General features: G+C 35.5%; 2 protein-coding genes and 1 non-coding gene across 3 annotated transcripts; all 3 read left to right on the top strand.

Moving 5' to 3' along the window:
• Positions 1–20,936: 20,936 nt before the first annotated feature.
• PTEN (phosphatase and tensin homolog) lies at positions 20,937–113,819 on the top strand. The gene is made up of 8 exons (XM_057530718.1): positions 20,937–21,710; positions 46,744–46,828; positions 78,066–78,109; positions 79,952–80,190; positions 95,559–95,700; positions 100,821–100,987; positions 104,085–104,309; positions 107,064–113,819. The coding sequence occupies exons 1-8, from the start codon at positions 21,632–21,634 to the stop codon at positions 107,247–107,249; spliced, it is 1,167 nt and encodes a 388-aa protein (XP_057386701.1). The 5' UTR covers positions 20,937–21,631; the 3' UTR covers positions 107,250–113,819.
• Positions 92,089–92,643, top strand: LOC102998435 (40S ribosomal protein S13-like). Its single transcript, XM_057530719.1, has one exon. It carries the CDS (start codon positions 92,134–92,136, stop codon positions 92,530–92,532), a length of 399 nt encoding a protein of 132 aa, XP_057386702.1. The 5' UTR covers positions 92,089–92,133; the 3' UTR covers positions 92,533–92,643.
• A 5,969-nt stretch (positions 113,820–119,788) lies between the features above and the next one.
• LOC114237606 (U6 spliceosomal RNA) lies at positions 119,789–119,896 on the top strand. Its single transcript, XR_003623135.1, has one exon. It is a non-coding gene; the product is annotated as a U6 spliceosomal RNA (small nuclear RNA).
• The last annotated feature ends 21,929 nt before the right edge of the window (positions 119,897–141,825 follow it).

Genomic DNA, 141,825 nt, shown 5'->3' with positions numbered 1-141,825 from the left:
AGGAGGTGACATCTCCTGAACCTGGCCCCCACAGGGAATTTTGAATGGGTGGAAAAGGAGATTGTATGCATTCTTGCTTATGTCATAATGTTGGACATGTGACTTAAAAATGTGGCAGGTCACTGTGATTGGACTATTTCATTACCATACTTTGACTCAGAGGCAAATGTGGCTTATTTAAACTCTTAACTGAAACATTGGTATGACGTAAGATTATAACAATAAAAGACATAAAATGACTGTTTATTGGGGACATCTTGAAGGACCAGGGGAATCCTTGTTTTCTTATCACCTCCCATCTTGCACTTGTTGATAGCTATTCATCATTCATTCGGCATTTACTGAAAGTTTACCATATCTCAAATAATATGCAAGGTGTCAGAGGTGGCAATAAGGAGAATACAACTGAGTAAGATACAGTATCTGCACTCAATAAAACCAGCTAACAACGAGCACTTATATAGTGTTTGCTAGGTGCCAGACTTGTTCTAGGTAATATAATATATATATCCTCACCCAATCCTCATAACAACCCTGTGAGGTAGGTACTATTATTATCCCCATTTTACAGACAAGGATACTGGGATACAAGAGATTATGTAACTCGCCAAAGATCTCACAACTGTTAAGTGGCAGAGCAATATTTGAAAGCAGACAGTCTGGCTCCAGAAACGATGCTTCTAGCCTCTGTGCTAAATAGCCTCTCAAGGAATTTATGATTTCAGTATACATAGTTAAGTACCTCACCTTTCAGGGTAAGGCAGTGGGGAATGGTGTATAAAGAAGCAAAAAGTGACTCAGATTAAGTGTTTCCGTAAACTAACACCAAGGGTGTCTGACTCAAGAAATGCTTCAGTTTGTGCTCCAGAGAGAAGAATGGAGTAACAAGAAAGTATTAAATGCAGCAAAATGTTGGATATATTTACCAGTGGATAGCCATCCAGTTTAATTTTATGTCCAAAACTACAATCCTGCATCTTCCTTTCATATATACAGTATAAGGATTAATGATTACAATCAATCTGATAACATTTCTTTTCTCCCTTTGTCTCTCCTTTGGTAGAGGTACTTGTATGAAGGCTGCTTCACTATGGAGGTTTGGTTCTGTATAGGCATGTCTGGTGAACTGATGGGATGGGTCTGCTGGGATAGTACTTACAGAATACTGGAAACCTTAGGGAGAAAATTCCTGGGGGTGGAGAATTGCAGAAATGATAATAAAGCCTCAGTTATTTCAGGAGAGGAATGATTTCAATACTTGTGATACAGAAGCAGTATAGAGTCAAATTATAAGAAAAACATGAGATGTATTTCTGTAGATCTGCCTGTAGACCATTTAGTAGTAATATGTAGTCAATAAATATTCATTATTATTTGTATCACAATGCTTACCCCAGGCTGTCCTTATAAAAACATATTTGCAGAGACCTAAGAGAGAAAATGTAAACATGCCAGGGGGCTTCTTAAGACTTTACATGTGCCCTTTTTTTTTTTTTTTTAAGGTTTTACTCTTTTTTTTTTAAATTTTATTTATTTATTTATTTATTTATTTATTTATTTATTTATTATTTATGGCTGTGTTGGGTCTTCGTTTCTGTGCGAGGGCTTTCTCCAGTTCCAGCGAGCGGGGTCCACTCTTCATCGCGGTGCGCGGGCCTCTCACTGTCGCGGCCTCTCTTGTTGCGGAGCACAGGCTCCAGACGCGCAGGCTCAGCAATTGTGGCTCACGGGCCTAGTCGCTCCGCGGCATGTGGGATCTTCCCAGACCAGGTCTCGAACCCATGTCCCCTGCATTGGCAGGCAGATTCTCAACCACTGCGCCACCAGGGAAGCCCCTAGATTTGTCTAAACAGAAAGAAAAGGATGAAATTTATACATATAGACAATTAATTGTCATTCCTGCGCCTTATGGATTTTGCTTTCCTACAGAAATGAACTCCTGAACTATGATTTTATTACCATAGAATTAATTTCTTGCTAAGAGGCGCTTTCTGCTTATCTCACCTTTGGATATTTGCTAGATCACTAATATTGCCTCTATCCATCCTAAATAAATAAATAAATGAGTAAATAAATACCTTACTTCCTCTTTCCAGGCAAGTAGAAATTTCAAAAAGATGATGAAGAAATTCTTTTCCTTCTAATTGGTTCTTTGCCCGTTTTAATCTCCCCTCCACTCCCAGCAAGGGGTAGTCATTAAAATGCCTCAGAAAACTGTGGAGCCTTCATGATAATAACTATGATATGATCATGTTACACACCCATTCAAAGTCCTGTGCTTCAGGACCAAGGTTTGGGTGATACCACATAGCCTGTGGACTTCCTGCTTCCTGGAACGGCTTCACTGTTGTGAGGATAGGAAATGAGAGAAAGACGAGCCTACTGTAATTCTGAGGATCAGATTTAACTAGGGTCAGGTGAATCTTGAGATATTTCCATGTTGATAAATTTATCTAATTTATTCCTTTTAACCTAGTGTATAATAATTCTATCTTCTGAAAATATCACATTTTATTTATCCATATTGATGGATATTTATTTAGGTTCTTCCTAACTTTTTGCTATTTCAAATAATATTGCCATGAAAATCCCTACGTGTTTTCTTATGCACACGTATGAAAGTTTTTCTAGAGTAAGGAATTTTTAAACTATTTTGCCAGCTTATCCCACAAACAATTTGGACAAACTTTTCTTCCTTACACGTTTTAGAATTGGAATGAAACTTTTCATTATGAGTTTAAGTAGTTACAAAGGAAATAATTTCCTTGTAATGTAAACATTAACGTTTAAAAGTAGAATTATGAAATGTATCTAATGGAATATAAATGCCATAGTGATTTGATATATTCATCATTATCCATCAAAACATTAACAACATGAACAAGTGCTTCTCTTATAGTGGGAAATTTTACATCACTTCATTTTCTCTTTGCACTTGAATTTTCTTTCCACTCCTGCCACAGATTTTTATCTGAACGTAATATACATTATGTGTGAATATCTTTAATGATCACTCTATCATACTTCTCTGTAACAAATTTTATACATAAATTTAAATTAAATTATGTTAACTTCCTTTGACCATAATACTTCTAAGTGTTAAATTATTCTGAATTATCATTATTTTTAGTTCATAATTTATCAATTAAATGCTTTAAAATGTTGTAACTATTAAACATAAAAAAGAAATCAATAGGGCTTTAAAAAATTATATATCATAAGTGAATTTTACTTATTTCCAGAAGGAGACAGGTTCACACATCGGTTTATTTCTAGTGTTTGCTTTTATATTATGAACACTGAGGAATATTGTTTACATAGATATGTGATTGGAAGGAACTGTTTTAGTGATGTCACATTTATTGGAAAGCTTTCCAAGTTGTATGCCACACATCACTTAGTGATCTTATCTTTAATAATTTTTCAGTGGACAATATAAATAGGTCTTCCTTCAGTTTACTAGAAAACATGTATTGTTAAACAATCTAACTTTCAAAAGGGTTTGTTAGTCAGTAAAATCATTTAGCCTCTCAACACCAGTATCATTATTTCAGAATGTCTCTTCAGGTCCTTGCAGGTTTTTACACTTTGGAGCAGTACACCACTTTAGCATTTAGGTAGAGGTATGCCTTTCTCTTTTAAAGTGGGAGAAAGGGCCAGTGTGAAAAAGGAGGTGGGGCTAGGAACCACAAGGGCCACTTAACTACACTGGTTCTCAGGAAGATCAGATTTGGGAGGAAGTATATATTGAAGTTAAAGATCTGGAATTGATCGCCTTAAAACTATCTGAGTGTCTCAGTTCCCTAGTTTGAAGACCACTACTCTGAGAATTATACCCAGAAGTGAAATTACTACTGTTGGAGTCTCCTAAGCTATATGACTGTTTCACTGAACCCTCATCACTGAGGACATTGCTATGCCTCTCAAGGACTTGGGAGAAGTCCCTCCAAAGTTCCCTGTATGTGAGTCATAGGAATTTTCTAATTTGGGGAAAATCCCATGGTCACTTTATTTAAATAACTGGTGACCAATGTGTAGTAACCCACCAGGGCTCTATGAGACACTTTATTTCTTTCTATAATTTGCTTTGTGACAACCTCTGGAAGTATGTATTTTTTACGATTTTTTTGATGTGGACCATTTTCAAAGTCTTTATTGGATTTGTTACAACATTGCTTCTGTTTTATGTTTTTGGTTTTTTGGCCGTGAGGCATGTGGGATCTTAGCTCCCTGACCAGGGATCGAACCCACACCCCCTGCGTTGGAAGGTGAAGTCTTAACCACTGGACCGCCAGGTAAGATCCCCTCTGGAAGTATTTTTATCCATGATTTTCTTTCTTTAAAGGGCATCCTTAGTCTACGTGAACAAGGATGGTAGAAAGACAGCACTATAGTTGGTTTGCATTCTGTGCCCTGAAGCAGAAATGTCTTTAAGGCCTCCTTTACCCTCTGTTAACTGCAAAATAAACAGATGTCTAGTAGAAAAGTTTATTAGCAATATTCTGTGCAGTTTGGGAGAACAAGAAGTTGGGATCGCTTGACCTAGCTTCCAACAGCAAACTCAGGCCAAGTAAACTACCAAGGTAAGTATACTACCAAAGTAGCTTACTCTTAGGGCAAAATTTTTCTGGTTTACAAGTTTCTGGATGTAGTTGAAAAGGACAGTACATTTCAAAAATAGAATAATGGCCATTCTCAGTCAGGGACCAGTTTAATTCTACTTAAAGACTGAGAACACTTAATGCCAAATTCAATTCATAAGAAAAAGTTGACCAGTAAATAGGACAAATACCTCAACAGTATAAAATAAACAGAATATGAAATGCAGACAGTCCTATTTTACGGCTACAAGTTATTTTAAAAATCATTATAAAGACTATAATAAAATAATAAAATATAATATTTTATAGTTAGTAAGTCCACAAGAACACATTAATAATAAGACACATCTCAATTAAGGGTTCCTTTGTACTTGCTTCAACAGGTAATTTAGGAAAAAGGTGGTCTCATGAGCTTTAGCAGCCAATGGCCTGGGGCTGCACCTTGGGAGGCATCCAAGACAAAGGTATTATGTCCAGGAAAATTTCAGATAAAACTTAGGGCTCAGAGCTAGGTAAATGAGAGTTTTGTTTTGTTTTTCTCAGAAAATAGACTGTTTCTATCCATTAGCTTTCTCTCAGTTTCCCAGCTTCATGAAATTTATGTTAAGGACCTGAAATATTCCCGAATTAATTTTTAAGTACCATGACCTTTGCTTACAGACCTCCTTTTCCTCGAGAGTTTCCTGAAATATAAAACCTGTACATCCTTTAAGAAATGCAGTACATTCAAGTACAATTAATTAGGAAAAATTCACAAAAGAGAATTGTTCATCTATTGTATTTAGAATAGGTAAAATTTTCCATCTAAGTTAGGTCTGACAACATTAGATTTTTCTGTGGTTTCTTTCTGAAGTTCTGCAAGGTAGAAAAATCTAAATCACAATGAGAGTACCTTTAGAACTTATTTTATTAATCCTAAGAAATTGTTGATAAGAAACTGATAACTGGATAAGGTCCAGAACTGCTTTATTTTATCATTAAATGGAAACACGGAATTAACCAGTGGCCTACCGTTGGGCCGCTAAGGTTAGGTTTTAAACAATTAAATATAAACTAAAGATACTACATTCATGTGGTTGAAAAATCAAAAAGCAAGAAGTAACAGCATCACATACAATGTGGATTAGGGCCCTTGGAGCTGTGTAACTTGGCAGTCCTGTAAATGTCACCTTCCCACCTGGTCTCCTAGCCATATCAGTTTCTTGTACATTAATAAAGAGAATCTAGGAACATAGAGGTTAGGAGGAGGAAAATGGGATAGGAAGAATGAGAATGGTAAGAAAGAGGGCAGGAGAAAAGAGAGCGGTAGGATGCTGGAAAGAGGGTGTCTTAGTCTGTTCAGGCTGCTATAGCAAAATGCCGCAGACTGGGTGGCATACAAAGAACAGAAATTTATTTCTCAGTTTTGGAGGCTGAATGTCCAAGATCAGCGTGCCCACATGATCAGGTCTGTGTCTAGCAAGGGCCTGCTTCCCGATTCATAAATGCTGTCTTCTAGATGTAACCTCACCTGGCATGGCAGAAGGGGAAGGGAGCTCTGTCAGACCTTTTCTATAAGGGCACTAATCCCATTGGTGAGGGCTCTGCTTTTGTGATCGAATCACCTCACAAAGGCCCTACCTCTTAATACCCTCACCTTGGGGTTGGGTTTCAATGTAAAAATTTGGAGAGGACACACTCAGACCATAGCAGAGGGGAAAGGCTAAGTCTTTATATAAAGGATCAGCAACTTTCTCCCAGCCCTCTCTTGCAATTGTCCTTTGTGTGTATATTTGTATGTGAATATTAGAGGAAGAGTAAAAAGGAAAAAAAAAAAAGACAGTCTGGGGAATGGTAGTAGTGAGCCACTGGGAATTTTTAACCCTGTGCATATGTTATATGAATAAACTTCTTTGTATTGCTTTTTCCTCTCACATCATTTTTATCTTGTCTCAACCAAGTATATTTAATTATTTTGAGATTTAGGTTTTTGGAAAAAATTCAGAGCTAATAGGCATAAATATTCATGGAAGAAAGGGAAGCAGGGATGCAGGCCTCTACCATCCTCACAGTAGAGACAAGCTGACCTTTCTCTACTACAGATTGGCCTGATGAAATCCAGAACTAAACTTTCTCTCTGCACTGACCTGCTCAGACTGCAAATAGATTCATTAACTGATTTTTAAAAAATTTTTAAATTTTTTAAACATCTTTATTGGAGTATAATTGCTTTACAATGGTGTGTTAGTTTCTGCTGTATAAATAACAAAGTGAATCAGCTATACACATACATATATCCCCGTATCTCCTCCCTCTTGCATCTCCCTCTCACCCTCCCTATCCCACCCCTCTTAGGTGGACACAAAGCACTGAGCTGATCTCCCTGTGCTATGCGGCTGCTTCCCACTAGCTATCTATTTTACATTTGGTAGTATATATAAGTCCATGCCACTCTCTCACTTCGTCCCAGCTTACCCTTCCCCCTCCCTGTGTCCTCAAGTCCATTCTCTACGTCTGCATCTTTATTCCTGTCCTGCCCCTAGGTTCTTCAGAACCTTTTTTTTTTTTAGATGCCATATATATGTGTTAGCATACGGTATTTCTGAGCCCTGCAGGAGGTGCTCCCTCTAACCATGCCTGGCACCACTTTCATTGACTCCAACTCTTCAGCAGGTGGCAGTGTTTCCCTCTATTCCCGGAAGCTTTTGGCATTTCCTTCCTTTCAAAAGAGCACAGTCCCTTTTCTTTTTCTCAATCCACGTATAACAGTTGCCTCCTTTCCATCCTTGTTTGGAAGGTATTCTCCCAATGATCTTAGGAACTGAGGAGGAGAAGCAGAATTGTAACATGCAGCAATTCATGTTTGATCTTTAAGGCCCTAATTCTCATGGTTCAATTTCAGGACACTTTAGGACAGAGAGTAAGCGTCAGTCACCATCTTTCCCTATTTACTGTTTCTGGTTAGGTAGTCTTCTTGTTGCCTTCATTCTCCCCTGTACAAGCTTGAAAATACCATTAACAGCCTTCTCCAGTGAAATTTCTAATTAAGTCTCTAAAAGCGAGGTTTTCTTCCCATCTTTATTCACTGATGGGAATTTATTCAAGAAATTTCCCAAACTCCAATCCAGGATCCCTCATTGAGTAGCTATGTAATCTGGGCATATAAAATCCTTGGGCTTCAGTTTCTTCCTTTGTAAAATGGGATTGGTGAACTAAGGGACCTTTGAGATTTCTTGGATCATAAAGTAATCTGCCACTGCTTTGAATGGTGGTATTGCTGTGGTACCAGATGATTATTTCTGGAGCATATTTTCTTTGAGCAGCAGAAGTCATTAGATAGTACAAAGAGTGAAGAGTAGATCTAGTAGAGATGGTTGATCTAGGGAGAGAGGGTACTCAGGGTAAGATATAACCTGTCTACTATACAGCATCTCTACTAGACAGCACTTACAGCAGTTATTCTCATGTATTTCTGTTGGGCAGCAGACATCAAACAGACCTTTAGGCTTAAACGCTGGAAATTCCTTAGTGAGCTCATTTATTTAAAAATGAAATTACAGTTGAGCTCTTTCCTTGGTTGATTTGATATTCTTTTGATAATAGGTATTTGTTTATTTTTAGTCTTAATTCTATTTGATGAAATAACTTTTTCATAATAATAAATGATCATTGTAAAGAACCTTCAAATCATATAAAAATCAATAAATGAAAAGAGAAATTCCTCTCCCTCTGAGGCCCTCCCTCCCCATCCTAACCTCAGAGATAACCAGTGTTATCTTCTCTCTGGTTTATTCTTCCATATATTTTCCATGTAATTATGTAAACATATATATGTATACATGTATTATCACTTTATTTTATTTTACTGAATTTTAATGAACACTTTTGTGAAATGAATTAATCCTAGAGTAGAATTATGCATGTGAAATAGATGAGTGAGGAAATGAAAAGATTACATGATTAAGGAACAAAATAGGTAACAAACTGAAAACATTCAGTTGCTAATCAAATTGTCAGCTGATAGTGGTGGTTCTTAAATGATAGAGTCTAGGCAGAATTGACCATGGAAAACTGTCTGATTTGAAGAGTCATTTATAAGGAAGAGAGGGCTTCCCTGTTGGCTCAGTGGTTAAGAATCCTCCTGCCAATGCAGGGGACATGGGTTCGAGCCCTGGTCCGGGAAGATCTCACATGCCGCAGAGCAACTAAACCCGTGCACCACAACTACTGAGCCTGTGCTCTAGAGCCCACAAGCCACAACTACTGAGCCTGCGTGCCACAACTACTGAAGCCCATGTGCCTAGAGCCTGTGCTCTGCAACAAGAGAAGCCACCACAATGAGAAGCCCGCGCACCACAACAAAGAGTAGCCCCCACTTGCTGCAACTAGAGAAAGCCCGCGGGCAGCAACGAAGACCCAACACAGCCAAAATTAAATTAATTAATTAATTAATTAATTAAAAAATTTTTTTTTAAAAATAAGGAAGAGAGCTAGGGTCACAGTGGTAGATGACATCAACAATTCCTCCATCTCTCTACAAGCTTACCACCAAGAGGCAAAGTCTTTTTCCCCAGTCTTGAATGTTGATGGGTCTGGTACTTGCTTTCGTCAATGGAATGAGGCAAAAATGATGCTACTATAGTTCTGGGCCTAGACCTGGCAACTTTAGTTTTTGCTCTCTTGGAAAATAATGACCACGTGAAGAAGTCTGACTACCTTGCTGAAGAGAATGGCCTCGTGGAGGCAGTGTGCCTCTTTTTTAGAGGATAAGAGAGTAAGGAGGGAGTTAGGTCCAGCCAGCTCCTAGCTATCCCAGCCACTCCAGCTAAGGCATTAGACATGTAATTGAATCCATCTTGGATCCTCCAGCCCAAATCAAGCCACCCCAAACAACATTACACGACGGAGAGACAAGCTGTCACCATCATCCTGTCCATATTGCAGAATGGTGAGCAAAAAAATGGTTGTTGCTATTTTGAGCTGCTACATTTATTTAAAATGCTCATTTATTTAAAAATGAAATTAGGGGTAGTGTGTTATGTACAACAGATAATAGAAATTGATGTTTGAAAGTTGGACCCTGGCATAACAAAAATCTAAAACATGTGGCATTGATTTTGGGACCCAGCATTAGGTGGAGGTTGCAAAGGTGATAAGGGAACTCTAACTCCTAAAATTTTTGTTTTAATTTAGTTTTAAAAAATTTATTCTGAAGCAATTTAAACTTACAGAAAAGTTGCAAAATGGTACAGAGTTCATGTATATTCTTTGCTCAGCTGCCCTAATATAAATAGATTACATAGCCATAGAATAATTATCAAAATCAGGAAATTAACATAAGGTACAGACCTTATATGAACTTTACCAGTTTTTCCAGTGATGTTCTTTTTCTGTTCCAGGATCCAATCCAGGATCCCACATTGGCATTTAGTTGATATGTCTCCTTAGTCTGGGCAGGGGCTCTTTTTTCTTTCTTTTTTTAAAATTGAGGTGTAATTGACATATAACATTATACTACTTTCAGGTGTACAACATAATGATTCGATATACACTGAGAAATAATCACCACAATAAGTCTAGTTAACATCTGTCACCATAAATAGTTACAAAAATTTTTTTCTTTTTTTCTCCTGATGACGACTTTTATGATGTATTCTTTTAGCAACTTTCAAATATGCAATACAGTATTATTAACTACAGTCGCCATGCTGTACATTACATCCCCAGGATTTATTTATTTTATAGCTGAAACTTTGTACCTTTTAACTTCTTCACCCATTTTACTCACTCCCACCTCTCCCCTTCCCTCCAGCAACCACCAATCTGTTAATCTGTTCTCTGTATCTATGAGCTTGTTTTTTTTATTATTATTATTGTTTGTTTTATTTTTTAGATTCCACATATAAGTGAGATCATACAGTATTTGTCTTTCTCTGTCTGACTTATTAATATTTCACTTAGCATAATGCCCTCAGGGTCCATTCCTGTTGCTGCCAATGGCAAAATTTCATTCTTTTTTATGGCTGAATAGTATTCCATTGTGTGTGTGTGTGTGTGTGTGTATTTATATACATATACTACATCTTCTTTATCCATTCATCCATTAATGAACATTTAGGTTGTTTCATATGTTGGCTATTGGAAGTAATGCTGCAACGAACATAGGGGTGCACATATCCTTTCAAATTACTATTTTTGCTTTCTTCAGATAAATACTCAGAAGTGGAATTGCTGAATCATGTTGTTCTATTTTTAATTTTGGGGTGGACCTCCACATTGTTTTACAAAGTGGCTTTACCAATTAACATTCCCACCAACAGTGCACAAGTGTTCCCTTTTCTCCACACCCTCACCAACACTTGTTATTTCTTCTTTTTTATAATAGCCATTCAAATAGCCAACAGATTTGAGGTGATATCCAATTGTGGCTTTGATTTGCATTTCCCTGATGATTAATGATGCTTAGCATCTTTTTATGTGCCTGTTGGCTATCTGTATGTCTTCTTTGGAAAAACATTTATTCAGATCTTCTGTCCATTTTTTAATTGGATTAGTTTTTTTGTTTGTTTGTTTTGCTACTGAGTTGTATGAATTCTTTATATATTTTGGATATTAACCTTGTATCAGATATATGATTTGCAAATATTTTCTCCCATTTAGTAAGTTGCCATTTCATTTTGTTGATTTCCTTTGAAGAGCAAAATCTTTTTAGTTTGATATAGTCCTGCTGTTCATTTTTGCTTTTGTTGCCTTTGCTTTTGGAGTCAGACGTAAAAAATCATTGCCAAGATCAATGTCAAGGAGCTTACCACGGATGTTTTCTTCTAGGACTTTTATTGTTTCAGGTCTTAATACATACAAGTCTTTAATCCATTTCAAGTTAATTTTTGTGTATGGTGTTAGATAGTAGTCTAGTTTCATTTTTTTGCATGTGGCTGTACAGTTTTCCCAACAACATTTGTTGAAGAGATTGTCCTTTCCCCATTGTATGTTTTTGCCTCTTTTGTTGTAAATTAATTGACCACATATGCATGGATGTATTTCTGGGCTGTCTATTCTGTCACATTGCTCTGTGTGTCTGTTTTTATGCCAGTACCATACTGTTTTAATTACTATAGCTTTGTAAGATAGCTTGAAATCAGGGAGTTTGGTGCCTGTAGCTTTGTTCTTCTTTCTCAAGATTGCTTTGGCTATTCGGGGTCTTTTGTGGTTCCATACAAATTTTAGGATTGTATGTTCTATTTCTGTGAAAAATGCCTTTGGAATTTTGATAGAAATTGCATTGAATCTGTAGATTGCTTTGGATAGTATGGTCATTTAAACAATATTAATTCTTCTAATCCAAGAGCACAGATTATCTTTCCATTTGTTTGTGTCTTCTTTGATTTCTTTCATCAGTGTTTTATAGTTTTCAGTGTACAGGTCTTTCACCTCCTTGGTTACATTTATTCCTAAGTATTTTATTCTTTTTGATGCAATTGTAAATGGAATTGTTTTCTTAATCTCTCTTTCTGATAGTTCATTGTTAGTGTAAGAAATGCAACTGATTTTTTAAAATTTATTTATTTTTATTGATTGATTGATTGATTGCTATGTTGGGTCTTCATTTCTGTGCTAGGGCTCCCTCTAGTTGCGGCAAGCAGGGGCCACTCTTCATCGCAGTGCGTGGACCTCTCACTATTGCGGCCTCTCTTGTTGCGGAGCACAGGCTCCAGACGCGCAGGCTCAGTAGCTGTGGCTCACGGGCCCAGTTGCTCCACGGCATGTGGGATCCTCCCAGACCAGGGCTCGAACCCATGTCCCCTGCACCGGCAGGCAGATTCCCAACCACTGTGCCACCAGGGAAGCCCCCTGCAACTGATTTTTGTATATTGATTTTTAAAAAAAATTTTAAGTACATTTATGTATTTATTTATTTATTTATTTATTTAGGCTGCATTGGGTCTTCGTTGCTGCGTGTGGGCTTTCTGTAGTTGGGGCAAGCAGGGGCTACTCTTCATTGCAGTGTGTGGGCTTCTCATTGCAGTGGCTTCTCTTGTTGCGGAGCACGGGTTTTAGGTGTGTGGGCTTCAGTAGTTGTGGAACACAGGCTCAGCAGTTGTGGCACACGGGCTTAGTTGCTCCATGGCATGTGGGATCTTCCTGGATGAACCCGTGTCCCCTGCATTGGCAGGCAGATTCTTAACCACTGCACCACCAGGGAAGTCCCTGTATATTGATTTTATATCTTGCAACTTTACTGAATGTGTTTATTAGTTCTACCAGTTTTTTGGTGGAGTCTTTAGGGTTTTCTATATATAATCTCATGTCATTTGTAAATAGTGACAGTTTTACTTGTTCCTTTTTGATTTGGATGCCCTTTATTTCCTTTGCTTGCATAAATGCTTTGGCTAGAACTTCCAATACTGTGTTGAATAGAAGTGGTGAAAGTGAACATCCTTGTCTTGTTCCTGATCTTAGAAGAAAAACTTTCAGCGTTTTGCTGTTGAGTATGTTAGCTGTGGGATTGTCATTTATGGTCTTTATTATGTTGATGTACGTTCTCATTATACCCACTTTGTTGAGATTTTTAAATCATAAATGGATGTTGAATTTTGTCAAATGCTTTTATTGTATTTATTGAGATGATCATATGATTTTTATCCTTCATTTTGTTAATGTGGTATATATCATGTTGATTTATTTGTAGATGTTGAACCATCCTTGCATGCCTGGAAAAAATCCCAATTGATCATGGTGTATGATCCTTTTAACGTATTGTTGAATTTGGTTTGCTAATATTTGTTGATGGATCTCAGTGGAAGCTATAAGAGTAGTGAGGAAATTGCTATTGGAGGCTGGCTAAGTGGTGTTATGTAGTGGCAAAATGTTTGGAAACATTTGCACTTGTGTGCAGTAAAACATAGAAAATGTACCTAATGAACTTGTAGACCTAGCGAAGATTTTCAATATGAATGTTCAAAGTGTCAGTTGGCTTCTTTTAGTGATGTGTCATGTATCACAAGAGAGAAATGTGTTAAAAAAAAAAAAAGAACTATTCAGTTTTTAAGCAGAATGTAGAAATATACAGGGCCTAGGAGAGTCTTTATAGTCAGCAAAAGGTCTCAAATTAAGAAATGGCCTTAGGGACTGCCTATAAAATGTGACCTCAAGGAAAAGATTTAATCAAAACTCTGTTGAGACCTCTAAAAAATTTAAGACATTGCTTCATAGACCCTCTCATCTAGACAAAAAGGGCTTCTGAGAATCTTAAGGGTGGTCCAACAGCAGTCACCTAGATAAAGGCCCAATGTAGACAGAGGTTTGTTTTTGAAAGAATTCTGGATGTTGCTTTGTGGTCAAGGAGTGAACTCCAATTAGAGTCATAGAAAACCCACACACTTTTAAAAAGAATTTTATTGATAAAAGCACCGGGAGCTTGGACCAAAGAAGCAGGAGACAGTTAAAAATGAAAAAAAGCCTCTGGGCCCCCAACTTTCTATGGGCAAGAAGCAGGCTGAGAGAGTTATTCAACTGTAAAGGGCAGGCAGTTTTAGTTTATGAAAAAGGAAGATTGACTCAGAGGTCAACTAGACCCCAGAGCAGGGAGCCAAGAACAGTGGATTAGGAAACTACTCCCAGGGAGAAGAACCAGGCCCTAATGGAGAACTAGATCCTTAGAGTCAGGATGACAGCGCTTGGCTGGCTTTCAGAATTGCTACAGACTAATGACTGCTATGTGCCTTCCATTTCCCCCTGCCGACCTTTGAAAAGAAGTATCTATTGCAGTTATTCTATCCCTGTTTCAGCATTGTATGTTGTGTATTGTAACTTGTCTTTTTAGTTCATGGATCTCCAGATGAAGAGGAGCAGCATCTGAAATGCCTCATTCACATCTGGGCTTAGTGTGTATTACCAGATCCTAGACCTTAGAGCCAATGCTATACAGAATGATAATTTGGGGGGGAGGAAGTAAGTGTCTTTTGCATGTCTGTGTGTGGGTGTGTATGTGTGAACACTTGTGGCCAGAGGGTGGATTATGGTAGAGTGCTTCCAAATACGACTGCCAATAATTCCTCTCATCCCAGCCACTCCTTCCATTAAGAAGTGAGACTCCTCTCCCCTTGGATCTGGGCTGGCCTTGTGACTTGCTTTGGCCAAGAGAATAGAATGAAAGTGAGATTCTGGGACTTCTGAACCATGCCTTTGAGAGGCCTTGAAGCCTCCGCTTTCTTCCTCTTGGGATTCAGTCACTGTGCAAAGATGCTTGGGCTGGACCACTGAATGATGAACGATCACACGAAGAGAGGGAGGCCCCCAGGCATCAGGTGCTCCAGCTGAGGTGCCAGACATGTGGGGAATGTCACAGACATTCCAGCCCTAGCCAAAGTCATAGCTGAACGTAACCACATGTCTGACCCAGCTGACATCATGGGGGAGCTGAAGAACTGTGAAGCTGTGACCTTCCCAAATTGCAAAATTGTGAGAAAATAAATGGTGGTTGTTCTTTTAAGCCACCAAGTTTACAGTGGTTTGTTATGCAGCAATAGATAATTGAAACAGTTATCAAATATTAGGGTATTTTCTACAGCTTTAACTTTACTCCTAGACTGTGAAGAGGTTGCAACAGTGTCAGACAAAGAAGCCAAGTTTTCAAGGAGACTAAATTCCATAAAGGCTGGACCCTCTATGCTATAGTCATTGCTCTGTCCACAAAGCTTAGCATTATTAGTACTGGCACATAAGACTCCCCCATATTTGTTGATTGAATCATTAAATGACTGAATGGAGTTAAGACCCTGTACCATCAACACAGACAAAAAAGCTACCTTAAATAGAGTTTTGTGTTTTTTTTAATTTTTAAATTTTTATTTATTTGGCTGTGTCAGGTCTTAGTTGCGGCATGTGGGATCTTCATTGTAGCATGTGGGGTCTTTCGTTGTGGTGTGGGCTCTTTGTTGTGGCACACAGGCTTCTCTCTAGTTGTGGCGGGCAGGCTCCAGAGTGCACAGGCTCAGTAGTTGCGGTGTGTGGGCTTAGTTGCCCCCTGGCATGTAGGATTTTAGTTCCCCAACCAGGGATCGAACCCACGTCCCCTGCGTTGGAAGGCGGATTCTCAACCACTGGACCACCAGGGAAGTCCCTTAGATAGAGTTTTAACCATGCATTTTCTCTTTCAAAAAGGTTTTTTGTTGCTTTTTGTTACCAGAAAAAGTGATACCTCAGAAGCCAGAAGGATGTTCTGAAGGGAAAGATTTGTAGGAGTGAGGCAATAGTTAACTTTGACTCCTTCTCAGTGTCCCTCCTATACCTGGACAAATGAGGGCTACTCTGTGAAGCACCTGGTAAATGCCCCAATATCTGCTGGTAACATAAAAATTATTATCTTTTTCTATTATCGGAAGAGCTAAAAGGCAAGAAATGTGTTCCTAGGGCTAGAGTTAGTATTAAGGGGACCAAAGTGGAATATCCAATAGCCAGTGTTAGATCGGAGACTAAAACAATCAAAGCTGTCTTGTCATGTTAAGTCTTTCTTTTCTATCACTCTCTAGTCCAAGTCACAATTTCTAAATGCCACTTGGACATGGTGAGTGCCTAGTCTGCTCTGTGGTTCTCCCAGTAGCACCCAGCCCAACCCTTATTTCTCTTTGTGTGATATTTCATACAGCACACCTCTCTACTGAGCTGTGAAAGGAGACACAAGTGCCATCTGAAATAGCTCCAGGAGATTAGGGCATGAAGAACTTGTAGGCAACAATGGAAAATTCTCTTTTAGGATGTGGTTGCTTGTATGATCCATACTGGTACCTTCTGGAGAAATGTTGTAAGCAAAATGTCTTTATTTAAAACAACAGGAATATTTGTAATTAGGATAACTGAAATAAGGGAAAAATTCTTCAGACCATTGGAAGAATGGGGTGGTTTAAATTAAAATATATAATTATTATACACTTTTTACTCTGTATTATTTAGAAAACAGTGGTTAAGCAGATAAAAATAGAGAAGATTACTTAAAAATTGAAGCCATTGCTTTAGATCTCTATTTGAAAGGTCAGTGTGTGGGAGATGAGAAAGGTACTATAGCAATCAGTGTTCAACAAAAGACATTTTAGCAGCAGGACCTACAAAGAGCACATCAACTATTTATATCATCCCCATTGAGCTGCTGGTCATTTCACTTATCAAAGAAAATAAGAAAGGAATTTTCTTTAGATATTCTCTGGGTGCAGTAGCAATACAGTTTTGGAATCAGCTGTTAGAAACTATAATTAAAGCTGGTTTTTCCTGTTCACTAATTATTCTGTATGGTTAGTCTCCCTGAAGCTTTATATAATTCTCCCTTTGTTACCAGCTTCTGTTTCTCCCCAGGGCAGTCTGAATCCAGACAGGTAAATAACTGAAGTGTTTAGAAACCAATGTATTGTAATATCTGTACAGCCAAGCAGATATTTGCAACTGAACTTGAAAAAAAAACTTAAAAAAACTTTCTGTACATTAGATAGGGTCAGCTATTTAAAGGTTTCAGCTCTACCACCTGGGTATGGAGACCTCTTGGGTAGGAGGACAAAGTGAAGAAAAACCAAAATTAAAAAAGGATTTGCTTCAGGAACCCACTTAACACTGGGAAGGGGAGGAAATTTTTTACTCAGCAACTTCTAATAACCACCTGATATTGCTGTCAGGCTGGTCAAATATCTGCCAACACTAGTGGTCCTTTCACTCACCATGGAGATAAGTAGAGGGACCTGATGTTTAGAGTAGCAGCAAAACTCATTTTCCAGTTTCTTCTTTCAGCAGATGGAAGTGCTTGTGGGCCAGTCTCCTATTCCAGCATGTTAGTGCTGGTGACGCACACCCTCTCTGCTCCAGAATAACTCTGTGCCACGGGAACTGAAAAGGATTCTCTCTTCTCATGCCTAACACCAAAACACCAACAGGGCAGGAATGAATCCACTTTCTTCCTAGGAAGTGGATTTCAGAACTTCTCAGATACTGTGAGACTAATCTTCACATGGAGTGGGGGGAGAGAGGTGGGCAAAGTAGGGCAGTGCTAATAACAGGAACTCTGGGGACAAGATCAGCAACTGGAAAAACAAATGTGGGACATTTTACCCCTCCCTAATCACTTGCCTTAATTTAACTTTATCTTCATTTTCCCTTTCCTCACCAAGCAGTAGTTGATAATCAATTGAGCGTAGCTCTCAGGTTCTTGCCATGCAATCTAGTGGAACACCTAGAAATCAGGGACTTATCCTTGGTTATTTATAAAATAAAGAAATCTCTAGGGCTTCCTTGGTGGCGCAGTGGCTGAGAATCCGCCTGCCAATGCAGGGGACACAGGTTCGAGTCCTGGTCCGGGAAGATCCCACATGCCACGGAGCAACTAAGCCCATGCGCCACAACTACTGAAGCCCGTGCCACAATGAGAAGCCCGCACACTGCAACAAAGAGTAGCCCCTGTTCACAGCAACTAGAGAAAGCCCATGACCCAACACAGCCAAAAATAAATAAATTTATTAAAAAAAAAAATCTCTAGCTTATCTAGGCTGTGTGGTCAGGACTTTCATCTTTGGAAACCAAATGGAGGCCTTTCTCCTACTCTTTCTAGGTTGCTCTCCATTTCTTTTTCCACTTGTGGCCCCTCCTTCCCCCAAGCTGACCAGGACCATGCACAAAACCAGGCTCCAATAAATATCAAGACTGAAGATTCAGCAGGTGGCTAACCTCCTGCAGAGCTATCTTAAAAGGATGTTGCATATAAATTCAAAGTTTTATGAAGCCTCAGAGATCTCTAAGAACAGTGTAAATATCCCTGGTTTAATTAGTAAGTAGTCCTGGAGTTAGGTAATGGTCTGTGGCTTCTAAGGTAGCTCTCTTGAGGTTTCTAGTCTTCAGGGGCTGCCTGCAACTATGATGTGTTCTTTCTCGTACACTGAATAAATCCTCTTTTAGACCTTCCTAGGCATCTATTCACAATAACTGCAACACACATGCAAATTGATCCCATTCTCTCAGTTCTAAAAAACGACCAGCGCCTCAGTCTAGGTATCAACTTAAATACTTTTGGACTCAAATTCTCCTTGAGTTCTACTTCCCAGGGGAAAGAAAGAATTCCTACGCTGGTACTGATGCCCACTCTCTCCAAGCAGACAGTGGACCACTCACTTTGCAGCCGATCGATGTCAGGGTAAATGCGCTCTAGTTTTCAGCATTTCCGAACCAGATCTTTCGCGGTTTAGGTCAAACAATCCGAGCTCTAAGCAGACTTGACAAGTTTGTTCTGGGCTGAAGGCCATGGACTAGGTTCTCCGACCAGATAAGTCACTAGGCTGAGTCTACAGTAGGTGGGGCGCGCTCACCAGCTCAGAGGTAGTGACTGAAAGTTTGTCGCAACATCGTTGAATTCAATCACCGGGCTGCTGCAGGAGATACCCTTTGCACCGCGAGTACAGCACCAGAAAGGTTCGTCCTAGGGGGCAGGGCACTAGCAAGGAAGATGCGCCAGACCCCCGGGGCCCAGCCCCTTCTCCCACGGTTTGGAAGGCGCGGTGGTAGCGGATCCAGAGCTCGGAGTTTCAGGTCTCCGTCCTCTAGCTTGCTCTGTGGGTAGCAGGAAAGGGTGCGACCAGCTTGGGAACTCTTGCTCCGAGATCTGCAAGAATCAGCGGCGGCAGCCAAGGTGAGGGGAGGCGGGGGCACGTGCTTGGATGTGGGTGCTTGTGTAACCAGCTCCTCAGGCGCCAGCACCGACAGCGCTCCGGCGGGAGGATCGTCTGAGCCTATTCTTCCGCCGAAACCGGGGAGGCTCTGGGGTTCAGCTACCCGTACATGGCGGGAGCACACTGGGAAGAGGAAGCGAAGCACTTGCCTCTAGAGCTATCAAATGGGAGTGGGAATTTGGAAAGTTCCCCAACTAGGAACACACGTGACCTCCTCCTGAAAGTAGTTCCGACTGTGGCCCGTGTATCCCTCCACCTCCTTTTGAACCCTCCTAGGTCTCCTCGGCTCCGCCCACTCGCTGGGGCTGCAGAGTCCTACCGTCCCGTAATTCATACTCCCGCCCTGCAACCCCGGTCTCTAGCGTGCACTGACCCGCTAGAGGAGCGCGGAACCTGGCCCCGGGGCGATCCACCCAGCCGGGTTTTCACTGCGGCCCAAAAGGGGCGGGGCGAGGAGCCGCTAAGGGTCGAGCTTGAGTTCGAAGCGGTGAACCCAACTGGAACCCCGAGGGGAGAGATGCTCCGCTCTCCGGGGGAAATGCAGGGGGCTGCAGCGTGCATACCATCCTCGGGGATCCGCTTTCAGTTCACCTGGACAGTTGCCCTTTGGAATCTAGAAATTCAGGGGCGATGTGCTCACACTCAGCGCGCTCTGCTGGGAGCTTTCATTTTTAGGGCAAATGAACCGAGTACCGGGGAAGCGGGAGGTGGGGCGGTGAAAGGGAGCCGGATGAGGTGATACACACTGGAGACACAATAGGGGGTTATTCTTTGTACTAAGACTGACACCTTGAGGACACGGGTGGGGATGGGGGGAGAGGTGGGATTTCTCGGCAAGGGCTGCTGCAGTCACATCCCTGCGAACGATTGTTATCCGACATCCGTGCAAAAGCAGAAGGAGGCTGAAGGCCGTGCCGGGGAAATCTGGAGGTGGAGGCAGGGGGAGGGGTGTCCTCGCTGCAGGGATCGTCCCTGCGTTTTCCTGTACCCTGACCATAGCAGTCACCTGGTCTTTTCCACCTGTGCACAGGTAACCTCAGACTCAAGTCAGTGACACTGCTCAACGAACCGGCCACAGCCTTCACCTTCGCTCCCCCTCTCCCCCTCGCAACAGCCTACTCTGCCTGTGGCTGGGTTTTTCGGCCGTGGCTCAGCTCGTTCCCCCCACCCTGGGCTGCTGCAGAAGCAGCCGCGGCAAGTGCAGCTACAGGCGGGCGCCTCGAAACAAGCCCGAGCGAGCTCCAGGCAGTCATACTGGGCATGCTCAGTGCGCCTGCCCGTTGGGGACTCGGCGCTCGCACCCGGAGCTGCTGCTTCTGCCCCCTCCCTACAGCCCCTGCCCTGCCCTTCCCTCCCCCGGCGCGGTCCGTCCGCCTCCCGCCTCCCCTCGGGCTCCGAGGCGCCTGGGCTCCCGGCGCGGCGGCGCAGGGGGCGGGCAGGCCGGCGGGCGGTGATGTGGCGGGACTCTTTGTGCACTGCGGCAGGATACACGTTCGGGTGCCGGGACGCGGCTGCGCTCAGTTCTCTCCTCTCGGAAGCTGCAGCCATGATGGAAGTTTGAGAGTTGAGCCGCTGTGAGGCGAGGCCGGGCTCAGGCGAAGGAGATGAGAGACGGCGGCGGCCGCGGCCCAGAGCCCCTCTCAGCGCCTGTAAGCAGCCGCGGGGGCAGCGCCCTCGGGGAGCCGGCCGGCCGGCGGCGGCGGCAGCGGCGGCGTTTCTCGCCTCCTCTTCGTCTTCTTTTCTAACCGTGCAGCCTCTTCCTCGGCTTCTCCTGAAAGGGAAGGTGGAAGCTGTGGACTCGGGCGGGAGCCGGCTGAGGCGCGGCGGCTGCACCTCCCGCTCCTGGAGCGGGGGGGAGAAGCGGCGGCGGCGGCGGCGGCTGCAGCTCCGGGGAGGGGGTCGGAGTCGCCTGTCACCATTTCCAGGGCTGGGAACGCCGGAGAGTTGGTCTCTCCCCTTCTACTGCCTCCAACACGGCGGCGGCGGCGGCGGCACATCCAGGGACCCGGGCCGGTTTTAAACCTCCCCTCCGCCGCCGCCGCACCCCTCCTGGCCCGGGCTCCGGAGGCCGCCGGAGGAGGCAGCCGTTCCGAGGATTATTCTTCTCCCCATTCCGCTGCCGCCGCTGCCAGACCTCTGGCTGCTGAGGAGAAGCAGGCCCAGTCGCTGCAACCATCCAGCAGCCGCCGCAGCAGCCATTACCCGGCTGCTGTCCAGAACCAAGCGGCAGCAGAGCGAGGGGCATCAGCCACCGCCAAGTCCAGAGCCATTTCCATCCTGCAGAAGAAGCCCCGCCACCAGCAGCTTCTGCCATCTCTTTCCTCCTTTTTCTTCAGCCACAGGCTCCCAGACATGACAGCCATCATCAAAGAGATCGTTAGCAGAAACAAAAGGAGATATCAAGAGGATGGATTCGACTTAGACTTGACCTGTATCCATTTCTGTGGCTGCCGCTCCTCTTTGCCTTTCTGTCACTCTCTCTTATAACGTGGGAGTAGACGGATGCGAAAAATGTCCATAGTTTGGGTGACTATGACATTTAACCCTGGTCGGATTTCTAGATCATGTATATTTTGTGCCTCTTTTGAATGCATTCACCCTAGGGTGTGTTCGGCTATTCGGAACTCTTGCCTGGATGCAAGTGTCAAGGCACTGATGGGTTTCTTAGTCTGTCTGTGGGGACTCTCCCTAAGGGCTATTGTCCGTTAATAAAGAATACAGTACACTGCTAGTGGATTAGTGAGCTCGGTAATCCGGTCTGCTAAATGAACAGAAAAGTAGATGCTTTGAGGTTGAGCATATTTCGATTAAATCTTGGCTTTAGGCCCTAGATCAAGGGTATAGATCAGATTAAAATGAAAATTAGTGTTGCGCGTACGCATATTGCATCAGAATCTTGCAGTGATTGCTTTTAGTTTCCTGAGTTGCATTGATAGATTCTTTTAAAATGTGAGTTGTGAACCGAACTGATTTGCATAACTTTAGAGAGAGAATCATTTTAGCATATATGGTGCTCATTTGAAGGCAAAAGTAGGTTTGTGTGTTAAAACTAAGTTAATTACAACTTTGAATCTCATTTAGAAGTTTTGTAGCTTGAAATCAATAGTACCGTGTTACATCTCAAAGGCGCTCTTACTAGATCTTTGTTAAATTTGCTTTTTTTGTCTCGTGTTGGGGTGAAGTGGGATAGGGCATGAAATTTGCAGTTCAGTAGCACTGTATATTCAGTGCTCTTGTGACACATAATAGAATGGAGATTGAGTGGTTTTTGATCCCAGATGATAATGTTGTGTAGGTTCAAGGGTATTGTGTGTAGCAAATGGTGATTGCAGAGATTAAACTTCAGTTTCACTTGAAATTTAAGTATTATTGTGATACCAGAATTAACACTCACCTTATTTAGGTTTCAGGTCTTGTGACACCTTTGGGTATCCATTAACTTTACTCTGGCTTATGTAGAATATCAGTATAAGTATAATTTACCAGCTAATAACCAGAAATGCTGGCAAGAGTGGATTACTCCAGTTTCGGATTGTAGGTGTGTTCGCTTTTTTCATATGGTGTATTAAATTTACTGAGTCAGCTTGTTGGATAAGACAGAAACCTAAGAGTTTCAGTGGTATATAATTGGTTGCCTAAAAGTTAGGCCTTTATATTTCAAAAGATAGTGGTTATCGAAAGGCATGAGTCTTTGCAGTTTCAGGTATAATAAACCGGTTTTGATCAAGGATGGCGATAGAGCCCTCCTTTTTTGCAGAATGGAAAGTATCGTAGGAATTGAGAGTCACTGGTAGGCCAGTGTAAGGCATGAAGAACAGGATTAAGTTATTGGTCTGAGGTGACTGAAGCATTTTATTAAGGCCTCTATTTAAGATAAAAAATTTGGTGCTGTGAATTGTAGCAGTGGACAATACTTAGTTAAAACTACATAATTGCATAAGTGTTAATAGTCTTAATAAAAATGGTTTCTTAGCAAGTATCAGTAAACATTTTGCCTAAAGGTAGAGTGACACTAAGTGTCTATACGTCCAGGTAAAAACTGTGGGGAAGATTTTTTTGAAGAAAATGTTACATATCTGAAGAGGTTTTATTCCTTTGGATTATGTGTCCACACGTAAATGTGCACAGCTAATTTTGCCCCAGTTTTTGATATGAAATGAAGATAAAAGTTACTGAAGAAGTAGCTTTACAACACACACAACGTAAGTTTTCTGTTAGGTTAAAAAATGATATTTTAAAAGAATATTTGGAAATTTTGGAGTTGCATTAATTGAAAAACTTTACTAAATCTGAACTTGACCCGCTTGCCCAGAAGATAATTAACTATGAAAAAACTCTTCTGATTTGTAACCTATTTCAAAAATAGTCTACTATTGGTGTGACTTGACAGTCATCTAGATGTATAGGAACAAATTAATTAAATGTTTAACTTTTTAAAATAAACCCCCATTCAAAAAATTTTCTAGAATGCTGTTTGTTGGGCAGATTGCTTTTAGTATTCAGAATATGTTTATGCTATTTTTGCTTTACCCATTCGATTTAAAATTATCAGAGTTATAAGACTACCATTATTCTACCAGGTTCGTATATGTGAGCAGTGAGGTGATTAGCCATTTCTCCTTTGATTTCAGAGTGTGTGTGCCTCTATGTATGAAATTTATGTGACTTACAACTTTCTCTAAAACTGTCCTTTTAGTTATGGTATGCATAGAAAGCATTATCATATATTGCATCAAATGACTAATAACACTTAATTTCTAGAGTTGTGGTTTTATTGAGCCAAATGTTTATATGAAAAAAAATCACTTAGGGAAGTCAGTAAAGGGTTTACTTTTTTGGTAGTTGCACTTCCAATAATTTTGAAATACCGAAGCACTTTGGTTTGCTTGGTTTCACTTTAGTGTTTATTGTGGTGGGGGGAAAATTAAAATGGCCATTGAAGGCTTTGTCTCTAGCAGGTTGTAGTATCTATTTCAACAGCTAGCCTGTTCAAAGTTAAATTCTTTTACGAAAATAGTGATTGGAGTATTTTTATAAAGATCAATAATGAAGTGATTTCCTCAGAGGAAAATTGAGGACCATAATTTAGTTAATTTTTTTTGCAGAATTGAATTATTCTAAAAATAATTTGTTGGTGGGGTTTTATCCTTAATGTTAGTCTGGAAAGTAGTATTAAACATGAGACTATAAAAAATTCATTGTCTTTAGATTTCATGGAAACTTTAGGCTTCTATTGTATTTTAATTGATAAGTTTGCATCTTCATAGGGAATACTTTTTAATTCGTAGAGAGTACAGGGACTATTGAAGTTAGCTGTATTATCTTTTAAGATTAGTGATTACTGAAATGACTGTATTGTGAGGTTTTTTTAAAAAAAGATTCTACTCACTATTTTTATTTTACACTGTTTTGTATCTGTTAAGTTGTATTTCTTTCCTGTGCAACATAATTGGGCCACCTAATTGCTATACAATAATTTATAAACTTCATTTTCATAAAGCGTATTAAAGAATAAAGCGCATCTGAGAGGAATTTACAGTTTATGTAACTCTTAATATAAGGAAAAAGGAATTTTATTGCTGTTCATTGTAAAAGTTTGCACAGTAGTACAGTCATCAGTGCAGATTTAACATTGCTTATGATACACTAAATAAATACTAAGTAAATATAAAGTGTGGTGAGGTATAACCACCTTAATTTTAAATAGTTTTAGAAAGATAGTAGAGAAAGGTGCATTTGTGTGTATTACCTTTCAGAATTTTATTTTAACAATATTCAGGGTAGCTGGTGATATTTTAATTCTTGTGTGGAACAGTATAGTATCTGCTTTTTCCCATTAACCACACACACAATAATATAAAACTCTTAATGTTACAAAATTTCTTACTTTTTGGAAGTCTTTAGTACCAATTTTCAAAGGTCCTCATTTTGAGATTTGCCCCATTTGCTATTTGTTCATTTGATGATAGCTTAATACTTTTTAATAATTCCTAAGCAACTTAAGAAGTAATCACTTAAGTGACTTTTTAATGTAGGAGTATTTATTATGGGAAAATGACTTCACAAAGTTTCTACATTAAATCACTCTCAGTAAACATTTTATTTTTAAATTTTTGCCTTAGCATTTTTAGTAAGGCAGCAGTGTAGGAAATGTTTTTATATTAATATTGTATGTGAAATTTGAGTTTGTGAAAAGAAATTTAGAAGTTTGCATGCATATGACAGTTTTTCACTTACTTGAAATGTTAGGCCTTGGCTATACTATAAGAATTTAGCTTCCAGAAAAATACGTTATTAATGATGGTGTAAGAAATTTATTTGGTGTGTTTTTTTTCCTGTAGCCACTATTAGTTCTGAAGTTTTATTTCTATTTCATAGAACCGTCACTCTTACCTTTTCTCCTGTCTCTTTTTTTGTTAGATAAACTTGATTTTAAGTAAAATCAGTATTCTTTTGTGGTATGAATTCATTAAGAAAAGGTGTTAGGATTTGTTCTAAGGATAGTGACTTAAGACATTTGTATCAGCTTGTGAGATTGAGGTCAGAAATGATTTCAGTAAATATTCAGTTTTATGATACTAAATATTCTGTTTTACAGTTGCTTTCTATGTGGTAGCTTTGAGGTTAACACAGTTGCTATCAGAAATACCAATAATGTTAGACTGAACAACCCTAAGTTGTTAAGGATTTGCTGAGCAAACTGATGTCCTTAATTCCTTTATTTAGGCCATATTAGTGCCACATGCATTCTTTGCTAGGTGGTCAAAAGTGTTTTGGTCTGTGATTCTCTAAGTATTGACTATATATATGCATTTACTAATGTAAAGTACTTTCGTTTGTCAGGAAAGGTGAAATTAGTATATTGGATTTGACTATTCACATATCCCCAAATTTTTGGAATTTTTTCATGGGTTACAGAAAAGCTATTGGCAATTTGGTTCTTTTAAAATAATTTGCACTGGAATTAAAAAAGGCTGTTAGAAAAATATTAGTATAAGAAGAATAAACATAATTTAAGGGTGAATTAATTTTGTATGGAAAGTCTTAATTTAGTTCAGTATAGTTAAGGCAAAGTCACTTCATTTGCAACAGTTTGCATTAAGAGATGAGTGGACATCTTCAGGGTATTAGGTATACACTTGTTGGTAGTGTTGAGAATATTGAGAGATTTGGATACTGTGGTGCACCTTACAGCAAAAGAATATTCTTAACCTGTATATAGTGTGGAAAAAAAGACTGTTTATGTATTATATTTGAAGTGGTTATACACTTAATTATTATCAGTAGTCATCACTTCAGATATGGACAGTGAATCTAACTTATAAGTGTTTGAATACTCTGTGTATATATGTAAATAAAGACAGAGTGAGGAAACTCTAGTAATATTTCTAAAAACTGAACTTTCTTCTCTTTAGAGATCACCTTGTGGATGTGGTTTTATAATTTTTAAATAAGGTTAAATCTATTTTAAATTACGTTAAAATATTGAGTATTAGTTTTATCTACACACTGTACATTGTTTCATTTTAGATTTTAGGGTGGCAGTGTAGGCTCTGGAACCAGCACTGCCTGTGTTGGAATCCTGACTCTGCCACTTAGTAGCTGGATGGCTTTGTGTAGGTTACTTTTCTCAATCTGTTTTATCTGTAAAATGAGGATGATGGTACCAACCCACATAAAGTTTATTTTGAAGAATAAATGAGATAATGTAAGTAATTCACTTAGCATAGCACCTACCACATTGTACCACATTGTAAATACTTAAATGGTAACAGCTGCTCTTAAAAATTATAATTTCAGATTACCCATGTATGAGAAATTGTTTGTCTTTTCATTTATGGGAGGAGCAGTGATTTTAACTGAATTTCCTCAGTTTTGGATATGTTAGCATGTTAATTGGTTCAGGCTATGACTATTTTTTAAAATAGGGGTATTCCTTTAGGAGTTGTGAGTGTAACATGTCTGTGATTTTGCTGTTTCATTGCAAATAATTTGAAGCTCTGCTCCCTCATACTATGGAGCAAAGAAGAGTTAATCATACTAATCGAAGAGTATTTGCTTTAAAATACTAAGGTATGATGAAAACTTTCTCTGTTATGGCTTAATGCAGTAGAAGTTTTAAAATAAAAATTTGCTATAATATTAAATTTTCTTTAGTGTTAAAGATAGGTCAGCTAAAATATCATGTAGTTTTATTCACAGAGTAATTGCCATCTCAAAACTTTCAATATATGATATAACAGTTATATAAACTGTCTATCAGTAAAGGTATCTTAGCATTTCTTTTTAAGTTCAGATTTTTGGAGGAGTCATGCAACTTTGAATGCCAAGTTACATTTATTACAGTAACATTTACACTTAATATAATTTGGCAGTGCATTAATATAGGAATTTTATTTAGGTTAAACCTTTGTATTGTTGTTTCCCATTTTTGCTTTTGATCAAGATTCTCATTGTAGGCCCTAGAAATGGGAAGAAGAGCTAAAGGATTTCTTTCTTCATTTATTCTTACCAGGTATGGGGAAGGATGGGATAAGCTTGAGACCTGCCTATTAAAGGCCATTACTTGTACATAGGGATCAATCTTTTTTCTCCTTTCCCTGTGCTGGTCTCCCAGCTGTGTCACAGTACTCTCAGTAGTGAAGCACTTGATTTCCAGTGAGTTTTTTTGTACATATTTGTTTTGTATTGCAGAATGAATTGTGCTGTCTAATTTTATATGCAGTTATCTGATTATATGATTTTTATGTGTTTTGTTATGTGTTGGATAAACTAGCTGTATTTTTGGTCCAAGTCTAGGTTGTAGAATTGAACTGTTCATTTTGACAACTTTTAGGAAAATTTAGTTATCTAAAATTCCCTCTCTTTCTCTCTTTCTCTCTTTCTCTCTAATGCTTCATGCTCCTGTATTTTGTTTTATATTACTACCCAAAACTTAGTTGATTTAGTGTTATTAAAACACTTCTGAATAGTTTTCAATTTTATTTATTTTGATTTTTGTAGGTTCTCAGGCTAAATATAATAAGGTTCTATCTTCTTTAGTAGTAATTGCAGGGATTGCATTCTGCTAATTTTATGTTTAATATTTCTGATCTTTTAAGGAGGATGTAATTATTTAAGGTATTATGAAATGGGTTGTGATCTGATTCTTTAAGTCATATGTATTCCTAAAGTGATTTATAAATATAGCATACATGTTCAGAGTTGCAAACAACTTGTTTTAAAATGTGTGCAATTTTTTTTTCCATTTAAAATTCTTTTGCTCTCATGAATTTAGTGAGACTCTTCTTTTTGAGTGTTGTAGTTACTCGGAACTTACTGGAGATTAAATAAATAGAATTGAAATCTTTTCTCTACTTTTAGAATGAAGTTTGGGTACCTGTTTGGATATGAAACAGTGTTATTCCTTTTTTGGGGGGTGGGGGATGGACAGTGCTGGATATTCTCTGTTTGCCCATCAAGATCCATTTTCCACCTTTCTCCACCCTTCTTTGAGGCCTGGTAGACTGACATCCTTAGATGGCTCATTCAGGCTCCCTTATCCTCTGGCTTCCATTTGGATTCAGCCCCCAGGAGGCTCTAGCAGAATATTGGAGGGAAGAGGGCGAGTTGGCAGGGGGTGCTGTTGGGCACTAAGACTATAGCTCCTTTATGATGGCTCCTCTTCTATGGCTCTTTATTTCGATAATGGCTGCCTTCCATTGTCCCTTTAGGCCTAGGGGTGAAAATGGTTTACAAGGCTTACCACCATTGCTAAATTCTGTGATGCTTCAGTATTCCTTATTGGTTACCTTGCCTTTAAGCAGTCCTTGCATTAAACTCTCTTCAAATCAAAAAAAAAAAAAAAAAAAAGTTTGGGGAATGTTACCAAGCTTGATATTTAGGTGTAATGTATTTATTAATTACTTTACTCTGAGTCTATCAGAGTTAAAGTGGAATGCCTGGACTTTTTTTTCTTTCGTAATGTGAAGACAGTACTTTGCCAGGCTTAACTTAGCCTTGTAAAATTTATTTAACATTTTAACTTACTCGTTTATGAAATATGAAAGATGAAAAAGTGAGGACTTAAGTCAGAAGGGTTTTTTTCAATTAATAGAATGAGCTAGCATATACCCTAACAGTGTCTTATATTTGTTTAGTATTTTTTCATTAACAAAGCCTTTTCTTAATCATTAGCTCATTTGATTTTGCATAGAAAAAAGGAGCAACCTAAGAGATGGTACAAGCATTACTTTCCTCATTTTTTGTGGTATAGGAATCGTAGCTCCAAAAAAAAAAAAAATCAGTAACTTGTTAAAGGCTACCTGAAGATTGAGTCCAAAGAAGGATGCAGGGTTTTTAGGTACCTCGTGCAGTATTTTTCCCATTATGTTACATCGGTGGTTCTCAAACTTTAGATGGCATTCGAATAACTTGCAGGGCTTAAGTCATTGATTACTTGCCCCACCTCCAGAGTTTCTGATTCATTAGGTCTGCGTTGGGGCCTGAGAATTTGTTGTTTTTTTTTAAATTAATTAATTAATTTTTGGCTGCGTTGGGTCTTCGTTGCTGTGCGTGGGTTTTCTCTAGTTGCAGCGAGCGGGGGCTACTCTTTCGTTGCGGTGCGCAGGCTTCTCATTGCGGTGGCTTCTCTTGTTGCGGAGCACGGGCTCTAGGCGCACGGGCTTCCGTAGTTGTGGCACACAGCCTCAGTAGTTGTGGCTCGTGGGCTCTAGAGTGCAGCTCAGTAGTTGTGGCGCACAGGCTTAGTTGCTCCGCGGCACGTGGGATCTTCCTGGACCAGGGCTCGAACCCGTGTCCCCTGCATTGGCAGGCGGATTCTTAACCACTGCGCCACCAGGGAAGCCCCAGAATTTGTATTCCTAACAAGTTCCCAGGTGGTGCTGATGATGGTAGTCTGGGGATCACACTTTGTGAATCACTGTGTTATATTATCTCCTGTCAAGCAAATCCTTAATGTCTTATCTCTTTTAGTTTAATAGAATTTACACATACATTATATCATTTGATTTGTAAACCCTAAGTAGCTCAGCATGGCAAATGTTACCCTGATTTGTGTGGACGAGGCAATGAGTTTAGAAAAGCAGCATAGTGTAATGGAAGGAGCATAGATTTGGGAGTCAGCTAGACCTAAAGTGTAGCTTAAATCCTTGCTCAGCTACTTATCAGTTATGTAATAAAAGATAAACTCCTTAACCTTAGTGAACCTTAGTTTTCACATCTCTAACATGGTCAAAACCCTTAACTTGTAGGGTGCTTTTTTAGGTTTGTTAGAAGGATATATTTTCAGAATATTGTTTGCCAGCTGGCGGTGATCTCCTTCCGCCTTGTCTGGGTATTTGGCAATGTCTGGAGACATTTTTGGTGGTCACAGCCCCGGGGGCGGGGGGTGGGGGTCAAAGGGCGGAAGCTGTTGGCATTTGTCTCAGAGTAGAGGCCGGGAATGCTGCTCAACGTCCTGCAGTGCACAGAGCAGCCTCATCCACAGCAAATAATTGCCTGGCCCAGACTGCCAACACTGCCGAGGCTGAGAAACTCTGGTTTAGAGGTGTAAGTGTCTGGTATGTAATAAGTATAATATTTGATAAGTCAGTACCTTTGTCCTTAGGTTGTGGTATTTAAGGTGAAATTGCTAATAAATGATAGAGCTAGGCTTTTAACATCTACTTTTTCTGACTGCTGCTAGGCCAGTATTCTTTATAATAACTTTTTCCACAAAACATATCCCTGGTAACAAAAAAGGGTTTATTTGAAGAAGGCTCATGTGTGACTGACTGATTGTGAAGGTGTTGCTTTGAACTTCTGTCAGAAAAGGCTGAAGATGTTTTCAATAAATGTGTAAGTATATTGCAGTATATGAGGTATTCAGAAGGGTGTTACATAGAACTCTAACAGGATGGAGATGCTTTATTAAAGCATTTTTCTTTTCATTTTTATACTGCCATTAGTTTTAAAAGTAATTCTTAGCTTGCTTCCTTTAGTTATGTAATTAAGAGGTACTTTGCTCACAGGATACTTGTTTTGTGCTGTTTAATTCATTCTTTAATCTTCTGCTTTTTTTTTCTAAAGCTATTTTTGTTACAGTCAGATGTGGTGAAGTTAAATCTGCTTATGTAAAATGGCAAATTTCTGACAAGTTATAAGAACTTCTCATATCTTTCCAGATGAAGTAGGGCCAACTGTAAGGTTCTCTGATGCATGTGTTACATTCTTTTCTAGACCCTAAATTTGCTATGTCAGCCTGTTGAATTAAAGTGCTTTATTTATCTACATTAAAAACTTGCGTTAGTGTGTGAGATTTTTTTTTTTTTTAATTAATTAATTAATTAATTTATTTATTTTTGGCTGTGTGGGGTCTTCGTTTCTGTGCAAGGGCTTTCTCCAGCTGCGGAGAGCGGGGGCCACTCTTCATCGCGGTGCGCGGGCCTCTCACTATCGCGGCCTCTCCCACTGCGGAGCACAGGCTCCAGACACACAGGCTCAGCAGTTGTGGCTCACGGGCCTAGTTGCTCCGCGGCATGTGGGATCTTCCCAGACCAGGGCTCGAACCCGTGTCCCCTGCATTGGCAGGCAGATTCTTAACCACTGCGCCACCAGGGAAGCCCAGTGTGTGAGATTTTTAGAAAAAAATTGGGATGGAGTTTTAGACTAGTCCAGAGATGAGAAGATGCCAAGGGGGTAGCTTAGTGGATTCTGAATTTTGTTTTGTTTTTAGGGCAGACAAACATAATTACGAAAGTGTTCTAGGAATTGATTGTTTGCTATGATTTTTTTCTGTTCACTTGATATTACAATTTACTTTGCTTCTCAACTTTGCACAGGCAGATTAAAATGTCAAGGCCTATTTTAAAAATCCTTATGAAATTTAAGTTTTGACTGTTATGATTCTTTGTGAAATTACAGGAGATAGAGATACTAATATTTTAAAACCAGGACTGCTAATCATGTGATAGCTTCACATTTATTAAGAAAAACAAGTAGCATTTATTATTGTAATTTAATTGAATAAATATGGTATTTATTTCAGTATATGAATAAAACACTCCATTTGCTTTACTGTACTTAAGAATATTTCTTTTATAAAAATTAAAAATTTTTAAAAATTACTCATTGTCCTACTTCTCTGAAACTTCATATATCCATGTTAGCTTCTAGTTTTTGTTCATATGCATTTATTTTAAAATATAATTCATCATAGTGAACTTAAAGGTGTGTGTGTGTTTTCACAATTTCCAAAGCACCTCATAATTACCTTAATTATTTTAAATGGCAAAGTCATCAGAAATATTTGTTTCTCTGTAGTTATACATTAAACATCTATCCAATATTTGGCCAATTTTTTTTTTTCTGCCCTTTTCAGATTTTCTTTAGTGTGGATTTAAGCTGACCTAAATATTAGAAAAGGTTTTCATGATTTTGATTCACAAAATCAGTCTCTTACAGAAAAAAATAGCTGAAGTTTGAAGTCTAGAAGCTTTTTTTTTTCCTTATTTACTTACAGGATAGTTATTGCATATTTAAAATTTTAAACATATTTTAATTATGTAAAAGTGAGGCGAAATAAAATGTATCTAAACACTTTTGATCTGTCAAATTTTCTTTTGCTATTGTAGGATTAGTAATTCTATTGTGTTGAAATTAAAGTGGATATAGATGTAATTTGAATAAACTGTCACATCACTTTATACTAAAGTTGTTATAACCCTGTTGCTGTCCTCTCTTTAATCAGAAAGGGTATGACTTGTCATGATGTTACTGTTCCTTAGAGCATATTTTGAATGATACAGTTTATATTTGCTTAGTTGCCTTGGTGATAGTAATTGGTAATAGTGATTGATGCAGGTTTGATGTGCATTTGCATTTATAATCAATATTAATTTTTGTGGTAAAAAATTGCATTTGTTAGTCTATATCAAATTTTAATTTTAAGTGTCAGTTACTACAACATGGAAATAATTTTAACCTTATTAGCTAAATGGTAATTCTCAATGAACTTATTCATGTAGTTAGAAAAAAAATATTGCGGGAGAAACGAACTTTTCTCTTTTTTAAACACAGTTACTTGTTAGAGTAACATTTTTCCAAATGAGATAAAATTGTTTCAATTCTTAAACATAAGGAAATTTTAATCTAGGTGTGGTGTACCTTCTTGGGTGTTCATGAAAACATAATGAAGGCAAAATGTTTTGTTTGTAAGTAAATATATGTATTTTTTTTAAAACTCAAGAAGAAATCTAATATATGAATAGTTTTCATGGACTGGTGGTAGGAAATCTAAATAAAATAAATAACTTAGTATACTGAAAGTATACAATTTTTCATATCTAGGTTCTGTCCAGTGTGATCAAGTTTATATCTAATACTGTAAAATACACTAAGGTACTGGTTATTAAGGCTAGTTGGATTCTTTTTGATAATGAAAAGGTCACACAGATTGTGATTTTTGTATAGTGTCCAAAAAGTAAGGTTTGCCATCTGTTACACAAATATAGGAAAAAGTTAAGATAATCTAGTGATATAAGTGGTTTTGACACTTCTCTTTTTGGAATCATCTATTAATTACAATTTTTAAAAACTAATAGCAAATTTTAAGCTTTTGCAAAAATAAAACTTAATGGTAATGCCAGTGTTGATACTTTTCTACTAAAATACAAAGATAGCAGTTGGGAACTAAAGATTATGTAATGAAAGTCTGGCTTTTAGTCATTTACTTTTAGAAGATTGTTTGGATATTTAAGTGGAAACATCATGTTTTAACTTGAGGTATGAAGTTATACAAGATTTTGATACTGTAGTTATACAAGATTTTTAAACTATAGTTTTCCTAAGAGTTGATATATAGGAATTCATTATTACAGAACTTAATCAGGGATCTGATTGAATAAGTATTCCTTAAAGATTTGCTTAAATATTTTTCAAGTTCTCTTCTTTCTTCTCCCATAACTCACTTCTTGGCTGTATGCTAGTAAATGAGTTTCCCCTAAAATTTTGCTATTGCATTTTGAACCACTTCAGTAGTTGTTTCTATAACTTAATTTCTTTTCACCCCCAAGAATTTAATCTTGCCGAGTTGCATAGAAGTCTTTAAAATTGCATATTGGGCTTAATAGGATCTGATTAGTTTTAATCTACTTTGTTTTATTTATTATGTTGACATTGTTTTTTGAGAAGTTTGTTATCATGCCAGGTGATTAATATGATCAGATATAATATTTCAGTTTAGATACCATTTTGAATTTATGTTTTCAAATTCAACTTTGTGTCGGGGGTTTCTATTTTCTGTGTAAGAAACGTCTTGCCAATTTCAAATTAATGTCTGATGAAAGTAGATTGTTTTACTATCATCAGTTTATAGATTTTGTTCATTCCTGAATTGTAGGCCATGAACAGAATGATGCCTTTGTGTATCTTTTTGGATAGATAGTGTGTACATAAATTATATCTCTTACATGAAGTGTGGTGCATGTGTAGGTGAGATTTTTTTATCCAAATACTAAAAGCATAAAAGTCTTCACCTGTTCTGTTTACTTAATAGTATTTAAACGGTGTGAGGTGTTAAGAGCTCCTTTCCCCTCTTTTCATTTCTGTCCCTCCTAACTTGGTATTTTTGTTTTTCCGTATGTTAAACGTTACGTTTTTAAAAGTTTATTTACTGGTTGAAAAAGTTAGTAACCTTAAGTTAGTTTTTTCTTTAATGTTTCAGTCTAATTAGTTTCCAAGGTTTTTACTGTGTTCTCCTTTGAATACGAAGATTCCACAGCTAACCATGATCAGTAATTGTGTCTTCTCCCCCATTTGCAATATTGGATTCATTACTAATAATGGTATCCCTTGAGGAACATGCTGTCTAAAATTAAGTGTTATCAGTTCAAAGCAAGCAATGTACCTTATTCTCATAGCTGTTAGTATATTCTAAAATTGCATATTATTAAATCTTAAGATGAATTTTGACTAGTATTTTAGTATATGTAATTTCAGATTTTTTGGATAATATACTTATTCAAGCAGTTATAAATTGATATAATGATTAAATACCATCAGTGGGAATATGAATCATATTATACAGTAGTATTAGAACAGGCACTTATCATAAAATCAGTAATATGATTCTTACCAATAGAGTAATGAATGCCAGTATGTGTGCCTTCATATTTTAAAATCTGTATGAATTTCTAGTTTATATTGTTCTTATCCAGATTAAAATAGTGCACTTAGGCAAAACTTTTTGCTAATTGGGGAAAAAAGTAAGTCATTTCCAGATGATTTTCTGACTTAAGATATGGAACAAAGAGATTTGATTTTATAATATTAAAGTAAAAAAAGATATGGAATAAAGAGATTTGATTTTATAATATTAAAGTCAAATATAAAATGAAACAGTACACACTTGTTTGGAGCTTTTCTCCTTTAAAATGTTTCAAATTAACAGGACTTTCTTTGAAAAGTAAATTTGATTGTTAGAAGTAAATTTAAAAATCTTGCAGTTTTGGCTTAATTAATAGGAAAAAGAAAATCCACTTGGAGACACATTTGTATTAGAACTTTGTTTTTTTAGTACCTTGTGTGTGTGTGGTAGTTTTTGAATGTTAGGAAATTTGTTCATGATTGTATCTAAAAGATCAATTCATTTACAAATCTTGGAATCTTTTTGTTCCTTCCAGAATGCAGTTTGCTAATATTGAGTGAATTGGCACTAAACGTTACTAGGCCTTTGTTGTCAAACTACTGACAAATCCCTTGGCATCTTGTACCTTAACTCTTTGAATGTCTTTTTTCTGTAAAAGTTAATGGCCTTTTATTTTTTTGCATAGCTATAGAGTAGCCAAAACTAATGTTTTAGGTAGTCACTTCTATTAAAATAAATGATAAAAGAATGGCTTTTATAATAGAATGATATTACAGAAGTAATTTATAAATCTAACATTGAATATGAATATTAGAGCATAAAAGACACCCTCTTATGTACTTCAGAGTAATGATGGATTGATATAATTTTTACTTTTACAGTCTTTAATATGCTTTATTAAGATTTTATGGTAGAAAATTAATTAGAATTAACATTTGGCTTGGTTCGAGTATATAATGTGGATAAGTATATCTAGTGCATGTTGTTGAACTGATAATCTTTTTGAAAGTTATGTGTTACAGCCATAATTTGTTCGATTTGTCATTGGTAGTCAATCTTAGATGTTTTTTAGTGGGAGCAGCACTGTAGGGGTGTGTGTGTGTGTATTTTAACAGCAGCAGAGTTCCGAAACAGGAAATCAGTCTTATCGTATTCATCCAGAGACCTAGGAAGAAGGTAATTGTTTGGTATACTCGTTAAAACCAGTTAGTTGGGCAACTTAAATTTTTAGAGGTTCACAGATGTAGGCTTGAACAGTTGTGGATATATTATTTCATAATTAACAACTACTCCGGAGAAAAATTGATTCAGTTAGTTGAGGGGACTAATAATCCCTCAGCTAATACACTAAAAAATTGTACTTTGGATTTTAGACTATTGCTTGCATTATCAGTGACTTGATATTTTTCCATGGTTCTAATTTGATTAAATTTAAATAAATTTCAGTGCCTTGATTATTCCTTTAAAAAGTTTTTTTTTAACTCAGTGGAATCAATATATCTAGCTTGAAATGTTTTCAAAATGATTCTTAAATTTGAACAATTTAATAGAAAAAAAATTACTTCTGTTTCAGATATTTGTCACTGGAAATTATCTTTCCCTGTTTGTTAATGTACATATGAACATAATTAGATCCTTGTAATCAGTGTTTTCATACTGTTCTGTGTTCTCTTTTATCACAAACTTTTATCTGTCAATGGGTACTTATTCTAAAAGCTATATAGGTAATATTTCATCAGGCTAAATATCATGGTTTGCTGAAACAGCACTATTGTAAATATCTTTGTATAGTTTACTTTTTTTTCCTTGGTTTGTTTTTTTAGATTATATTGTTAGAGTGGGATTGTTGGAATAAAAGATACAGCAGTTTCATGGCTCTGTAGGTTGCAGATTTCTTTTTTTTTTTTTAAGATGCTCATTCCTTTATTTATTTATTTTATTTATTTTTTTGGCTGCATTGGGTCTTCGTTGCTGCACACAGGCTTTCTCTAGTTGCAGCGAGTGGGGGCTACTCTTCATTGCGGTGCGTGGGCTTCTCATTGAGGTGGCTTCTTGTTGCGGAACACGGGCTCTAGGCACGCAGGCTTCAGTAGTTGTGGCACACGGGCTCAGTAGTTGTGGCTCGCGGGCTCTAGATCGCAGGCTCAGTAGTTGTGGCGCACGGGCTTAGTTGCTCTGCGGCATGTGGGGTCTTCCCGGATCAGGGCTGGAACCCGTGTCCCATGCACTAGCAGGCGGATTCTTAACCACTGCGCCACCAGGGAAGTCACATGATTGCAGATTTCTTGCCAAACGAACCAGTTTATAGTATTGCTTCTAAGTGGAAGAATTACTAGCAATTCTTGATATTACCTTTGAAGAATGTAATTTTTCATTTAGAAAGTGAGATATAAACTTGTGTAAACTTTTCAGTCAAGAAGAGTTGGTATAATATAAAAACATCAAAGGAAGTTGTGAGGTTCAAATTGCTTGGAGAAGTAGAAAACTTTAGTAGAGTTCCTCTGTTATTTGGCAGTCAGTTTTCCTTTCTGGTTTGGCACTGCTAGCAGATAATTAAAAAGTGTTAAAAGGAACCTAAAATTTATGCTAAAGTGAATTTAAGTTAATATATTGGAATTCCTTTTATAATTTGTTTATGAAAACTGTCTTGAGTTGCCTTGTAATGAGACATTTAAACTAAAAAATAACAGGACATTTCTAACTTATGCAACCTCAAATAGTAACAACCCCTTATTTACAATTGTAGACCCCTTTGCAGTTTTACAGATTTAAAGATATTTCCGATATCGCATTTGATCTTTGAAACAACCGGTGAAGAAGTTACAGCAAGTGTTATTATTTTACAGAAAAACAAAAATATTTGAGGCTCAGAGATTAACTTAATCTGAAGCCTAGGCTTTTAAGTTGCAAAGCTAAGAATGGAATTCTGGTTTTCTATATTAAATGACAGTATGCGTTAAGTACTTAGTACAGGACCTGTCATCTAGTAAATATTTCAGAGTTCCTGTGTCCTGTGTTGTTCCTGGACATTTCTTCTGTATTCTTAAAATTCCCATCTTTTTGAGCATTCTTTCTCTTAATATTTCTGTAGTTCATGCTTTTGTATCTATGTACCCTTTTCACTTTAGAAAATAAAATTTTAGGCTGCATTAATTTGGTCTGTACAGGGATGATTATATGATGTATATTAGGGCAGATGTTCTTAAATACTGAACAGTTAACACTTTATCAACTGGGGAATTCAAGGAACTCCTATTTCTGCTTTCCTCCCAATAGATCATCAGAAACCAGATCCAAACATTTAACACACTTATTAGGGAAAAATAAAATCTAGTTAAGAAATATAAAATCTTTTATTAAATGAGAAAGTCATAGAAGTCTATGAGCATGGGTGGTATTTAAAACATAATTTGATTATAAAAGTTGATAACGTGGATTAACTGTGACATACTTGGAAAGTCTTTGTTAAATTTAAACCTGTTAAAATTTGTTGAAAGAAGTGTAAAGCTGATGTAGCTAATGAATCAGTGGCTGAATTTCTTTTCCTCTCACCTGAGCCTTAAGTGTCTGTGAGTTGAAAGCACTGACAGAAATCAAGGAAAAAGCTCCAGAAATTCCTCGAAAATGAAATTAAATTGTGACCTCCTGGTATTTGCTAACGTGCTTTTGATTCTTGTTGTCTTCTCTTGTTAGTCTGACTTTATTCCTTTACTCCTGCTGCCAGTTTAGCTCAGTGTTCCTCTTGTGAGCCAGACAACTTGAGATTTGCTTTTGAAACTTTTTGATCACTACCTCTCTAAAATCTGTATGTCACTTTTTATTTGACCTGTCGTGTTCCACGTATGCTATAGCTTCACATTGTATGACTTTCAGTTAACTAGAATTCTAAAAATAGCTTTTATGTGGTCTGTGGAAATAATTTTCCTTAAAATAATTATGGCAGGAAAAATAAGTTATTGGTTTGTATACGAGCACTGCACTTCAGTTTATAAGTTAAGGGATAAGTATATCTATATACTATACAGAGTACTATAGAGAAACTTTTCAGAACTGCTTTACTGTTAGTAATTATATTTATTTATTTTTAATTAATTAATTAATTTTTGGCTGTGTTGGGTCTTTGTTGCTGTGCGTGGGCTTTCTCTAGTTGTGGTGAGTGGGCTTCTCATTGTCGTGGCTTCTCTTGTTGCAGAGCACGGGCTCTAGGCGCGCAGGCTTCAGTAGTTGTGGCACGTGGGCTCTAGAGCTCAGGCTCAGTAGTTGTGACGCACGGGCTTAGTTGCGCCGCGGCATGTGGGATCTGCCCGGGCCAGGGCTCGAACCCTTGTCCCTTGCATTGGCAGGCAGATTCTTAACCACTACGCCATCAGGGAAGCCCCCAGTAATTATCATATTTAAAATAAGATTCAATCTGTGTCAGGAACACATTATAAAATAAAGCTTAAGGAGCTATTTTTTCCCTCCCTTGTCATTTTAATAAAATGTGCAATAGAATGGAAAGTAGTAAAACAAAGTATCTTAGGGAGCTATTTTTGGTTGTTATCCTCTATTTGAAAATTCAAGGTAAATTTATAGTTTAAACCCCATTAATTTAGGCTCAAATAAATTTCTGAGGTAAGGTAGACTCATGAGATCTCAAGTCACAAGTTTTTTGAAAGATGTTTTGTTAATTAGAGGTAACTTGGAACATGTTTTTAGTGTTTTATGTTATGCTTGGATGCTTAGAACAGCCAATAAAAAATTATTTAACTCATAGTAGCCACATTATTTTATAATAGGTCATTTATATTATGGGTTGAATCAACTTCTGTGCACAGATTTTAAAACTTAACTATTATTTATTCATTATTTTCTTTGGGACAGTGTTCTGTGGTGTGAGAAAGGATTGTTGTAGCGCTTGAGTCAAACATGATATACTGTATATAATTATCAGAACTCATAAACCAGTCACTTAAGATCTGTGTATTTAATTGTATGTAAATTATACCTTAATTAAAGGAAAACAAAACACATTTTAACATGTTTACTTGAAGGAGGGGGAGTGGGGAAAGACTGTCCAGTGTATATCAGATCTCCTGTAGCTATGGTGGCATCCGGCCTAGGCAAGATAGTACCATGTATGCATTTCTTACTCTCTCCTTATTGCATGTGCAGGAGTCACTGATGTGGGGAAAGAGGCTTTTTTTTCCTTTTGGAGTTATATTTTACATATGTTCTTAAGTTAAATAGAAAGGCAAATTGATATAGTAAAGATTTTAAAGAGTTAAAAGATTCTCTTGGGTTTTGATGTTCCTTAGAAGGGTTAGGTTATTCAACAAGTCATTGTCATTGAAAACCAACCAAATAGTGGTGGGCTCTTAAGATCTAGGGTTATACCGTTTGTTCAGTTCATAGACATCACTGTATTCTAGGCATTGTTCATATATTAAATCATTTAATCTTTATAACAACCCTATATGATAGGTACTTTTATTAGCCCACTCTACTTATTATTCAAAATAGTATCCAGTAAGTGCAAGTTTAGTCTATTCTGTATTAGAAGTCATATATATATATATATATATATATATATATATATATGTATATGTGTGTGTATATATATATATATTCCCCCCCCCCCCAGTTATTTCTATTTGGTTTAAATTGTCTAAAAAAGTATGTCATAAAAATTTTAATGGGAAGCAAAAAAGTCATACGTTAGAAAGGTTTTATTTATTGACATAATTCTTGGCCTGAGAAATGTTTGCCTCAAAATTGAGCATTCATAAGTTGCTGACATCAGTTTTGGAAATACCAATAGATTTTTGTATTGTCTTTTAGAAGTTTTTTAGTTTTAATGTGTGATTAGTAAATTACTTTCATTTGAATCTGCTTCCTTTGAAAATTTTATGTTTTTATTATTGATTTGGAAGTATAGAAAATCTTAATCTTTTGAGGCAGAATGGTACAAAAAACTTGGGCTTTAGAGTTACGTACATAATGGGTTTGAATTGTAACTAACTACTTGCTGGCTTTGGGACCAATCTTTTTGACCCTCAATTTCATCATCTGTGAAGTGGTAATGTTACTTCATAGGCTTGTTAGGATTAAATGAGAATGTATTTGGCGTACTGTCTGGGACGTGTTCTCTGTTTTTCTAATTTATGATGGATGCCAAAATGTTGGGTAAAATCTCAAACTGTATGAATAAGGAAGTTGGGAGTCTGACGAAAAATGAAACCTTAAGAAGGCTAAATTCCTAGATTCTGTTTAAAGGAAAGATTGGATTGTTGCTCTTCAAGAAACTTGCATGTTGATCCTGGCCTTTGACTCCTTATCTGTCTGATTGAATTGAACTTCCTGTCACAGCATCCTTAAAACCAGACCTAATCTTCTGTCAGTCCTGCCACCTTCTCCGTAAAGATTTGTGTGTGAGCTATACTGGACTGCTCGCTTTTTCTGAATATTTTATGTATTTCCATGTATCTGCTCTACCCTCTGAAATGTTGTAATTGTTCTTGTTTCTTCTTCTGTTTACTGGTGTATGACCTATTTCTTAAGGATTATCTAACGTACTACCTACTTTGTGAAGCTGTATCTCTGCCTCTACAGAATTAATCCCTCTTTCTCTAGCTCTTAAAATATCTTGATCTTATGTATATATAATGGGGCCTTTGGCATAGTTGTATGTCTGTGTGTCTGTCTTCCCTGATAGAATAGGAACTCCTAGAGTGCTGTAATCTTTGCTTACTTAGTCTTACGTTCTCAGTGCCCCTTGCACAGTGTTCAGTGTGTTTCTGAATGTTCAAAATGTGTTTGGACATCATTATTAGTTGCTGACATCAGGTTTGGAATTCTGTAAATTCAGTCGGCCTCCTCCTAATTAAGTAAATAAAGGAGGGGGCTGACTGAATTTACTTTAATGAGTATATAACATCCCCAGTTATGTGTAGTTACTGATAAATAGTTTTCTTAAGTAAGTTAACCAAGCCCTTTGCAACCTTATTTACTTTATTAGTTAGTATTCATAGTACAAGGATAAATTTGAGTTTAGTCCTTGTTAAAATGACTGCATTTCAAGGGGCTTTATATTTCTATGCTTTTCTTTCCTTCTTTCTTTTTTAATTTATTGAAGTATAGTTGGTTTACAGCGTTTCAGGAGTACAGCAAAGTGATTTGGTTTTATATATATATGATTATAAGAATATATATATTCTTTTCCATTATAGGTTATTCAAGGTATTGAATATGATTCCCTGTGCTGTGCAGTAGGTCCTTGTTGTTTATCTATTTTATATATAGTAGTGTGTATCTGTTAATCCCAGATTCCTAATTTATCCCTCCCCCCACTTCTATGCTTTTCTATAAGGCTAGAATCTTACTAGCATTCTCACAGAAATTAATGGTTAGGTAAGTTAGTAGTAATACAATTTTTTTTACATAAAAAATTTTCTGTTGCATTGCTCAGAAAAACTTGGCATTATTTCAATTTATATTTTTTACTAAAATGTATTTATAATTTTTTAGGTGGGAATTCCAGATTTGTGGTAGCTGCCACTGCTTTGGGTTCCCTACTGCTGCCTCAATTTTTTCTGACTGTTATTTCCCATTTTCTTATGTTTCTACTCTATAAGACAGAGTTAAAAAGTAAAGATGATTCATTTTCAGGAATTGTACTGCTTTAGGCTTGATTTGAGCCTCTGTTCTGGTTTTTGTGTGTGTGTGTGTGAGTGGATACAATATGCTAAAACATTTTGATAATTGAATAAGAGCTACATTTTTAAGTGGGGCTACTTTCTTATGTGAGAATAATAGATGACAGCTAATATTCGTGATGTTAAAAATGTTAATCCTAACGGTTTTCTTTTGGAGTCTTTATAGTAGAAGAACCCTTTGAGGTTGAGGGTGAATTTATGTATTCTTAAAGTGACAAAAATTGTTCCTGGCCCATAGTAAAAGCTATTTAAGTCTTAGATACTTTTATTATTGTACTTTTTTTTTTTTTAAAGAAATTCAGCATTTTAAAAAACTACATACAAAGCTGATTGTAAGTCATGTAGGGCAAGACTATTTTGTCAAGACACTTAGTAAATAGATTTGGAGGTAATTATAAAGCAAACATAATTTTTAAAACCCGTTATAGAAATAGTACAGGTGCATCATACCAAAAATAGAGAACACAAAACAAGCAAAAATGAGAAAAAATATATACTCCTACCATCTAGAGATTATTACTTTTAGTACTTTAGTTTGTAATCTTTTTGTCTACATATTTTAATTTAATTAAGTATACAGGTATACTGTATATGTTTTCTTTTATCAAAATGGTGTCACACTGTACCTTCTCTCTTGAAACCTTTTTTTCAGTCAATAATGTCTACTATTCCATTTCTGTAAATTTTCATCTCAGCCAATCCTCGGATCATATTAAAATTTCTAAAAATGTCCTTAATGGCTGGTTTGTCTAAAACAGTAACCAGAACAGGATTGTACCAGTGAACTTGACTGTTAGAACCCTTATGTCTTTCTAAATCAAGGATAGCTACCCATCCCCTCCCCTCCTCACCTTTTAAAATGATATTTGACTTTTTAAAAAGATAATTTGAAAGAGACTGCATCATGTCCTGCAGACCTTTTGAATTTGTCCAGTTTATGCTCATAATGTCATTTAGCTTGTTCTATCTCATATAGTGTCTGTAAGTTAAAATTTATATCTCTAAGTGCTTGGTGGATTCGCAGGTTGAAGATGATTTGGCTATCATAGATGATGCTGTGTTCTTCATATTGCAGCACATCAAAAGTTACGTGATCTCTACTTAACTTTCTTGGTAATGCTGAGATTGACCACTGAAATTGGGTGATGACAGTCTTTTCTGCCCATTATTAAATTATATTTGTCTTCTTACATTAGAAGATACTTTGTGTGGTATTACTTTGGCTCTGTACGAAAGTTCAGTTCCTCATTATCCACTCACCTATTGGTTTAGCACCATTTTTTGATCCTTGCCTAAATCAATACTTTTATTAGGGCTTGCAAAGTTTGATTTTTCTAATTCTGTCTTTTTATGTTTATTAACTGGTGTTTTCTGTTGCGTTTGCTTTATGAAATGGAGTTATTTGCTTGCCCTGAAATAGAGTTCCTACAGGAAAAGTAGGATAAATCCTTAATCTCCCCCTTCACCAATTTCAAAGTAAAGAACTATTCCAATAGCCACTTTTATCAAAAGTTATAAATGAAAATAATTTTTTGTTTAGTTCCTCTAACTTTTTCTGTTTTGAGTATCTTTATAGACTCACGGATTTTCATTTTATTCAGGATTCTTTAATTTACTACCATTTAAATTTTTTCTTTGATACTCAGTTTGTCACACATTTAGCCATTGTGATATCCTTCATGCTAGCTTCTATGTCTGTTTGATATAGACCACTAATCTCTGTATGCCTTCCTGCTTTTTGGCACAGAAAGCTATCCCAGGCTTACCTTGTACCTTCCTTGCCCCAGATCTGACATCAACCAGTTTTCCAAGGAGTTGGTACCTTTTCGTGTATTATGATATTAGGGATGAAATTGGGTTCTAGAAGTGTTTACTACTGCTAAGGTGACATACTTTTAGGCCATTTTTTTGAAAAGACCTAAACGATATAGAGTTCTACAAACATGAGTTCACATTAATATTTTCAGTTATTACTTGAGTTCTTGATTTTATAATGGTATCTCTTTTCTCTTACAGTAATAATCATGAATCTTCAAGTCATTAACATAACTTCATTGTTTTTTCCTATAATATAAGGAAAAAATTTGAAGATATCAATACTGATATTATTAGAAATAAACTATTGGAAGAAGTTTAAAATTTCTTTGTAGCTCTCTTCCTTCTTAGAATACTTCCTGCCCAGAAGTACAGTAAAATTAGTGTCCAAATAACCCTTGAAATAAATCCTTTCTCCTGGTTACCAATTTGATATTTAATCAGATTTATTTGTTTCAATGTGTGCTTCCCTCTTTCCCCTCCCCTTCTCTGTGAAGCAGCCATTTTTGTTAGTCTCTCAGTTATCAGTGTGTGTGTGTGTGTGTGTGTGTTGGAGGGTTCAAATTCAAACAAAAATATGTGTAAATAATTATTTCTTTAATAAAATATTCCTTTTATACAAAAGGTAACATACTATATACTCTGTTATGCACATTTTTTTCTTAAAATATTCTGTAGATCTGTCCAAGCAGTACTAGTAATCATAAAGGTAGAACATATAATAATATAATCTTTTCTTAAATTATAATGATATATCAAAATGAAAGCTTTTAGTAATTTAATAGTTATTTTTAGATTGAAAATAATACTGAAATAAGCTCAATAGTGTGAATGCAGCAGAAATAAAGAAAAAAGATCTTTAAAAGGGCACTGGATTTGGTGAATTTTGAATTGTATTTGGAAGATGAATGGGTCCAAGTAGGTGGGCATAGAGCTTTAGAGATGGTCTTGAGTGGCTTAAGGCAGATTAGCTTGGCTGGTTTCTGTGTCAGAAAATCATGAGATTAGAGAGGATTGATAGAGCTCAAGAAATGAGAGCTAGTATGATGGACAAAATGCATAGAAATGTAGATTATTGGTGCTTTTTTATGGTTAATCTGATACAAATTTTTGAGGTAGAAGTTTGTTTTACGCAACTGTAGTATATAACATAAGTTAATAGAATGGGCATGCTAAATATTGATTACCTTGTTTGGAAATGAGAATAAGTTTCTACCTCAGTTCAGCATTATCAAGTTATAAATACCAAGGGCTAGAAGAGATCATAGTGGTCTTCTCAACCTATTGTGTAGAATAGGAAAGGTTGAGTTGTCCAATTTATACAACTGTTTAGAGGCATAGCCAGTTCTTAAATCTGACTTTCTAACTCTTAATTGTATCTACTTTTCTCTATACTGTAGTACCTTTTACAACCATGAAAAGTGAGAAGTTGTACAGCTGTTTTTTGTTTTGTTTTTATTTTGAGTTGGGTTTTGTCCTGATACCTTAGGACTGTAAATATGGAAGTTACCTTTTACCTTAGGTGCATTCTAAATATACTGAGTAGAAGGATTTAAAAATTGTTTTGTCATATAATTGTTTTGAGGATCTTTTTTGGGGTCAATGTATTTACCTGTATTTCTTAATTACACATGATGGCTTATAAGTAAATACATTTGACAATCTTTTATTAGCGTAGCTTGTAGTGGGGAAAGCTTCTTTTTATAATCAGCTAATGTTTTAAAACATGTACATGTAGTTTGCATTGTTGTGTATTTCAATCAGCTAATGTTTTAAAATGTGTACATGTAATTTGCATTGTTGCATATTTCCTTAACTTAAGTACTCAGATATTTATCCAAACATTATTGCTATGGGGTTTCCTGCAGAAAGACTTGAAGGCGTATACAGGAACAATATTGATGATGTAGTAAGGTAAGAATTCTTTAACTTTCTGTTTCAAATATTGATGTATATTCGTGTTGTATTTTCATTTAGAAAAGATTTCTAAACCACAGAAAAAGATGTACCTTGTGATGTAAACTTTATTTTTATTATGTTGGTGACCTATAACTGCTTTTTTCTTGCTTCACGTACCTACTCGGCCTCAATGCGATAAAACTCATTTGATAAGAACTGACCTTTTACATAATCAGGTGTATGTGATATGATTTCATGGACTCCATAAAATGCCCCTCACCAGTTTAATGTCTGGATTCCATTACAGTATGATTTTTGTCTTTTATTTCACAATTGGGTATTATCCTTAAAATCCTGAGTGGATTTATTCACTTAAATTTATTTATGCTAAGGTGTAGGTACCTGGTACCATGTAATTTTACATAGAGCAGTTTATAATGGGGCATAAGTGTACCAAGGACTTGAAGAAGTATTTGGTACAGGGGATCTAGAAAGGAGTTGCTGGGCATACCAAAGCCTAAGTGTTTGCTTTACAATTTTGCATAATTTTCTAAGTGTAATTATCATTCAGTTCTGAACAGGAGTTCTCAAGGCTCATTTAAATAATTTTAAATACATTTATGACCTAAGAGTAAATAATATATTTTATGAGAGAAGGAATTTTTGACTGCTGTGTAAATAGTCAATATGTTTTCTAATTTCAGAGCAAAAAATATGTGTATAAATAAATTAACTGTAAAATGTGAGTAGGAACTTTAATTGGCTTTTAAAAGTTAAAATTTTGGATTATTCCCTGTACTCTCAGAAGTATCTTTTTTGGAGACTTTCAATTTAAATACTTGGTGGTTATGAGAATTAAATGTTATAATGCGCAGGAAAACACTTTGTAAAGCTTTTTGCAGATGTAGAATCCTTTTTAAATAGTTGTCTTAGTATATAAGACTATCTGTACTCTTACATGAGCTAGCCATAGTTGTTTTACTAAGTGGTTAATTTTTAGCAAGTTGCTTTGAGCCAGAGTATATTTACATTTTTGTAGTATTGAGTTGTATCCAATTGGATTTTTGTAATGTTGTGTTCAGAATTAAATTTCAGTATCTACAAAAAACTCCCAGAGTTCTTTGTAGTTTCTGTTACGGTTATAGATGGTACATGAGGCTGTCAGAGGAACTATTTAAGAACTTGAAAATAGGAAATGAATTTGCCTTCTCATAGTTGGGCAGGACACAGTGGAAGAATGTTTAATATCGCAGATCCATGGGAGCAACAGCTTGATATGGCTTAGTCAGTGATAATACCCATCTACAGAAAATGCAGTGAATGATAGAAAAAAGAAAAAGAGAAGTAAAGTTTGACTCAAGAGATGGGGAATCTGGGAAATGAGCAGTGCAGTCATCAAACATGTGTTTGCTGCTATGGTGCAGGAATGTTTATCAGGCCTCTTTTATGGCCTAGATGAAACATCTCTGAAGTCTGTCTACTTCACATTACTATAATTCTGTATTCAACCAAGTCAGGTTAATACTTAATACTGAAAAGGAGTATGAGTACTCTGAGCAGAGGACACGTTTTCTGATCTCTGTAAGGATATCCTTGTGATACATTAATCTGGTGTGCTAATTTTTACATTGTTCTCTTCTGAATGTGAATTAGTCTCTTTTGACTGAATTTACTGAGACTGATTGATCATGTTTCAGGTTACTGATAAAGTCCAGTTTCTGGTTCTATACATATGATTATCGGATCTTAGGTTGTAATAACGTCATCAAGCAACTACTGTGCTGGGAAGTATTTTGATCTGTCATCTGACTTCATAACCTCTGCCTTTATGCCTCTGAATTAAGATTCACACATTTAGCTTGTAATCAGGAACAAAGGTTGAAGTTTATTCTATCTTCTTTAAAGTTTATTTTATCTAGCTTTTGACTTTTTCAAATGTCACTCTTGAAAAAGTTTTATGTGTATGGATTGTTATTTAGCCAGTGGGTACTTTAGCCAACTGATCTTGTCACCCCAGTGATAATGGTAATAGCACATAAAAATGAAAAATTATCAACTGAATATAATAGCTATGCTGTGCTTGTTTTGTTTTTGTTTGTTTGTTTTGGATTGGTGGATAAATGGCCAGTAAGGCTTTGTTGGCCTCAGTTACCCGCCCCCCTTAGTTTATGAGAAAGGATGAACAGTGACCAGGAAGGAAGATGTAGTTTTTCCTATGAAGTAAAATGAAAATAAATAATTCCTAAGTAGATTGTGTGTTAGGATTAACCTCTCCATGGAAATGACTGTCTCTAGTAGCTAAATAATTGATTTCCTTGAATGGCTTACACTATATTGGAGACACTAGTACTAATCAGTAATGATTCCTTTTTGGTTCAAAGATGATAACATCTCAGTGAAAAATGTCTTTATTTTCTTATATCTTTCCTGTTAACAAAAAGAAAACATTGGGATTTAGACATTGGGATGTCTAAAGAATATTTAAAATTACCTTTTCTTCTCTAATTCCATATTTTTCCTATGATTTTCCCCCCAAGCAGGAAATATTGTACAGAATTCAGACTTGGTTGTTGCTGTACGTCATTGCTTTGAGTAAAATAAAATCAAATTACAAATATCTTCATGCTTAAATTATTTAACCATTTAGGGATATGGTTTATTATAGCAACGTGAGATTTTATACTTGAGGTACTCAAAGTAATACTTCTGTGACAAATATTTAACTTCTCCTTTCGAGGTTACCTCCTGGGATCAGGAATTTAATGTAAAAAATAAAAAGAGAGAGGTGAAAAAGTGATCCAAGTTGAAATTTTTTTACTATCTTAACTGCAAATGTTTTCTTTAATAAGCGATCAGAATTGACAGGGCAGGACAGGGTCATTTCATAGAAGGGAAGTTGAAGAACTAGCTCTTCCCAGATTTTTTTTTCTTCTTAATACTGCCTTCTCTCCCCTTTTTTTCTTGCCACTAAACTCTTTCTGTGACCAGCTGGTAATATGAAACAATGTTTTATTCAGGTGATTGATTATTCTTTGATATGTATATTAATCTTTTGCGTGTGTGTGTGTGTGTGTGTGTGTGTGTGTGTATTAATCTTATCCCTCAGGCTAATATTGAAGTTATCTAATTTACATGTTATCTGGTATAAATCTAGGCAATCTTTAACAAATTGATGCTTCATATGTTTAACCGACATAGCTTGAGAACTGTTCTGTACCTAATAAATCGGGAAAGTTTAGGTTTAATAGAGGTGAACTGGCTTTCTTACTGCAGAACCTTTAACGTGCTATTACTCATTGTAAATCTCCCAAGAATGAAATTTTAATATGTTGCTTTCCTTTTTTTTTCTTTTCTTTCCATTTCTCTTCCTCTCCCTCCTTTCCCCCTTCTCTCTCTCTTTTCTTTTGTAGTATAGTAAATAGCATCTCTCTAGTGCTGATAGTGTTCCATGGAGCACAATTTGGGAAATGTTGAAAATGAAAAAAGATGTATATAACAATATTTCCCTCTAGTTTGTCAGTAGGAAATAATTTACTTCCTCCTCTTTTATTGGAAAGATTTTAGATGTGGGAAGATTTCTGTATTTATTATGAGGAAATGCTTAGAGCTCAGTCTCCTGATATATAGTGATTTTTGAAAAAAGCCTTTGTTCATTGTCTGGTATACTATCAGCTTTTTTACCCATATATAAGCAGCTGTATTATAGATTCAAAAGTCCATCTTCCCCTTTCCTGTTTTATACGTTTTCTTCCCGAAGAAAATTTTCAAATATTCTTCTCTTAATCACATCCTGATCTCTCAATCAACCTTAATTGTATGTTGATTTTCAATAAAAAAGGAGGTGTTTGTCATCTCAACATTACCATTATTGGTTATTCAGTTAAAAAGAGTTGAAAAGAGATTATTTAGAGGAAAGCTTCAAAATAATTTAGAGGAAAGGATATCAATTCCCTCTCCCTTTCGAACAGCTTTTGACTTCTTCCCTCATATTGCCTCTCTGTTTCCTGCTTCCTTTTTTTTATTGAGGTGTAAATCCCATAACATAAAATTAACCACTTTAAAGTATACAATTCACTTACATTTAGTACCCTCACAATGTTTTGTAACCACCACTTCTGTCAAGTTCCAAAACATTTTTTATCACCCCAGAAGAAAACCCTGTCCCCATTTGCTGCCTCCCATTTCTTTTGTTAGTCTTATTCTTTACAAATAGTGGAGCCATGAAGGATTTGACAATGATTAAATTATCTGCACCAATTCAATTTTTGATATTTTAATAATAGGTAACATTTATTTACATTTATTGTATACATGTGTTACTGTTGTATAAGCAGTTTACATGTGTCATCTTATTAAATTGCTACAGTAAACCGATCCCCATTTCATAGATGGTTTAAAAGAAGCTAACTTCCCCAAGTGCCACAGCTGGTAAGAACTGAGGCTGAGGATTGAGTCCAGGTCTGTCAGATTCCAAAGCTGATTTCCTTAATAACCATAGAATCCTGTATATCAGAGGACAAAAACTGGAAACTCTTGGGCTCATCTAGCTTGTTGGTATCCTTTGTTTGGCCTAATACAGTGTTGGTCCCCACACAGTGTGGGAAATCATCAAAGAAAATCGTTTCTGGTATTATACCAGACATTTCTTTAGGATTTGAGTCTCCAGATTGAAAAGACCTATATAGTGCCAAGCACAATAAATGAAAACAGGCCAATACCAGGCAAATTATTTTGAAATTAAAAATACCAAGAATAATGAGAATTTCTCAAAAGCTTTCAGGATCATTTAGAAAGGATTAGGAATATCAGTGGCATCTAACTTCTCAGCAGTAGAATTAAAGATAGAAGATGGAGGAACAGCACTTCAAATGTTCTGCAGTCAGCCTAGAATTCCGTATCTAGCCAAACCATCAATCAAGTGCAAGAGTAGGAAAAAAAAGACACTCAAGGACTAAAAAAAATTTGTCCTTGTAACATATCTTAAGAGATTACTAGAAGATGTGCCCTAGCAAAACAGGGAAATAAACCATGAAAGAAAAGAAAAGGGCTTCGATAAACAGGGAATACAACTCAGAAACAACAAAGGAAAGTCCCAGGGTGACAACGGTGCCACAAAGCTGAAGAGCAACCAGTAGTGATTAGAGCAGTAGGACAGAGGGCTTCAGGGAAATAAATTGTAGGTGGATATTGAAATATTTGGGAGAAAATATAATAGATTCTTAGGAAATTAGGTGAGTTAGAAACAGGAAGCAATTTAAATTTAATATCTGTTGGTTTATTTAACCCAAAATTGTGATGTTGCCATTTGAAGGGGATTAAGAGAAGTGAAATATTTGTGTTGGGGGTACTACTGGTTTTGTAAGCCTCCTCTAACATGGCAGAAAATATGTAGGTAATTGATAAATCTACAAGAAGCATTATTATGTATATTATATAGAAATGCTGAATTAAATACCAGGAAAAGGAATTCCAGTACTTTAGGGTAGTTGCTTTGGGGGGGAAAATATGGGTTTGAGGATGAAAAGAGATGGAGATGAGTAAGTTTTTTTTTTGTGGTATAATATATATAAGGTAACTTCATTTTAACCATTTTTAAGTGTACAGTTTCAGTAACATTAAGTATATTCACATCCTTGTGCAACTATCACCACTATCCATCTCTAAAACTATTTTATCATTCCATACTGAAATGTTGTACTCCTTAGACTGTTGTACTCCTTAGACAGTAACTCCCCATTCCCCCTACTCCCAGCCCCTGGAAACCACTGTTCTATTTTCTGTTTCTATATGTTTGACCATTCTAGGTACCTTACATAAGTGGAGTCATTTAATATTTATCTTTTTGTGACTCATTTCACTTAGTGTAATGTCTTTAAGGTTAACCCATATTGTGGTATGTGTCATTGTATGTATATACCACAATCTGTTTATCCATTCATCTGTTGATGGACACTTGGGTTGCTTCCACCTTTTGACTATTGTAGATAATGTTGGTATGAACATGGGTGTACCAGTACGTGTTCAAGTCTCTGCTTTGAATTTGTTTAGCTGTACACCCAGAAGTGGAATTGCTGGGTCAAATGGTCATTCCATGCTTACTTTTTCGAGGAACTATCATATTGTTTTCTACTGTGGCTGTATCATTTTACATTCCTACCAGCAATGTACAGATGTTCCAATTTCTCCACATCCTCGTTGCCAACACTGATATTTTCTGGGCTTTCTGGGTTTTTTTTGTTTGTTTGGTTGCTTTTTTTGGATGATAGCCATCCTAATGGGTGTAAAGTGGTATCTCATTGTGGTTTTGATTTGCATTTCCTTAATGATAAATGATGTTGAACATCTTTTCATGTGCTTATTGACCATTTGTATATCTTCTTTGGAGATATATCTACTTAAGTCCTTTGCCTGTTTATGAATTGGATGGTTTGTCTTTTTGTTGTTGAGTTTTATATATTCTGGATATTAATCCTTTATTAGATATGTGATTTGCAAATATTTTCTTCCATCCTATGGGTTGCCTCTTTACTATGTTGCTTTTGTCATTTGATACATAAAGTTTCAAATTTTGATGCAGTTCAGTGTATCTATTTTTTTTTAAATTTATTTATTTATTTATTTATGGCTGTGCTGGGTCTTCGTTTCTGTGCGAGGGCTCTCTCTAGTTGCGGCGAGCGGGGGCCACTCCTCATCGCAGTGCGCGGGCCTCTCACTGTCGCGGCCTCTCTTGTTGCAGAGCACAGGCTCCAGACGCACAGGCTCAGCAGTTGTGGCCCACGGGCCCAGCCGCTCCGCAGCATGTGGGATCTTCCCAGACCAGGGCTCGAACCCGTGTCCCCTGCATTGGCAGGCAGATTCTCAACCACTGCGCCACCAGGGAAGCCCCAGTGTATCTATTTTTTGTTGCCTGTGTCTTTGGTGTTGCATCCAAGAAATCATGGCTAAATCCAATGCCATGAGCTTTTCCCCTGTCTTTCCTTTTAAGAGTTTTATAGTTTTAGGTCTTTAATTTAGGTTTTTGATCAATTTTGAGTTAATTTTTGTATATGATGTAAGATAAAAGTCCAACTTAATGCTTTGGCAAGTGGATATCCACTTTTCCCAACACCATTTATTGAAAAGACTCTCCTTTCTCTATTGAATAATTTTGGCACACTAGTCAAAAATCATTTGACCATATATACAAGGTTTTATTTCTGAGCTCTCTATTCTATTCCATTGGTGTATGTCTGTCTTTATGCCAGTACCATACATTGTAGCTTTGTACAAAGTAAATTTTGAAATAGGAATTGTGAGTCCTACAACGTTGTTCTTCTATTTCAAGGTTGTTTTGGCCATTTAGGGTCCTGTGAGAGTCCATATGAATTTTAGGATGGAATTTTCTATTCATGCAAAAGAAAATAGTTGTTGAGATTTTGATAGGAATTGCATTAATCTATAGATTGCATAGTATGGTATTGAAATCTTAACGATATCAAGTCTTCTAATCCAGGAACATGCGATATCTTTCTGTTTATTTAGGTCTTCTTTAATTTTTTTTCAACAGTGTTTTGTAGCTTTTTGTGTACAAGTATTTCACCTCCTTGCTTAAGATAATTCCTAGATATTTTATTCTTTTTGATGCTATCGTAAATAGAATTGTTTTCTTAATTTTCCTTTTTGGATTGTTCATTGTTATTGTATAAAAATGCAACTGATTTTTGCATATTAATTTTGTATGCTGCTACTTTGCTGAATTTGTTTATTCTAACAATTTTTTTTGTGGCATCTTAAAAAGTTTTCTATATATAAGATCATGTCATCTGCAAACATAATTTTACTTCTTTCTTTCTAATTTGGATGCCTTTTTTTCTTCTTCTTGCCTAATTACTCTGGCTTGAACATTCAGTACTATGTTTGAATGGAAGTGGCGAAAACAGGCCTCCTGCCTTGTTATTTACTTTAGAGGAAAAACTTTGTCTTTTACCATAGCATATCATATTAGCTGTGGAGTGTTTTTTTTTTTTTTAATAGACTTTATTTTTTAGAGCCATATTACATTCGCAGCTATATTGAGCAGAAGGTACAGAGATTTCCCATATACCCCCTGCTATTCATGCATAGCTTCCTCGTTATCGATGTCCCCAACGAGAGGGGTACATTTGTTAAAATTGATGAACCTACATTGACACATCTTTATCATGCGAAGTCCATAGTTTACATTAGGGCTTCCTCTTGATATTGTACAGTCTGTGGGTATGGACAAATTTATCATTATAAATATATATCCACTATAATAGTATCATACAGGGTAGCTTTACTGCCCTAAAAGTGGTCTGTGCTTTGCCTATTCATCCCTCTTTCTCCCCAGCCTCTGGCAACCACTGATGTTTTTACAGTCTCCACTGTAAAACTTCTGTTTGACTTTTCCAGAATTTAGCATAGGTAGAATTATCCAGTATGTAGCATACAAAAACTCTCTTCCTATTCAATATGGCAGTATATGAAAACTCCACAGCACACTGTGTACAACTACTTTGGGAAGACAGTTGGTGGTTTCTTACAAAACCACACCTACTCCATACAATCAAGCAATGCACCCCTTTGGCTGTTTACCCAAAGGAGTTGAAGACTAATGTTCACACAGAAAGACTTAGTGTTCATCCTTTTCATGGATGTCAAACTTCTTAAATGTCTGGCTCCCAAAAGAAGAAAAGGGAAAAAAAAAATAGGCTCTGGATCTCTAAATCCCCTGGAAGCCATTTCAGTTGTTGGGGATTGCAGCAATGGCAGCCTGCTTCTGTGTCTGCACGTCCATAATCGTAATCAGAAGCAGCAGTCAAGGATCAAGACACAGATCTCTGAAATTTGGAGGACAAGTCCCACAAGCTCCATCAGGCTACTCTAGGAATACATCCATGGCTGCCTGCTGGGAGGGGATGAGGGGTGGATAGCTGCTACCACACCAAGAGTTGAAATTGAAATTAATTGTGATTTACCATCCAGACCTTCTCCTGGAAGCTGCAAGCTTTTGAATAGACTCCAGAGTTCCAAAATAGTTACATCAGACAGATTATGCCAGTACAATTTTTGTCTAGGTGGGGAGATGCATTCCTAGTGCTTCCTATTCTGCCATCTTCCCTCAAGTAATTTTTTATTACAAACTTTTTATATCTTTTGGAATATATATGTTTATATATTATTTTGACAAAAATAATTTAAAAAATTCTGTGCATTTGGAAGCTTATTTAGAACTATCTCATAGGAATTCTTTGAGGAAAGGAAAGACTTAAAAAATAAGACAGTGTTTATTCTCACAACTGTCTTTAATGAATTCAGATTTTATATATATCTGAAATTATTTGAAATAAGGTATAGAAATTAGAAAGATTTGAATTCTAGATTTTTTAAGTTTTGAGGGTATTACCTCTCTGCTCTTGTCTAAGTTCTTATTCTCAACTTTCCAAGTATCCACAGTTAAATTTTCCCATTTCCCTTTGGAAAGTGCTGTTTTCTTGCTTTTTTCCGCCTTTCCATTGTATCAGACTTATAAGGCAATGAGCCAATTGTGGGCATGAAATCCTTGGGAGGAGAGAGGAGGAAGTGGGAGGGGCAGTCATGCTGAATGTTTCCCTAAGTAATATTCAAGTTCTTTGAGAGAACTTACCCTCCCTCCTTTAAAAAAAATGCTGTGATGTTTTCTTTTAAATAGATTGTTTATTCTCCTGCCTGTCTCACTGTTGCCCGCAGTGCTAGATAAGAAATTACAGTAAAGTTCAAATATTAAAGGGAGCACAAAAAAAAGTATGTGTATGATTTCACCAACCCTCATTAAAAAAAAAATAAATAAACTATAGGAAAATAAAAGAAAGAAGTCAGGGTTCTTGGTTGCACATGACAAAAAGTAACTCTAATTAGCTTAATTAGAAGACAATTTTTTGAAAAATATTAGATAGCTCATAGCTAGAGAACCAGGCTTTGAAGATTTTCAGAAGCTAAGAGAAGCAGGGCATAGTCAAGAGGTTATAATAAGAGTATCCTATGCTGAGGACATTGCTGCTTGGATATTTGCTGTCCCAGATACTGCCACCATGACTGGATATTGGTGACTGTGCTCATAAACTTTAAGTTCCTCTGGAGATCTCTCTGAATAATCTCTTGACTCCTCCGCACCTTGCTCTCACTACCTGGGATTCAGTGTTCAGAACACGAGGACCTAACTGATCTTAGACCTTGTACATGTGATGCGAGAAAGATGGGGAAGGGCGTATTTGCTTCTCATCTCTTGAAATTCTCCAAAATGGAATGGGTTTGGATGCTCAGCAGCCTAGAGATAGCAAATATCCCCTACAGATTTCTCCTATTTTACACGTCCCATCCTCAGACCCTCTTCCCAAAGATATCTACAATTAAAAGTTTCACATATTCTTTAAAAAATTGTTTTCATCTTATACTCACTTCTTAAAGAATTACAAATGAGAACATACTACATATTCTTTTTTCATTTAACATACTTAGGAATTTTCCATATTGGTGTGGAGATATAATTGATTCTTTTATTGGTTGTCTTTTATTCCATTTTATGATCATACCATAATAAACAGCCCACCCAGATACATTTTTTAGGGTATTTCCAGTTATTGCTATTGAAAATAGTGCTCTAATGAAAAGCTTCACACATTTATCTTGGTGTCCTTTTGCAAGTACTTATAATCCTTAAGGTAAATTCTTTGCAGTGGGTCCAGTGGGTCCATGGTTTAAACTAAAAAATGGTATCATTTTATATTCTCACCAACATGTGTGAGTCTTTCCCCTCTCACAATCTTGGTGAACTGAATATTATCAAACTGAAACTTTTTACTATTTGTTGTAATTTGATTTTTGATTGCATTTCTTTTCGAGGTTAAACAACTTGGTGATCTTTATTGGTCTTAACAAATTTTTCCTTGGTTTGTTTGTGTATACTACCCTATTATTATTATTTTTCGTAATGATTTTTATGAACTTTTTGAAAATTAGCAAATTAGTGGTACCATTTCTTCAGACCATTTTTATAATGCTATGCCACTCTTGCCATTTGAATTTTACAACTACAAGATTCAGATGAAGCAGTGATAAAGAGCTTGGTGGATTATTTCTGTTTTGAATTATTTATTGTTAACTGTCTGCTCTACTAATATGTATAATCGTGGAATGTCAGAGATTTTTGTTGATAGCTGTTTGTTAAGAAATGTTCTTTAAGAGATAGCCTTGCTTACATTGCAAATAAAAAGTGCTTTTAATCCAGAGAAATATCATGCACCCATCAGACTTGAGTTATTGAATCAGAGCAATATTCTCTTGGACAGAGAAGATAGAAGTGAAAAGGAGATTTAGGAGTTCCTGCTTTTTTTCTACCTCTAGCATTATACAGCTGTCTAACTCACGGAATTCTACCTTATTTATTGTTCTTTTTTTAGTCTAACCATTGCCCTGCACTCCAAGCCTTTTCTTTTGTCTTTACCATTTTTATGTTCCTTTATATATGCTACTCTTTTATATTCATCTATAACTATTTCCCTCCTTTTTTCTGGAGATATGTATTTATTTGTTTGTTTATTTTTAAAATAACGTTGTGGGTAAATTCTCTGCAGCTATGTTTATTGGTTTTAGATAATTTCTGTTTTTCCTCTTTTGTCTTTTTTAAACTAGAGTCATTTGTAATTGTTTATACAGAATTTTAGTTTTTAAAGCCTCTCTATGGTCTTTCCTTTTAGATATTGAGTTATGAATTCATAGCCTGTTATTTAAATGAAGCTTTTGAAATCCGTTTTACTGATCTGTATCATATCTAACTATGCCAGTATTTCCTTCCTTGTCTGACGTAAATTCTAAAATTATATGAACACTTTCTCCCTGCTTCCTGGCATTTCCACTCAAACTTGTTCCTCATTCTTGGTTAGAAATATGTCCAAATTGTAGTTCCCTTCTTTATTTTATTAGTCTACTGATAAAAGAAAATTAATTTAAAAAATCAAGAATTTGTTAGAAAATTGCATATAGTTGAAAATATCTTTTTCAGTGGATATTTTGACAGTTGTGAAGTCCCCAGTTATTACTGTATCTTTCTTCTGTTTCAATTTTATTCTCTATCCCAAGAATATACCCATTTCTGTTTCCTTTCTAAGAAGCATGTGCATTGTATTCCAGTGGATTTTTTCATAGATATATCTTTTAGACTTAGGCTATCCAATATGGTAGCCACTAGCCACATGTAGCTAATTATGATTAAATTAACATTAATTAATAAGTTTACTCATTCATTTTCCTTTGCACCAGTCACATTTCAAGTGCTCAGTAGCTACACATGGCTAGTGTTTACTGTGTTGGACAGCACAGATGTAGAACATTTCCATCATTGTGGAAAGTTCTATTGGACTACTATTCTAGACAGTGCCATTTTGCTTTTCATTCTAAAAAGTTCTAATTCCTCAAGATGATGTGCTCCTTCTATTGCTATGTCTGCTATTAAGCAAAATAAATTTGAGATTTTTTGAGGTGGGTTGCATTTTACAAATTGATGCTTATAATCATATTAGTCTTAAAAACCAATTTTTTAAGGTATAATTTATATGCAACATGTACCTTTTTTAAGTGTACACTTCATTGAGTTTTGACATATATACGCCCATGTAAACATCACTACAATCAAGATGTAGAACATTTCTATTACCATAAAAAGTTTCTTAATGCCCCTTTGCAATCAGTCCCCAGCCCTGGTTCCAGGTAATCTCTAAATTTGTCTTCTCTCACTGTAGATCAGTTTTGCCTGTTCTAGAATTTTATATAAATGTAGTCATATAGTATGTACTGTTTTGTGTCTGGCTTCTTTCTTTTAGCATAATAGTTTTGAAATTCATCCCTGTTGTTGCTGTTATTAGTAATTCGGTTCTTTTTATTGCTGAGTGGTATTCCATTTTATGGATATGATATAATTTATTTATCCATTCCCCTGTGATGGACATTTGGGTTGTTTTCAGTTTGGGTCTATTATGAACAAAGCTGCTATGAGTATTCATGGACAAGACTTTTGTGGACATATATTTTCATTTCTGTTGGCTACCTATGAGTAGAATTGCTGGGTCATATAATATAGATCAATGGAACAAAATAGAGATTCCAGAAAAACTCACATATACATTAATTGACAAAGGCTTATTAACAAATGAAGCTGGAACAACTGTAAGTCAGTATGAAAAGTAAAATGAGCCTTTCTCATCATACAGGCATACCTCATTTTGTTATGCTTCACTTTATTGCACTTCACAAATACTGCATTTTTTTTTGTTGTTGTTGCAAATTGAAGGTTTATGGCAGCCCTGAGTTGTCAAGTGATGTTTAGCATTTTTTAGCAATAAGGTATTTTTAAGTTAAGGTAGGTACATTTTTTTTTAGACATAATGCTGTTATTGCACACTTAGTAGACTATAGTATAGTGCAAACATAACTTTTATATATGCACTGGGATACCAGAAATTTCATGTGATTTGCTTTGTTGCTATATCTGCTTTATTGTAGTCGTCCAGAACCAAACTCAAAAATATCTCTGAGGTATGCCTGTACACATAAATTAACTTAAAATGGATTATAGATGGAAACATAAAAGGAAATGTAAAACTATAAAACTTCTAGATAAAAACACCAAAGAAGAAAATCTTTGTGACTTTTTGTTTAGTCAAAGATTTCTTAGTACATACAAAATTAACCATATAAGAAAAAATTGACAAAGTGAACTTCATCAACATTAAATACTTCTATTTTTTGAAAGACACCATTAGTGAATAAAAAAGCAGCCACAGTCTGGGAGGAATATTTGCAGTGCATATATCTGACAAAGGACTTGAATTCAACACAGTATAAAGATGCTGTTACAAATTCATAAGAGGACAACCCCATAAAGGGCAAAAGATCTGAACAGAAACTTTTTTTTTTTTTTTTTAATAGTTTTTTTTAATACTTTATTTATTTTATTTATTTATTTATTTTTATGACTGTGTTGGGTCTCTTAGTTTTCGTGTGAGGGCTTTCTCTAGTTGCGGCAAGTGGGGGCCACTCTTCATCGCGGTGCGGGGGCCGCTCTTCATCGCGGTGCGCGGGCCTTTTCACTATCGCGGCCCCTCCCGTTGCGGGGCACAGGCTCCAGACGCGCAGGCTCAGTAGTTGTGGCTCACGGGCCCAGTTGCTCCGTGGCATGTGGGATCTTCCCAGACCAGGGCTCGAACCCGTGTCCCCTGCATTGGCAGGCAGATTCTAAGCCACTGCGCCACCAGGGAAGCCCCCAGAAACTTTTTAGAAGAAGATTTATAAATGATCAATAAGCATATGAAAAATTCAAAATCATCAGGAAAATGAAAATTAAAACGCAGTGAGATCCTATTTCATATTTACTGGGATGGCTAAAACTTAAAGGGCTAATGGGTAGGCAAGGATGTAGATCAACTGGAACTCTCATCCATGTAAAAGCACAAAACGATACAACTTCAGAGAAATGTTTGGCGGTTTCTTATTCATAATATTTTTAATAGCCTTCTGAATTTTTTTCAGTGGGTTATAGGTTACTTACTACACTGTTTATTTCTTTTCCTTCTAATTTTATACCTCTTTAGATAGAATAGATTTTCTTTAGTTCTGGGGATTACTATCTTTCACCTGAATATAATATAAAACTCTTATTTTTGCTCTTCTATTTAACTTGAGATAATGTAGGAGAAAGTACTACTGTGCAGGCAGGAGTGAAAAGTACATTTTCAACAAGATACTTACTTTCCTTGTGTCGGATATATGACTGATTTTAATTCTGACAACCTGAAGATGACTAGAAGAAAATAGTCAAGAACTAGAATATTTGCAGTTTGCCTGTGTTAATGGGATTAAGGCAGATATAATTTATGTGTTAAAAAGAAAAACAACAATCCAATTTCACGTTTTAGTAGTAGCAGTAGCAATTGTAGGTATATTAGGGTTCTAAGGGCAAATGTTGATTCAACATGCATACAGCAGATGAATTAAAAATGGTTACCAAATAGTGACTCACCTACAGAAAAATGTAGCAAATAAGTAATTATTTTTCTTTTTAGCCTATTTCTGGATTAGTAAGAGCAATCTAGTGTTCTTAGGCTATTTTCTGAATGGGATACCTTGAAAGGGGGTTTGCTGATGGGTTTTTCTCAAGCTGCTAGAAGCAATTGTTACTACGATTGTGGTTGTTCCTACTTGGAGTTTTGTTACCAGTGTATCCACAGTAGTGCTTGTCACATTGCAGGTGTTCAATAAATATTTGTTGGATGAATTTTTGTCAGTTCCCAGCTCTAATAATATAGACTTTAATATCAGTAAGTACTGGCACCAAGCAGAAATATACCAGTTCACCTTTAAAAAACTGACTCTCAGGCCTTACAGTAAGACTTCAATTTAATGCAGTGGAATATATTTAGTTTGTCAACATAAAGCCTTTTGGTGAAAAGAAGGATTGGTTAGCTATTGAAACGTGGAAAAAGCACTGCCAAGAGAAAGGAAGCCTTAGCCAATGAACTTTAGATATTTTTGGCAAAACCATTCCTTTTGTGGAGATGGAAACATCAGAATATCTTAGTCTATTAAAAATTGCTTCATTTAACTAACTTCTCTTGTTTGATTCCACATTTATTAAGCAACATTCTGATTTCAGTTCTCAGGTCTGCTTATGGTGAGATATGGTCATAAAGATATGAATAATTTAGTTCTTATGGCAGTTGGATTTTTCAATAAATTAGTATATTGCCATTATGATCATTATGATATTTATACATCAGTCATATGATATGGGTTTTAATTTGTCCCTGGGGGGGAAAAAAAAACACCACTTAATATGCTGACAGGATCAAGTCTAACCCTGAAAGGTAGAGGATCAGACTCTGGACCACCAGTAACTTCACCAAAGTAACAACTGAGTTTCTTATGCCTTCTAAGAGTCAGTATAAAGCTTATCTTGCAACCTAGATTCTTTCTCCTCTATTGGAATGAGTTCAGTAGCATGGTGTTAATGTATAGAGCATCTAGATTGAGTTTTGCATTTGATTTATGTGATCTTGTCTTGCTTCTTCAGAGTTGAATATTGCATAGTATATTAATTTGTAGAGTGTGACAACTTGTGTAGCAAGTATATGTAAACATTTATATGTACTATATTTCATGAAGAAATATTATGAAGGTCAGTTTTTAACTTGCTTTGTAATCACTGACTTTTTTTTTTTTTGGCTGAGTTGGGTCTTTGTTGCTGCGTGCAGGCTTTCTCTAGTTGCAGCGAGTGTGGGCTGCTCTTCATTGCAGTGTGCGGGCTTCTCATTGCGGTGGCTTCTCTTGTTGCGGATCATGGGCTCTAGGTGCATGGGCTTCAGTAGCTGTGGCTCGTGGGCTCAGTAGTTGTGGCTCGCGGGCTCTAGAGCGCAGGCTCAGTTGTTGTGGTGCACGGGCTTAGTTTCTCCGCGGCATGTGGGTTCTTCCCGGACCAGGGATCAAACCCGTGTCCCCTGCACTGGCAGGCGGATTCTTAACAACGAGCCACCAAGGAAATCTCCAATCACCAACTTGCTTAATTGGAGTGTTTAGTCCATTTATATTTAATATAATGATTAATATGTTTTATTTAAGACTAACATCGTTCTACTTGTGTTTAGTTGTTCATTCCTATTTCACTCTCATTCTCTCCATTCCTCTTTTTCTGTCCTCTTTGGGGTTAATAGAATATTTTCAGGTATTCAATTTAAATTCTTCTATTGACTTTTTATTTGTATGTATAAATATATATATATTTAGAGTTTGTTCTAGGTATTATAGAACACATTCTTAGCTTATTACAGTTCCCATTAAAATATAAGAGCCCTACAACAGTAGAATTCTGCTTGCCTCAATATTTTTGGTATGATTTTATATCTATGTATGTAATAAACCCCATAATACAGTGTTATTTTATTTGCTTTAAACAGTCAGTTGTCTTTCAGTGGAATCAAGAGAAGAAAAAGATGTCCTTTTATATTTATTCCTATATTTACCATTTCTGATGCTTTTTGTTTCTTTCTGTAGACTCACTTTTCATCTGGAATTAGTTCCCTTCAGCCTGTGGGCAAGTCTGCTGGCGACAGATCCTCTCAGCTTCTGTTGATTGTTTTTGAAGGGCATTTTGCTGGATATAGACTTCTGGGATGGCTTTTTTTTTTTTTGCTTTTCAGCACTTCATTAGATCTGATGAGAAGTCAGCCATTACTCAGACTGGTATTCTCCTATATATAATGTGTCTTTTTCTTTGACTCCTTTTGTTTTTTTCCTTTTGTCTTTGGTTTTCAGTGGTTTTTTTTTTTTTTTTTTTTTTTTTAATTTTTTTATAGCTACTTTATTTATTTATTTATTTATTTTTGGCTGTGTTGGGTCTTCGGTTCGTGCGAGGGCTTTCTCTGGTTACGGCAAGTGGGGGCCACTCTTCATCGCGGTGCGGGGACCGCTCTTCATCGCGGTGCGCGGGCCTTTCACTATCGCGGCCCCTCCCGTTGCGGGGCACAGGCTCCAGACGCGCAGGCTCAGTAGCTGTGGCTCACGGGCCCAGCTGCTCCGTGGCATGTGGGATCTTCCCAGACCAGGGCTCGAACCCGTGTCCCCTGCATTAGCAGGCAGATTCTCAACCACTGCGCCACCAGGGAAGCCCAAGTGGTTTTGATCATGATATGCATAGTGTGGTTCTTTTATATTTGTCTTACTTGAAGTTTATTGAGCTTCTAGTATCTCTAAGTTAATGTTTTACACCATGGGTGGGAAATTTCCGGACGTGATGTCTTTAAAATTTTTTTTCAGTTTCTTTCTTCTGTTCTTCAGGTTAGATAATTACTACTAATCTGTGGTCAAATTCATATCTTTATTTTCCAGCTAATATTTATGCATAACAAACCACCTCTAAACATAAATAGCATAGAACATTTATTTATTTTATACTCACAGATCAAGTGAGTCAGGAATTCAGACAAGGCATGGTGGAGATGGCTTGTTTCTGCTCCAGTGTCTGGGGCCTTAGTTGGGAAGACTCAGTGACTGGAGATGAGTTGGCAGGTTGGGGGCTGAATCATCTGAAGGTGTTTTCACTCACATGTCTGGTAAATGCTGTCTTTACCTGGGTCTTTAGTTGGGCTGTTGGCCAGAACCCCTATACTTGGCCTTTCCATGTAGGCTAGTTTGGGCTTCCTCATAGCATGGCAGCTTGTTAAGAATGAAGTGCATGGGTAGAAGTGCATGGCATTTTTATGACCTAGCCTTAGAAATAGCTTTATGTCACTTCTGCCCATACTGTGTTGGTTGAGGCAGTCACAAAGGTGTGCCCAAGTTCAAGGGGGAGGGACCATAGACCCCATCACTTGATGGGAACAGTGTTAAGGTTATGTTGTATGAAGAGCATGTGGGCTGGGAGATGCAGTCATTCTTAGAAAATACAATCTGCCACATCTTTCTTCTGCAGTCCCCAGTCTTCCGTTAAGACCATGCAAGTAGATCTTTTTCTTTTCAGATACTGTACTTTTGAGACCCAGAATTTCTGTCTTTTATAGTCTCTGTGTCTTTGCTGAGATTTGTCTTTTCATTTGCTATAATCATTTTCCTTTACATTCCCATATATATTTATAATAGCTGCTTCAAAGTCCGTGTCTGCTAATTCTAACATGTGGTTTGTCTTGGTGTTGGTTTCCACTGACTGCTTTTTTTTTTTCTTGGTCATAGGTCATGTTTTCCTGCTTTGCATGTCTAATAAGTTTTAATTGTATGATGAATGTTGTGGGTGATAATGTTGTAGGGAGTCTGAATGTTAATTTAAGGGTGCTGAGTTTCATTTTGGCAGGCATTTAAATTAATGGTTAATCTTCTTGTATTATCAAGCTTGGTTTTCTTTGTTAAGGCAGGCCTATTTTAGTTTTGTTTTTTGTTCAGGGCATGGTCCTTACTCCTAACGTGTGGCCTTTCTGAGTTCTCAGCTGAATACGTGAGTCCCTCAATGAGGTCTCTCCACTCTGGCTGGACCAGAACTCCTTCTCCTAGAGCTGTGCTATCTCTGGTGTCATCTCCATTATGCTTCCAGATTCTGCACATATGCAGCCCAACCCATGGCCAAGGCCCTGAGGTGAATTTCCATATACACTTCGAAGTCCCTCTGTCTGTTCATCCTCCTTTTTCTGCTACCCTCTTCCACAAACTCTAGCTGCTTTACCACCCAGAACTCCAATCTCTGCCTGTATACCTCAGTGAAACCTTTGTTCCATTTGTTCTACTTCCTTCTGCTGTGTCAGAAAAGAGTCTCCAACCTGAAAACAAGGCAGCCACGGGGTAACCTCATGTTTCTTTTTCCCTAAGGATCATAAGCCTATGCTACCTTTTGTTTAGTGCCTCATACATTTTGCCCAGTTTTACAGTTATTTACAAGAGGAAATCTCCTGTACCAGATACTCTTTAATGGTCAAAAGTATGTACATGCTCCTGTAAGAAAAATTTTAAGAGATGGCCCCTTTATATTGAATGCCAGTATAAAAAAAGATTTTTAGAACAAAGTTATTTAAGGCCTATTCATAATAGAACTTTAATCTGGTTACAATAACTTTGCTACTGTATAATAATTTATAACGTTCAAATTTTGCTTTTTACTGAATTTTACCCATAAATTTGTATTGATGTTCTCTAGAAATGGCAAAGTGAAAATTTTTATTTTATTCTCTCTCCCTCACTAGTGGCAGATATTCTTTCCCAGTCTCCAACCTGTTTTAATAGCCTTAACATTGCCCCTCAACAAGCCACTACTAGTTTGACACCTATTTACCATCTCTAATGTATTTCCATTTTACTAGGTCAATCAGTATTATTTTGTGGGATATTTAATTTAATGAAAGGTTACCCTAATAGATACTTTTCTTTTCTAGAAGTGAAGTGATTTTATTTTTAAATGTGTGTTATAAGACATCAAATGAGGCTGTTTATTTAGGAAGCCTTTAGTACTTCCTGAATGGAATGTAGAAAAATAAAAGATTGGGAAGCAGAAATTCTTAGCAGTTGTGCCCATAATAAATAATACTTGAAAGTTAAAAGAGGATAAAAGTTGGCTTTGAATATACATTGTAGACACCTAGCTAAAGTAACATAAGAAGTGTCGTAATGAAATTGAAGGATAGGCTTTCCATGGCTGGAGCCTCTAGGAGGGATTTAAAGAGATAACACATTACCAGCATTTTAATGAATTGTTTCTGTTTTGTTGACATCGTTTCTCACTGATGTTAGATTTGTGATTTTGGCATACAGTGTGTGCCAATAATTTTTTTTTTTTAACATCCTCAGGACAGGCTCAGTATGAATGAAAATATAATTAAGAAAAACCTCATGAGTCTTTATAAATAGGAATTGCATGAATCATTAAAACTAATTATTTCTCAAGGAGGACTGTTATCACATTAAAAAAAAAGCTTTGATCCTTGTTTTTTCTACTTTAAAAATAGTATATGAAAATATTAATTTTATGTAAACTCTAAAAAATACTGTTTAAAAGAACCTAGACTTTTAATGAAGCCCACTTTTTGGAGGTAAAACATAGTGTGATATAACTTCATCAGTTCTTACTTTTTTGGGAAAATACATTAGGACAGAAAACTTTTTTCTTTTGAAAGTAGTATGTGCTTATGTTTTAACAACAAAATTGTAGAAGTGTTGAAAGTAAATCATGAAAGCCTCCATCTCTCCCTGAAAACCCAGGATAGCCACTGTGATCATTTTGGTATGTGTCCTGTCAATCCTTTAGACTCCAGTTTAAGTGTACGAAGGGCTGCCACATGTGAATAGTATTCCTTGGAGATGGGCAATAAGATGTGTACATACCTATTAATATAGTATTGGTTTATGTATTTGGATTCAAAACATAAAGTTACCAGACTCAGAATGAACTAAAAATGAACTGTTAATCCTCCAAAATACCTTTTTCCCCCCTCTGCTCACATTTACATTGTAGGTTTTCCGTGAGAAAATTGTATTTTGTAGATCATTTTTTGCTTATTCATTTTCTCTCAGAAGAAACCTATGGTGGAAGATATGGCAGGTAGCAATGAGTTGTTGTTTATTAAATTTTATGATCACTGTCCTTCAAATCATTTGTCTATGTTTTGGTTATTCTAATTACCCTTAATATTTACCTAAATTTCCAACCAAATTAAAATAGAAACTGAGAAAAGTCTAAAAGTATGTATAAAGCTTCTAGAACAAAACATAGAGAATATCTTTATGAATTCTTTATGTGTAGGGAAAGATTTCTCAGAGATGATGCAAAGTTCTAAACAAAAGAAAAATTTGATGTATTGGATTTTATCAAAATTTAAATTTGTTGATTATCAAAGCACAATATTAAGGAAATGAAAAGGCAAGTCGTACACAAGGAGCAAATATCTGACAAAGGACTAATACCTAGAATATATAAAAGACTCCTATAAATCAATAATAAAAAAGACAAATAATCCAGTTGGGGGAAGAAATGAGCCAGTGACTTAAACAGACATTTCAAAAAAGAAAGTGTAAAAATGGCTAATAAGCAAATGAAGGACTAGAATTTTAAGAAGCTGACAGCACCAAATATTGATGAGACTGTGGAGCAACTGGAACTCTTACAATGTTGGTAGGACTGTGGAATGGCACAGCCGCTTTTGAAAACTGTTCAGTAGTTTCTTATAGAGTTAAATATGCACCCACCCTATCTCCTCTGTGACCCAGCAGTTCTACTCCTAGCTGTTATTTACTAAAGGAAATGAAAGCATATGTCCCCCAAAAGACTTGCACGAGAATGTTTATGCACTTTATTCATAATAACCCCAAACTGTAAACATCCCAGATATCCATCAAAGGAGAATGGATAAACAAATGGTGTTATGTTCATGCAGTGGAATAATAGAATAAAAAGAATGAACTATCCATACATGTAACAACATGGGTAAATTGGAAAAACATTAAGTGAAGGAAATCAGTTTAAAAAGAATGCATATTACATGATTACATTTACATGAAATTAAAGAACAAGGCCAAACTAATATATGGTAATAGTAGTAGCTACCTGAGAGCTTGGTGGGGCTTGACTGAAAATGGGCATGAGGGAATTTTCTGGGGTGGTAGAAGTGTTCTATATTTTGATTGGAGTGGTTGTTACAAAACTTATAGAATTGTACACCTAAGATCTGTCTATTTCACTGTATGTAAATTTTTACCTCAATTTAAAGAAAAATCCAAAAGTAAAAATTGAGAAAAAGGTACGGCAATATAGAAGATAAAGAGGGTAGAACAGACAGGAGTGAAAGGGTCTGTAACAAACCACTTTTTCCTGTAATATATTTATAGAAGTCTTTGTAGCAGAATCAGTGCTGGGTTGGTTGAAGTAGTGGGTTAAAGCAAAGAATTATAAAAAGTTACACGTACCTTAAATATTTACTTTAAAAAAGTTGTACACATGAAATACTAAAATCAAATAGTTCTATAGGGTTTATTAACAACTACTGCCACAACAAAAAAAAGGTAGTTATTTTCCTTTGTTTCCCTATGCCCTGTGGCAAGAGTTCTTAATCTTAGGCCATGTACCTTTTTGACAGTCTGGTGAAGCTTATGAACCCTTAAAATGATTTTAAATCCATAAAATAAAATTCATAGGATTATAAATGTGCCTACTATATTAGTTTTGATTATAATTGTTATAAAATATTTTAAAACATCTATATAATAATAGTTATTAACACATTTAAATCAAATCTGTTGGCAGGTCTAATGACTATGTTAATTTTTGCAGTGTTGATTGTAAATAATATTTTGATACCTTCAACAACTGTAGTATGACATATCAGTTAGTGATAAAGTTATAAGTACTGCTTGTATTACTGTGTAACATAATTTTTCACATTCAAGTTTATGGACTCTTTTTTTCCCTCTTAACCCAACCACATATTTTCATTCTCCCATTCTTCCAGTAGTATATTGTAATTTTGGTTATATCAATATTGGGTTTTTATGTCATTATGACTAGATAAATGTCATTCATAGTTAAGCAATATAGTATATTATAACTGGTTTTTCCTACACATTTTGTTTTCCCTGGATTTACAGTTCTCCCTCTCTCCATCCCTTCTTCCCTCCTTTTTTCTCCTTCTCTTTCTCTCTCTCTCTCTCTCGTTTAGTTTCTACATTCTTAACTTTAATTCGTCCCTAAACTTACCCCTAGTTGTATAAATCTCTGTATATGTTTGAGCACATTTTTTATTATATCAATTTCATCTTCTCCAGGAACCTTCTGGTCTGCCCTAATCTGGATTAGTCGTTCTCTAGACTTGCTGTATGACTGTCTAATCGAGATGTCCCTTCACTATTCATTCTGGGAATTCTCCTTTTTTCTTCTCATGCGTTGGATTCTTCAGTTTCTGGAACTTGTCATCTTCTTTCACGGTTTCCCACCCTTGTTTTGGTGGAACATGTCTTGTCGTAACTTCCTGAGAGAGAATATGTGGAAAGCAAAATTATTTGAGACTTTGCTTATTTTAAAATGCCTTTATTATATATTCACACTTGTTTTATAGTCTATCTTGGTATGGAATTCTAGGCTGGGAATAACTTTAAGTCAGAAGGTTTTGCCCAGTTGTTTTCTAGCTGCTGGTGTTGCCATTAAAAAGGATGATGTTATTCAGATTCCAGATTCATTTTATGAAACATGTTTCCTTTCAGGCAGCTAGGATCTTATGTTTATGTCTTCAGCATTCAGAAATTTCAGTGAGATATATATGCCTTTATTTGGGTCTGTTTTAATATTGCTGAATACTCATTATACCCTTTCAGTTTGGAAATTCATGGGCTTCAGTTTTGGGTATTGTTCTTGAATTATATCTTGGATTTCTTCTCCTGTGTGTTCTGTTGTTTTCTCTGGGATGCCTATTCATATGTTGAATCTCCTAGACTTTAGATCTTTTAAAATCTTCTCTTCTGTTTTCCATTTGTTCTTCTGTTTATTCTATTTCCTCAGCCTTATACTTTTCTAACCCCTCTATTACCTACCTTACAGAATTAAACAAATTTGTATGCATAAAGTATTTAAAATAGTGCCTGGCATATAGTAAGTGTTGGCTGTAATTGTTGTTGTTGTTTAGTTTCTTAACTAATTGTTGAGGGGAGAGGTCTTTGGTCTTTTGATGTAATAGCTGTATGACCTTGGGCAAGTCCTGTAATTTCTTTGATACCTACTTCCTTCATCTCTCTGCCTCTCAGATGTTTGTGAGCATCAAATGAGACTATGTATGTGAAAATACTTAATAAACTTTGTACAGAGCTAATAGTTATTACTTGCATCTTTCAAATATCAAAAGTTTTTAGTTTGAAAGAAAATGATGGCTGAATTTCCAGGGTTATTTTTAAGATTTCTTGATTGCATGTAACTATTTCTCACAAAACTGTATAAGCTAGGTGAACTTGAGCTAAATGCTAATGCTGCTTTTTAAAGGAGTTATTTCTTAATACTCAATCTCATTATGTTAGGCTGAAGAGAGAAGATTATGAAAATATTCATTTTATGAAGAGCTATGGCTTTACTTCAGATTGTATAAATCTGTGTAATGTAATAGTTACTTAAGAAAGACCTGATTACTAGTTTAAACCCATGGATAGAATATTTATTGGAGTTTATTTATTTCTTTTTCTTAAATGGTATTTGAGATTAGGAAAAATAGAATCTGTCTTTTGGTTTTTCTCAATAGTAGTAATGTAATTTCAAATGTTAGCTCATTTTTGTTAATGGTGGCTTTTTGTTTGTTTGTTTTGTTTTAAGGTTTTTGGATTCAAAGCATAAAAACCATTACAAGATATACAATCTGTAAGTATGTTTTCTTGTTTGTATGCTTGCAAATATCTTCTAAAATAACTATTGAGTGAAAGTTATTTCCTTGTTAGAATGAGGTAGAGTTAAAGATATATTTTAACAGAATTGTATTCCTAAAACAATTAGTTCAAGAAGTCTGATTGAGAGCATAGTTAGGTCATTTAGAAAGTGTAGTGATGAGGTAAAACAATGTTGGCACAGATTCATGTTACTTGATCTGCTTTAAATGACTTGGCATCTAGCCCATCTTTGGGCCCATAACCATGTGGTAACTTGAAGTGTAATTCACACAGAGCTTCTGCTAAAGCATTAATGCCATCTTCCATGGAGGGATGCTTCTAGAGTAGACATAATTTTATTCTGTGTCTCTAGGTCAATTGATTGAAAAAGCTATTAGCATATTCTCTAACTGTATATAAAATAAATAAGTTAACTAAAGTTGTTGAATTGGGTGGCTTCTCTTGTCTGGGGCAGGGATATAAGGATTGCCTCTTGATTCAGCTAGCTGATCTTATCTTTAACCTTTCATTTTTTCTTTTGACTTTGTGAGTAGAGGTGTAAAGTAGAAAAAAAAAAGAAGGAAAGAAAAATGTGAAGAAAATATCTTATCATTTTTGCTCTTGACCATTTTTTCCTTCCCAAAATATTGACCATTTTCTAATTAAAAAAACAAATTGTGTATAAAATGTGTTATGTTTCTACCTGGCTTTTATTTTTCCTATGTGATATGTATAAATTATGCAATGGAAAAAATTTTAATCTAAAGTTATGTATGCTAATTTACTGTTATAATTTCTGTAGAGTTTATTTATAAAATATAAGAACAAGGTTTTTTTCTGCGTTCAGTGGGCTTTCAGATATTCACTAAAAAAATGAAAGATTCTCTCTGCCTTATTGGCTTGTGGGATGTTGCTTTTTTATCTTTAATTTAGTGATCTTTGTACTCTGATAAGACTTCAGAAGACCGGAGAGTGAAGTAGACACTAGTATTGTATCTCTTAGTGAGTTGTCGCTGATTTCCTCAGATGAACAAAGAAGCAAACATTTATTGAGGGCTTGCTACATGTTAGACATTCTACAACATTTTGTTAGTGCAGAGGTGAATAAGATGTAGTTCCATTCCTCAGGTAATTATAGTCTAATGTGAAAGGTAGACAAAGTATTATAGAAGAGGTAACTCTTGTATAGAAGAGAGCTGTGTAGACAACAGTCAAAATAGTGATTGCACCCCGTAGGGAAGGTTTCATAAAGAATGGCATGTTTGAGCTGGGGTGAAAAGAATCATAGAAGTTGACCTGAGGCTTAAGAAGAGGGGAAATGGCAGTGCAGGCAGAGAGAATGGCATGTAAGAAGCTTGTTGGCATAATATTGTCTAGAATATGGCAGATAATCCATTATGGTCAGATTATGGGGGGTGTGTGTGTGTGTGTGTGTGTGTGTGTGTGTGTGTGTGTGTGTACGGTGTAGTGGTAATAAGTAACAAGATGAAAGAAAGTAAAAGGTGCTGTAGAAACTTAAGTTTAGGTGGGTCCCAACTTACAGATGATCTGTGCGTATATCCTTCTCTTTTCTGGATTAACCTCTCCTACAAAAACTCTTGTTACAGGTGCCAGAGTGTTTCTGTGGAGGAAAATAAAAACCACAAAGTTTTGTAGTTTTTGAACAACTGGATTCAGAAGTTAAGTTTCAAAAAAAAAAAACAAACAAAAAACCAAACAGGACATGAACTGTCAAAAGCTGGAGTCCACTAAATGAGTCACCTCAGGCTTAGACTCTTAGTACTGGGCATGTAGAGAGTCCCAGAAGGAAGGTAGAAAGATACTAAAGACAGATTCTGCCTTATTTCAAAATTTTATTTGAGTTTAACATTATATCCAAAGAAAGGAAAGGAAATTCTTTTCATTCTGTATGCAATGGCTTCCTGCTTCTAGAATTTAGGACTCAGGTTTGTACTGTCAGTATTGTGGGTCACTTGTGTTATTATGGTTAAAGTTGGCATTGGTATCTAGACTGGAGAGTTGATTGCCTGTTTGTTTTTGTATATCCAAACATCAGACCCCCAAGTTAGTGAACTGTCTCATTATTAGTTGAGAGTAGCTTTTGGTGCACATATTTTAACTCCTTTATTCCCCCATTCATTTAATGGAATCATAGACTGGAAAGTACGTGAAAGAGATCATTTAGTCCAACCTTCTCATTTTACTGATGGGGAATCTGAAGCCTAGAGAAGTTAAGTGAGTTGAACAAGGTCACACAGGTACATATGGTAGCAGACCATCCACTGTTGATGCCAGTATTCCCTTTCTGTTTTTTTTTGTTTGTTTGTTTGTTTGTTTTAATCTCCCCAAATTTTACTTTCTTCAGAAGTTTCTAGAACTACCAAGTTGTAGCATGTTTTGATTTCTGATGTCACTTTTCAGCCTTCTTTGCTTTTCTACCCCTGTTTATATTTCTGGCTCTGGGTAAGTGAGTCTGATAAGTAGCAGATGTTTCTATTTTATTTCTTTTATTTTTAGGATATTAATTTCATGTGATGTATGTCTTTGCAAACATATGTAAATGGAAAGATCTTAAAACATTTGCACTTGACATACCTGTATTTAATAGTATATTAAACTTTTTATGGCAACTATGACATATGTGGGTGAAGAAGAGTTCTTAATGTGGACTTTCTAATAATTGACTGTAACTGTTTATATCTCTATTATCAGGCATTCAGTAAGTTATTTTAAGAAAGGACAAAATTAGCCTCATATCATTAACCAAATTCAGGTGTACTTGGTGAATTACTTAGTACATTAATCAGTTTGTTTTATGCAAGTGTGTGTACTTCATTTTTGTATGTTCCTCTGTAATCTGTCTTCTGGTGGGGGTACGGGGAGGAGGGGGGAGATAGGGTATAAAGACATAATATAGTTCTTGCCTTTGAGGAAGTTAAATGTTCACTGGATACTAATTTTTAAAAGGTTGACTATACTTCATGGTATATTCTATTTGACATACAGCTCTGCATCATTTTGTGGTAAACCTTCAGCTGTTGTTAATTTTTATCTATTAAGTTTTCTTTTGTAAGATAGGGATAACTCCATTGAAGAGAGTAAAGTAGAGGCCTACATGCCTAGCTGATTCTATGACGAGTCTCATTTCTCTGGAAGCATTTCCTATTAATCTTATCCCTTTCTTCACTTTCTGTCTACTGCTTCATAAAAGCTCTCTTTCAGTGCATCTTTATTTCTCTTGTCTTATATAAGCCAATATGAGGTGATGATTTAAAAAAAGATATCTTTTAAGTTGAGTTCTAGTTATAAGGAAGTATAAATGGTTAGATCTACCTAACACTTGTCTTAGTCAGATCCCATTTACGATTCATGTATCTTTAATTTTGGTTTGTTGAAAGACTTGTCTTATCACTAATATACCATAAATTTACAAGGGTCTCTGTGTGTGTGTGTATGTGTGTGCAGTTATCAGAGAAAGTTTGTGTTTTGTTTTTTTTAATTTTTAAAAATTTATTTATTTGTTTATTTTTGGCTGCGTTGGGTCTTCATTGCTGTGCGTCGGCTTTCTCTAGTTGCGGCGAGTGGGGGCTACTCTTCGTTGCGGTGCACGGGCCTCTCATTGCTGTGGCCTCTCCTGCTGCAGAGCATGGGCTCCAGGCATGGCTTCAGCAGTTATGGCACGTGGGCTCAGTAGTTGTGGCTCGTGGGCTCCAGAGCACAGGCTCAGTAGTTGTGGCGCCTGGGCTTAGTTGCTCCGCAGCATGTGGGATCTTCCTGGACCAGGGATCGAACCTGTGTCCCCTGCATTAGCAGACGAATTCTTAACCACTGCACCACCAGGGAAGCCCCATCAGAGGTTTGAATTAAGAGAGTCTTCTTTCTTTCTTACCGGACCAACCACTCCCCAGATCACTTTCATCACTACCAGGCCCAGTATATGTTTTCACATACCCCCTATCCATACCTGTAGATATTTTCACAATTTTTTCATGTTTTCATTATCACTGTTTGTTGGTTCTTTTATGCCAAATAATGCTCTTGTTGGAATGCTGACTTTGACTAAAATTTGTTATTGTTTTGTTTTTTAAACTTTTATATTTTTTATTATGCGTGGAGTATGGAACAATACTGAAAAAAGTTTGACTTTTGTAATCAGAGGTGCTGGGCTCTTCCATTTACATATCGTGGTTTGGGGCCAGTTTTGTAATGCTCTTCTAAATTTAGCTTTCTCATATATAAAATGGAGACTATTATATGATTGTGAGGATGAATTTAAAAACATGGAAACTTTGTAAGGTATGCACATCTAATAGACATTTAGTAGCTCATTATTTTCACTTTCCCTCCATTTTTTTCCTCTTAATAATATTTGGGAATCAGTGTATGAAGGCAGTCATCTGCAGTGTTTATCAAGCCAAACATTTTGAGCTGCTAAAAAAGTACAGGAATTTTAGATAACTGAAGCTGTATGAAACTCAAAATGTTTATTTTTTGTTGTGCTCTCATGAGACCAGTTTCTTAGAATTGTTTCCTGGTATATACCTCTCCCCTCACCTCGTAAGCCCTATTTTACATGATTCCTTATAAAATATTCCATTACGGATTCTTCTCTATTGACCATACTCCTCTTTAACCTGTACCAAAGAAAGTGTAAAATGTTACTATTTTCTTGGTCAGTTCTCTTCTTCCTGCCTGTCATTTTTTTTTTTAAATAAAAGCGAGTATGAAATTATTTAGCAAGGATGCATATATGTGCATATGTCATTGTTAAATAAATTTTCTTTCTAGCAAAACTCAATATACTAAATTATAGTATGCTAAAATGGAAAAGCTTTGTTTTCAGCAATATTATGAGAAGCTGATTTGTTTCAGGTCTGACCAGTTAGAAATTAGTGGATTGCAATTTGCTTATAATTATTCAACCTTCATGCGGATTTTTTTTTTTTTTTTTTTTTTTTTGCTGCACCACCTGGCTTGTAGGACCTTAGTTCCCTGACCAGGGATTGAACCCAGGTCCTCGGCACTGAGAGCACCAGGGAATTCCCAACCTTCATGTGGATTTGAGTTTAAAAATTGTTTAAAATAGATGAACTCTACAGATATTTCAGGATTTCTAAATGTAAAGCACAGGTCCATAACCACTTATGTGAAATTCTTTGGGCTAGTTGTGTTTCAGCATTCAGAATTTTTCAGTTTTTAGAAAGGTAACATGGAAGCATATATTTTGTATTGCATAACACCCCAGTGGGATTTGGAACAGTACCTAGAATAAAATGTTTTACTCTTTGCTGTAAGTGTATTCCTATTAATTAAGGACTACACATTCTCATAAACTCAGATCAAGTTCTGCTGCAATTGAGTTTGCCATACAGTTAAAAGAAAGTTTCAGATGCTTCAAAATTTGGGGATTTTGGAATGGTGGATTAAGAGGCTATGGACCTTTATTTGTTTTAAAATGCTAAGTTTTTATTTTAAATAATTTTTAAAATATCTGGTTTGGTTAGTAGTTGGAGGTACCAGAATGCTGCTGACCACAAGCTAATGTATGGAATCCCTTTCTGAGCCTATTAATGTTTATAAACATGGCCTATTAATCATGAGTCAGCCACTGCATGATAACAAACATGTGACTACTATTAAAAAGACAAATTTTAGCATGCTGTAAGTAATGCTAAGTCAACATTACTTTTTTCTATTCTGTATTGATTTTACTTACTAGTCTTTCATTACTCTCAGACTTTAATTAAAACTTATAACCTGAGAGATTATTGAAAAAGATGACCTTTGGCTTCTCTAAAGAGAGAAAGATCTGGTTAAAAAATTTAGTAAGTGTTGTGTCTGAGTAGATTACCATCATTCAGTTTTTCTTTACTTTTCCTTTGCCCTTATAATTTTACTGTTTTTAACATACATCTTTTGTAGTAATAGTTTGAGAAAACTGTATATGCTCAATTATAAGGCAAAGATAAAATTGAAGCTAGTTAGTTGTTTATACATATCTTGTGAAATCAAAAATAAAGACCATTAGCATATATAATTTTCACAGAGGGAATGTGAAGGTGTAGATGCAGCTGAATTTGCAATGTTGTATATTAGTGGCATTATAAGTTTTGTAAGCAAACGTATAAGCTCTGATTGCATATACTTAACATTTTCAGCCTTGATTTTGTTAATCGTAAAATGTGGATAATAACAGTACCTACTTCACAAGAGTTTTAGGATTAAAAGCAATAGTTAATGTAAGACATATAATGCTTGGTACATTATAAAGGTTCAGAAAATGTTTGTTACTAATATACTTTTTTTTCTCAAGTGCAAAAGATAATTTTATGTCACATTTAAACTTTTCTTTTAGATGTGCTGAAAGACATTATGATACCGCCAAATTTAACTGCAGAGGTAGGCATAAATACACTGTATTATGTTTGATAACTTGAAGCCAACAGTCTAAATCTTACTGTCATACCAATAATGAATAATCTTAATTATTAAGTGATATATTTATCTTAAAGATGGTCTTAGAAAATTTGAAAAATAAATTTAATTTTGCTATTGTGTTTTTGGAAACAAGTATCATATAAACTTGCCAGTAGTACTAGAAAGACTAAATTGTAGAATAGACCGAGAATTAGGAGAAATTCCTAGACTAACAGTAGAATAAAGAGAGGGTTATACCTACAGTTTGAGGCATTTGGTGTAACAGTAAGAGATTACAGGGAGAAAGAAGAACAACTTAACTCCTGTCGAGGAACATGACCTGTGTGGTGGAAAAGGGTATAATGAAATATGGATAAGAGGAGCCTGATAGATGAGAGCAGGAGATGATTTAAATGTGTTCTTCTCCAGGTGTAGTAAATTCTATCTCAGAGCCCACAGAAACTTTCATTTGTATTTGTGGAACCCTTTGAACCATGAGAGACCTGGAGAGTTGAGAAGCTTGGCAAGATGCTGCCGTGATAGTCAAAAAGAGAAAGTGGGTGCCTTGACAGATTGATATATTTGCCATTGATCCCTCCTAAATATTTAGAATGGACTTTCAAACAGTTGGTTTGAGAATTCAGAAGTGCTAATGGCTGTGAGAGCCAGGATACATTTACTAAGAAGGTTTCATTTTTAGTGCATTTAGGCTACTGCTTACTGGTCAAAGAGTGTTTTACTCGAGGTTTATCTAGCTTTAAATAGGCGTTTAACAGGTTTTTCTGGATGTTTTTGTATGCCACTGGGGAAATGAAGATGGAATGATGGTACAGCTGGGCAGATGACTAAGTAAAAGCTGTCCTGATGATTCCCTGTAACGGTAGTCATTGTCTCCTTGAAGAGCTGTCCTGTCACACTGAAGGCTTAATTGAGTGTATCTTGTACCCCATTATGAATGACTTGGTTGAAGATATAAAAGACATACTTTTCACATATTTAGATAACACAGAAGATAGGTACATTGAATGTTAGTTGGCATTTTTAAGAATCTTAATAGAGTGGAACCAATAAGATAAAATTTAGTAGTGATATATTTAAAGTCCTATTTCTAGAAAAAATTTTTAAAAGACCTCAACTCTAACTATAGGGAACAGAGAAGTTTTGAGTTCTTATAACTCATGTGAAAAGACCTGAAACTTCGCTTGATAAACTTTACTACAATTGTATACATTTTATAACTTGGGGTTTTTTTTCCCTCAATTTCTTTTGTAAATGTCTTTAAAGTCATGTGTATGCAACACTAACATTTGCAAGACCATCTTTAAAATAACATGTTTGACGTTTTTATTATATGAAGTGTAAAATGCAGTCTTTTCCATTGTTTATTTGTTAGTGATCTGTACTTTCTTTGGAATATTTGTTTTGTGATTATGCAATATTATAAGTGTTACAATTCCTTTTGTTAGAAAATGTATTGAGAGCCCTAATAAGAGGCTCCTGTGACATTTAATTTTGAGTTTACCTCCACCTCTGATATGTTGTGACCTCTGATACTTCTTTGCTACTCTATTGCAAAGTTTCCTCCTTCATAAAGTGAGGAAAATAATACCTGGTTTCCCTGTCTAATGGATAAATTTGAGTTGAGAGACTATTTTCTATTCAAAAATTAGAAAATTATGAGACAATAAATTATTTTTCTCTGGAGTTCAGTTTTTCTTTAAGAACTCTGTTAAGTTTATATGCAACATTTCTAAAGTTAACCTACTTTTAATAAGCAATTCAGGAGAGATTTTTTTCTTATTTGAGGTTATCTTTTTACCACAGTTGCACAGTATCCTTTCGAAGACCATAATCCACCACAGCTAGAACTTATCAAACCCTTTTGTGAAGATCTTGACCAATGGCTAAGTGAAGATGACAATCATGTAGCAGCAATTCACTGTAAAGCTGGAAAGGGACGAACTGGTGTAATGATTTGCGCGTATTTGTTACATCGGGGCAAATTTTTAAAGGCACAAGAGGCCCTAGATTTCTATGGGGAAGTAAGGACCAGAGACAAAAAGGTAAGTTATATTTGATGTTTTTTTTCTTTCTTCTTCCTAGATCTGAGAATTTATTGGAGAATAAATTTTTAAAAAGATAGTTGTTAACCCTTATTTTCTTTCCTCTAAACATTTAAATCAGTATACTACCTTAACTTTCATATGAGCAAATGACAGATTCATTCAATTTTTCTGTTCATTGTTGCATTTTCATGTCATGCTAGCAAATCTTACCCATTAACTGGATTGCATATTTGGTATCATGAAATCTTTACAAAGCATTTAAAAAAGCAGCACATTGATCAAAAGTAAGCTTGATATTCCTGAAGCTTGCTTGAAAATAAAATGTCTTTGGATAATAACTTGGATTCCATTACCTAGTAAAGTGTGATCTTTACTTTTAAAATACATAGAGATTATTCTTTGATTTGAATATTCATAAATGTAGTTATAATTAAGATTAGTCAAAGGTTCTTCTCTTATTCAGAAGACTAAAGACTATGCTGAAAATCATTGACAAATTTAATTTGTGTAGTACATTAGAAAGCAAAAAATGAACTCTTGGGAGAATTTTTTACAGTGATTTTCAAGGGATTTATTTCTTTGGATAGTAAGTATGGCAAAACATGTTTACATTTCTTACAAATGGACTTTGTACATTTCTGTCTCCAAGAAAGAAAAAAAACCAAACTACTTCAGATAGATGGAAAAACTCATTTAGAGAGCTCTATTGAGGAAGACATCCTAATTTTATATGAAAAATTTATTCTAGTTTTAATAATTTTCACAATGAGGAAGGTTCTCTTACAGTTTAAGCTAATTTCTTTTTAATTTAACTTCAGAACAGAAACATAAGTGATCATAGCCATCATTTTCAGCTGGATAATGGCATTGATTCCTGGGTCCTTTACTCCTTCCTCATTTCTTGTTTTACTTGTCGTTGTTACATTTTTTAATTATATCTAAGGATGCCAAAGCACTGTTTATTGGTGATAGTTTACAAAATTGAATCTTATTGTTAATGCATGATTTTGGTGAATGTTGATTATAATAACTTGCCAAACATTTCTGTATACTGTGTGCACCTTGGGATGATAGCACTAGAATGAATTCCAGAGCAGAGGACAGAGATGTTTTCTTTGGCATCCTTTCTTCATTTAGAGGGAAACAATTGCTTTTATTGATTAAAAATATAGAAGGTAAATTTTTCTGTACTTAAGTGAATAAATATAGGGCAGCACAGGGAAAAGAGACTGAATGAGAAGAAAACCTAGAGAGATGGGTCAAATTAAAATACAGTCACAAGAGCAGTGGTAGAAATTTAAAACAGGGTTGATGAGCAGCAGACATTTTGGTAATTGAAAAGAAATCAGGTAAAAAGAATTTAAAATAAAAACAGAAAAGTTGTGTAATGTGGAGCCAGAACTAGCTTTAAGTTAGGGGCTCTTAAACTGTTTATGGTATATACCTTTTAAAAATATGATGAAAACTGTAACTATTCTCCCACAAAAAATGTGCATCATGTACATGAACATAAAATTTTGCTTATAGTATTTAATTGCACTGAAAATTATTTTTTTAACCAAGAATGTAAAAAGTACTTTATAAGAATAATGTCTCGTTTTCTTTTTTTATGCCAGGCAGTGGCCACTACTTGAGACTGCTGAATAAATCCAAGTGGTACAAATTAACCAAAATTAAGCTTTAGTTCTGCTCAGTAGTAAATTTTCATGAAAGGGCTACTATTATTTAGCTTTTAAATAACACATTGAAACTATGCCATTGTCTTTGACTTGGTAACTTTTATGTCATTTTTGATATCTAATTAGTTTTGACTTTGTTTCCCTATCTCATGAGAGAATGAAAGAGCAAATGGACTCTGTAGATTTTTTTTTTTTTTGCCAGATGAAAGTAGGCTTGTGTCAAGAAATAAGAATTCTTATAAGACTCTTCAGATAAATTCATGTTGCATCATTTTCTTTGCCTTCTAGTTATTGAGATCATTTTTTGGCAAGATTCTGGCATAATGCTGTGTTTGAAGGAAAAGATTATGACTCCACATTTTAAGTTTTAATATTGAAGAGTTAAACTGTGTTAATGAGTTTGTATTTTATGCAGGTAAAATTCTAGCTATAGAATTTGTCTTCCTAAAGCAAGTGAACTTACGTGTAGCTCCCACTTCTTGACAAAACCTCTTAAGAAGTCCTCGATTGAAAGTCTTGGCTTTTCTGAATTTGGCAACTCTCACAACAGTAGATTTTTTCGTGACAAATCCTCTTGCACAGTCTGTGATTCAAGACTTGGCTCTCACGAAGTCGTAGAATACTTTTACAACAGTAGCTAAGCTTTCTCTCAGGATTCATGGTAGAGTCTTACACAACAGTGCACACTGGTGAACAGAGCATGGAGTCACAGTGACGTGCAGAACTTCTGTCTTTACCAAAGCAGCAAAACCAGATGTTTTGCCAGGCATTAAGGTGTACTGTCTGTCTACAGAATACTGAGATTTCTTCAGGGGACTTTCTTTGGGCAGAGAAACTTCACCGTTTTGAAAATGTTACTATCTGCTGAAGTTTCCAAAAAGGACTCCAAAATAGGAATTATCGTTTGGGTCACCGTGCATGTATTTGATGAAAACTAGTAGCTGGCTAAACTGAGACTTCATATGCTGAAGAGAAGTGGTATCTCCAGTCCTTTCATGACCTGCTTCATAGTTTTAGAAAAAAGTGTCTGTTTTTTTGGAATGGATAAAACTGTTTGATAGAGATACTACAGCAGTCTTACTTTTCTGTTGCAAACTACAAGTATGTTTGACCATTTCTAAGGTATTTGCCTTCACCACGTTCACTCTGTGAATTTTTTGTTTGTATGGCATTACAGTATCCTTGTAGGTTACTTTAATCAAGGATTTTGAGTTGGGGGGCAAATAAGGTATTTGTAATGGCCCAGCCTTTCTAACTAAGCTGTGCTCTCACGTGTTCTTACACACACCTCCCACCCCCGCTACACTTCCCTCCTTCTTACTCTCTTATACCCACCCACCCACGCACATGTGAATATATACTCTGTCTGACGTGGGTGCTTCTTCAGGATAGTTGGCTGAATGCTTCTGATAGTGAGAACTAGCCATATAAGAAGCACTTGGGATATTCCGTCCCATCGTGTTCAGGGAAAAAGTCAAACCCAAGGATACTTAAACTTTATTGTATTTTATTTTCTGTTTCCCATTTAAGTTAGATTCAAGAGATGTCTACATAATGAAAAATGAGGCCATATTTTAATTTGTCAATGGCAAGATATTTTAGTCATCACAATCTGGTAATACAATTGTCAGTTCTGTTTCTCTGTAGAGGAGAGGAGAGATTTGATGAAATGGCAAGCCCCATGGGATATTGTTGTGAAACAGGGGCCAGAGTGAAAAGATAGCAAGAGAAGTATTTATGAAAATAAAATGCAAAGCCTGTAGTATCATGTGGTAGAATATAATAGTAGCTACATCATCAGCAGAACTGTTCCAGGCACAGCATATTCTCTGTCCTCTCATAGGTTAGAATCTCACCCAAGTGAAAGGTGATGGGTTAATAGAAAATGGAGTTCTGTATGTACTACTAAGGATGTACTCAGTAAAATTATGTTTAGCTGTTACATGATATTAAAACTCAGAGTTATGTAATTTGGCCAAAATTGATCACTTTAGCATCTTGAAGTCAAAGTAAATCATTAAGATCTGCTGTGCTTATTTTATTAGCTCATGATTAATTAATATACCTAGACTACTTTTTGGATGAATCATTCACAGGCTCTAAAGGAGTATCGTAATGTGCTCCTACCTTTATCCTTGTGTATATTTTAAAAGGCAAAAAGACATTTATGGGCAGACGCTGTTGACAAAGCTGTATTTTACTAAACAGTGTTGTTTCCATTATAGGTTGAAACAGCATTAGAAAGCTAGACAGAGTAGATAAAAGTCATAAGATTATGAGGTTTTTTGTTTTTTGGGTTTTTTTTGCAGGAGTATTTCTTATTTTATAGATGATAAAACTGAGGCCCAGAAAGATGAAGTGCTTTGAACAGGATTATCCAAACAATTAATGACGGTATTCAGAGTAAAATTTGAATCCCCTGACACATTGGTGAACTTCTTTCTACAATATCAAGTCCATAAATCCTGGAATTGTGAAAGAGTTTTGAAGCTCTTCAGAATTAATCTCTGCACAGAGTCAAGCTCTCCTGAAAGGTCACATAATGATGATGAAATTGGCCTCTTTTGACAAGGCTCCTCAGTTTATATTTAAAAATAGATTCTGGAGCAGTAAAGACCCCTGATTAAGTAGAATAAGGATAGCTTGAGTTTGTTGGTGTTAAAAATATAATGCTGCAGGCTTCCTTTAAATCTTTGGAATTTGTCTTACTAATTTTCAAATAAATCACATGTTTACCTAATGGTAAGAGTGCTAGTGAAATAATAATATATATAATAATATATTTTTAACCTTTAATGAATATAACTTATCATAAGAAAACTTAGCTGAGCATGGTAAAGCTGTTGTTATACAGCTGTGGAATTCTTCCAGCGAAATAAGTTATCTGATAATAAGTATAATTGATTATCCAAAGTAGTTTTATTCTTGAAACATCTGTTAAGAGATTTATCCTCTTACCAGTATTTTAGGTTGTGTCTGTAGATTTGCATTTTTGTAAATGTGAACCACTCTTAAAGAGATACGTACATTTTATCAGTTTTTCAGTTTGTGTAGGATTAATTTTATTAGAAATGTCTTTAATGTTCTTTTGCTTGTAGCCTTAATTTTAACTAAGGAGAAACACTAAGAAGCTGAAGAAAATTGTGTTCTGGTGACATTTTTATAGGAGCAGAATGTTTCTTCTTCTCCTCCTCCTCCTCCCCCTTCCTCTTTCTCTCCCCCACCCTCTTTCTCTTCCTCCTTCTCTTCTTCCCCCACCCCCTCACCTTCCCCTCCTCCCTCTTGTTTTGAAGAAAGAGGAGCCAGTTGTCATGTTTTTGGTGAAGATTTATAGACTTTGCAGAGACTCTCCTCAAATTAACCTGGTAGAGTCTTGACATTTTTCTCAGCAGACTTGGTACAAATTAGATGGCAGAGTGGTGGGTGCCAGCTGACCATAAGATGTGCAGCTGTGTTAGTAAAATACCCAAATAATACTTCAGGGTTTGAATGTTGCAGAGAAGTCAAAGTACAACTGATACCTCTTATTTAAAAAAAAAAGTTTTCTGAGAGTGGTGTAACTACTTGAGGGAAGACTTTCTAATTCAGTAATTTACAAGAATGCAATTATGTTATACTTCTCTAGGAATCATTTCTTTGCATATTTGATCTTTTGCTTTATGAGCACGTGGCAAATTACTCTAAAATGAACTGTCCGATGGTTCCCACCCCAATAAAGCTCCTAGGGTTGCTTCCTATCTAATCTATGCCTTACACTGTCTGTACTTATGTTTCAGAATTAAAGTAGATAACTCACAATATTTATTACAGACTATGAATAAAGAATTAAAACATCCTACCAGTAGTGGTAAGTGTATATTTCGGAAAGATTCCCAAAATTTCTGAATTTAGAGAGAGAAACTTCTATTACATGACAAACTTACCCAGAATCTCTCCTCTCTCTCTCTTGTCTTCCTGCTTCTAGAATGGTAGCAGGTAAAGTAAGCATTAATACTTAACTTTCTTGGATTAAACTCTCAGGAAAAAATTTTGAGGCTTTGATTTTCTTTTTTGGGGGGGTTTGTTTTCGAAGCAGTTATTAAAGTTCTTATGTATTATGATCTCTCTATGTGAGTTCATTAGCTTATCTTTAATGAAGACTTCTATCTTCTAGAAATAATAAATATTAACTTTATTCTAAGTGATCCCAAGAAGAGGAAATTTTCTAGTGTCTGTAAGGAATGAATTTATGTTCTAATATATAATCAGGTTTTTTTCTAGTCTGTTTACTAAATTTCCCCATATGGTAACCTAATGAAATTTTCTCGTTTTCTTTTTATTTAAAACAAAGTAAGGAAGAAGAAATGAAGTAGCTGTAACAGGAAAAGAAATGTATTTATGACTTCTTTCTGGTTTTCCTGACAACCTCGTGACAATTTATTGGTTGTTTTTTGTTGTTGTTATTGGGTGGCAGGGGAGGAGCAGTGTTTGAGAGGTACACACTTGAATTAGTACGTATGCACTCTCTGCTATGCCACGCCAGGATAGCTGGACACTTGAGAACAGCTCTGCAAATATTTATTTGTTACGAAACTTTGTCTTATGCGAAGCCTTCAATTGTGAAGCATTTAAAACTTAAAAGAAATTAGGATACTAAGAATGTTGTTGTCTAAAATTGTATCTAAGGAGATAAGGACACACTTATGAATGGGTACATTTTTACTGTAGGGCTTAAAACCGTTTAAGGCTTCATTTTTATTTTTATTTTTTAATTTATTCCTTGATTAATTATTGAGATATAATTGACATAAAACAGTGTGTAAGTTTAAGATGTGCACCATATTTATTTGATACATTTATATCACAGTATGATTGCCATTGTAGCCTTAGCCTCTGTTGTGCCACAGAAGTATCATTTCTTCTAGTGGTGGGAACACATAAGATCTTGTCTTTTGGCAAGTTTAATGTTTATAATGTAGTTTTGTTGTCTGTAATCCCTGTACTTTATATTAGATCTCCAGAAGTTATTTATCTACTAGTTGTTAAGTATGTACCCTTAAACATCATCTCTCCCATCCCCTCACCCACCCCCAGTGTTTGGTAACCATCATTCTACTGTTTTCCAGTTCAGTTTTTGGTTTTGTTTTGTTTTTTTAGATTCCATATATAAGCGATATTGTACAGTATTTGTCTTTCTCTGTCTGATATATGTCACTTAGCGTGACGTCCTCAAGGTCCATTGGTGTTGTCGAAAATGGCAGAATTTCCTTTTTTCTCAAGGCTGAGTAGTATTCCATTGTATGTATATATACATTTTTATCCATTCATCTGTTGATGGACACTTAGGTTGTTTCTGTATCTTGGCTGTTGTGAACTACAGTAAACATGGAAGTGCATATAAAAAAACAAACAAACAGAGTAAGCTATAATTATCCTCTTTTTTGGCTTAAGAAAACTCCAAATATAACATTCTTATTTTTTCTAACACATTAATTCTCCTGGGCTAAACTGTGTTTCACTAATACATGGTATTTAAGCCTGTTATCCAATCTGTATATTCATAAAATTTTAAGAGTTTTATACCTTGAAGGACCTTAGCAATTATTTCAGACCCATTTTAGTATAAATGATAAAACGGATCTGCAAAGATAATTTTGTCCTAGGTCATTTAATCTCTCTGTGTAACAACTCAAAACCATATCTCCTAACCTCAAATCCATTATCCTTTCTACTGTTCTATATTCTCCTGTCCAAATTATTTTTCTTTATTATTTTGATCCCCAAAGTAGAAATAGAAACTTAAAAAGGAAAAAAAAAGTGACTGTGTTATAATGTATTATAACTCTTTCAGTTTCAAGTCACAGAAACCCAACTCAAAATAGCTGAAACATAAGGAGACATTTATTGGCTTATATAACCCTAAAAGCTCTGGCCTGAATCTAGATGCTTAACAGATGTCAGAAATCTCTCTCTCTACTCCCTTTTTTTGTCTTTATATACTTTATTTTTAGGCAGACTCTCTGCAAGTAATGGCAAGGTAGTAGCTCCAGGTTTACGTGCTGTCTACTTTAGCAACTGCGATGGCAAGAGAGCTACAATTTGAGCAAAAATTTCTAGTTTAGGTTCTGGTTTACCTGGATTAGGGCATGTACCCATCCCTGAACCAAACATTCTGACCAGAGGCTTGGGCCATATATCTGAAGCTGAAGAATAGGGCCCCCCCCTCCCCCTCCCCCAAACCACAGGGAGAGAGATGGCATCCCAAAGGGGAAAGGGTAATAAAAATATCAGTTTTCTGCTTCATATTATTCTCAAGAATTCTGTGGTTCATGTACCACTATTTAATACACTACTCATAATTTGTTTCATAGAACTGAAGCACTGTAATACTCTAAACTTTGGAGATTTTTTGTAGATGGGAAAAATAAGAGCTCAGAGAGGTTGTGAATCTTTCAGATTACATAGTTGGTATGCATGCTATTAGTAAAACCCAGGACGTAGGAGTAAAAAAAATTAGAATCAGACTCATATTTAGGTTCAAATCTTGTTTTTGAACAAGGTGATTATGTGCACTAGGACTGTTTTCTTATCCTTAAAATAGAGGAGATCTATCTTGTAAAGTGGTGGTAGTTTTAGGGATATATGTAAAATGTCTGGCATGCCGCTTAATATACAATAACTACTGTTATATGTTGTCATTGTAGGAACTGGCATTCCTAAGAGCCACATTTCTTCCTTTGTTGAATTACTTTCCTGTAATAATCTTATTGTGATCACTCTGAAACATGGATTTCCAAGCTTCAAGCAAACACTATCATTGTAAAACATCTACATTATTTCTGAGTTTAGAAGTGCCAGTGAAAAGTTTACTGAGATAGAAAATTACTTTTTAAGCTGAGGAATCTAGATTGTGAATTCATCTTAAAGAAGATGATTTGAGAGTATTGATGCAGAGCAAAATGTGTAAAACTGGATCAAGAATGTCATTTTATTTTAACACAGGGTGCACTCCACAATGAAGACTTAGCAGTTATGGACTTTTTAGTGCTAAACATAACATCACAATATATTAAGCAAAAACTGGAAGAAATTAAGAAAAATTGATAGCAATGCTAGTAGGGATCTTTTTTAATGTACTTTAAGATCAGGAAAGTACAAAATAAGAAGATATATAGCTGGCTTGAATAATATAATACAAGCCCATAAAATGTATTTCTTTTTTTTTTGTCATTCACAAAACAGTTATCAATATTAATAATTCATTAGGCCAACCGTAAAATCTCACCTCCAAGTAGAAATATATAAATCTCATCCCTTGGTTACAATTCAATAGAATGAGAGATTTTGTTAAAAAGTTTAATCAAACTAAATCAGCCATTTGGAAATTTAAAGCCACTTACTTAAATAACTTTTGGACAATGAAGAAATAGAAATTTATATTAGATATTATTAAGATAATAACAAATAGATGGATTAATAAAGATGAAAATATAAATTTATGAATTAGCAAACAGCCATTTGAACTAATAAATCCAAACACTGTATAAAAATGCCAATAAGATCAATACATCTCTTTTAAAGCCAATCAAAGGAAAAAGAAAAGAGAGGGAAAACAAAAAATCAGATGTTGGAAGTTTGAGAAAAGAGATAAAACTACAGTGTGGAAGTGACATTAAAAATTATATTCAGGTATATGATAATTAATTTGAAAATTTCAATGGAAAATGGACAATAAATGCTTCAAGATGAAATCCAAAATCTGAATAGACCATCTAAGAGTGAAAATGTATAGGAGCCCTCAAGAAGTACCTGATGTGAATTGCATTTCAGATGGCTGCTATCAGACCTTGAAGCATCAAATAATTATGTTATTTAAATTGGTCTAGGTGTTAGAAAGTATGTAAAACTCCCCATATGACTGCTTGCATAGCCCTTCTACCTCAATATGATAAAGATAACATTTTTAAAACCAGAAAGTATAATATGGGGGAAATTAAATGGTTTGGCGAAAAGTTAAGAGTACATGGAAGGGAGTTGTGAGGGATAAGAGTGGAAAAAGAGGTTAGGCTATATTTTCATGTTGTTAAAGAATTATAGTGTTTGTTAAATTTGTTGTTATTTGGGTAGACACTGGGAAGCCATTTAACATTTTGAATTATTTGGTAATGTGATTAATCTTATATTTTTGTAAAATTAATCCAAAAGCAGCATAAAAAATGAATTGGAGAATAGATAAATGAAAGGCTGATAATCAGTTGACTATTGCAAAATTGCAGGAGGCGACTGAATAGAAAGGCTACAGAAAACCAGAACTGGTATTTTGAGAAGCATTGCAAAGTCAAAATCTGGGTTTTGACTGAATCTTTTTGCTATATACCTGAAACTAACACAACATTGTAAATCAACTATAGTCCAATATAAAATAAAAAATTTTTTTAAAAATGAGAAAGAATCTGGATTTCGACATCTGAATAGACGTGAAGGAATCAAATATGAGTATTCTAAACAAGCTTAACCTCTGGTTTGCCTTCCATTTTGCATGGAGTGTGTGTGTGTGTGTGCTCACAGACACACGTGCATATGTGTTTGTGTGTGTGTGTGTATATATATATGTATATATATATGTGTGTGTGTATATATATATATATATATATATATATATATGCCAGGTAGTTGATATGCTGACTGATATACCAATCTCTGCCTCGACTCTGCTGCCTGGACCTTTGCCATAGTGCTGGGGTTCCCTCACTTCTCTTTACTATAACCCTGTGTATATCACTGCTGTCTCTCAGATTGTTTCCTTCACTCAACGATGGTGATGGTATTAGAATAGATTTTCGGCTCAGATGCTGGAGAAGACAGTGAGTTGAGTATAACGACAGAAATAACAGAGGTTGGTCTGTGCAAGAATGTGAAAGCCTCAGTTCTAGGATATGTTGTGTTTTAAGTGCTTCTGAGATTTCCAGCTAGAAATGTCCAAGTGTAGGAAATTCTGGACTGGGAGTTGGGAATAAAGTCATATTGAGAGACACAGGTTTTGGAGTTAATGTGTAAGACATAATTAAACCAGTGGAGTAGATAGGATTGACATAAAGAGGGAATAGCTGAGATCAATTTTTTGAGATATACCTGTATTTAGGGACAAGAAGAGAAGAGATAGCCGGTAAGGATAGGAGAAAACCTTTATTATTTTTAAAAATATTTTATTTATTTTTATTTTCGTTTATTTTATTCTGCTATTTTATTTTATATTTTATTTTATTTTATTTTATTGTTTTTGGCCACACTGCACCACATGTGGGATCTTAGTTCCCTGACCAGGGATTGAATCCTCACCCCCTGCATTGGAAGCGGGGAATCTTAACCACTGGATCGCCAGGGAAGTCCCAGGAGAAAACCTTCAGAGAGTGTATCCTATGAAAGGAACAGGGAGTTTTCAAAATGACAGCTAAAAAATGAGCCACAATGATAATAAGAAAACAGTAGGAAATGACCATTAATGACCGTTAAGAACTAATGACCATTAAGAAATCAGCCTCATAATAACAGATTTCCAAGAGGTAAGGAGTAGAGGCTTCTCCTCAAGAGTTTATATATAGAGAGAAGATGATAGTTTGAAAGAGATACAAGATTTTGGGGAGAGTGTGGGTTTTTGGTCTTAGAAGTGTTTGCTTGTTTTGGATAAAGGATAAGCGTTACCTGAGCTTTTTCATTAGGAGGAGACAGGTGGAGAGAATAAAGGCAAATGCCAGAGAGGAGATAATTAATAGAACACTTGCAAAAATGGAACCAATGTGAACATGAAGAGACACTGTTAGAAAGTATCAGGACTAAAAAGATTTTAAGACGAGAGAAAATAATTTTGAGGGCGCTCACATTGGGTGACCTCAGGGTTCCCAGTAAAATGGGAACTTAGTTCTTTGAGGATGATATTTGGGACAGGACAGAAAGAGAGGTTTTAAAATGCTGAAATCATTATAGTCAAGTGTTAATAAGTGCGTAACAGAAGAAAGAGTTATTGAATGATACAGATTTGGAATAGGTGAGACTGAGTAAAGACAGTGGAAAAGTGGGTTGGAAGGAATAGTGGGAGGAACACCAAATATCCTCCTGGTCTGTGAATATAAGGGAATTGAAGAAGCAATGGCTGCCTTTTGAGATGATGGCCAGGAATGTGATGCTAAGTCAATCTGAAGAATGCTAAGTTTAGCTAAAATTAGAATGTTTTGAAAGTTTTACTTGAGGAAAAAACCCTTTTCACTACCACACCGCCGCCATCATGGGTCGTATGCATGCTCCCGGGAAGGGCCTGTCCCAGTCGGCTCTGTCCTACCGCCGCAGCGTCCCCACCTGGCTGAAGCTGACGTCTGACGACGGGAAGGAGCAGGTCTACAAACTGGCCAAGAAGGGCCTGACTCCCTCGCAAATAGGTGTGATCCTGAGGGACTCACATGGTGTTGCACAAGTACGTTTTGTGACAGGCAATAAAATCTTGAGAATTCTTAAGTCCAAAGGACTTGCTCCTGATCTTCCTGAGGATCTCTATCATTTAATTAACAAAGCTGTTGCTGTTCGAAAGCATCTCGAGAGAAACAGAAAGGATAAAGATGCTAAATTCCGTCTGATTCTGATTGAGAGCCGTATTCACCGGTTGGCTCGATATTACAAGACCAAATGAGTCCTCCTCCCCAATTGGAAATACGAGTCATCCACAGCCTCTGCCCTGGTTGCATAAATTTGTCTGTTGTACTCAAGCAATAAAATCATTGTTTAACTAGAAAAAAAAAAAGTTAAGAATATAAGTATTTTTCTTCACAGTTAGAGTAGGAGAAGGAGAATAATTAGTGGTAGAGAGTAGAACTATATTTTTGGGATATAGTTATAGACCAGTTTAGCTTAAAAATTCTTGATTCAAGAATAGAATTGATTTTTATTAGTCATAATTTAAATGAAAAAATGGAAAATTTGAAAATGTAGTAATTTTTAATCTTCAAGAGCTTTAAAGGTCAGCCCTCTTCAGATATGTAGAATTTTTGAAGATCAGTAAAAAGTTCATTTCTTAGATTTTTAAAAAGATATATATATTTAAATTTAATCTTAATATTCAAGATGCTGTATGTAAAACATGCACATGAATCATTGTTTTCAGTGTATGCATTCAGGAAATATGATATTTGAAGTGTTACAAATCACATTGTCAACTTAGTGTGGAAGTTTTACTCATTTTATTTCAAATCCTAGATTACAGTGTATTCTGTACAATACACTGTATTGTTAATTAAATTTTAGTGAGTGTGCATGATGGCTGTAAGAGATGAGAACAGAGTGAGGACGACACATTAAGGGCTATGGTCCATACACATTAGGGCCTTCCAAACTTTTTTTTTTTTTTTTTTTTTAAGGAAAACAAAACCAGAGTTTATTCATTACCAGATATCAAGATCTAATATAAAACTGTAAAAACTGGCTTGGTGGTGCTGAATTCTTTCAGCTTTTGCTTGTCTGTAAAGCTTTTGATTTCTCCCCAACTTTTTAATTTCTGTTAATTTGGACACATTGAATTTGAGGTGCTGGTAAGCTAACAGGTAGGTAAGAATTGCAAAGTTAAGGTACAGAAGACTAATTATGCATAATTTGATAGTAAGATAATAAATTTACAATTATGTTTTTCACCATTTTTCTTTGAATTGTGTCAATAATTTTGATTCATCTTGTATTTACACATTAATTATTCATCCGCTGGTGAGAACTAACAGATTCATAACACTGTTTCTCTACACATTTGCCTTTCTGTTAAGGATTAACTGGGTGTATAAACACCTGCATTATAGATATGCTACCAATCACTTGCTACTTGAGTAAAATTAAAGCTTTGAAAACCTTTTAATTATTTCATGCAAACTTACACCAAGAATGGAGATAAAGAGAAAAAATATCATCTATCATTCCACTAAGCCCTAATAAATAACTTGACAGCTTGGTTGTCTTGTAGACTTCCATTGATTTAATTTTTAAAATCTTATTTAATTTTAATTTTTAGACTAGATTATAAATACACATGGTTCAAAACAGATTCCCTCCCACCCACCCATCTTCTGTCTGCTGTTTCCCCCAACCTGCTTTGCAGTTCTGTATTTTATCTTGATAAATATGAATGATAATTTTTTTTGCTGAAGTGGCATTAAATAATGTATAAAAAATAATTTTAAGTTTAAACACTTTTTAAACTTTAATGATAATTTTTAGCATTAGTGTTTGTAGCAGCTATTCAAAGCAACACTGTTTTATTGCCATTTCTTTAAGAAAATATGTAGAACTAAAAATCCAGCAATTCCAAAATAATACCTTAAATATAGGTAGAATTTCTAAAACTGCTGATTCAGATTTTTGTAACATTTTGTTGTTTTAGCATGCTTTTGTCTAATTGTGTTTAGTGTTTAATCCTCATGAGAATCCTGTGAAGATGGTATTGTCTTCATTTTCCTGCAGAAACAAAGTTTGTGTTTTGACTGTCAACATTCAAATCCAAGTCTTCTGATTATATGATTTTTGTACTATAGCCAAAATCTTAGATCATTAGTCCTGATTTGAAATGGCTTTTATCCATTATTTGGCATTTTATGTTTTTTAAAAATTGTAATAAAATCATGCTGACCTTTAAAAAAGAAGCAAGAATACTGAAACAAATACCTACATACCTGCCATTCAACATACTTTTCTTTAAATTCACGGAAATGTACTTTCCACTTTTCATTGGGGAAAGAAAAGTTTTTATGTCCAGAGTTTTTAACACATTGGGATATTTAGGTGCCAATATAACATCTAAAAGAGAAATATTGCAAATTCGAAGTTAAATGCTTAAATTATTCTGAAGTCATATCATGTAATAGGAAAAGAAACCTTAGATAAGTTCCCTAATACCTCACTTATTCAGCATCATTAGTGAATGCATTGCTGCACACAGTAGATTTTTTTTTTTGAGATAAGTCAGGGTCCCCATTTAAACACCACATGAATTGTATGTATTTTTAGCACTGTAATACTTAACTTTTCTAAAACATTATATATTTCCCTGGTTACATGCAAAGAGGTGTGTGTAGCTCAGGGCCATCGCTAAGTACCTTTGTTATCAAACTGTTGCATACATTTATGTCAGCTGCATACTCTTGTTTTTGTTGGGTTCTTAAGCCAGCATCACTTTTTGCTGCTGCTATTTCTGCCTCCTAAAGGCAATATGCCTTTATCTGACTTGCTGATTTTGATATGCTTTTGCCTGGAAAATAGGTATCCAAGTTTTTGAGGAATTCTGTGTTTAATAAGAATCTATACATGCTTGTGGGGAACCCTACGTGTAAAGAGCACAGCTGTAGTGCAGAGGCCTTTGACAGTTATTTTGGATATGCAGTGGCCTTTGCTTATTGGGTACATGGGTCAGAGATTGTTGTGACCGTTGAATAGATGGGGGTGTTATGATAATTGTATTTTAAGGGAGAAAAGTTATTCTGATGTTTCCTTTATATTGATGTTGCTTTGATTTACTCTATTACTGAGCTGGATTTAAATATTAAATCATTTAAGGTCAAATTTCTAATGTATATATGTTCTTCAATGGATACAACCCAGTTACCATAACGATTTAGTGAAATAACTATAATGGAACTTTTCTTTTGAATTTGGCTTTTCTTTTTTTTTTCTGTCCACCAGGGAGTAACTATTCCCAGTCAGAGGCGCTATGTATATTATTATAGCTACCTGTTAAAGAATCATCTGGATTATAGACCAGTGGCATTGTTGTTTCACAAGATGATGTTTGAAACTATTCCAATGTTCAGTGGCGGAACTTGCAGTAAGTGCTCTAAATTCTCATCCTTTGATGTACTGGAACACTTTTCTTAACATAGCTAGAAGTTTATATAAAAGTCTAAAAAGAAATTTACCACACTTAAAATTTATTCAGGTTTGTATATTTCTTAAGTATCCAAACTAATTAATTAGCTCAGTTGTTCAGCACATTGGGCTATGGAAGCTAAGGCCATTGGGTTTTAATGTCTTTGAAGCCAAATTATATTTATGAAAGAAATATTCTGTGCCGCAACTACCAAATGCAGCCTATATTCTGACTAGATGACTAAAATAACCTGTCCCGTCAGCATGAGAGTAGCATTGGGATTCATCCCTTTACTGGTGTTAGGTCAAGGGCCAATTCCTTGATATCTTAGTAAGACTAGATATTAATAGTAATGGTGATAGGGACAATAAAAAGAAAAAGAAAACGATGATAAGAGATGGCAACAAGCTGAAGTATATTGAATGAATAGGGTAGATTCAGTGTGTGTGGAGTATTAGAGAAAACCTGGATTTAGACCTGAGTTCCAGTGCTAGATTTGTCCTTAATGTGCTATGTAACCGAGGGCACATCATCTACCTCTCTGTGTCTTTGCTCATCAATAATATGAAGATATTTTGAAATCTGAAACTTCCTAGAAAAGTACTAAATAAGGATCATGTCATTGATGTCTGCCTCTAATTTATTTCTCTCTTACCCTAACCTCTATAAGCCTACCTCAGTCACCCTGGTCCTGTTCTGCTTCTCTGCTATTCTTCGCCAGAGTTCTTAGCTAAACTGATAGGAACCTTAAAACTTTGACCCAAAGCAGGTAGTCAAGGGAGAACACATGGAAGGAAGTATTGTTCAGCCCTGTAAAAGACCAGACTGTTGCTGCTTTTTTCTGTTACAGAGTTTTTTATATTAGTGTCTACCTTGGAAGTGATCAGTCATGTTTTCATGTTTAAGAACTGTGTTTTATTTATTCAGAATACAATTTTGTAGTTTCTAGATAAGATACCACTGTATTATTTTTTCTAATACCTCTAATAATATTTCAATGATATTCTGCAATTTGTTGATGGTTTCAGTTTTTAGCTTAAAGTTTGCTTCTTGACAGTATTTATGTAATTTAAAATTTTTCTGACCTTAATTTATACCTAGGGAATTAATTTCTTGATGTTGTTTATCTTTGTCAGATAGGTGTGATCACCTTCATTAGATCTTTTCTGTATTCTTAGGGCAAATAACTTTATCAAAGACCACAGATCTATTAACACAGCATATGAAAGGCTTCTAAGAGACCTCATTGATGCTTTTGTCATCTCAGTACAATTTTTAAAACTCCTGAGTGCAAGGTACTAGGCTGTCAGAGATGATTGGCACAGGAACTTTAGATTTATAGTGGAGAAGGGAAAAGGAAGAAAATAAAAAAGCTCACGCTCTTCCTATAGTATGAGATATCACTGTAAGAGCCAAATGGTAAGGTATAAAATATTAGAGAAATAATAAGGGAGAGAGAACATTCAGTTCAATAATCTTATCTACTATAATTTTTTTTTCACATTGGTCTCTCTAGCAAACATCTGTCAGTTCTGCTCTACATTTAAATGGTGTGTGTGTGTGTGTGTGTGTGTGTGTGTGTGTGTGTTGGATCTCTCAGTGTATTACATTTAAACTTCTCAACTTACTACTGAAATCTTTTTAATCTTTACCAATTTGCTAGTTCTCTGTTTATGCACTATGATTTAATACTATGTAGTAGGAGGGAGGGAGATGCAAGAGGGAAGAGAAATGGGAACATATTGTATATGTATAACTGATTCACTTTGTTATAAAGCAGAAGCTAACACACTATTGTAAGGCAATTATACTTCAATAAAGATGTTTAAAAAAAAATAAAATAATTTTAAAAATAAAAAAAAATACTATGTAGTAAAGCTGTAGTATAAGTAATATATAACTAATGGGAGGTTGTATGTATAAATCATAAATGGTATATTTAGAAAAATCAAGTTTGCGGGGATTGTCAAATAGTTTCATGAAGGAAGTCCAGCTCTTTATTGAACATTTGAGAAAGCATGCAGTTTAGGTTAGCCTTAAAACCAAAGAAAGTATTACAGGCAATAGGGAATAGCTTGAATTGAAGCACAGCAGAAGGAAATGAGCTAGACAAGAAATATAGAGATGGAGAATAGAATAGGAACGGAATGTGTGGCTGACTGTTGGAGGACTCCAAATGGGCATATCGGACTTGATCTGATAAATACTATGGTGTCAGTGGTCATACTAGAGGCTTAATAAGCTGTATTTAGGTACAGTTTTGTAGAAGGTAGTGATTGCAAGAGGGAGAAAAATGGTGGAAAGGAAAGCAGTTATGTGACTTGCTTTAAGACAGATGTGCTTTGCTTGGGCAATCAAATGAGATGTGATTAGTTTTTCTTTTGCCATTTATATCTAAATATTTTGTCGAAGTTTTTATTCTGGTCAGGTGAATAATTCACAGAAAAGGGAAGACAGAAAAGACAATCTAACTCAGACTTGGAGACATGAATGTTGATATTTTGGTTTTAAACATGTTGTAAACCAGGTAAAGGTGAGCTATTTACATGAAGATATTTAGTGGGTACTTGAAAGTATGGATTTGAACTTAGGTGAGAGATATACCTGATATTTTGAGAAGCATTAGGAAAGAGACATAGTAGTTAAGCCTTTCATGTAAATTTGGCGTGGGGCTAGAAGATGGGAAGGTTCAGAGGAAAACAGGGTGAGGGCTGAGACAAATAGGATTTGTAACAGTTTGGGTTCAGTAGGAGGAAGAGGAATCAGTGAAGAAAACAAACCATGTGAAAATAAAGTATCTTCTGCAAAGTTGTCAGGGGTTCACAGCCTTTTTCTTATTTGAGTATTGTCTTAATATTTCTAAATAAAGGAAAAGTTACTATCTTCTGTGTATCTAAAAGGGTTGAAAAAGTTAATGAAAGATGATCAGTGTGATTTTTCTCTCATACTATATCAATATGCATATATCCAAGAAAATTTAATTGTAATTTTTGTCTGCTACGTATCAGTGTCTTCATTTCTTTTTTTTAGAACACAGTCGATCATATCAAAGATATATATCTCAGAGTTGTGTCTTAGAAGTCAAAAGAACCATACTAATGTTGGACAACTGTTAAGTTTGGTCTTATCTATCTAAAATGTGAAATTCATATTGTAAAGAAAATTATTTTCTTTAGTGATATGAAGAAATATTTTCTACTTATTTTTATTAAAATGTTTTAGCTTAGTGTTGCTTAGATATTTCCTCAAAAAACTAATTTCTAATTAGATTATCAATTGTATATATAATTCTAAAGTTCTTGAAGGTACACATTTTAGATGTAGTTTAATTGAAATCTGGCTTACACAGTTAATTTGCTTTTTAAAGTCCTAAGATCAGGATTATCAGATTCTGAGTTAGTGGAGTTTGAATTAATAAGATTACAAGGCATTTCCCTCCTGGTTGATTTTTATCACAGCTTTGAAATCATACCTTGTTTATTTGCTTCTTCAAGCTAGGCTTCCCAGTGAAATTTTCAGTATCAAATAAAGTCTTGTAAAATAGCTCCTTGTACTTTGAATCTTTAGTCAAGGAAGTGAAAATTATTGACAGGTTGTTAGTGTAATGTTTCCCTTTTTTAGAGTTCCTTTTTCTCATGATAAATGTCTCACAAATCCATATTGGAATAATCCCTCATGCTTTTATGAAGCCTACTATTTATTATGTGATTGATGATACTGCTTTAGGTATTACATAGATGAGCCAGTAGGTGTTTATTACACTGGAAAATTTATTTAGCCTGAACAAGCTTTTTGCCTTGTCCTCAGTTGTTGGTCACATTGATAAAGAATGTGATACTTCTTTTTTTTGTCTTTAAGGATGATGCCTTTTGGTGCTGAGAACTTTATGTCTATATATATGTATTTCTCATGCACTTTATGCAAGCTTATGTTTTTATTTCTTGATTATCTTGATATGTTTTGAAACTTCAAGACCCACTTCTTACCTCCTCAGGTTAATTACTTTTTTTTCTAATGAACTCTTGTCTTTGAACTTGGTGTACTACAAATGAATTATACTTTGTCAAATTATTTAGGTAACTAAAGTTTTTAAAGTCCTAGGATCTTAATGTTCATGACTTTAAATTCTGTCATTAATGTCATTAGGTATAAATGTATTTATGAGTAGTTTTTAAAAACAAAAAAACATAATCCTTGCCTGTTCACACTTACCTACCTTTTAGTTGCGTTGCTAATATAAGCATGATACATCTTGAGAAGTCATATTTTACCAGTTATTTTAAAACACACGTGGGTCAAAGCCAAAATACTTGTTAATGAAAATGGAGTATGTTTTGGAGAAAGGGGGGGTTGTGCTGTAATTTGTACTTGATGTCTGTTGCATTTCTTTGCAGACATTTCAAATCTCTTTCCTCCTGTTTCTTGTGGTGGTGGCTTTATATACCTTTCAAAATAAAATATGAGTTATAAGTAAAATTAATTATGGTTAATATTTTTATAAATATTGAAACTTGTGCTTATGGAATATATTATAACTTTGTTATAGATTATATTCTCTTCTTGTGAATGTGTAATGATTGGTATTTTGTGGGTTTTATTCCGTGGTAGAGACTTTAAAATGCTGCAGCAAATACTTGTTTTAAAAGTTACTTTTTATGCAGTTCATTTTAATTCTTAAAATAATTTATATTAGATTTTAACATTGTAATGTTGAAATTTTGATATTACTGTACAGTGCTAGAAGTCCAGTCTTGGTACTTACTATTTATGAAATAGAATTGACTTTAATACCAGTTATAGAACCTTATGTTGAAGGCTCAAATTAGGGAAAACCTTGTATTGATTTTATTTTGCCCTAGTTTATTTCCGCTGACTTGATTGATTGATTGATTGATTGATTGATTTAGCTATCTATTTACTATTTTCTCTCCACTGATTTGTTTTAGATCAGGGGTTAAAGATGCAGAATTACTACTTTGTGTATATTGCTAATATTAATCATCAAAATAGCTTTTGACAGTTTGACAGTTAAAGGTATTTCCTGTGAAGTGATACTAGTTATGTATTTGACCACGCAGATCCTCAGTTTGTGGTCTGCCAGCTAAAGGTGAAGATATATTCCTCCAATTCAGGACCCACACGACGGGAAGACAAGTTCATGTACTTTGAGTTCCCTCAGCCGTTGCCTGTGTGTGGTGACATCAAAGTAGAGTTCTTCCACAAACAGAACAAGATGCTAAAAAAGGTTTGCACTTTACTTTTATTGGGAAAAATATCCAGAATAGCCATACCTTGAATAGTAACCTCAGATCTTTTGCTTAAAGCATTTAGTTAGGCAGAAGTCATTCTGTAAGGAGAGACTAAAAGATGTATTTTATGACTGACACCTAATGAATCATGAATGATTTTCTATTAGATCTGCACATGCTTTGCTTATTATGGCATCGGTGAGCCATTATTAATGGTAAATAGTCCTAGTAGAAGGAAACAGCCATGTGACATTATAATTTGAGATGAATTTTCTTTAACTTAGGTTATGCATATAAATTTTATAAAAGGATTAAAGATTGCATACATATCCCATTCAATCAGTTACAGTCCTTTCAGAAGGGATGATTAATTACTGAGAAGTTAACATGGGACCATGAGTTTGAAAAAAAAATTTGGTCTGCATGTATAAATAAAATCTGTTTTGTGGTCTTGTGTAATGACACAAACCACTTTTCCCCCATTTTGGTTAATGTTTCTTGAGACTGGGTCATTTTATATTTAGCTTCCTCAAATTTACTGAGTATTTCGATTTTTAGTTAGGAGAGAAATAAATATGAAGAGGAAGTAATAAAGAATGAAAAAGTGTGGTATTATTTAAATATGCAGGTTTAGAAAGTTAGTGAGGTTTGCATCTCACTGAGCTATATTTAGAGAATGCAGGGGCTCATTTTAAAACAAACTGTCTTGGTTTAAACTATTAAGTGTGAACATTTAAGGTGAACCTAAGGTGCAAAATTTTTAGGTAGTAATGAACAAAAACATTAGCTGTGTATATTGTTACTGCCTCCTTAAACATACCAGATAGTGTATTGCTAATCTTTAGACAGTCTCTGTAATAGGACTGATTTCATTTTCCTGAATTTTAGCTTTTTTTTTTTTTTGAGAAAAAATAAGAGGAAGCTTCATTTACTACAAAAATTTTAACCTCTATTTTGACTTGTCAAAAGAAGTATAATTTCCTTTATCCAGAATCTAGGTAGCTGGAAAATCACAAAATGTAAAACTGATTTTTTTCACCAGAAACCCATTTCCTACATGTTCTGTATAAATAAAAGTTAAGTATATCTCAGTAACTTTGAAAATATATTTTTCAATAATCCAAGAAGTGTTAACAAATGTTTTAAAATTAAGGTAAGTAATTTTTTCCCTTCTATTCACTGTAAGACTGGTACACATAAGATTTTATGTTTTGCTTTTAAAAATAGGCACCTGTATCACTGTTTCCCTATATGTTTAGGAGTGTACTAATTCTTATTCTTCTAGTTCCTATCACCTATACATTATATTAACACATGTAAAATTGAGGATTAAGTTAAATATTTATAATAATTTGTGTATCTTGAATTACTTTACATTTATTTCCATTTTATGTGATTTTCCTTGCCTGTTATAAATGTTTGTTCTGATTTAAACAAGAACAGTTTTACTATAATCAGTACATTAGCAGAATCTACATTTTTTGAAGTTTAAATTCTACTAGCTTATTTTCTTCTGACTCTAAGTAAAATATGTGTCTAGTTATTGCTAACTCAGTAACTTTGCTAAAATGATTGAAATTAACAATATTTTCAAAGATTACCACATATAAAATTGCTATGCTAGGTACTGTTAAAAGATACAAAGACATTTAAGACATAAGTTACTTAAGGGTCTTACCGTCTTCCTGGGAAAATAAACTTGAAGGTAAATTAAAATAAAAGATTTAAATGGCAGTTTAAGGTACCAGATAAGGTGTCATGGGGTTGTACATCATTAATTGTCAAATACTGCATACAGGCCAGTTCCACTAATAAAGAGAGAGAACATTTTCTATGTTGGTCAAGAAAGGTTTGAAGTAATGAACTTCTGATGTGGTTTTTTGATTTACAAGACCTCATTATTAGTTAATAAGTGATTTTTTAAAAATAGGCATTTTATAACAACGAAAAGTTGAAGTTCTTACCACCCCCCCCATATTGTATTATGAAAAATTTCAAACATACATTGTCATGCAAGAAACTGGAGCCACTTAATGTTTGTATTGCTGTAGAAGTAAAAATGTATCTGCCTTGCTTCCTTGGGAAGTTGTAGTGACATTTTAAGAACTTTTGGTAAAGTAAATTTTGTAATAGCTTGTTGAAACAAAATTAAATCCATTTCTGGGTCTTTTAATATATACATATAAACTCAACACTTTTAAAAGCTAGTGTTAGACTAGAAAAGGAGATATTTTACTTAAAGTATTAACTTAAGTTTATTTTAGAGCCTGTGGAATTACATTTTTGGTCTAGATTTGAATTAAAGGAAAAATCCTATGTGAATTAGATGCAACAGATAACCCACAGATTGCCCAGTATTAGTCTTTGTGTTTACCTTTATTCAGAATATTAATGACACATGGCATAATTTGTTCACTTCTTAGGGCAAATGTTGAATATAAGTAACATTGTCTTTTTTTTTTTTTTTTTTTTTTTTTTGACCACAACAAAAGCAACAATCATTGCAATTACCAAACATGAAACACACTCATACTATGTCATAATATTGACATTCAGTCCAGTAATCCTCCACTGTAACAGCTCCTTTACTTTGCAGTGAAAATTGATTTGTATATTCTTTGCCTCTGAGTCCTTGTGGGATTTTTTTTTTTTTAATTCAGACAGAAAGTCACAAAAATTATACTCATCCTCATCAGTTCACTCAGTCCCATGTAATTAATTATTTTTTTTCATCTTGATCTTTTGTTAGCACTTTTATGAGTTCATCAGTTTTTCATTAGAGTTCTGAAAATGCTTATTCATTCAGTTCAGCAGTACAGTCAGTTACCAGAAACCTGTACTTGTCAGAGTCTTTTCCATGAATTTCTTGAAGATGAAACCCTTTTATAGGAACATATTTGCAAAATCATCAGAGTACACCCAGAACTGTCTGTAAATGACAAAAGACTTAAAAATGACCACGGTTAAAGATTTGATGAAAGTTCATAATAATGCAGTTGACAAGAAAATTAGTTATTTCTGAGATATACATTTTAAAGTAAACATTGTCTTTTTAAAAAAAATTTTATGTCTGTTTTCTTTTTTTTTTTTTAGGACAAAATGTTTCACTTTTGGGTAAATACATTCTTCATACCAGGACCAGAGGAAACCTCAGAAAAAGTAGAAAATGGAAGTCTATGTGATCAAGAAATTGATAGTATTTGCAGTATAGAGCGTGCAGATAATGACAAGGAATATCTAGTACTCACTTTAACAAAAAATGATCTCGACAAAGCAAATAAAGACAAGGCCAACCGATACTTTTCTCCAAATTTTAAGGTCAGTTAAAAACATTTTGAGGAGTTGGTGAGTGGTTCTGTGTGTGTGTTTGTTTTATTCCAAGTGTGTAGCTGGTGAAAGACTTGCTTGACTTATTTTTAAATTACGTATATTCATAAGCATTGTTTATTTAGCAGTAAGGTGAAAGTTTCTAATGAAATCCAATGCACAGAGAGTCAAAAGGCCACAGTTTCCTTACCCTATTCTTTGTTACTTGGTGAAATCTGGGAGGGGATTTAAGTAAGTTGGATATGAAGTAGGAATAGGTGAAAAAAGAAGTGGAAAGGAACTCAGCCCTTTGGGAATGATTCATATGGAATGTTTTCACTGCTTTTACTCTTGTCCCCCTCCAGTTTATTCTCAACTCCTTAGAGTGATCTTAAAAATGACTTGATTGTGTCACTCCTGTTTATACTTTTTAAAGACCTTGTGCTTTTTTGATGTGACCTGCAGGAACCTGCATAATTTAGCACAGGACTACCTTCTGCATTTACTCTAGCCACATTCTCTCCCTGTGATTCACTCTCAGACCTGGTCTCTTTTCAGTTCTTCAAAATGCTATACTCCTCTGCCTCAGGTCTTTATAATTCTTTTCCTTCTCCCCGAACCTCTCCACCCTCGGCCTTTCCTTGCCCTTCACGTGGCTGTCCCTCACATTCTAACCTTAGCTTCAATCTCATGTGCTCTGTAAGGCCTCTGATCGTCCTCCCCTCTCCTTCTCTTTTTAAAATTCTGTCTACTTCCTCTTATTATGGAATTATTTGGTTCATTTTACTTTTATCTAAATGTGATATGTATGTGTATATTTCTACTTATATTTCTAGATGAGAATTCTCCAGGTTAAAAAGCTGACTTGTAAACATTCCCAAATGGTGGTTTGCCACTTTCTTCTTCCCCTTTCCTATTTCTTATTCTACTTCATTTTTCTCTCTTCCTTTCACCATACCCTCCTCCTTTCTCTTTTTTTTTTTTTTTTGCCCTCTCTTTCTCCCACCAGGTCCAGGCCTTTCTCTTTTTATTTTTTATTTTTTATTTTTTTTAAATTAATTTATTTATTTTTGGTTGTGTTGGGTCTTAGTTTCTGTGCGAGGGCTTTCTCTAGTTGCGGCAAGCGGGGGCCACTCTTCATCGCGGTGCGCGGGCCTCTCACCGTCGCGGCCTCTCCCGTTGCGGAGCACAGGCTCCAGACGCGCAGGCTCAGCAATTGTGGCTCACGGGCCCAGTTGCTCTGCGGCATGTGGAATCTTCCCAGACCAGGGCTCAAACCCATGTCCCCTGCATTGGCAAGCGGATTCTCAACCACTGTACCACCAGGGAAGCCCTGCCTTTCTCTTTTTAAATTCTCTCTTTATTCCATTTTTATAGCATGTAGCAAACCTAATCATAGCTTATAAGAATATTGCTAGTAATAATAAAAATAAAGGGGGGGCTACCTCTTTTAAGTGAAAATGGATCTAATAATAAGTGCCTTTAGATCTTATATTTAAAGTGTTTAGTAAAGTGTTTAGTAGTGTCTTCTAGAATTCGTAGGTTTCCATTTACTTTCTTTTCTCTGTCTATATTTTACTCAGTTATTAGCTTTTAAGATGTGACTTCCTCTAACTTTATTATTTTCTGTTTTCATATTGCAAGAGGTTTTATATTTATAATTACAAATAAAAACTATTTGTTATCAGTAAACACATGAGTGAGCTATACAAATACCTGGGAAAAGAGGGAAGAGCTGGTGCAGAAGCCCTGAGACAGGAGTGAGCTTGGTTTATTTGAGGAGCGATAGATAAGAAATTGTTTTGACTAACGCACATCAGTCCAAGTGTGAAGATGTTGAGTGTTTTCTGCACGGGAAAGATGTAATCTGAATTTTGTCTTTAAAAGTTTACTCTGTCCCCTCCTTTAAAATATAGACTCGAGAGGGGTAAGAATGAAAGCTGAGAGGCTAGTTGAAGGTAGAACTAAAAGGATTTACTGATAGATTGGATATTGGATGTAAGAGAAGGAGAAAAATTGATAATGATTCTTGGATCATGGGGGAGGGGCTGTAGATATAATAGAATGATCAAAGGATTTGAAGTCAGATCTAATTTAAATCCCACATCCACTACCTACTAGATATGTGGCCTTTAACAAGTTCCCTAACCTTTCTGAGCTATAGCTTTCTCTCTTTTAAAATAGATACCTACCATTTAGAGTTGTTTTGACAGTTATTTCAGCTCTGCCTATAAGGCTGTTGGTTCACTGTTAAGAGCACTGTAGGATATTAACTTTCTTATTACTCCCTTTCGGTGAAGTTTTTAGGGCGAATGGAATCCTAAACATCATTGTTAATCAGTATTTTACACAGTGTAGTATTTGTATTTTTTAGTATCGTTTGTATCAGAAAATACATAGAATTTCAGATAAGTAGTTAGGTGAAACATTCTTTTGGAACTCAACTCTTTGTGAGTTGAATTTTGTGATTGAAAATAGATTATGTGGACTATTGAACTCAATACATTTATTTTGCAGAATTATTTAGTTAATGCTTGTAACATGCCTATTAAAAAATACAGTATATTAACATCCCAGTTTCTTTTCAATATATACCAAGAAAGAAAATGTAGGAAATCTTAAGAAGAGGGTCATTTAAAAGGCCCTTTAAAGATCATATGTGTCATAGTACTTAAAAATGAATCTGTCAAAAATATGTATCTTTAAATAATTTAAGATTAGTCAGATTTATGGATTTTCCATTTACACTTTCTCTTCTTTCTCTAGGTGAAGCTGTACTTCACAAAAACAGTAGAGGAGCCATCAAATCCAGAGGCTAGCAGTTCAACTTCTGTAACACCAGATGTTAGTGACAATGAACCTGATCATTATAGATATTCTGACACCACTGACTCTGATCCAGAGAATGAACCTTTTGATGAAGATCAGCATACACAAATTACAAAAGTCTGATTTTTTTTTTTTATCAAGAGGGATAAAACACCATGAAAACAAACTTGAATAAACTGAAAATGGACCTTTTTTTTTAATGGCAATAGGACATTGTGTCAGATTACCAGTTATAGGAACAATTCTCTTTTCCTGACCAATCTTGTTTTACCCTATACATCCACAGGGTTTTGACACTTGTTGTCCAGTTGAAAAAAGGTTGTGTAGCTGTGTCATGTATATACCTTTTTGTGTCAAAAGGACATTTAAAATTCAATTAGGATAAATAAAGATGGCACTTTCCCATTTTATTCCAGTTTTATAAAAAGTGGAGACAGACTGATGTGTATACGTAGGAATTTCTCATTTTGTGTTCTGTCACCAACTGAAGTGTCTAAAGAACTTTGTGATATACAGGTTCACATCCTACCCCTTTGCACTTGTGGCAACAGATAAGTTTGCAGTTGGCTAAGAGGAGTTTCTAAAGGGTTTTGCTACATTCTAATGCATGTATTCGGGTTAGGGGAATGGAGGGAATGCTCAGAAAGGAATATGTTTTATGCTGGACTCTGGACCATATACCATCTCCAGCTATTTACACGCACCTTTCTTTAGCATGCTACAGTTGTTAATCTGGACATTTGAGGAATTGGCCGCTGTCACTGCTTGTTATTTGTGCATTTTATTTTTTTTTAAGCATATTGGTGCTAGAAAAGGCAGCTAGAGGGAGTGAATCTGTATTGGGGTACAGGAATGAACCTTCCACAACATCTTAAGAATCCACAAATGAAGGGATATAAAAATAATGTGGTCATAGATAAGAAACACAGCAACAATGACTTAACCATATAAATGTGGAGGCTATCGACAAAGAATGGGCTTGAAACATTATAAAAATTGACAATGATTTATTAAATATGTTTTCTCAGTTATAATGACTGCTCCATCTCCTGTGTAATCAAGGCCAGTGCTAAAAGTCAGATGCTATTATTGCCTACATCAGTCAACAACTTACATTTATTTTATTAGTTTTCAATCGTATACCTGCTGTGGATGCTTCATGTGCTGCCTAAAAGCTTCTTTTTTCTCATTAAATATAAAATGTTTTGTAATGCTGCACAGGAAATTTCAATTTGAGATTCTACAGTAAGCGGTTTTTTTTTCCTTTAAAGATTTATGATGCACTTATTCAATCCAATAGATGTCAGCCGTTGCACCCTTTTGACCTTACACATTCATTACAATGAGTTTTGCAGTTTTGCACATTTTTTAAATGTCATTAACTGTTAGGGAATTTTACTTGAATACTGAATACATATAATGTTTATATTTAAAAGGACGTTATTTGTGTTAAAAAGGAAATTAGAGTTGCAGTAAATTTTCAACACTGCACAAATAATGTCATTTACTTTTTCAGTAGAAGTTGTCCCACATAATGCTTTTATCAATTTGCTATTGAAAGAATAGATTTTTTTAAATGTGCAGTGTTGAATCATTTCTTCATAGTGCTAGAGTTAGGACTAGGGCTTCAATTTCACTTCTTAAATATCATATATTTGATATGCCCAGACTGCATACGATTTTAAGCAGAGTACAACTACTATTGTAAAGTTAATGTGAAGATATGATTAAAAAGAATTTTTTCCCCCAGAAATTTGGTATCTTTCAAATTATACCTTGACCTTGAAACATTTGACCATCCAGCCAATTTATTTCTTAATGGTGTAAAATCTCATTTTCAATAACTTATTGGTGCTGAAATTGTTCACTAGCTGTGGTCTGACCTAGTTAATTTACAAATACAGATTGCATAGGACCTACTAGAGCAGCATTTATAGAGTTTGATGGTAAATAGATTAGGCAGAACTTCATCTAAAATATTCTTAGTAAATAATCTTGACATGTTTTCCATACCTCGTCAGTTTCATTCAACAAATAAAATTTTAAAATTTTTAACAAAGCTGTTAGGATTTACACATTTATATTTAAACATTGATATATAGAGAATTGATTGACTGCTCATAAGTTAAATTGGTAAAGTTAGAGACACCTATTCCTAAGATCTCATCATTGAAATTTATATGTCACCTTGTCTTTCATAAAAGCTGAAAACTGTTGACTAAAATGAAAATCAACTATTCATGTTTTGAAGATGATTATTAATACTGTTATTTGTTACAGTTTTGGGCACAGTATATTAAAGCGTAACTTGTATGGTTCCAATATGTAACATGGAGGGCCAGGTCATAAATAATGACATTATAATGGGCTTTTGCACTGTTATTATTTTTCCTTTGGAATGTGAAGGTCTGAATGAGGGTTTTGATTTTGAATGTTTCAGTGTTTTTGAGAAGCCTTGCTTACATTTTATGGTGTAGTCATTGGAAATGGAAAAATGGCATTATATATATTATATATATATAAATATATATTATACATACTACTCTCCTTTATTTCAGTTACCACGCCCATAGAATTTGACAAGAATTGCTATGACTGAAAGGTTTTTGAGTCCTAATTAAAACTTTATTTATGACAGTATTCATGATTAGCCTGAAATGCATTCTGTAGGTAATCTCTTTGAGTTTCTGGAATGTTTTCTTAGACTTTTTGGATGTGCAGCCGCTTACATGTCTGAAGTTACTTGAAGGCATCACTTTTAAGAAAGCTTACAATTGGGCCCTGTACCATCCCAAGTCCTCTGTAGCTCCTCTTGAACATTTTTTGCCATAATTATTAAAGGGTAGTTGAATAAATAGCATCACCATTCTTTGCTGTGGCACAGGTTATAAACTTAAGTGGAGTTTACCGGCAGCATCAAATGTTTCAGCTTTAAAAAATAAAAGTAGGGTACAAGTTACTGTTTAGTTCTAGAAAATTTGTGCAATATGTTCATAACGATGGCTGTGGTTGCCACAAAGTGCCTCGTTTACCTTTAAATACTGTTAATGTGTTATGCATGCAGATGGAAGGGGTGGAACTGTGCACTAAAGTGGGGGCTTTAACTGCAGTGTTTGGCAGAGTTGCCTTCTACCCTGCCAGTTCAAAAGTTCAATCTGTTTTCATATAGAATATATATACTAAAAAATTTCAGTCTGTTAAACAGCCTTACTCTGATTCAGCCTCTTCAGATACTCTTGTGCTGTGCAGCAGTGGCTCTGTGTAAATGCTATGCACTGAGGATACACAAAAAATTACGATGTGTACAGGATAATGCCTCATACCAATCAGATGTCCATTTGTTATTGTGTTTGTTAACAACCCTTTATCTCTTAGTGTTATAAACTCCACTTAAAACTGATTAAAGTCTCATTCTTGTCATTGTGTGGGTGTTTTATTAAATGAGAATATTTAATATTTATAATTGATTAGATTTATTGACATTTTAAACGATGGGCAGCCAAATGTGATTAATAAGTTTTTTGTAGGTTTTTTTTTTTTTTTCCCCTGCTGTCCTTCAAAGCCTACAGTTATATAAAAACATGGGCTCTTGTCAGTTTGGGAGTAGAGTATCAGTCTACTCATGTTTGAGAGAGGCATTTAGCTTTTTTAGTGTCTTAGTCAACACTTAATATACTGTTTCAAGCACATTAAATAATATGCTAATCCTAAAAAGTTCACGAGTCTTGAAAAATTGTGCATATATATATTTTTTACTAAGATGTCTGAAGATAATTCCCCAGAATGGATTTGATACCTCAGATGTCAGTTTTGTGGCTTTTCCATTCTTTATGATTCTGTAGTGTGCCATCAACGTATGGGGAGCTTCATCTACTCATTGTGACTTGTGCCATTTAAAAATTGATATTCCAGAATAGTCTAAAGGACTTTGTGTACTTGAACTTGCTCTTGTTATTTCTAATATTCTTAAAAGCTTAAAGACTAAGTAAGGCACACCCTTTCAACAAAGCATAGTAAGGTAATAAGTGACAGTGTAGCCTGTACAAATGTTTTGAAGATAAAGCAGATCATTTATGTAACAATAGAATTTAATGTTATTTCAAGTTTACATTTTCTCCATGTGACTTTTTTTTAAAGTAAATGTGAATATATAATGTAAAGAAGTATGAAAAGTCTGTGTGTGTACACACATTTTTTCTTTTTAGGTATTGTAAGTATGGTTGAAAACTATACTGGAGTTTAAAATTATTCTGACTTATAAGATGATCTTGGTGATGTCTGAAAAATAGGAATTTACTGGCAATTTTGTTTTTATTTGCATGTTCTCACGACTCTTAATTTGAGCTAGCTTGGTTAAGTGAATGCCATCACCATTTCCATTGAGAATATAAAAATCACCAGTGTTTAACATGCAGGCTTCCAAAGGCTTACAAAAAATCAAGACCCTTAAATCTAGTCAATTTGCTGCTAATGTGAAACTTTTTTGTTCTTTTATTCTTGCCAGATAATTAGCCACAGATCTAAAACTTAGTCTTAAGTGGCTTAAGTGTAAGTTTTGATTAGCAGTGCTGTTACTAGTGCAGAGAGAAATGTTTGTGAATAGAAATAATAATATAAATATTCAGTCTAAACTGGTATAAGTACCTAAAAAACTAGCAAAAAAGATAATAGAGGAAAACATTTTAAAACTTTTAAAGATGAGATGTTTGAGACCGATTTTCCTATAGAATTATGTATCTATAGGAAGCCTAATGATTATCAGTTGTTTTTAATTTTAGAGCAAATCTATTCCTTTATGACCATGATCTTGGTATTTTTCCATTTTTTAAGAGATCTTCCTTCTTCAAGTATTGGGTTGGCCCAAAAGTTCGTTCGGGTTTTTAACATCTTACCCAAAAATCCAAACGAACTTTTTGGCCAACACAATATATCAGACTGTATGTAGCCATTCTGACAAATTCACATGTGTTGGTAGCTTTAAAAGTTTGTAATGTGAAGTCAGTAAAGGACAATAGTTTCATTGGTGGTAATACCCTTTGGTTCTTAAGTTAGCTTTTTTGAGAATAGTTTCCTGTAACAACAAAATCTTCAGTCATAATCTCACCACCTGGAAACAGCTATTATTAATGCTTTAGTGACTATACAATCATTTTTTTCTGTATATTCATGTATATATTTTCTTCAAAAAATGAAATTTGTACTGTGCATGCTCTCAAGGCCTTTAAGCTTAGTATTTCCATCATGGATTTGTAGAATGTTAAAGTACATCAGAAAATAGACAGTGACTGGATTCTTTCTAACGCTACAGATGCGGATTATGTGCAGTTATTGAGAGCCCTTTCCAATTCAGTGGGTCAGTCATGGACGTTTAACTATTGTTAGCATCAGAATAATACATGTCTAAGTAAATAAAACAGTTACATTTATTTAGCATAGACAGGCTTAACATTGTAGATATTTCTCTTCAAAAACCATTTCAAACATTTGTATTTTGGAATTAGGTGTTAAACAGAATGTGTGAAACACTGTATTAGTAGTGAATTTCATCATCACCTTTCTATTTCTCTTATAGGTTGGAAAAGAAGGATGAGCTTTTCATTTTTTATAATTCCCAAACAGTTGCTCAATTTAGAGTGAATTAGTTTAACACCTGGAAAACAGAAAAAAAGCCACTGCTGGTTTATCACTTAGCTGTTTTTACATCTGTGTGCTCATGAGACTTCCATCACATCAAAAACTATTTCATGAATGGTTCACCTTAGCTCTGGAACTTAGAACTCTTTTAACAGTTACTTGAGAATTTGGTGGAAAAAAGTTTAGCTGGAGGGCAGTACATAACTTACAAACCAATGTATTGATATTTTATGAACATTTTTACATATATAAGTGAAGTCAACTGCCATCTTTTGAGCATTACCACATTTTAAAATAAAGCTGCATATTTTTAAATGAAGTGTTTAACAAGGATTTATATTTTTCATTTTTTTAATTAAAAGTAATTTATATCTCCTTTGTTGCATGTGGATTCTCATCTGTTCTTAAAATGGTTAGAGATTTTGTTTGTGTTAGAATGGAGCAAGGCCTGTAGTCATGGCTCTAGTGTTTCAGTTTGTCAAATCTGTTTACTGTAGTGAGATTATCTTAAAATGTTTAGATGTGGCTTTCTGTAGCTTATCATTTATTGGCTTTTATTTATGTTCACTTTTAGGATTTTCTGCCTACTCTATACAGTTGTCTAAATGATATCCCACGTTTACAAATGCTCATTCAGTTTCTATTTTCTTTTTCCATTATAATGCCTTAATGGGCAGTTTTTAAGTGTGTGTGCATGTGTGTGAGTGTTGGGAGGTCTGGGTGGGTGGTGAGAGTGCTAGGTTCCGATTTTAGAGATCAAATAGTTTGATTCAGGCAAACAGTTCTCACTGGAATTTTACAGTTCATCGTAATGAAAATAATGTTAACCCTGGATGACCTTTGACATACAGTAATGAATCTTGGATGTTAATGAATTTGTTGGTAGCATCTTGATGCATGCATTATTGAGTTATTTTCTAAGTTGTGCATTTATCCAAAGTTGGTATATTGGAAATGTTTATATCAAATTCCATTTGGCTACTGATGGACGTAAAAACAAATGCTTTATTATGGAGAGTATTTTTTCTTTAAAAAATTAAAAAGGTTAATTATTTTTAATATTTGGTTTTAAACTTTTTATTTGACAAGTATTTATCAAGTCCCCGCTATATATGACAGATGTTTGGAATACATTAGAGATCAAAACGACACCCTCTCTTGCCCTTGAGGAGTTTCCACTCTAGTAGAGGAAATAGACCTTATTAAAAAAGTTATAATATGTGACACTGTGATGATTGCCAAACATTCCATATGCTCCTCTAAATTTTCACCCCTTTGAAGTTAGATGGGGCCATTGTAACTAGTTTATTCCAACAAAATAGCACTGAAAGTGATGTGACACTTCCAAGGAAAGGCATTGTAAATAAAATCCCTTGTACAATCTTTAGGCTTCTCTTTACTACAGTGACTGAGTACATGACATGTTCCAGATGGTGCAACTCTGTCAGCTTGGGTCTTGAGTGACGATATGGAGCAAAACTTCCTCAAATTCTCCCCCTACATTGAATGTGTTAGATATTAGCATGAGCAAGAAGTAAACATATTGACTTAAACAGATTTGGGGACAATTTGTTACCATAGCATAGTTAATTACATTCTGACTTATGCTTTGGAAGGATCAGGGAAGGCTCTCTTGAGCAAGGAAGGAGTTAAGAATAAAGCAAAATGGAAAGTGACACCTTTAAACAACATGATGCAATAAGGAAACTAAACTGTAAGTCACTCAATAGTTATTGAGCACTTGATATATGTCAGGCACTGTTATAGATGCTTGGGATACAAATGGGTGAACAGTGGATTCCTGTCTTCATGGATCTCACATTCTAGCAAGGAATAATAGATAATGAACAATCAACATACCATATGTAAGTTAATAACTGCTATGGGGGAAAAACGTGGAACAGGGTAAGGAAGACCAGGTACGCAGAGGTAAAGATTGCAGTGTTGAATAGGGTAAGTCCAGAATAGGCCTCACTGGGAAGGTGAGAGTTTAACAGACCCCCTGAAACAGTAGTTAGAACTTTTCATCCTTTTAATCAGCAAGGTGCACTCATTATCCTCTATAAAATTTTATTCTCACCTTTTACAACTCTATATTAATTCTTGAGTTTTTAAGATCATTATTGGTGTATCTAGATAGAATTTTTAAGAATACCACTCAAAATAGTCACAATGTTCTAAGTTACTTTATTTTCTAAATTGGTTTGGCAAAATCTATATAAACAATCTGTTTCTCTTCATTTTCAGAGTTGAGTTCACTTTTAATTTCTTACAATCTTACTAAATGTGTGTGATTGTGCTTTGGCAATACTTGATATCACTTCAGTAGAAGTTAAAGTTTTGTTACAGCCTTAAACACTACTGTAAAGCTGAAAGGAAATGTCACTTATGATTTATTGATGGGAAACAAGTTGTAAATTTTGAGTTAACTCAAGAAACAAAAGGTGAAATTTATGGCCTAGTTCTTTATATTCTTAACTCATGAGCAAAAACCTGTGGAAATGTATAAATATTAAATAGTAAAAGAAATATTTGTTCACAAAGAGGGACCCCCCCCCCTTCTCCTACCCCATTTCAAGATCCAAGAAGTTTAACTTTGGGATCAAGGGAAAATAGTATAATTAAATTGACACAGTAGAAATTTGCAACTATTTATCAGGAATATTTATTATTAACTGGTATTTGCTATTGATCAGTTTCTTCTTCCTATCAGGGCAGGTATGTATAATTGGACATAAAATTTTGAAAGAAAATGTTAACTTCAGCTTTTTTAAAAATAGAATTAATAAGTGGTTTAAAAGACATTTCCTTGACAGTTTTGCATTTTGTTTTTATTCTGAGTCCAAGGCTTTTTTTTTTTTTCTTTTTTTTTAATACATTTTACTTTGCTTTGGAAATAATTTAAGGTAGCTGACTGGGGTTCCCTAACGTGAGAAGAATTGCCAAGTCAATTTAGGAAAAAATATTACTTGTATCCATTGGTCTTGGCCTAAGGGTTAAACTTCACTTACTGGGAATATCTCCTGAACCTACCTCACTGGAATTTGAAAATCCGTACATTCCAATATTATTGTGAATTGCTTCTTTAAGCATTGATAAATAAGCCGTCAACCTAATTTTCAGGGAAATAAGCCACGTTTTTACCGCAGTGTTTACTCTTCTTGAAACAGCTGAGACTTGGGGAAAATTGAGTTATGTTTTTCTATTTGATACATTTACAGGTAAATATGACCTGTAGATATTGTGAAACTCACCAAAAATATAATCTGTAAAAAATTTTTTAAGTATGACAATACTACCTATGCTTATGTTTATATCTATGTTTATGCTTCCCCTTTTCCGTTGTAATCATGTTTTTGAAATTAGAGATTTCCTAGTTTTCTAATCCTTACTCTAAGGAAGAGAAATGTATTTAAATTTCATGGATATGAAAATTAGCAAACTTCTCAGTTTTATTCAATATTTCCATGAAGACATCTTTGGCAGGAAAACATTTTACATGGTTATCCTTAACAAGGGAACCACAAGCGTTCCTTAAGTAATTAAATAGCTAATATTTTGTTTACCGTGTACAGCCATCACAATTCATATGAATAATGCATGGGCTTGTTATGACTATTAGTACTGTATATTAAATGAACATTTGAAAGAGAAAATGAGTTTTAGTCTTTGGTAAAATAGTAGGTATGAGGTAAAATTTCCCTTTTGCCAGACTCAGCAGACATCATTTAATGTGTTTAGCTGTCCTTGGAGAAAACTTAAGCCTTTGTTTCTATAAAAAATCCAATAAGGTTAAAACAAAAATATCACTAAAATTAAACACAGTTCTACCTCAGAAAACCTGATGACACGTATTTAAAATTCATGGGAATTCTGTGATGTCAGGTACCTAGAGACCAAAATAAAATAGCACAGAGAGAGAGAGGAAGGTGAAGTAAGAAAAGAAGGGAAAGCAGGAAGAAAAGCATGGGAGAGCTCAAACTAACTCTTAGTACTGGAGGGCTGGTAGAGGGATAGGAAAATAATAAATATCATTCTTTTGAGTCTGCAGTATGTGCCAGACACTGTGGTAGATATTTCACATGCTTTACCCACCCTTCAAGGTAGGTAGTTGTATCTCATTTTCTGCACAAAAACTGAAGGTCGGAGTACGTTAATTTCCCAGGTCTGACAACTAGTAAGTAGAACTGGATGTGAACAGGGCAGTCTGCTACCTGTTAAACAGAATCAAATTTACAAAGTGAACAAAACCCAAAGCTTAAACAACTAATGGGTAATGAAGTCATACAGATATTCTTTATTACTGACAGAAGAAAAGCAAACCTCAGTACCAGGTATAAGTCATGCAAAATGAATGGCAAAGAGAAATACTTAATTGTTTGAGCCATAAAAGAGAAAAAGAAAATGCTATATCTTGCAAACTTCTTGACAGGTATGATGGTAAGATGTTGGCATGCATTTTCATATCAAGACTCAGAATGAGAGCTCTTTTATTTACTAGTTTATTATTAAATCAATTCAACAAACTTGTACTTTATTTTTGCTTAAACTAGAATACCCGGACTGTTCAAAGTAATTGGTTCTCAGTTAAGCAGGCCAACCAGCCATCCAACAAGTATGTGTTGCATGCTTTCCGTGTCCAGTTGGATTACGGTAGTGTAGAAGTCAGAGAAGTTCATAGAGTTTACATTTTAGAGTGGGGAAACAGATTTTACATAGAGGGAAGAGCAAGTAGCATGGATTGCTGTAGGTGCAAACTTGGCCATTTAGGAGCCTGTAAGAAGAGAAAGGCTGGTGTAGAGTAAGTGACAGGGGAGAGTGGTGGAAGATAAACATTTGGAGAAGTAGGCAGGGAAACTTCTGGTTCCAGCTGAGGTGGACCAAAACCACTCAAGTCTGTCTTCCTTGCTAACGACAACTAAAAACCTCTGGAGAAAATGTGAAAATCAAGTACCTAAGAACTCTGAAAAGTAAACAAAGGCAGGTAGATTGTGAAGGAGTGTCAAAACTTGGAAAAGCAACCTGTATGAGGATGTTTCCCATTTTTTTCTTTTTTCTCTTACAGCTTTTGCCTTAAGGGTGGGCCCCACTTGTGGAGCTGCATGGCACTGGACACATGACTAGCTAAAATTCAGAGAAATCCAGCTTTCTGGCCAGAGGAACCAGAAAAAGAGTCTCCTTTGAGCCAGAGAGCATGGGGTTGGGGAAAGTGGGAAAATCTTGAAGAGATGCTGAGAAAAATCCTGAGAGTTGGAAAATCTTCTAATTCTGTGTATGACATTCCACACATCCTGGGCTCACTCCTGAGCTGGCATGCACAGGACAGACCCAAGGCACCATAGCAAAGTCTTTGAAAATGAAACTGAGATCGGAACCACCACTCTCAACAGGTGAGACAGAATATGCAATCTGAGCCTAATTGGGTTGATTGCCTGTTTAACTAAACAAACAAACAAAAACAAATAAAATGTGTTCCCCCAAGTTCCAACAAGATCCAGAGTTGGTATAACCCAATATCCAAAATTATATAACTAGGAAGAACCAAGAATATTTTTTCTAAAGAAAAAAAATCGAGAGATGCCAGCCTCCAGATAACCCAGATGTTGGAATTATCAGATGTAAATGCAGCTATTATAATATGCTTCATGAGGTAAACACACTTGAACTGAATGGAAAGATAAAAGTTCTCAGCAGAGAAACAGAAATTATAAAAAGAATCACATGGAAATTTTACAGCAAAAAGTACACCATCTGATATTAAAATAAAAACCACTAGATGGGCAGCAGAAAAATGGAAATGATAGGAGTCAGCAAACTTGAAGATAAATTAATAAATGTCAGATTTTAATGATGACTTTAAAGTCTTAAAGGTAGATGAATGCTTGAAAAGCAAAATATATCTGATTGTAATTAGCTACATGTGCCTTAATAAGATATTAATCCAAGTACATTCATGGGGCTCCCTCAGATATATATGAAGAAGTTCCTGCTATTTGTCAATAACACTGAGTGAAGAATTAGCATTATCATAGGTCCAATCATAATTATGTCAATTTTATAGTGTTTTATATAGGCTTAATATGTAAAAACATGTTTCAAATGCTCTGTGACTTACAATGTCCAAAGTGGCATTGACAAAGAAAAGTTTTCTGATTGGGTCTATTACATTGTATACCTGCAGTAAAAGCAATTTTGAAACATGGGAGAGTCATCACCAGATAATTGCTAAGCTCATCCTCAGAGTCAGTGCTTGGTAATCGCTTTGCTCATCTGCTCATGTTAACTCTTTGATTCATCCTTTGCAATTGGGCCTTTTCCCAAATATGGATGTTATTACAGAGATGTCCTAAGAAAATCAACCTATCATGTAGGCATAATAGATGCTCTTTGATTTTACAACAGAAAAATATTTGATGTTTAATGCTGCTACCACTCGGAAATCTTAACAAATTTCTAGGTTGGTTTGGAGAAAAACTGAACTAGTATTGCAGTTCATTTGGAAAAACTACTTCTGATGAAGGAAGAGAATTTCAAGACTTTAGAATACCCCCCATTGTTATAGTAGCACCATATTACTCTCAAACATTAGTATAAATTTTTGTGATTGCAATGATTATTCTAGATAACAAGTTTTGCCATTTAATTCTCATAAGGTAGGAAGTATGATTATATCCATCTGGTACACGAGGAATTGAGGTACAGAAAGGTTCAAAAACTCGTTGAACATAGCAAAACTAGTAAGTAGTAGGGCCAGGACTTAAATCCAGGTCAATCTGATTGCCAACCCTAGGCCATTAACTACTGTGTTATACATGTTACTTCCTATAACAACTTAATGAAACCTTTAATTTCTTTAAGAGGGCATAGTCTTCAAATTGGAATGGGTAGAACAGTGGTGTAAGGAAACTTTTCAAGCATTTTGGTCTCAGAATTCTTTCACACTCTTAAAATTTATTGAGGATGTCAAAGAGCTTTTGTTTGTGTGGGTTATACTTATTGATATTTACCATATTAGAAAATAAAACTGAGTACTAGCTTTGGCAGCATGTATATTAAAACTGGAACGATACAAAGAAGATTAGCATGGCCTCTGCAAATTTGTGAAGCATTCCAGGATCTGGAACTAACATAGTGTTGTAGGTCAATATACTTCAATTTAAAAAAGAAAGATATTTTATAGCTAAAAAAAAAAAAAAATTAAAACTGAAGCATTATTACCTGACATATTTATTAATTTAAAAAATAACAATAATAAACTCATTACATGTTAACATAAATAGCATTTCTAATCAAGATGACTGTGCTTTCCAAAACAAAAATTTAGTGATAAGCATGGCTTTTTAAAAAACAGTTTTTCACATCTTTTTGTTATGTGCCTTAATAGAAAAGAGTTGGATTTTCATACATGCTTCTATATTGAATCCATTATAATATGGTTTTTGGTTGTAGTATGTAAAGAAAATACGGACTCACATAGATATGTAGTTAGGAAAGGGAGAAGTATGTTAACAGCCTTTTCAGATAATTGTAGATATTTTTATTTGGTACTACCAGCCCATCAAGTTGTAATTTCTTTAAGGTTAGTTACAATGTGGAATTGGAAACCTTCAATGAACTTTTTATATTCAGTTTAATGCAAACACATTGATTTATCCTGTCCTTTGAATGGATCTTTTACCCATGCATGATTTTGTAACATCATGCATGGGTTATTTGGAAAATATTGGTTCACTGAGTTGTGTAGATCTTCCAAATGTTGACACATTTCATTACACAATGTGAAAAAAAAATCACGTTTGCTATTATCACTCTGGGCTCATCAGAAAAGTCTTTAAATATTGGGGAGCTGTCAAGTTCATGGTGGCAGATGTAAGTTTTAAAAAATATTAATTTTTACTCAAAAGCTTGAATTTTATTACTGACAACAAATGCTGTTAGTTGTTTTCCTGAAAGGGTCTCAATATTCCACAGGGGCTGCAGGCCACACTTTGAGGATCACCGATGTAAGAGCTTTGATAGGGAGGAGGCAAGTAAGAGAACATTTACCAAAAATGTCCAAAAAAATTAATTTTCAGAGTGATGAAGGAACTTGAAAATGAGGTCTCAGAATCACTGGCAGTAATCTATGATAAATTAGGGGAAATCGGGGAGAGTTCAGACACACAGAAATGAGAAAAGATTGCCTTAACTCTCCAGAGGGATATATTCTGGGCAATGAATGCCAGTGTGTTTAACACTGATTCCCAGAAAAAGACTATACCATATTCTGTAGCCGGTAATTGAAGAACATTAGAAAATAATTCAGTGATTACCAGATGTCATGAGGACAAGGTAGGTCATCTCAAATTTCATTTTTCCTTTATGATCATCTGACCCAATGTTTTACAAGGTATACATGTGAAAATGTTTGAATAACTACATAAAGACAGTTGAATAATCATTTGTATAGGCACTGCTTGTACAATGCACAAATCTCATTTGATTAAAAACCATTTACAGAGCACCCGCCATATGCAAAATATTCTGTTAGGTAAGGGGCTGTTCTGAGAGGCACATGTGGAGAACAACTAAAAGAGTTTTCCTTGGGAACAGAAGCCCAAGGGAATTTTCAAATGTTGTAAAATATGTGAAGTCTGCCTTGTGAGAGAAAGCAGTGTGGTGTTTTGGAAAGAGCATAGCCCTGGGAGTTAGAATATCTGAGAGCGCACACTGACTTTCCCACCACTCAGTGGATGACTTTGGGCAAGTTACTTCAATTCTAGATCTATATTCTGTATCTGTAATACTAAAGAGGCAAAGGCCCCTGAGAGGGATGAGTTGTACTCATGGAGTGTAATCAGAATTTATGAATGGAATATTCAAAGGCCAAGTTTGCCTCCCAATACGTAACTTCCAGCTCTGTGCTGTTCAATACCATAGCCTAGCCGCATGTGTCTGTTGAGAACTTGAAATGTGACTAGTCTGAATTGAGATTTGCTGGAAGTATAAATTACACACCAGGTTTTGAAGATCTAGTGTGAGAAATAGAATGTAAAATATCCCCTCAATACAGTAAGTCCCCTACATACGAACCTTCAAGTTGTGAACTTTCAAAGATGCAAACGTGTGTTTGCATGTCCAATCGCGTAAGTTAGTTCACTTGTCTGGTGTACATTGTCATGTGCGTGCATCCTCTACAAGCAGTTGTGCTTTTGTGTACTTTACTGTATAGTACTGCAGAGAGTACAGTAGTACGGTATCTTTATTTCAAGCCCAGGATGTCTGGAAGCAAGCAGAAAAGCAGCGGTGATGTAGCTGGTACTACTGTACTTTTCAAGATTAAAAATGTACTGTAAAATTAAAAATGTTTTCTTTATTTTTTGTGTTTGTTTCTTATGTATTATTTGTGTGAAAAGTATTATAAACCTATTACAGCACAGTACTATATAGCCGATTGTGTTAGTTGGGTACCTAGGCTAACTTTGTTGGACTTATGAACAAATTGGACTTAATGAACGTTCTCTCAGAACGGAACTTGTTTGCATTAGGGGACTTACTGTAATTTTTATATTGATTACATGTTAAAATAACTTTCAGATATGTTGGGCTAAATTAATATATTATTAAATTAATTTCACCTGTGTTTCTCTGTACTTTTTGAAATATATGGCTACTGGAGAACTTAAAATTACACATATGGCTTGCATTATATTTCCTTTGGACAGTGCCGTTCTAGCTAACAGAGTTTCCAACAAAAGAATAATAACTTGAAGAACTTAATCTTACTTTTAACTTTACCTTTTGAGGTACGTAAGGAGAGGCTGGGTCACATTCCACTCAAATGCAGAAGTAAACCAAGAAAGAGGAAGACATGGGATCTGGAAAAGGGGAGGGAGAGCAGCAAAGAGAAGTCCTAAAAATAAGAACTGTGTAGCAGGCCTAGAGAAACAGCAGCACAGAAGCAGAAACATGGAGTCTTCAAGGAGAAAGATCTCCAGGGGGAAAAAATGGAAAAGATGTGTTTGAGTGTATTCAAAAAGTTACTGACAGGTAAATGACAGAGATGTTGGGGCATCGGGGGCAAAAAGTGTTAGAGGTACATTGAAAATCAAACAAATGAAAAGATGGAGCAGGGACTTCCCTGGAGGTTCAGTGGTTGAGACTCTGCGCTTCCAATGCAAGGGGTGAGGTTTCGATCCCTGGTCAGGGAACTAAGATCCCACATGCTGTGCGGAGCGGCCAAGAAAATATTTTTTCAAAATGGGTTAATTATTGATTCTAGGAAAAATGAAGGGTTGAACAAGGTAGGATGTGTGGTTACAAAGTTTCCTCCGAAGCAATTATTTGGTTCCTCAGAAGCATTACTATACATTATTATAATGTAAACACGGTTTAATGATTTTACCAAAAATTCCTAAGCTGTTGGTTTGGGTGAGGTGATGGCATGGGGAGAAGAATGCTGTGGAGGAGCTAAGTCCCCGTCCACCATAATGGGAAGGCAATCGTTCATACCTAACACCTAACACTGATGAATCAAGAGATAGAAGCATAATGTTTAGTTAAATATATGGAGGCAAACACCAAGGAAAACAAGAATAGTTGAGAATGGATTTGAGACATTTCCTCTAGAGGGTCAGGGCACAGAGAGAGGTGGAGATAGGAATCTGTCCCTTTTCATTATAAACCTTTTAGCATTATTTGAAGTTTAAAATTAGGTACATGTGTTATTTTAATACAAAATAATTAAAAATTCAGCATGAGATTTTGATGCTAATGTTTTCCAGGGTTCTGAGCTTCTCCCTCTTCCTTCCCTCTGCACCAACAGCTTGCTTGGGTGATTTCTTCTATTTCATGCTATTAACTGTCATTAGTAATCTATAACTCATATCTGACTTCCCTCAAAAGGCACGGCTTCCCCTGTGGCCCTCTCAAGTAGAAGCTGATTTTACCTTTACATTTCAGATAAATCAAGATTTGGTAGGGATGGGGTGGTAGGATAGGCATGGTCCTTGCTCCTCATCGTTACCTCTCTTGTCCTAAAAAACAAAAACAAAAACAAAAACAAAAAAACACATCCCCTCTGAAGTTTATGGCATTAGACTTTACAATTCAATACCCTTCCAAGTTGCAATTTCCTGGTCACCTGCTCTTCTTCACTGATGACTTTTGTACCTTGCTTCCTGTTTTCCTACCTACCCCTTAATCTTATGATTCCTGGTAAGTTATCTATCTGATACACCCACAGTTCCCCGATCTGATCACTTCCATTGATCTTTTCTTTCCCTCTACTAGCAGCTCTCATTGTCATAGGCTTGCCATTTCCAATTATTCAATGTCTCCCAAATCTCTGGTTTTGAGCATCCTATTCTCTATTGCTTCATTATTTTCACTCACTTATTCTTGTACCTCTCCTACTTCAGCATATCTTCAACCTCATAAGACTTCCAGGCTATTATCCCTACCACTTTAAAATTAGTCACTTCCCCCTTATATCCTTACATATATTTGTACCCATTTGGGGATTCATCATTGTAACTATTCTCTTGTAGAGCATTCTTAATTTCTTTGACATTCTCTTTCTCGTCATTTGCCTGGCAAATCCCAAATTATTCATGTACTATGTGCCTGCACCTCAGCAGCTAAACATTGTAGGATAAAATGCACAACTGTGCTTACTGGTTTCACTCTGCGTGAATTGCCCGGGCAGCCCTTCTATTTTTCCCTGGTAAATTTACTTTCTCCTTCTCCAAGATGACTGTTTCACATGTTCTCACTCTTCAAACCTCTAAAACCTTGATCAGTGACCTAAATTTATATTTTATAATCATTTAAATAATCACATGCTAACACTCACATCTCCTAACACAGAATCTGATAACCTGTCAGAATCAGTCCTCATGTTCTGTGACTTTCTTCTTATGACAACAAAAGGGAAAATTTTGCTCATTTCAAAGACCAAGCTCTTCATGTTGGCCTGATTTCTATCTCTTTTAGTAGTTTCAAATCTTTTTTTCTGTAATCATCTCATCTCTTCCATCAGTGGTTCTTCCTTTTATACTTGATCATTCCCATTACCATACAAACAGGTTTGGGTATTTCTACCAAGTAAATTCTCAAATCCTTAGCACAGCAGACCTTACACCCTTCGTAAAAAGTAACTCAGAGTGGATTATAAACCTAAATGAAAAATGTAAAGCTCTAAAACTCCTAGAAGACAGTATAGGAAAAAAAATCAAGACAACCTTGGATATAGGAATGACTTTTTAGATACAACACCAAAAACACAATCCATGAAAGAAATAATTGATAAGCTGAACTTCATTAAAATTAAGAACCTCTGCTCTGTGAATGCAACTGTCAAGAGAATGAGAAGACAAGCTACAAAGTGGGAGAAAATATTTGCAAAAGTCATATGTGATAAAGAACTATTATCCAAAATGTACAGAGAATCCTTATAACTCAACAACAAGAAAACAAACAAATGGGCAAAAATCTGAACAGAAACCTCACTAAAGAAGATATACAGATGGCAAATAAGCCTGGGAAAAGATGCTCTACATCATATGTCAGTAGGGAATTGCAGATTAAAACCACAATGAGATACTACTACACACTTCTTTGAGTGGTGAAAATCCAAAACACTGACAACACTAAATGCTGGCGAGGGTGTGCAGCAACAGGAATTCTCAGTGCTGGTGGGAGTGTGAAATGGTACAGCCACTCTGGAAGACACTTTGCTGGTTTCTTAAAAACTAAGTATATGAAAATACAATAATTAATAACTAAATACAATATGATTCAACAATTGTGCTCCTTGGTATAAGTACCAAAGGAGTTGAAAACTTATATCCATACAAAAACCTGCATACAGATGTTTACAGCAGCTTTATTCACAATTGCCAAAACTTGGAAGCGATCAAGATGTCCTTCGTGAATATCCTATTCACCAGTAGGTGAATAGATAAACTGCAATACATCCAGACAGCAGAATATTATTCCACACTAAAAAAAATAAGCTACCAAGTCTTGAAAAGACATGGAAGAATCTTAAATGCATATTACTAAGTGACAGAAGCCAGTCTGAAAAGGCTATATATGGTGATTCCAATTATATGACATTCTGAAAAGGCAAAATTATGGAGACAGTTAAAAAAAATAAGTGGTTGCCAGGGGCTGGGGGGAGGGAGGGATGAACAGGTGGAATAAAGAGAATTTTAGGGCGGTGAAACTATTTTGTATGAACTATAATGGCAGATACATGTCATTACACATTTGTCAAAATCCATAGACTGTACAACACAAAGAGTGAACCCTAATTTAAACTATGGACTTTGGGTGATAAGGAGTTGTCACGGTTCATTGAGTGTAACAGATTTTCCACTCTGGTGTGGAATGTTGATAGTGGGAAGACTATGCACTTGTTGGGGCAGGAGGTATATGGGAACTTCCCACTCAATTTTGCTGTGAACCTAAAACTGCTTTTTAAAAAAGTCTATGATCAAAAATAATTGACCAGTAAAACAGACCCAGAAATAACAGAGATGAAATTAGTAGAAATAATCTTAAAACAGTTATTATAAATGTTATAATATGTTAAAGGATGTAAAAGAAAACATGATTTTCAAATTGGATAATTCATTTTTAATATAAAGACACAGATTAAAAGTGAAAGAATAGGAAAAAAATACTATGCAAGTACTAATAAACAAAAGCTGGAGTGGCTATACTAATATCAGACAATGTAAACTTAAGAACGAGGAATATTACAAAGGTTAGAGAGGGACATTTCTTAGTGTAAAATGGGTCAACTCATCAAGAAGCCATAGCTGCTTTAAATGTGTGTACATCTAATAACACAGCTTCAACTATATGAAACAAAAGCTAATACAACTGAAAGGAGAAATAGACAAATCTACAATTATAGTTGAAGACTGCATTTATAAATATGAAGTAAACCATAATTAAGCAAAATAATTTAATTTTAATTTATTTGGAATGATTATTCCATTCACAAGGTTTAAAAAGTATGTACTGTGTATAGTATATATAGTATAAAGTATGCAGTGAAAAGTCTCACCACCTTGTTATACATTCCTTAGCCAGTTCTTTTTGGAGGCAAACACTGTAACCAATTTTTATGTATTGCCTAAAGATATTTTATGCATATATAAAAACACTTATATATCCTCTATTTTCATTTTTTTATACAAACGGTAGCACGCTGTACACATTTCAGATACTCCATTTTGTTTTAATATTTAATAATATTTTGATTTCATTATTGGTACATCAAACTTTACCTTAGGTAATTTAGGGCTTGGCACTTTCTCCGTAGTTCTGTGGATTTTTTTTGTATACAGTTGTGCATGCTGTGGCTTGAAATTTTTCAACAGTTCTCAAGCCCCCAGGGAGATTGCAAGAGAATTTTTTTCATTGAGATATAATTCATATACCATAAAATTCACACTTTTAAAGTGTACATATCAGTAGTTTTGGTATATTCAGAAAGTTGTCCAAACATCACCACTTTTTATTTCCAAAACATTTTCATCACCTGTATGCATCAGCAGTCACTCCCCATTTCCCTTCCCCACATCTCCTGGCAACCACTATACTACTTTATGTCCCTATAGATTTGTCTAGTTTGGACATTTCATATAAATGAAATCATACAATATATTGTCTCTTATAGCTGGCTTCTTTCAAGTTTCATCCATGGTGTACTTCATTCCTTTTTGTGGTTGAATAATATTCCATTGTGTGGATATACCACTTTTGTTTGCATTAGAAGTTTAAACATCCTTGTTAACAACATACAATTGAATCAATACAGGACCAAGTGATGTGATGTAGTATACATTGAAACGTAAGTTCTTTTTAGGTTGTGAATTTGAAAAGGTCTATTTTTAATACACTTTACAAGAATATTTAGATATGAGTTAAACATGTTTAGGAGAATCGAGAAACCTTGCCATTTGCGACAGATTTCTGGGAAAGATGGTAGCTTACCTGTAAAATTTTGAAGCTTTTCTCAGAATTAGAAATGGTTAAGAGACATTGAAGAAACAAAACTAAAGTACCTCCAACTAATTTGTTTTGAAACCAGGGAATGGTGCCAACCACATTCCACAAAATTCAAAGAATTTATATCACATATGGTGCAATGGGACCAGACTGAAGTGACAGAGAAGAAGGTAAATCCTGGAAACCCTACTGGCACCCCTTAATTTAAAATGATCAAGGTTATGAGTGAGGGTGGGAGGTGTGGCTATAATAAGAATGTGATTCAAGAGCAAGTTGGGAATTGTTCTTTGATCCATCTTCTCAGTAACTTAGGGCTTCACATCTGGGCAGATAAGGACTTTCCAGATCAGGAGCGGTATAAAGGCCTACATTCTCATCAAGAGGATGGAACACTGTTCCAAATGAGTGGGTGTACCAAGAGTGGCTACCAAGCCAAACAGTAAATTAGGCATGGAAAATTGCTTTCCTGTGACAAGAGAAAGAAATATGGAAGGCGAACAACAGAGACAAATTCTGCCACCCCAATCTGACCCCGGGGCAGGCTCTGGCCTCCATTCTCTCCAGCCTTCTGTAAACTTCTTTTGGAATGGTAATGAGAACACACATCGTCAGCCTTCCAGTTGGATCTAAGAGGAGGTGTCAGGGGTGCTCAAGATCAGCAACAAGCCTCAAGGAGAATCTATGCACACTATTTGGGGCAAATATCCGATGTGGTACTTACCTCCATGTGTCTAAATAAGATGTCAATACTCAATCTCTTTATTATTTAATTTTAAAGATTATATTGACTTCCTATTTGGTAGATGCCATTTATTACACATATTCCCCAATTCTTACCCCTTTTCAATCCTCCTGGTATAGTTATATCACAATTTTTAGTTAAATCAGTATTAAGTATTTGCATCACTGGACTAAATAAATATTGCTATCTTTGTCCTGATTGTTTCTTATACAACTTTTAGTTTTTCCTATGGTTAGTAGTTGCCTGGTTTGTTTTCATTTGTCCATTTCCTTATGCCTTGTACCCTTTGCTATTTTTTCTCCTTTCTTTAATGCAATTTTCCACATGGTCAAATCTGGCTGTAACCTATTCATTCCATTTATTTTCCTGGAGCTGTTCCTTTGATTGTCACTGGTTGCCCTCTTGGCCTGCTATACTGAGGTGATACTGGGACTTTCCTTTTCTTTTCTCTTGTGTTACATTCCTTTTTCCCCTTTATCTTCCAATCCTTTCCTGGCTACTGTATCTTCCTCTTTCTTGGTTTAATTCCTGTTTTAGTGATGCTCCTAGTTCTGGAACTTCCCAAGGAAAGGTACAGAGGAAGTAAAAATTTTTTTGAGATTTTTGCATGTCTGAAAAGATGTTTTTTTTTTCTATTTTCATACTTGTTTAAGAGTTTTAGTTAGGTATTGACTTTTAGGTAGCAACTCATCCTTAGAATTTTGAAGTCCTGTTCAATTTTCTTCTTTAAGTTTATTTAGGAGATACTTTGCAAATATTAGGTGCCAGACATTATTCTGAGCACTTTACAAATATTAACTCATCTAGTCCTCAGAATAACCCTATGAGGTAAATACCATTATTAATGCCATTTTTCAGATGAGGAAACTGAGACACAGAAATATTAATTAACTGTGCAAGGTTACATCACTAGTAGGGATCAGAGACAGGATTCAAACCCAGGCAGCCAGGTTCCCAACTTTTACACTATTGTGCCACCTCTGATGTAAAGTTCAATAGCATTTGGATTTCTGTTTCTTTTATGGGACCCTTTTTTTTTTTCTCTCTGGAAGCTTTTAGAATCTTCTTTTTATTTTTGGTGTTCTAACATTTTATAATGTGCCCTAGGGATTTTAAAAAATTCATTTTGTGTAATAGTAGACTCTTTTAATTTATAGTTTCCTGTCCTTTAACTCCTGAAAATTGCATGTGTGTGTATGTGTGTGTGTGTGTGTGTATTTGATAATTTCCCTCCCACTGTTTTCTCTTTTCTTCCTTTCTGGGACTCCTCTTAGTCATATGTGAACTTCTGGATTGATACTTTAATATTTAAACATCTTTTGTCTCCTTGTTCTACTTTCTGGTGGATTTTCTTGACTTTATCTTCCCAGTCCTTCTATTGATTTTTAAAAAAGAATTTAAGTTACATTTTCATTTCCAGAATCTCTTTCTTGTTCTCTGAATTTTTCTTCTGTGTGGCTTCCTGTTGTTGATTTATAGACACAACATATTCTCATCATTCTGAGGGAAGTAATTACATTTTTAAAAATTTCAAGTTTTCATCTGCTCTTTGCATTGTTTTTTTTCTTCTTCAAGTTCCTTTTTGTTTGTTTGGATATCTTTGTTCACATTAATAAAAATGTCTTTCCAGGTATTGCTTGGTTGTCCATTCATATTGAGGAGCAAGAGATCCAAAATCCCAAAGCTCTGTTTTCAGTATTACCCCTCTTTCTACAACACTGGGCAACTCTGCTTCCTGCACCTTTTTTGGGGTTTGACAGAATAAATGGACTTTCTTCTTGTAAGTATCTTTCACCATAGGCATTTAAGTTTCATTTACTACTGTTCTGATAGGTGGTTACTATTCATCCATATCTTTTCCATTCTTTCCATGTTTATGCTTTGCAGATGTCTCCAGGATTCATAAAAGTTGAATTTGTGTTTCTGTTCTCATTCTCCTTGCTGTTTGGAGGAAGGTTCTGCGAGGAAAGGTGTGCAGAGGTATCTTTACTTTGCAATTTTAAATGGAGGTCAACCACTCTTTCTTCTTGAAACACCTTCCTTTCCCGGCTTCTGTGACTTCACAGTCCTCAGGTTCTGCTTTCGCCTCTTTCTTCTATGTGATACATCAAAATTTCCCTCAGGCTGTGGTCCACGGCTATCTGCTCATCTCTCTCTATACTTTACTCAACGTGCTCTAATCCATTCATGTGATGTTAATTACCTCTGTATCCTAACTTCCAAATTTATATTTCCATCCAAGATCTCTCCTTAGAGTCTCAAGCTTGTCTATTTTTCAAATGCATCACAAATTTAACATGTCCCAAACTCTTGATTTTCAGCCTTAAACCTGTACCTCCACTAGTCTTTGACATCTCAGTAAATAACAGCACCGTCCAGCCAGTTGCCGAAGCCTAAAGCCTTGTAATTTTTTTCCTCTTGCTTAACAACCCCCTCCCGTCCATTTGGTCCAAGATTCTAATTCCAAAATATAGTTTGAATCCTTCCACCATAATCCAGACAACTATAATTTCTCATTTGGATTCCTGACCCAGCCTCCCAACTGGTCCCCTGCTTCTACTTTTGCCTTTCCGCCCCATGCTTCAGACAGCAGCCACAGTGAATTCAAAATATCCATCGGATCATGCGCTCCTTTTCCTTAAAGATCCTAGTAACTTCTCATAGCATTTCCAGGAACATCCAAGCTTGTATAAGACTGGGAATGTCCTGGTTTTCGCCAACCTCTTGAACTTTATCTCCTGCAGAGTGATTAGGGTAGGGAGGAGCAAGAGTGTCTCTGGCCTCAGGGCTTTTGCATGCGCTGTTCCTTTTACCTTCTTCACTCTTACACACTTTCTTCATATGGATTGCTTATTTCCATCCTCCAAATCCCATCTTAAAGTCACTTCTCAAGAGGTCTTTTGGATCACCCAATCTAAGATAGGTTCCCCCAGGTTTTCTCTCATAAGACTCCCTTCTTTTTCTTTGATAACTTGCTCCAATTCATATTGGATATTTGTTTTCTTACTTACTTAAAGTCTGTCTTTAACGCTAGAGGATGAACTGTAAGCTAGTGCAAGGATTTTTTTATTTTCATCATTATCCTTCCAGTGCCAGAACTGTGAAGATCTTCCATTAATACATTTTTCTTTTTTTTAATAAATTTATTTTATTTTTTATTTATTTATTTTTGGCTGTGTCAGGTCTTCGTTGCTGCACGCGGGCTTTCTCTAGTTGCGGCAAGCGGGGGCTACTCTTCATTGCAGTGTGCAGGCTCTCACTGCAGTGGCTTCTCTTGTTGCTGAACATGGGCTCTAGGCGCGTGGGCTTCAGTAGTTGTGGCATACGGGCTCAGTTGTTGTGGCTCATGGGCTCTAGAGCGCAGTCTCAGTAGTTGTGGCGCATGGGCTTAGTTGTTCTGCGGCATGTGGGACCTTCCCGGACCAGGGATTGAACCCATGTCCCCTGCATTGGCAGGTAGATTCTTTTTTTTTTTTTTTTTAATTTATTATTTATTTTTGGTTGCATTGGGTCTTTGTTGCTGCATGTGGGCTTTCTCTAGTTGTGGCGAGCAGGGGCTACTCTTCGTTGCGGTGTGTGGGCTTCTCATTGCAGTGGCTTTGCTTGTTGCAGAGCACAGGCTCTAGGCATGCGGACTTCAGTAGTTGTGGCTCACGGGCTCAGTAGTTGTGTCTCACGGGCTCTAGAGCGCAGGGTCAGTAGTTGTGGCGCATGGGCTTAGTTGCTCCGCAGCATGTGGGATCTTCCCGGACCAGGGCTTGAACCCGTGTCCCCTGCATTGGCAGGCAGATTCTTAACCACTGTGCCACCAGGGAAGTCCTGGCAGGTAGATTCTTAACCACTGCACCACCAGGAAGTCCCAATACATTTTTCAATTAAATGAATGGTTTCAAAAGTAACTAAACAGCAATGAAACAAAACAAAAGTGAAATATATAAAAAAATTCTGCCACATAAATTAAAGGATTACCATAGTATTTCAAGACCACAGGATGAGCATACTTTAGGAAGGACAATTAAATTTTTGGGAGTATTTGCTAAGCATTTTCAGGGTACTTAAAGAAATTGTGAATCCTTTGAATAAGCTGTAAAAGGTGATATGGTGAGACAACAAGATGAGAATAAAAGGGAAATGTGAGACTAAAATGTAAGGGAACAAGTAAGAGCATAAGAGAAATTATGATGACATTAGAAGCAATAAAGAGCAGAATCAATATTGCAGAGAATCAAATCAGTTAAATGAAAGACAAGTGTAAGAAGCTCTTTAAGAGCACAGAAGAAAAGGACAAAGTCTATTAGAAGGAATATAATAGATATGGGAGATAAATAACATGAATAATAACATAGTGGGAAAAAAATCCCAGATCTTACTACCCCCAAAGTGGCTAAATGGCAGCTGGAAGGGAGGTGATGAGAGAGTATATATATATGTATATATATATATATGCCAAAGTCCATAATTTTTATAGGAGACACCAGTGGATACTATTCATTTGTGACCAGAGACATTTGAGAATATAGAAGAGAAGCATGGATTTAAGTAGTTTTTTAAAAAAAGATAACCATAAGTAGAACTAAAATATTCCAAATTACTATTGAAGGAAAAAATATTAGAGCACCAGCTAAAAGTTAGAAAATGGTAATGAAACATTTAGAAACATATAAGATGACAGAAATAAATCCAAATGTATACAACCTAAAAATAAATATAAATGGGATAAAATCACCAATTAAGGTAAAAAGTATTAAGTTGGATCAAAAAACAAAATCAAATAAGATGCTATTTACAAGAGACATCTAATATGAGGTAACAAAGGTTAATCAGCATTTATTGATTCAATCATGTGATCAAATTACTGAATGCCTACCGTGTGCCAGGAACTGTTATAAATGCTGTATTAAAAATGTAAGAATTGGCAAAAATATGCCATACAAATACAAAAAAAAAAAAACAAAAAAAAAAAGCAGGGCTCCCAATTTACATAGAATGTTTTCATATTCTTATAAAAATCAACAAATAGGACAAAGAGGATTATTGTTTTATTCTTGGCACTTACAAACCTCAATAAATACTTAACCATAGTAAAATTATATGCATTGAACAACATAATGACAAAATATATAATGCTAAATCTATTTGTAATGCATGGAGAAAAGGATCAGAACAATGATGCAGGGAAACATTAGCATATTCCTTTGAATCTTTACCTAACCAAAGAAACAGAAGTATATATGATTATAAAAAAGTGAATAACATAAGTTACTAATATTTAGTTAAATATATAACAAATCTTATTTCTTGCAAAAAAAAACTCTCTTATTTTTAATGTCCATGGAACACTAAATGAAAAATTTTTAATGAAAAATGACTCATTGTATAATATAATTTTATTTTAAAAATCTGTATATGTATATTTATACAAATATATTTAAATAGATAAAAAGAAAGCAAGATGAAGACTGCTGTAGTAATAATGTTTTTCTCTGGGTAGTGGGATTTCTAGTTATTAATATTTTCCTTTTATTTATAGGTATTTTCTAGCATTTCTACAATGAAGATGTATTGCTTGTATAATTAAAAAAGTGAAGGGGCATGCTAGCCAATTTATGATAAAGTGAAATACATATTATTAGAAAAGAGGTGGGCCATAATAAGAAAGAGGTGATCAGTAGGAAGGAGGAAGTATGACCAGAGTGGGGGAAAACTTTAGTGTGTTTTGGGAAGTTTTATTAAACTACAAGAATTGAGAGAAGTCCAAGAAAAAGACATTATTACTTCATATACGGAAAAGGAAGCCAAGGCAGTACAACATTAGAATGAAAGCTCTTATCATAGGAGAACACTTTCCTAAGCAGAGTGTACCACAAAGTAAAGAACAGAAAGAGAAATAGATCTCAAAGGAATATAGGTATTAAAATTAATGCTAATCCTGGAGGGATTATATTCCTATGTTGTTGATTTTGGAAAGTGAAAAAAATTTCAAGCCTCATGAAATGACAAGAGGCACTGTGGTGTAGTAAAAAGAACCATGTGGAATTAGGCCTACTTGAACTGGAATTCAAGATCTGCCACTCAACCGTTTGTTTCCGGATTTAAAGGTCTCTCACCCTGTTTTCTCATCTATAAAAAGGGGATAATAATGCTTTCTTTGGATAACTGTTATATTGAATTACCTAAAGAAAGGATATATGCATATATGTATACATATGTACATGTGTCTGTATGTATGAATATATGTACATATACACATATACGTGTAGCATCAGGCATAAATGAATCCAGAGTTGGTTAGAAAAGCGTTTGAAAGAAATTGAGCCGCATCTTGAAGGATTAATTTGGCATTTATGTATTGAGTACTTACTACATACCAGACCCAGGGACACAGAGGGAAACAATAGAGACATCATCTCTGTCCTCAAGAAGCTTACATTCTAGTCACGACTAAGAGTCTTCTAAGCAAAGAAGAATCCCTGAGCTAAAGAATAGTGGAACTTAGATTACATTTGTAAACATCCAATACTGTACAAATAATTATAAAAACCTTGTTGCAAATCCATCATCTCAGTTATTCACTACAACCTTTAAAGCAACAGTTTACCTAGGGTAGCCATTTATATGCAGGAAAAATGTATTCCTTCAACAAATGTTTAATGAAAATCTTTTATAAACCCAATACTCTGATAGATCCTGTAAAGATAACATAGTAAGAGCATGTGTATTTTTTTCTTAAGGACCTTGCAGTGCAGTAGGGAGTTAAGACATATAAAGTAATGTCTACAAATGCAGTATCAGGTATTAGAAAAGGGACTACACTGAGGACAGAAAGATTATGCTGGGCAGGATAGCACCATGGAAATTTCATAGAGGAGTTGCTGGCATTTGGAAATGTTACATGAAAGCTAGAATCTGGATATACTAATCCCTGGGTAGGAGGAAGCATTATAACGCACACTCCTGGGATACAAAAAAGGATGAAAAAAGGCCAGAGAGAAAAGATAACAAGTCAACAGTGAGTATTTTGATTTGATTAGATCAACAATTATCACAGCATCATTTAGAAAGTTTCAAAGATTATTGTTTGGGATAACAATGCAGGCATATAGAATTGAATAGGTGCTTATGCGAAGTTGGTAAAAATCAAATTCTCAAGTATTTATTTCTGCCTGCCTGCCTGTGACGAGTGTTTCTCAAAATCAATGAGACATTAGTACTCACAGGCTGAGTAAGATGTTCATGAGAATGTCAGAGAGCTTGTTTGTCAACCCTGATTGACAACTGATGTTTAAAAGACAATAATGTAACTTTCATGATTTAATGGGAATATGTTGCTGTTTAATGCCAGAGGAGGAAGAACCAATATATGCAAAAGCCTTTAGAAATGAGAAATATGGACAAAATAATCCCCTTTTTGTTTCAGAAAAATGTAAAGTAGTGCCGCAGGGATTGTTGGCAAATATTATCATCTTTGACAGCTGCTACTCAACACAAATTCCAGGAAACCAGAGGCTTCTGGGTAATGTGAACCACAAGGAAAGAATGCCACACTTTGTGGCTGAAACTTTTTAATGGAATACTGGTTGATCTTAGTGAAGAAGGCCAGGGGTCAGGGTCAGTTCTTGTTCCTGTAGAGGGCCCTACATAGGGCCCTTCTTTCTTGGCCTGTCTGATTGAAATGTCTAGGGATATGGTTCCTTCTTTTTCTCTAATATATTGAATTATAGGTGTATAACTATTGCTTAACTTAAGACATAGCTTAATAGGGCTCTACTCATTTTCTTCCCCACTTTGGTCACGCCGCGTTGCTTGTGGGATCTTAGTTCCCCAACCAGGGATTGAACCCGGGCCCTGGGCAGTGAAAGCACGGAATCCTAACCACTGGACCGCCAGGGAATTCCCTCTGCTCATTCTTTAAATGAACATGTATTAAACAGTGGTTGCATACATGGTTCCTGCTTGGAAGACCTTGATTTAGAGGTGGTATATATGAGTCAGAGCCACTCAGTAAAACAGACTCACTCCACATTTTAAATTAGAGGGAATTGATTACATGATCAGGGAAAAACTGGGATGGCAAAGGGAATGGTGAAGGCATAGTAAGAGCAGGAAACTGCTACTGCCCTAGGGCAGAGGCACAGGGGTGGGGGGGATGGGAGGGATGGGTGTGGAGGGGTGTAGAGGGGTGTGGTAGGGGAGAGCAGTGTTGCCAGAGCCCAGGAGGACTGTGTGGAGGGGGCTAGAACCATGGCAAGAACCATGGTGGGGCCTGACTGGTGCGAGTGGGTCTTGTGGGGAGCAGCTAGAGACATGTCCAGGAACATCACAGAAAGCTAAGGAGGAGGGGAGAGGAATATTCTGGCTCCCCCCAGCTTCTAGCTTCCTAATCTTTCACACGTGTCTTCCATTGGCCAAGCCAATCCAGAGCTGGAGGAAAGGGAACTTGGAGAAAGTAGTTCTCTGCGGCATAGAGTAGAGCAGGGGACAAGTGAGGTCACTGTTGCACTGGGAGAGAGATGCATAAACCATGGTTACAATGAGATCGGTGCTGACGTAGCTCTCGAAAGCAAATCCTAAGGGAACAGGTTGTATGAACCTCTGTGTGGCGGGGAGGGCTTCAAAAAATGATATTATTCGAGCCACTTCATGATGAATAGCTTATGGTAGGAAAAGGCCGGGTTGGGGGTGGGGGACGGGGAGGAAGGGCACTTTGAAAGAGAGGTGAAAAGACTTGGACGGGTAAAAACGTATGTTAGAGTCGAGGACTGACGACAGCTCTGCGGAGTTAGAGCATCAGTGCACTGGGAATTGATGCATCAGTGCAGGGGTTGAGGCTGGAAAGAGTCTGAGATCTGACCAGGCCCTCCTTGTGCTTAGGACCAAGAGTTAGCCTCAGCTAGGACTGGCGAGAGTGTCGTTGAAAGTTCCTGCCCAGATCTGCACCAGCGTGAAAACGTGGTGTTGAGTGAGAGATGGAGGAGAGGGAGTTCCTTTAGGAGGAGGAGAGCTTGGGGAGAAGGGTTGAACTTGCCAGGGTGGAGCACACAGAGAGGAAGGGAACTTGGTGATATTAAGGATGTAGACTGTATAGGATTTGGTGATTTAAATGTAAATGATGAGGGGAGATCAGGCAATCCCCCTTGGATTATATACGCATACATACATATATACAGACATACACACATGGCTTGGGTAATTGTGGGTGATGATGGTGGTGCCACTTACCCAAAAGGAGGAGGAAACTTTCTATTTACCTTTCTGATGTTTTCTCTATATGTTGCTTTTTCTTTTTGGCTATACTTCTACAAGCTGGTGGAATTTGAAACGGAGAAAGTTAAAACTGCCTAAATGGTTGCTGCCCCATCACTAATAGGAAGAGAATGGGTAGCACACCCACTGCTTTCCCCATTAGCTAACTCACTACCTAGAGGAGAGGCAGGTTGTGCAAGCACACAGTAGAGGTCACTGCAAGGAGCTAAAGAGCTGAAGCGGGAGCTAGCCTCTCATTCTGCCTGGCGCAGAAGTGGAGGTGGGGTACTGGTGAAGGCTTCCAAGAGGAAATGACTCTTGAATTGAGGCGTGAGGGATGAGTGGGAGATTTGTGGGTGGAAAAGGGAGAAGAAACATACATATCATATGCGAGAACATGGCTAATTTGGGCAATGGTAAATGGTCCAATCTGGTTGAATACAAGTGCGAGAAGGAATGAATGATGTGAGATGAGGCTGGAAGATAATCAGAAGCAGAGCAGTAGGGGCCTTGATGCAATGATAAGTTACAATTTTTACCCTATAATGGATGGAGAGCCATTGGAGAATTTTGAGGAGAATCTTCACAGCTTCTTAATGGCATCTTGCTCACTCACTGCCTCACTCCCCCACTCAACAAATATTATCTAAGTTCCTTGTTGGAGCGCCCTGGTAGCAATGTGAAGGATGAAAAAATAAAAGATATTTGGCAAAGAAGAGCAGCTGTTTTCCAAGATGTGCTTCTTCTGCCTGGATACACAGCTGGACCACATCTCTCAGTCTCTTTTGCAGTTAGTGTGGCTGTGTGTCCTTATTCTGTGGAATATGTGCAAAAGTGAATTGTGCTACCTCTTGGTCAGTCCATTAAAGCCTCACATATACTGGGTTTTATGCTTTTCTTCTTACTGGCTGACTTGGTTGAGACCTTGGAAACCAAGTCATGAAGATACTGGTGCTGCCATCATTACAGGCCTCCTTACTATCTTGAAACACACTCTCTGACTGTCCTGTGAGCCAGAAATAAACACTTGTGATGTTGAGTCATTGTGTATTTGGACCTATTACCATAACTTAGTCTATGCTAATAATACAGAGTGAGATAAAATCTTGGTGTGAGAAAATGAAAGTTTCAACTAAGAACAGGGGATAGAGAAGGGGGAATGGGGTGATAATAAACAGCTATTTAGGACGTGGAGCAAGCAGGACCTGGAAAGTGGTTGGCTAAGTGGTTGAGAGTGGAAACAAGGGCCAGCATGATTCCTAGGTTTGTGACAATGGTGACATTCATGAAGATAGAACATACCATAAGAGGAGCAGGTTTGAGGGACAGAGATGTTTGGTTTTAAAAAAAAAAGAGATTTTGATTTGTCGTAAGTGTTAGGTATATGAAACTGGCTTAGTGCAGAAGTCTGGAATTTAGATAAATATTTGGGAGACTGAGGTGATAAAGGTGTGAAATCATTCATTTAAATGTAAAAGTACAGTGTAGAGAAGAGGACAGATAATAGACTTCTATGAAACAGAAATATTTTGTTTTTTTATATTGACCTTAAATTATTATAAAACTTCAAACATGTATAAAATTGAGAGAATGGTGTACAGTCAACACTCCAAATCCTGAGGCTATGCATCTGCAGATTCAACCAAGCATGGATGGAAAATATTTTTTAAAAATTCCAGAAAATTCCAAAAAGCAAAACTTGAATTAGCCATGTGCCAGTAACTATTTACATAGCATTTAGATTGTATTTACAACTACTTGCATAGCATTTTCACTGTTAGTTATTATAAATAATCTAGAAATGATTTAAAGTATATGGGAGGATGTGCATAGGTTCTATGCAAATATTACACCATGGATTTTGGTATCTGCAGGGGGTGCTAGAACCAATCCTCCACAGATACTGAAGAGTGACTGTAATGAACTCCTTGTGCACCCATCACCACACTTCAATAATTTCACTTTTACTAGTGATCTCTTGTACATAACAAATTACCCCCAAACTTAGCAACTTAACACAATAAACACTTATTATTGCACATTGTTTCAGTGGGTCCTATGTCCAGGAGTGGCTTCGCTGTGTGGATGTGGCTCAGACGGGAACTGTGGTCATCTGAAGGCTTGACTGGGGTTTGAATATCTACTTCCAAGTTGGTTCCCTCACATGCCTGGCAAGTTAGTGGTGGTTGTTGGCAGCAGACCCTAGATTCCCTTCATGTGGATCTCTTCACAGAGTTGCCCAAGTGTCCTCCTAACATGTTAGCTGACTTCTCCCAAAGTGAGTGATCTTAGAGATAGCAAGGCAGAAGCTATATTTGTGAGCTCTTCTTCAGACACCTTCATTTCCAAAACATCTTATGATTACACAGGTCAACCCTATTCCATGTGGGAGGAGATTATACAAGAGCATGAATACCACGAGGTGGGGTTCATTGGGGTTATATTGGAGGCTGGGTACCATAGCACTTACAACCAATCTTGTTTCTTCTATACTCTAATCCCATTCCCCCTGCCTGGATTATTTTGAAACAAGTCCTCAACATTTTATCATTTTCTTAAAAAATATTTCCATAGATATCTCTAAAAAAATACAGCCTCTTACTATTTTCACACCTAAAAAAATTAATGATACCTTCTTAATAGAGTCCAATATCTAGTCAGCATTCAAATTTCCTTGACTGTTTTGTATATTCATATGTCAATATACATATACATATATATTTATTTATCTTATAATTTATTTATTTGAGTCATGAGCCTACTAAGGTCTGTATATTGCAATTAGTTGATATAACAATTAGGTCTCAATTTGTGGTTTGGTTCACCCTTCTGTTTAAAATTTTTTTTTATTAAGGATTACATTTACTAATTGAGGAAAATAGGTTATTTGTATTGTACCACAGTCTGCTTTTTGGTGACTGCAGTGTTATTTACATGTCTCTTTCCTCCCTGTATTTCTCATAGAGACATCATCAATATTTAAGGAGTCATCAGAAGAAGAGGGCTTATAAATAGACAATTTTGCTGAGTGACCTAGTGTTAAGATCAGTATTTGGCCAAAACTAATACACTATCACAGAATGGAATTCTGGCATATAAGAATGAATTTGAATTCTTGTTTTTAAATGTAATTATTATTACTATTTTTTAATTTAAAAATTGAGTAGTCAAATTTGAAAACTTTGATATCACAACATAGAAACCATCATTCCTTAGAGCTGGCTCTACCTGGACTTCTCCTGTGGTCAAACATCTGTACATTCCCAATAGGGAATTGTTGTTCTCTTTCAGTTGAAGTCAGTGGAGGAGCAATATATTTTGGGGTACCCCATTGTTCTCTAACACTTTTTTTTCTTTATATCCTTTATATCCTTTCTTTTGTTTGCACAAAAGATAACTTATTGTTGTGTCCAGATTTTAGAGACCTTCCTGCTTGTGAGACTTGGAGGTGGCAAAGGTGATATTTTTCTTTTTATTTATTCTCTCAAGGCATGAAAGGATTTCCAAATAGGACTTTTTCTTGAAAGACTCATGGCCTAATGCAATTAAATATTTGAATGTTAAATATAGTTCTTGAAAGTGATTTTATTAATTTTCATAAATGTTACAAACCAAGAAATTCCACAAGGACTAAAATTATATCTTATCTTTACTATTTTTACTTATGTCATTATTATTTAAAATTTTGTAAACATTTTTTGATTCAAGGTATGTTATATTCTTGTTACAGATACTTAGGTAGAATTCTGTCTACTAATATTTATATAAACTGATATATTTCCTTGTTTAACTATTTGAAAGCTTTTAATAATTGTTTTTGTGCATGAAATAGACAGTTTTCAAATTATTATTAATTATTTCAACATTTTACTCTTATAGTGATATCTATTTTTCAAGTAACTGATAGTTTTCTACATATATAGCCTCAAGATTTTCACCCCAAGTTACATCTAGAATATTTATTTATATTTAAAGGTGAATATATTTTTAAAATTAATTACTTAATTTGTTTCTCTATTTATTATTTTTGGCTGTGTTGGGTCTTCGTTGCTACTCGCGGGCTTTCTGTAGTTGTGG

Source organism: Balaenoptera acutorostrata, chromosome 16, assembly GCF_949987535.1.
Source record: "Balaenoptera acutorostrata chromosome 16, mBalAcu1.1, whole genome shotgun sequence".
NCBI classification, from domain to species: Eukaryota; Metazoa; Chordata; class Mammalia; order Artiodactyla; family Balaenopteridae; genus Balaenoptera; species Balaenoptera acutorostrata.
The sequence above is the reverse complement of the archived record's forward strand: the minus strand, read 5'-3'. Positions and strand labels throughout refer to the sequence as shown.

Bases quoted from the DNA above. Each gene is read 5' to 3' on its own strand.
- PTEN (XM_057530718.1), top strand. From the start codon at position 21,632: ATGACAGCCATCATCAAAGAGATCGTTAGCAGAAACAAAAGGAGATAT. The intron at 95,701-100,820 runs GTAAGTGCTCTA...TTGACCACGCAG, and splicing joins GTTCAGTGGCGGAACTTGCA to ATCCTCAGTTTGTGGTCTGC. The intron at 104,310-107,063 runs GTCAGTTAAAAA...TTCTTTCTCTAG, and splicing joins ACTTTTCTCCAAATTTTAAG to GTGAAGCTGTACTTCACAAA.
- LOC102998435 (XM_057530719.1), top strand. From the start codon at position 92,134: ATGGGTCGTATGCATGCTCCCGGGAAGGGCCTGTCCCAGTCGGCTCTG.